The following is a 121896-nucleotide window of genomic DNA, read 5'->3' on the forward strand; positions in this document are numbered from 1 at the left end:
ACTGGATGTACACTAGCCTAGCACGCTTAAAACGCTGTCAACCGTACACCAGTGCCCGGTATTTCATTGGCGCCTGACTCATGCTTGAAAAAATTTATCTTCGAAAAATTTGAGCATTATTTTTTCTAAAAAATTGTTCAAAAAATAAACCATCGAATCCAGTATTAAAATAAAAAATAAATGCGACTCGTCAGCCGCTACTACGAATCAAAATAAAATAAAAATAAAATCCACGAACTCTCAGTTGTATTTTTTTAAAAAATAAAATTACAAAAAATCTTCAAAATACCTAAAACAACAGTAAAATCTTCATCACCAGCGCGAGTATTTCCTCAGGGTATTAAACTTCGTAATCGAATTGCTCCACCACCAATTCCAAAAGTAACCAAACCTAGAAAAAGAAAGATCAAAATGATTACTCAAGAAAATCTCAACGAATTAGAAAATAAATTACAAAATGACTTAGGTCTCGCAAAATCCGAATTAAAAAACGATATAAAATCCGAATTAAAAGAAGAATTAAAAAATCTGGTAAAAGAAGAACTTAAAGAAGCGCTAAAAGAAGAAATAAAAACCGAAATAGTTGCCCTTCTGAATGCAGACGTGAAAAAAGATATTAAAATTTATTTCGATCAATTAAAATTGAATATGGAAGATAGCCTGGATAAAATTGAATCAGATGCACACGACAAATTTATGGGCATAGTCGATGCAAACGTTAAAACAATTGTTGAAGGAGCGAAGATGGCTTTAAATAATACGATGAAGAACGTACAAGTGGCTACAGTTCCAGCTAGCGGATCAGATAAAATTTTCATCGATTTATTCTACAAAAATGTGTCTAATTTTGAGCAAAAAAATAGATTTTTCCCACACAAATTTTTGGCTCAATTTACAACACCGGCGGTAACTCAAAATATCGATCCAGATAATCGAAGAATGCTGCTAGCTTCGTGTGTGAAAATCGAATCAACTGCCTGGAACGAAAAAGTCCAAAAAGCCAAGACTTTTGAAGAATTACAAGAATACTTCTTAGATATTTTTTGGGACGATAATGTGAAAAGTGCAGCTGTAGTGGCTTTTGAAAAAGAAATCCCAAGACACATTACAAAAATTATCGATTTCATCGAATACATCTCTAATTGGTACGACACCTTGTTAAAAACCGATACCAGAGAAAAATTGATTATCTCCAAGGTGTATAAAAAATTCCCTAAGTGCATTAAACAGCAAACCAATAGCGAAGGACTGACCAATAAAGACTCAATTATGGCTAAGTTAGAGACTGTCAAAAACATGGACACGGACGACATGACCATAACTTGGGACGAAGAAGAAGACCAGTCAAAAATAAATATTAATTACCGATACCACGATAGGGAGAATTATCGACGAAACAATTACGAAAGAAGAGATTATCGTCGAGAAGAACCGCATAACAGAGACTGTAGATACCAAGACAATAGGGAAGACAGAAGTAAAAATTATGAAGATAGAAGTAAAAACTATGAACAAAAAGAAGATAGGCAGCAGAATCACGAAGAGGAAAGGAACCCAAGATACCAAGGGAGAAACTATGATCCAAATTATCGCTGGAACCGCAACAGATACTACGATCAAAGAAATCATCAAGGAAACCCCCCGCCACCCCGAGATGAAAAGTCAGAGGGGCAGAAAACTGACCCAAAAAATGCCAAGTGACGATGTGTGCAGAAATATCTGCAACGAGGGGGGAAATCCGGACTATCAAAATCGATAAAAAAATTTATGACATATTGGGAGAAGGCCTAGTAAATGGGCGTTTATATAACAATCGATCGATCACCGAACACTACGACCAAATCAAGAAAATACCGGAATTTAGAGAAAATGTAATTTTGTCAATTGGAGAAAATGAGCTCAATGAACGTGACATTGATTTTCACTTTGTTGAGTTTTATCTTCGAAAAACGATTGAATACATAAAAGAAAAAGGAGCAAAACAAATTTGTGTAATTTTCCCGATCCTCCTGCCCTATGTACGAGGTCGAAAAAATGCAAAAAGCCTCCGAAGATATTTAACTTTCATCGAAATTTATAAAAAAATTACAAAAATGACAAATACAAATTTAATCACCCGAATTGCTGATTTATTCATCGACAAAACGAAGTATAGGCAAATTTTAACAGACAGAGGGAACGTTCGAGTCCATTGTGATCGTTTCCAACGATACCACAAGACTAGAAAACCCCCAGTAATCCCTAGTTTCCATAAAACCGCTCTCCGAATGCTTACAAGCGCAGTTCAACGACTAAATTCAGGAGATACCGGCCGTTGGATATTTGAGGAGGTTTATGAATTGAAAAAGTCTGCAAAAAACAACAACAAAAACAGAACATCGAAAAAACAAAACAATTTTTCACCTACTTCTACTCGATACATAGAAAATCGGTTCGACACAAACGATAAGCAAGATCCAAAAACCCTACCTACGACAAATTTAGACACGCATACCAACCCAAAATTGCGCAAAATAAAATGGAAAACTGCCTGGATGGAGAAAAAAAGAGAAGAAATCGCCAGCAATAAATCCAGCTTGGCAAATTCCAAAAATCGAATAAAAAGTAGTATCGACGAAAAAGATAAGCAAATCGCGAGCGATCGAGATACGATAAAAGTGGCGATGCAGATCGATAACAAAGGCTTGAAAAACGATAAAATTAAGTGCATCGATAAAATTGACCCAAAGGCCACTGACTTTTGGTCAAATTGGTACGCGAAATTACGAATATACGAACAACAAGCAAAGCAAAACAGGGATGCAAAAGTACAAGCGAAAAATAATAAAAATAACAACGAAAATTTTTACAAAAATAGTATACCATCCAGCAGTAATGCCTTTGAATCTGCAAAACCAAATTTCTCCTTCGCTGATTGGATGAATTCACTCGATCCGCACCTGAAAAAAGAAGAAAAGCCTATAGCAAAACATCAAGAAATAGGTAGGAACGATAAAATAAATGTCTCACCTCCGGAAATTAAGCAAATCTTCGCCATCGAGTACCCAGCAAAACGTTGGCCAAAAATTGAAGTAAAAAAAGATGTCCATCCAGTAATACCACTGCCGCCACCTGTAAAAGAAAAAAATACATCTTGCATTAATTTCGGGATTGAAAAAGAAGATTACTATGGACTATTGGATAGTGGTGCAGAAATTAATCTAATAAGTGAAAGATTATTGAAAAAAATTGAACGTAGACATAAAAATTCAGTCACCTACGCAACACCAAAAAATAAAATTATCGTTCGAGTCGCCAATGGGATGAGCGAAGGTACCCTCCCATACATTGTAAAAATAAAAATGAAATTTGGAAAAGTAGACATGGAGATTCCATTTTACATTGTTCGAAGATTACCTTGTGGATTTTTGGTAGGAAGAGAAACTATAATGGAGGAGTATATCGATCTGCAGTTCAGAAAACAGCGAGCAAAATGTACAAAAATTCCTGGTCAAAAAGAATATGTGAATTTCCTAAAAGACAACCTCCATTTTATTCACCATGTACGTGTTTGTAAAATTGAAACTGTAATTCAAGAATTAAATGTATTTTATAATAAAACTTTTGAAGATAAATCCATCGATGAAAATTTTTCAATTATTTTAAATAACCTACGAAAAACAAATTTAGAACCAGAGCAACAATGGAAAGTTATCGACGAAATAATTCCATTTAAACATCTTTGGCGAAGTCAAATTGGGCAGTACAATGGCAAACAATACAAATTCGAATTTTCTATCGATCCTGATGCTGAAGAATGGGTAGCTAGGAATTACAAACCTAGTCAACACCAAAAAGAACAACTCGATAAAGAATTTCAAAAATTAATTAAACTTGGACATGTCAGACCATCAGAGTCCAAATATTTGAATAATATGCTGGCCAGAGAAAAATCAGATGGAAGCCTACGTATATGTTTAGACCCCCCACATTTAAATAAAATTTTAATAGACGACCAAGAAGAAGCCTCCACTATGGAACGAATTGTACACGATAATCATGGAGTGCAATGGGTATCTGTTTTTGATTTTGCAGCAGGATACCACCAAATGCTTTTACACCCTGATTTTTGGAAGTATACCGCTTTCAAATATGAAGGACGTGTCTACGAATGGACTGTAATGCCCTTTGGGGTCAAAACAGCAGCAGCCTGCTTCATACGTATGTTAAGGACAGCTATTCAAGATATCTTGGGGCTAGATATATACGTCGACGATGCTAAAATAAAAAGTAAAACCTTCGAAGATCACTTAAAATCAATAGTACAATTTTTGGAACAAATAGACAAAGCAGGATTGACCCTAAATGCAAAGAAAACGAAATTATTTCAAACAAAAATTGACCATTTAGGTCACGTATTAAATAAAAATAAAATTGGAAAACAACAAGATAAATTAAAAAAATTGGAAAAATTCAAAAACAAACACTGGCAGAAGAAGAAAAATGGAGTCGTATTGAAAAATGTTCGACAGGTACAGCAGTTGATAGGGTTGACCATCCTATATTCCAAATTCATCAAAAATTTCCAAACAATTATTCGACCACTTACAAAATTATTGCTCGATGGAGGAAAAAATTTCGAATGGACTCAAGAACACATCGACACATTTAATATTTTATACGAAGAATATTGTAAAGAATTTGAATTGGTGTCTCCAGACCCCAAGAGAGAATTTTTCATCGAAATTACCAGTGACATGGATACTGTAAATGGTGTAATTTATCAACAAGACGACGACAAAAACGACAATGTAATTTTATTTATAAGTGCAACACTTAAAAAACATCAAAAAAATTACACCTACATCGAAAAAAGGGTTTTAGCCCTAGTTACAGTATTGAAAAAAGCCCAAATGTGGTTAATTGGCAAAAAATTAATGGTTCCAGAATCGATAAAAACTCCTATCGCTAAGTTGCGAGATGTAGCTCAAATCCATTTGAAAGCAGCGTATTGGATTACAATTTTAAATTCGTTCAACATTTTTTACGAAATAAAAAAAGATAAAAAGAAATATTTTGAAGCTATGCCCCCCGAAATTAAAATGGATGTAAATTTCATCGAACACAAACAATTTACAAGAAAAGACCCAAGTGAGCAATTGACAAATGCAATTTTAAATATGGAAACGATGCAAGACAAAGATGACCAGCTTAGAAAAATAAAAAGAATGATTGTATATAAAGAAGTCGACGAAAAAACAAAATTAAGAGGACCAAAAGCAATAGAGAAAAAAATGGCAAATTTAAAATCAAGATACATCGTAGAAAATGGAATTTTGTACAGAAAATTAAAAAATTTAAATTTAATTAGGCTTCCTGATGACCTACTCTTCGAAATTACTACTTACCTACACGAATTTTATGGACATCTTGGGGCAAAGAGGCTTGAAACAATATTCAATCGAACATACTATTATCCAAATTCTGCGAAACATATTCAAAATATCACGAATGCCTGTATTTTGTGTAAGCAAAACAAGGTATATGGGTACAAAAAACATCCTACCTATAATAAAATAACTGCGAAGGAAATAGGTCAATTGGTGACCATGGACATTTTTGGGCCCCTGCCTAGTAAAGAAAATGGTCCAAAGTCCATCATCGTTGGAAAAGAAATTTTTTCTCATTACACCTGGTTCCATATAGCCGACGATTCGACGACCCAACGATGTGTAGACCTACTTATGCGTATCAAAGCAGATTTGGAGAAATGGGGACATAAATTGGAGACCATAACAACCGATAATGGGCCCCAATTCGGTTCGGACGAATGGAAAACTGCCTGTAAAAAATATGGAGTTCGAGCAACTCATATTGCACCATATAATGCTCCTGCAAATTCGTGTGAAAGGACAATGAGAGAGCTAGGTACCCTGCTACGCCTAGCATTAAACCATCCAGAAAAAGAAGGTACCTACACCCATGAAGGTTGGCACCAATACGTGGCTGATGCCGAACGAGCAATGAATAATCGACCAACAGAGTTCAAATTCTCACCGAACGAAATTATGGGCCTCAAAAACGATGAGCCTCCATCAGCTCTCTTTCCTATAAACGAAATAAATATCGACGAAGAATTAATAAAAATAAAAAACAAATTAATTAAAGACAAAGATTACATCACTTTGGAAGAGGCCCAGAAGTCAGAAATAAACCATAAAGATCTATTGCTCGATAAGGAGTTGGTAACCGTGTATGTGGATGGGGCATGCACCAGAAATGGTGAAGATGATGCTGTAGCAGGAATTGGAATAATTCTACGACCTTATGGAAAAAAGAATATTAGTCAAAAATTAAAAAATATGCCTAAATATACGAACAATATTGCTGAGTTGGTGGCAATTCAAGAAACAATGAGATTAATTTTGGAAAAAACAAAATATCGTCGACTCGAAATATACACAGACTCTAAATACGCCATCGAAACGATAAGTAGGGTCCAAAAGTACAAAGAAAAGAACTGGAAAGTGGCTGGAAAAGAAATAGCCAACAGAGACCTACTTGAAATGATATACCTACTTAAAAAAGAATTCGAAGAAATTGAAATCAAATACGTCGAGGGGCATGGCTATGATTATGCAAATTTCCTAGCAGACAGATTAGCCAAGGCGGCTGTGTACGACGATGAATTGGTCGATATATTAGTTGAAGAGCCTGAGGAAAAAATGGAAAAAATTAACAAATTTATTCGATTAAAAAATTTTGAAAAAATTGTTCACGACGAAAAAGAATTTAATAAAAATGATGATCCAGAAAAAAGAGTCCAAATCGGGGACCTAGTCATGCTGCAAAATCACAATCAATCATCTGGACCAAAATATTTAAATAAAAAACTATTTCCAAAAAGAAAAGGTCCCTATATAATAACGAAGCAAATTGAGACCAACTGCTACCGACTAGCAGACTACAAGAATTTGAACTCGGATGATAAGCCTATATCAAACATTAGGCAAATGACACCCTACCTATCTAAAGAACAGCTAAGAATTTTGCAAGACGAAGCTAGGTACAAATCCCCATGGGACGATCGACCATTCCACGAACGTATCACAGCCCAAAAGGCAATTTTAGACGAGAAAAAAAGAAAAGGCGACGAAGAGGCAGTATACAAAATGCTAGAAAATGAAGAAAGAAGATTAAAAGAGATAAGCGAAAGATATAGCGAATTGGAAAATCAAGAAATAAAACAGAGACAAGAATTTTTAAAAACTGGCAAATTTACAAAAAAATTACCTACGAAACAGGGCGATGAATGGCTCCAAGACCAACTAAATAGGTTAAGGGAGTCAAGAAAATTAGTCAGAAAGCAGAGACAGCAAGAAAAAGCCAAAATTTTGCAAGAAAATAAAAAGAAAAAAATTTCCAAACAAGTTCAAATGGTATGCATTGCCCTACACATAAAATCTATCGATAAAATGCACCAATTCCAACTCGTAGCAGACAAAATAGGCGAAGAAAAATTATCTGACATTGCCTTCGGGGTAATAGCATCGTCGGAAAAACCAACCAGCGACTTGCTACGTAAAATCGAAGAGCAAGAGCTCACCAGCGAAGATTACCATAAAATATTCCTTTCAATTGCCTAAAAATATCGTTGAAATAATTGATAGCGAAGGTAGAAATAAATTAGACAAAAGAAAAACGCTACAGAAATGAACCAGATAGGTACCTAGCTATCGAAACTTTCCCCCATCAACGACCTACTCGAACAATAACCGAGCAAACGAACGAGGCACGTCTGATATCGAGATGCGGCAACGCATCATTTGTTTAACGTTTCTCGGTTGTGTACGGTCGTACTACCTCCTAGCGTGCATAGCATCGTGTAGCAGAGTGCTTCAGTTTTGGAAATTTTTTTTTGTTTTTTTTGTAAGAAAATATATCTCCGAATTAATTTCGACATCGCCGTATAAATTTCTTGTTCGAAATAAACTGCTGTTTTGTGTTACCTGCTTCGAAATAAACCGTCGAATCTTCGAAATATCATACCTATCTTCGAAATATTCGTGAAAGCATGGCTGAGGAACTCGAAGCCTTTATGAGGGCTGAAAGTAACGAACCATTTTTCGAACCTACCGAAGAACAAGAAGAAATGTTATTACTCGCTGAACGTGGCGAATCGATGGATTTTCCAGACAGTCCAGACGAGCTCGACTATGAACCGATGTCATCGCCGAAGCCAAAATCTCCTCGAAAGAATTCGCCGAAACCAAAATCTCCTCGTACTCCACCGCCAAAGTCTCCGGCCAAATCGCCAAGCAAATCCCCAAACTCGACAAAGAAACGCATCGATAAAGCAGTAGGCGAAATCGCCAAAGCGGTGTTATCTCCATCACGAAACATAGAGCCAACTCCATCTGGCTCGGGTTATGTATTTCCCGAACAAGGTCGCAAACCAACGCGACCCGCTAAAGTTACCATCGACCGTACTAGAGCTCGAAAGTCATCGCCGAAAAAGAAGGTGAGTTCGACAATTCAACCCGTCGACAATATCGAAGTGAAAGGCTGCAATAAAAAGCCCCTAAAACCAGCAATAAAATCACCATCGAAGTCGCCAAAATATAAATCGACAACGTACAAGCCACAATCTCCAAAAAAGGCAGTCTCGTTCAAAAGTTCATCGTCATCGTTGTCGTCGTCGGCGTCGTCGTTTTCGTCGTCATCAGTATCGACGTCATCGTCGTCGTATTCGTCATCATCGGCGTCGGTGAGCAGTGTCCCTAAGAGAAGAAGCAGATCCCCAAATCGTTCGCCGAGAAAATCTAAATCTCCGTCTCCTCGCCGATCGGTCTTCGAACGCCTATCGACCAACGAAGAAAATCTAAAGAAGGAGATAAGAGGGAACAAGATCACGATTACCGATCTACGATCTCAATTGAAATCGAGGAAAAATGAGATTCGCAATTTCGAGGAGGCGATTCTGGATGAGAAAAGGCGAAGGGAAGAAGACAGGCGACAAATTCAGAATTTAAATAGAAGAATCACCGAAAAAAACCGGACGATCGACGAAAACCTAATCCAAATTCAACGCCTCAGCGAACAGGTGAACGAACAGACAACGACGATAAACAATCAAGTGGTGACAATATCGAATTTAGAGGCACAGCTATTGAGAGCGCCTCAACAGGATTCCGGACGGGTATTTCTAGTCGCTTCAGATCCGGCCGAATATCAGTACGTGTACTATAAAACCACTACGTTGATGGGCACTGGCCTTTTTGGGGCTATCAATCGGCGTCTTGTAAAAAATCTAGCGTCAGTAGCAGCGCCGAAAACGTATTTAGACAAATATCGCGGGAAATTAATTCATCCCCAGGACGAGTACCTGTACATCGAAATCTGCATGGAGGACGTCCAATGCTTAGCAATACCCGTATTCAAGATTAAGAAAGAAGTCGACAAACTCGTTACATTTTTGATGGAAAATGAAAGGACCACGATTATTTTTTCGTACCTGGCCGACACGAAGAAGCCAGCGGTTGATGGGCGAATTTCGGAAATCAATCATTACTTTAAACGATTATCGGAGCGCGACCAGACAAAAAGAATTCGTGTTTCGAATCAAATCAGAAGACTCACAGAAATGTATGGACCTCGAAGACCATACTTCGTACAAACCGATGGGAAATTAGTACCCGAGTTTGAATATATCTCCTATATCGTCCAGAACCTCGAAGCCGACAAAAACTGGTCACCGGATAGTCCAAACTAAAGGTAAGAGGACAATTTTAGAATTTCTTCGAATTAAAACACCGAAAAGAACGCGAAACTAATAATAAATTTTAAACCATCGAATAAAGTAAAAAACAAACAAAAAATTCGGATTCGTCGCGAAAAATTAGTCCAGAAAATATTTTTCAAAAATTGTTATCGTCAAAAATCGATTTTTAAAAAATAAAACGTCGTTGTTGAATTGGTGTATACCACTATTTAGTTTACTGAAATTTTGAAAAATTTATCACCCCTCCAGCCTATTAAAATGTAATCTCGAAAAAATCAATTCATCGAACAAGAAAAAATTTCTCAAAATACGTAAAAATCATCGAAATAGAAAAATCACGCGAAATCACGAAAGTACCTCCGAAAGTTAGGGACAACGATTATCGATTATCGATTATCGACTCGATAGTCGATAAAATTATCGACCACGATACGACGAAAAAATGGATGTTATCGACTGGATAAATTGTCGACTCGATAAATTTGTCGAGGATAAGCCCTACGAAAAATCAACAGCCATACATAGTCGTCGAAATAAAACTGGCAAATTCCAGCAGCCAGAGCACATTCAGCAAATTCGTAGTGGTAGAGGCAATGAATGCCAGTGGTGTCGCCAAAACAAATTCAAAATTCCAAATTGCGCATTCCAAAATTAATAACACCATCACAGTAAGTGCGAGTAAATTCAAGGGGCAAAAAATCCAAATCCATTATCCGTCAACGTGTATGTCCATCCTTAGTCTAAACCGTCACCAAAGTAGTCAAGGAAAAGTCATTCTTACCTACGATAACAAAACATCGAATTTTTTTTTAATCAAATAAAAATACAGAATTGAAATTAAAAATTTAAAACACACTTCGGAAAAATAGCATACCTGTTCAGCAAACGCAGGAAGTAAGAAACGAACAAATCGACGAACAAAAATCTATCCAATTTTGAAAAATTCACCGAACACTTGAGACCGAAAGTACCTGTGAAAACAGAAAAATTAAATTACAAATCAAAATTAAAATCAAAAATTTAGTGGATTGAAAATAACGTCACATTTTCAAAATAAGTCAGCAGTATCCATTAAGAAATATGGGGCAAGTGTTCGAAAAAGAGAAATTTTATGTGCAAAAATCCAAATTCAAAATTGATACGACGAAATAGGGAAAATAAAATGAAATATAAAAAATACGACGAAAAGTAATCCGAATTTAAAATTTCACAGATACGTACCACCGAAGATCATCGAAGATACCGAACAGCAAAGCCGAAGAAACCGTTTCCAAAAACACCAACGACAAAGAATAACAATCAACACCGGTCAACGAACGAGCAATTCCATGCGATAAAACACCTACGTAGAACGACAGATTGAAAAAGAACGCAACAAAGATGGAAGAAATGAAAAGATAATTACCTGTCATCGAAGTATCCAGCTTCCAACATACTAGCTCGGTAAATCAAAATAAAATTATCGTGTAAAGTCGTATTTCATCTGTTCGGATAGTTTTTCCAAAAGCGCCTTCAGCGCAAAAAGTTCTCGTACTACGAAAAATCCAAAATTAAACTCGTCGAATAAAATCAAAATTATAGGAAAACAAATTACCTATTTCGTATTGATGAATCCAAGTAGTAAAAGCATCGAACGATTACGCTGGCAACATGGCCACTCTTTTTCTATCATCCAAATTTGGCGAACGTTTTAAACAAATCATCTCGAACCGAACGGTATCATCGTGGAAATTTATCGAAACAGCCTACGAAGGGCAGAAAAAAATTAATAATTCGAAGACAAATCAGTTTTCAAAAACGGAACTCACCTGTCATGGGTAATTCGCTATCACTGAATAAATACAAAATGCCTCGGGGCAAACTAAACGATATTCTAGTCACAAATTTGAATCTTCATATCTACGAACAGAATTATAAAATAAAAGTAACAACGAAATTTCTTCGAAATTTAATTTATTCATACGCTCATCAAAAATACTTACATCGAAATAAAATCCAAATTTGGAAATGGTGTTGAAATGAAGTACCGGTGAATCACCGAGCAAAAACATGGCGGCCGGTTGTTGTATTCTTCGTTCGATCTTCGAAATCTGAAATGTAAATAGAAAAGAAAAATTATTAGTATCTACGAAATAAAATAAAAAGCGTTCAAGCAGTCGAAGCAGTTGTTCGACATTAGTATTTATTAGAAATAAACTAGTAATTATATTGCTCTTACCTTATATTGTTGTTCTTTTTCCTTTGAAATGTAAATGAAGATCGGTGATCGATCATAAAGTAACGGGCTTCTCCCGATAAAAGTATATAAAAACACTACGGTGTTGTTTTAACCGTTTGAAAGTTTTAAACTATTTATATTGTTACGTTTTAATCACGTTTTTAAATTAGTTTTAAGGTTTTAATTAGTTCGTTTTAAACCATTTTTTAATGTAAAGAGAAGTCGAAACACAGAAACAAGCCATTTTGTCAAAAGTAAATATTTTGATCAGCGACAGTGCAGCCAGTCGAACGAAGCCGAAAAAAGCCAGCGTGCTGGAATTTCTTGGGCTTCGTCCGAGGGGCACCGGGCTACCACGAAGTTGTGCTTGTCGATTCGCAGTGTTGCCACACTGTGTTTCGACGGGGCAATGAAGTGGTAACGCCCGGTGCTCCGACTCGATCGGCTAAACTACGTTATTTCTGCTACTCGCAGATTAGCTGTGTCGCCGAGTGTTTATATACTCGGTGGCACAGCATCCAAAGCAGCTATCTACCTACAGCTTCAGTTGTATGATTTGTATGTCTTCGACTTCTCTTAAAATTCATCGAATAAAAAATAAAAATAAATCTTTCTCATCGAAATGTTACCTATTTCTATAGGCTAAAATATTATATGTAAAATACCTGCGAATTAAATTAATGATTAAAATTCCATCGAAGATAAATTGTATATATAATTTTCACGTGTGATATTATATGTATATTATATTTCATCTCCCACGCAAACCCTGAGTTTTATTTGAGTCTCAAAGGTAAAATGAATAAAATCTGTAGCTCTCTGAGTGCAGTACTGGTGTTTTAAACTACTCTCCGACTGAGCTAATACTGGATGTACACTAGCCTAGCACGCTTAAAACGCTGTCAACCGTACACCAGTGCCCGGTATTTCAGATTGAAAATTGAAATTTTGAAAATATTTACTTGTGGTGCATGGTATTGTTCGTGAGTACGCGGTTGAGAAAACAAAAGCGTCGAGAGAACTTCGACGATAACAAATTTCAGATTTTGATTTTTGAAGCTGTAAAGTTCGTGGAAACGAAACTGGAAAGTTTCCTGTTTCCTCCAAAGTTGCGACAAAGTTTGCTCTCAAATGCATAATGCAATAATCAACTGCTGATCAATAGAGATTCATTGTTTTTTGCATTGAACGTGATTTGTGTTTCTGTTCCCAAAGGTAAGTGTTTTCTTCTTTTCAGTCATTTTAATTATAGGTAGATATCTGCAGTATTCTTTGATTTTTGTCTCATTTTAATTCGTTCTAAGTTTCGCGATAGATACAAGTTTGCGAATGTGTGGTACTGTCGCATTCACCGACACAATTTCATGTTACTTGGCCTAATACTTAATTTCTTTGTAATTAATGCTCTGATCTTTCAACCAGTTGTGTCAGTTGCTCCTTCTCCAGTGAAATCAAGTTCTCTAAATTGGTTAGATCGAAATGGCTCATTACAAAGGAGCAGCGAGTGAGGCTGGCCGTGCCATGCATTTAATTAAGAAACGAGAAAAAGCTCAGATGGAAATTGAAATTCGAAAGAAGAAAATCGAAGAAGAATTAAAACTATCCAACATTGAAACTAAGTTTGCTGCTCATTACGATGCTGTGGAGCAACAAATCAAAGTAAGCTTTACTATTTCAAGCACTACAGACCTATTCCTTTCTCCCATGTAACTTTGCTATAATGTACTATTCACTTATTAGGATACCACAATCGGATTGGTAACCTTAGATGAAATGAAAGCCAAGCAAGAGAATATTATGAAAGAACGAGAGAAAAAATTAGCTCAGAAACAATTAGAAAAGGAGAAAGAAAAACTTAGACAACTGGAAGCCAAGCAGGCCGAAAAGAATAAGCAAAAGCAACAGGTATTTTTGATTTTTCAATTTGTTTTTTATTTATTGTAATCTTGTTCGTTGTTAGTGGACAATTATATTGAAACACTAAATTAATTAAAGTTTCGATTCGAGCTTTATTTCAGATTCAAGCATTATCGTTTTCTTTGGATGGAGATGATGAGGAAAATGAAGAAGATACATTTCAATCGATAAAAACTGAGATAAAACCGAAGGAAGAAGATGAATTTCTCGTGCCTAAAAAGAAAATAAAAAAGAATCCCGATGTCGATACTAGTTTCTTGCCAGACCGTGAACGTGAAGAAGAGGAAACTAAACTACGAGAAGAATTACGACAGGTTGGAAAATTCAACTTGAGATGTTACGTTCGTCATGCATATTTATTTCTGTCACCTAAACCTAATGCTTGGTTATATGTATGTGTGTTGTAGGAATGGGCTGCCAAACAATCAACATTGAAAGAAGAAGAAATTGATATAACCTTCAGTTACTGGGACGGATCAGGTCATCGAAAAACTGTTAAAATGAAGAAGGGTGAGTGTAAAAGAAGATCTGGACAGCGTCAACGTTCGTTTCATGGTATCGGTAGTTTAATTAAAACAGTTTTTTCATTTCAGGAAACACGATCTATCAATTTTTACAAAAAAGCTTGGAAATGCTTCGTAAAGAGTTCAGTGAGTTGAAAGCCGTAACTGCAGATCAATTAATGTATGTTAAAGAAGATCTTATTTTGCCACATCATTATTCTTTCTACGATTTCATTGTCACGAAGGTAAGTAAACCGATTAGAGTACGTATGGTAGATTTGGTTCTCTATGAACTCACATACCTCTTCGTTGCTGTATTTTTGTCTGAAAAAGAAGTTGTCAAACAATGAATTTATTAAGCACGAATTTGCGCCGAAACAAATAACGTATCGGTGTAATCTACTTCTAACTTGAAGTTACGTATAAACTGACAAATTTTGTATTCAAATGGTTGGAAAGCTGAAATTGTCTTTTATTTGATGTTTTACATTTTTGATAAGCTACTGTAAAATGTTTTACCATTGGTCGAATATGCATGATAAATTTTAAACTAGTATGTAGTTTGATTTATATGAACAAAAAAGTAAAGTGGTAGGTTCTTTTTGGAAATAATTTCGTAATAGGTTTTTCAGTCCTTCTGTTGACATGTTTTCGAATGCCTTCTGCAGGAAATTGCTGAGCGTCGTAACAGGTATTATTTTTGTTTTCCTTTGGATACATATGATAGGTGTTCGTGGTAATTATGATGATTCTTGGTTTCTGACTGATAATTCATTATTTATGTCGGAGTAGGATACCTTTACGTAGTTACCTACTATGTATGTACGTATGTAGTTTCAATTCCCAACTTTAATATTTCATCGTTTTTAGAACACGTGTCGATTAAATTACAAAACAATATGTTAACATTGAAATTACTGCGATTGATGACACCTATCGCTGAAATAAAATACTTGATTGAATTCTAAAAATTCACTTACAGCCTTGGGTACCTCAGCCTACTCGAATAACGTTACTAGGTTGCTTTGCTGGCCTTGGTAGTGTATAAAGATATAAAAAGTGGTTTTATTCATTAAAATCTGTCGACATAGTTACTCGCAAGATGCGCGTTTTCTCTTCCTGATAAAGAATTGAATCTTATCAAAAACTAGTTTCGTGAATTTTACGTATGACCCCTGTAATTTTGTTATCTGTGCTGATTTTTCGTGCTCGACGGTTCTTTTATGCACTCTTTGTTTACCTATAGTGTATTGGTATTGTCTTCTAGTTTAAATTACATTGTCAAAGTTCAAATTTATTCAAATTCTATTCAATGTTGACTTGAAATTCACTTGTTTAAATCTACAATGAGAAAAGCCGGTTTACATGAAAGTGTTACGGATACTACGTATTTCGATTAATAAATAACCTAACGTGAATATTTCATAAAGCTCACATGAGTCAAATAATTTCATATATTTCAGGTAATTACACATTATCGTAAACTCTCACCAATACACTCGAAATTAATTTAGAATGCTGTTTTCTGAATGTCCGTGATTATGACCTAGTGATTTATTTCAGTTTGGTTTATTTCTGCCGTGTATGGTTTGGAATCGGGATGGAGTGGACCAGCGTTAAAATTTCTCTCATCATCAAAATCTCCATTTTTAATCACGCCAATCGATATTACTTGGTTATCGATAACGACAACCGCGGGAAATATCATATCGATCATTGTTTGCACAATCGCTGCGGAATTTTGTGGCAGGAAACCTTTGTTTTTCACCTGTTGCGTCATATTATCCGCCGGATGGATGTTGAACTGTTTCGCCGACACGTTTTTTATACTTCTAATAAGTAAATTTTTGATAAACGTAGGCCTAGGAATATTCGACGTTTTGAATTGTATTTATATGAGCGAAGTAAGTTCTTCAGAAAGTAGAGGCGTCGTTGTATCCATATCGATGGTATTCTATACCGTCGGAACCGAATTCGAGTATATCGTTGGACTGTTCCAGAATTATACGTTGCTATCCGTAGTGCCTTTAGTTGTTTCAATATTAGCGACGATTTGTTCGTATTTTGTCGTAGAGTCACCCTATTTTTTAATCATGAATGGGAAAAGTGAGGAAGCTTATAAAAATCTATGCTTACTCGAAGGTACCGTCAATAGAGAAAAGATTACTCGTGGTCAGTGTTGCCAATTTAGCGGTTTTCAAGCTATTCCTAGCGATTTTGAACATAGAAAACCGCCAAAAAATGTCAATCTAGCGGCTAGCGGGAAGTCTAGCGTTTTTGACTTCATGGCCACTTTTACCATTTTAACTCACAAATTCAGCATTTCAGCTAAAAAATATAGAATTTTTGAAAAAAAAATCAATGAAATTGAACTTTTGTAAAACCCATCCACTCAATTTCATCAATTCTTTGATAATTTTTGAATGATTTCACTGTTTTTTAGTTTTTAGTTATTTTTGTACAGTTTTAAAATTTTAACAAATTGAATCTTCATCAGTTTTGTATTTTTTACATGACTTGAGGTTTTAAAAAAATGATGAAAATCTAGCGGGAAGTCTAGCGATTTTGCTATATGGAATTTAGCGGTTTTTAGCGGTTTTTTAGGATCAATCTGGCGGGATTTTTCAATATGGCATTGGCAACGCTGCTCGTGGTTACGAAGAACTTGTTCAATACGCAGAACAAGAAAAGTCTTGCGATTTGAATCTTCTCAATTATTTATTATTGCCTCAAAATTATCGTATGTTTTTATCTTTATTGATTGTGAATTCCCTTGTATACCTTAATGGGTTTTCGGTGTACACAGGTTATGAACCTATTATCATGAGTTCTTACAATATAAATCACGATTTGGTCTTGAATATTTTAGGGATTAGTAGCCTAATCGCCATTTTTTGCAGCCCTTTTATAATTAAATCATTCGGTCGAAAATCTTTAATGTGGAGTGGATTTTTCTGCATTGGTATCGTGCAGATTTTCATGGCTGTGGGTTTTTTCATCGAAGACGTCAATAAAAATGATGTACAATATGTGCCGCAAACGTTAGTCATTTTCGCCACCATTGGAACGATGATCTATGAAATAACTGTGTATCCGGTGACCCATGTGTTGAGAGCGGAAATGTTACCTCATAGATTGAAAGAAAAAGGCACAAGTGTGATAGTTATTTTCAAAGCTATTATCAACGGTATTGTCAGCGCGTCATTTTTCCCAATAGCTTTGCAATTTGGATATGGCTCCAATTTTATTGTCTACTCAATCGCAGCATTCATTGGTGTTGGCTATGTAGGTCTTTTTTTGGTGGAAACTAAAGATAAATCATTGGCAGAAATAAGGAAATGCTACGTATAACGTTGGTGTTGCTTAGCTTGAGTTCGCAAATTTATAAGACGTATGATTTTTAAAACGTTGGCATGGCAGAGAACAGGAAAATTTCATTCCTAAGTTGTGTAAAATTTATATCCCAAATTGAGGCCAAATGATAACGTAGTACTTCGGTACTGTACGTATGTAATACTTTTCTATGGTTGTTGTCTTATGTTTCGAACCACTAGTTGCGGTTTTTTCTGTATATGGATAGTGAATAGAGACAGAGACTGAAAATATTCCATTTAATCGTTTCGAAAAAGAACATTTCATTTAGAAAGTTAGGTACCTATGTAATTAACTAAGCCAACTCACTGTCTGTGAACGCATGTTCATAAAACTTTTTAGTTCGTAATAAATTTTATCACTTAAAAAAAAATGTTCTTTGTATTTTGAAAATGCAATAAAATTCTGTTTATTGATAAACGCTTGTATGTTTCTTTTTTTTTAACAAAACAAAAAAAAAATATTAGAAAACAGACAATTTCAATTATTTTACCGTTCAAAATAGAGTTGAATTATCACCTGTACGAAATCATATTGAATTTTAAATTTATAATTCCTCGTGTTACAGGCTAGAGGAAAAAGTGGCCCTTTGTTCACTTTCGATGTTCACGATGACATCAGATTAATAAGCGACGCTGGAGTAGAAAAAGAAGACTCGCATGCTGGAAAAGTGCTCTTACGAAATTGGTACGAAAGAAATAAACACATTTTCCCTGCCAGCAGATGGGAACCTTTCGATCCTACGAAAACTTATGATAAATATACGATTAAAGATAAAGTAAATAAAAAGTAAATTTTGCGTTCATGTGTTTTTAAACGATTATTTTGTTGATTGAGAGACAACCTATATTCAATGTATGTATGTAATTGCCAAGATAACATTTAGAAGAGGTATCTGCATGTAATTTCAAGTACAGTACCTATTTTTTGTTTGAGGTCATTTTTGAGCTTAGGATTTCGAACGTTCTCATTGTGAATGTACATGGTTCTTTTTCATAGATTTTATTTATTGTTGGGTACATGTACATGTATTAAAAATAAATATTTTCAACTACCTACTAAGTTAAGTATAGGTCTAAAGAAATGTCATTTTTATTTTGTATGAACTGTAAAAATAACTATAGCTTTACGTACTTGCATTATTGTAAAATGTCCGATGACTCAAATTTTCCAAGTGGATTAATCAAATGTATGTACCTACTATGTATACCCTACCCTGATGGTACTCATGATTACTTTCAATGAAAAATAAATTGATTGAATTCTGTGTTATTTTTGCTATGAATGCTTTTTTGATTATGTAATCATTCATTTGATTTTTGATAAAAATTACTTCTTTATGCTTTAAAATGAAATCTCAAATTATTTTTTACTTGTAGTTGTCTGACTTGATCTCAGAAAAACGTCCAATTTCAATAGAATTTTCTGTGGGTATTCTAGGTACTCCCAAGATTTTACTGTTAAATTAAAATTTCAATTTGCTACTACCACATATATATTTTTCGTTTCGCACCGGAACTCTGGAATACTCTCACAAAACCAATTTGTGGTTCAAAAGCTACCTATTTAAAATCACATGCAATCAATACCTAATTTTCATGATTTTTCTAATCGGGTAGGTCTCATTCTTTAAGAATAGTCACGTTCGGGGGTCGATCTATCGTTGCCACATGTTGTTAATATGATTATAGCTGATTGATAATTAAGAAAAAAATTTAATCAATTCCTTAAATGTTCAAGCCTTTATCATGCTTAATAAGTGACTAGTGCAGTTTCCACCGGCGACCAGTATCGTATCACTGATATCATATCCCAGTGGGAAAAATACAGGAAATGGGAAAAGCAACGTGGGAAATAAATTGGAAAATATCGCCAGACTTCGATAAGATTGGAATTTCCTTTCTCTCTGCTTCCCTACAGCCTACAGTCCACTTACGTCGAATTCTGACTCAAATTCATTGAAAGAAGTACGGTGAATAGAGGGGGGATGATGACGGAATGACTAATAATACGTAGTAGAAGAGAGGAAAGACGTCGTCGTCGTTTGACGATCGACTTCGACGTGATAAGCTCGCGTAGTTATTTGAAAGTGCGTTGCATTCGTGTTTTTGTGGTTTCAGTCTCTTTTGTGTATGAGTTTTTGAAGTTCTTGTGTGTTTAAAGTTCATTATTTCATACTCATTATTCAATATCCGCATATTAAATTAAAAAATGAATAAAACTGATAGTAATTTCTTACAATCGAAAAAGAATTTGAAATGGTTTGAATCGCGAATCGAAAATTTTAACAAAGCTGTGCCTCTTCAAATCAAACTGTTGGCGACACACAAAAATGATATCCTCAACGTAAGTCTCTAGCACACATTAACGTTAATTTCATTATTGAACTAACAATCAGTGACGAAGACTTATCTGTTTTTTTAGCAATACAGATTAGGAAACTATGTAGCAATGAAACAGGAAAGAAGTTCAGCTGAACGAACTATACGTCACTTGAAACAATTACTCGTCGACACTGATCAGTTACGAGAACAAGTTAAAGATTCAGACCTCAACAGATTTGATAAACTCATTTTCCATTCTCGAGAAACGATCAATAAAGCCTTAAAAGATTTCAATGGTAGGTCTAGGTGGAATCTTTTTTTGCGTTTATGATAAGAATCGTCAAGTTTTACTGTTTCTCATTTTTAAGGTCATTATTGATTCAGGTTTAAAATGTTAAATCATGTTATGATATACGTTTACGTATCCTAGGATAGCTAGGCTAAAATCAGTTTGAAATTTCTAACCAAATAAGAATGATTTGTGTATCATATACGTATTACATTTTTTTCTTTCTTTGTAAAGATTTATATAGAAGTCTGGAGGTCCCGAACGATCAACCTGAAAAACGCCGTTTTCCAAACTATTTCGAGGAAGATGATGCTCAAGATCAAGTTCAAAAGCAAATAATACTTCATGAGAACGAAGATGTTTGGAATTTGAGACAACAAAGAGAGATTGCTGATAATATGGAAACAATTCAGAAAGATGTTCACACCGTAAATCAAATATTTCGCGATCTAGCCGTATTAGTCAACGTGAGTTTAGTTTACTCTTGAATACAGTCGGGAAACATTCGACCTTGATTAAATTTTCGAATCTCTCGGTTTTTTACAGGATCAAAAACCACAGGTGGAGGCGCTAGAAGAAAACATTGCCAGCACTCATGAATCCGTCGTTGCAGCTGAAAGAGAAATAGCTCAGGCAGCTAACAAAGTACATAACGCAGCTTATCCTTTGGTTGGAGCAATATTAGGCTCTTGTGTAGGAGGACCTGTTGGATTAGTTGCTGGATTGAAAATCGGTACAGCTGTAGCTTTGACATGTAGTGTGATAGGTGAGTGTGTTATAGAAATTTTTCATGATATGAAATTAATTCATATGTATATGAGATTATAATTTCATATTTGGATGATAGGATTTTCCGGTGGTAAAGTTCTGAATGTGAAACAAAGAAGAACGCAAAAGCAGATTATGGAGAGTGTTGAAAAACAGAAAGCTATCAAGTCATAATGAAACAGTGTTTCGTTGGTTGGGCACAGAACTGGAGTTCTTTAAAAGTCTTCACTCGAGGAGATTCGTGGTACCAATTTGTTTACTTGAAGATGTAAAAGTACGCATGTTTTATGAACGTGATATACTCAAGTTATAAATTCTCATACTAAAATCAACGTAAAAAATTTTCTTGAAAGTGTTTGTGTACGTCTACTTATGTTTCTACTTTTTATTTGATAATTGAAAACGTGATTACGAGTTATATTTTCAGTTATTATTTCTATGTAGATATTGTATTACAAATCAAGTTTCTACCTTCTCATTACCAGTGTAGTTTGTTATTTTTCTATATAATTACACAATTTTCAATAATCAGTGCGTTATTTCTTCAATAGAATGAATTCCAATTCATGATTGAACCATGCTCACTAATTAACTCTGTAACTCTACAGGAAAGACCAACAACAAATGAAAACAATTTTACTGAATCACAAATTTTATTGAATAATCGTTTTTGAGCGCATCGGTGCTCTAATTTCTTTCGGCATTACAAATATACTACTTAAAAACGTATTGATTTTTCTTTCATCATTTATTCCCAATGTTTGTGTTAAAAATTCTTCCAAAACTTCGGGGTGTTTACAATGATTCAATAAAATTATTAAAGAAGTGCGAATTATGTACATCAGAGATCTTCTGTTTATAAGTCTACTTTGAATGAGATTTCGAAGCAAGAGTGAAGAAAGATTCCAATCATGACTCAGAAGTGATTTACGTAATTGAGGAAGCAACGTAGAAGGTGAGTGTAATATTATTGATGAAGGATTGAAATTAAGTAACTCTACAGAAGGAAGTACACAAGAAGCTAAAGCTGATTCTACGCTGGTACCATACTGCGATATCAATTCATGATTTGGTTTTGGATCTTCTTTGCCAATCTCATCAATAATTCGTTTCAAATCAGCTTTGTTGATACTTATTGGAGTAGTTTGCTTAATTCGCCATCGCCTTACATTTCGGTCGTTTTTCTTTGTATATGGCTTGATCAACGGAAGTCCGTGGTTCCTGGTCCTTGTTTTTGGCGTTTTTGACATTTTAGAAAGCTGAAAGCGTTTACTTATGCTCAGTTTACTGCATATCTCTAGAACAAAAGAAAGTCATTTCAGAACTGATGAATTGATGATTTAATGAGGAAAATTAATACTGAAGGTATGAAGTACTTACTTTTACTCTCAATACACGTAAGATTTTCCGTTTTCGACGTTTTCGTTGAAAAATGAAAATTGAAGAGCGCAGTGATAAGAGGTTTGTTGCATTTGTTTTGTTTTGTTATAGTTTTGTTTTAGTTTTGTTTTTTTTGACTGTGAGATTTGTTGATAACACAAAAATCCATATTTTTTTGGTAATTTTTCTTACGTTTTGCGTTGTAATTATTTTTGAAATGCTTTGCAGTTTGCTTGTTAAATAATTCTGGAGACTTGAGGAAAAGTATTTAGTAGGTATTTTGCTTTTCATCGAGTGAAGTTGCTGTTCATCTCCTGGTTTAACTCGTGGTCGCGGTGTACGTCATTCAAATTTTAAAACCTCGTTCGTCGTGTTTCATCGTATCCTCAACTGCATCAAAATGGAATCCGAACAAATGGAAGTTGACGATACTTCGTCCAAGAAGTACATTGCTCAAGGTGGTGTGCCAAGTGTCACAGTCTCGCTCCATCCACTAGTGATAATGAACATTTCTGAACACTGGACTCGGGTAAGAGCTCAAGAAGGTGAAGCTAAACAAGTGGTTGGTGCTCTGATAGGAAAACAGAAAGGAAGAAAACTCGAGATTATGAACTCGTTCGAACTCTTATTGAGCAAAGTAGACAATGATATGATAATAGATAAAGCGTATTACACTACTAAAGAAGAACAATTCAAGCAAGTGTTCTGCGATATGGATTTTCTTGGATGGTACACCAGTGGTAACGATTTACCCGATGAATCTGATGTTAAGAATCATAAGCAAGCATGCACGATTAACGAAAGCCCTATGTTGTTGAAACTTAATCCTTACGCCGGTCATACAGATTTACCTATCACATTGTATGAGTCTGTAATCGATCTCGTTAACGGGGAAGCTACAATGTTATTTGTTGAAGTTCCATATACATTGGCTACAGAAGAAGCAGAGCGTATCGGTGTTGATCATGTTGCTCGAATGGCAAGCAGTGATACCGGTGAAAATTCTTTGGTCGCAGAACATCTATCAGCTCAATATAACGCTATTAAAATGTTACACACCAGAGTGAAAATGATCCTAGAATACGTCAAAGCTGTGCAAAACAAGGAATTACCTAATAATCACGAAATTCTTAGGGAATTATCTTCGTTAACTCATCGATTACCCGTGATGCAATCTCCCAAGTTTAATGCAGAATTTTATAATCAGTGTAACGATGTGGCACTTATTACGTATTTGGGATCTATTACTAAAAGTTGTAATAATATGAATCAGTTTGTGAATAAATTTAATATATTGCACGATCGACAAGGCTTGGGAAGAAAAGCTCGCGGGTTGTTCTTCTAATAAAATATCGTTTTGGTTCTATCCAAGTCGTTTTCCTCAGTTCCTTAGAATGTCGATTACACAACGTGTTTCTAAATATTTAAGATGGTTTCAAAAATGAAAATGAATATCAACGTACCTACCACTCCTCCAGACCACTTCAGTCAGCTACTAGTTTGTCGTCAACGAAATCAAGTCGATACATTTGAAATATTCTTAAATTTAAAAAAATGAATAGGAAGATGTAAGATTGATGTAAATTTTTTATTGTAATGAATACATTTTTGTAGAACGTTCGTAATAAATTTTTCTATAAAGTAATGTGGTATTTTCTTTATTCTTTCTTTTCTGCGGTTTTTGGACATCCAATCAAATTTGTATAGTAACCATTGAAGTTTTGCCTGCGAGAATGCATCGAAATCAATTATGAAATCACATAATACATGGATATTATTTATACGTTCCGGTTCCCACCTGTTCAGGAAGTACAATAATTGATTACTACATTCTTCAATGCCGCACAGAGGAATCAATTTAAGTAAGATTCCTAGATTATTGTTGAATTCAAATTCAAAAATTTTAATCCTTTCTTCGAATGAACTAACGCTTTTCTTAAGGGATCCGGCCTTTTCATTATTCTAAAAATGAAAAAATTCAGATTAATTGAATTGATTGATTGTATGTAGGTACTCGCTGTTCGCTTGAAAGTAAGCCCAAAAACTCTTTTCTGTGAGTATAAAATCATTAAAGGATAAAACATGAAACTATTCTCAAAGGGAAAAATTCAAATCAAGATTATCTCTCGTGGAACAAAGCTGCGCATGCAAAACAATAACTCAATAAATTACCTGAATGAAATTACAAAAATCAACGCAATTTTTTAGTAGCCACATTAAAGGTTTGACAAGTTTTGAAGATGTTAACATACAATCGTTCATGCAATTATTCAAATACACCCAATGATGATTCATGAAATCATCTATATTCTGACACTGAAAAGAGAAAAATGTTAGCATAATTTCATGAAATAATTCATTGAATACCTATTTAATACTAACTTTCTTGATGGTGTCCAAAAATGCAAACCAATGTTGTTCAATCACTTCGTTGGTCATATAGTAACTTAAATTTTGTACAAACAGTACCATTTTACGCCGAAGTGCGAAGGCTCTCAGATGATAATTTCTACTGTCTTTCTCCAGTGTTTTGAATTGCTGGTCACAAATCCATACTCTGGAAAATTGTCGATTTTAATTAAGGTACGATATCAATAAAAAAAATGATGATGAAAAAAATACCCACTTGCACAGCAATCTTTCTACATATTTGCAATAAAGCAGAAATCGAAACAGAATTTGATAACATCCAATAACTTTCTCGTTGAAAATTAAAGAAACAGGCCATGTAGTGTTCAGACGCAAAGCTATTACATCTATACCGGTAAGATCTTTTTCTGCAGTCTTCCTCATTAATTCTAAAAGCAGTAAAGTACGCATATTTATTTTGTCAACAACCAGAAAGAATTTGAAAAGTGTTTGCTAAATACCTTTTTCTTTTTTGGTATTAATAGCGTTTATTCTGAAGACTTGAAGAACAAAATCTTCAGCTACGGTTTCAATGGAGATATCGTTTTTATAAGGATCAACCTTCCCACTGGAACAAGTTCGAATAGCTAATTCCATCAAAGAAGTTATTCTTGTAGACATTATTTCTTTCGCCGGTTTCGATAATTCTTCTTCACACAAATCCATTGTGATACTGATGAAGTCGCCTTGTTCAATTAAAAAGAAACGTTTCACTGATCTGAAAGAAAATCCACATTGGATTAAAAATAAACACTTTATGCGACATAAACAACAAATAATTTTGTAAAATGATCCAATTACTTCAGTCTATTTAAAATATCGTATTCGTTAATCAATAAATTTAACAAAGTATCGCTGGCAAAAGTATAAGCATCTTCGATGCTTTGAACGAATTCATAACTATCGAGACTAGTATAACACATTTTATCACACGTAGGTTTTCTTTCCAAAATGGAATTCATTTCTTTTGAAGAAATATTTTCTGAAAATAGCACATAAATTACCACACAAAAGAAATTATCATCAAAACTACTTTCGGTTCAAATGATTACGGAATTAATTATGCAGGAAGAATTACATGCCACATTCGCAAAGAAAAATTTGCTTTAGTGGCTCATTTTTCATTGGACTTGGACTCGATTAGAATCACATCTGAAGAATCATCTGTACTGATACATACACACATGAAATTAATTGAAATTAGGGAGAAACGTACTGCACTGTTTAACGGTATTCAAATATTTTCCGGTTCTCAAAATTTTTTGTTGATATTGAGACAAAAAAGTAGGCACATGATCTTTCTTAATTCTATATCGCTTCTTCCAGTACTCATTGGTGAATTCTCCTTTGGCCAGAATATTTTGTTTTTCTGCTTCAACATTATCTTCAATCATGAACTAAAATCGAATAAGTAAGTTATTAAATGAATATAAATTAAATAGTTCCTCCAAAAAAATAAAAATAAAATAGTCACTTCGTCGCAAGGATCGTTAATATATCCAGTATAAATCCATTCTTCTAAAGCTTCGAAGTAAGGTACAGATGCATTTCTAATTAAAATCACTAAAATGTCTGCAGCTTTATGTTCGATGGCATTATGTTTCCCAGCATCATGCAATAAACTCAGAGTACGACCGCCTCGAGCTTCAGCCTGTACCAATTAATGATCAGAATTATTTATCTTTTAGTTATAAAATACGCTTTGGCTAACTTTTTGACCAAATACGAACCTTATTAATGGTATGAACAATACGAGCTAGGCAACTCATGGTTTCCAGAAATGGTTGAATACAGAACAGAAGAGACTGCAAAGTCATTGACTGTAGTCTATGTTTAGTCTCCATTTGAATAATGAATACCTAACAATAATATTAGAAATTGGGGCATTATAATTTGAAGGAAAAAAAAACTCGACACTAAATTTTAATCATACCCTGTAGTCTTGTAATATATTTTCTAAAATTTCACATAAGGCCTGATTCACTCTACCGCTAGAAAACTGATGACGTTCTTCTATAAAACGTACGATAGTTGAATAGTACTCGGACAAAACTAAAATTTCTGATGCAATACTTTTGAAGGGAGAATCTGAGAATTGAAAGAATTAGAAACAATTTCAAAACGCGAAGTTCATAATTCAATAAAGTTCTTACAAATGGATTGCTCTAAAACAAACTTTCTGAGAGCTTCCTTCTCCTCATCTCTTGTTCCATACATGTACTTGCCATGAAACCCTAACAAACATTGAAGAATATCTCGTATCAAATATTTTTCTTGTGAGGAACGAGGAATTGCTCCTGTAAACATAAAATTTCGAAAAAAAAAGTTCAACAAATTTGTTTAGCAATCAATTTACTCATTGCTTATGCTTACCAATGGGTAAAAGATTGCAGATAATGGCGTTGTTTGAGAAATCAGCGGATATAAAAGGACGAATTCGTTTCCAAATTGTGTAATCAACATCAAGTTTTTCAATCCTATCTTTTTTCTCAATGATGAACGAAGACTTGCTCTTCTTTTCTTCGACTTCTGCAGCAGCAGTAGTTAGCTCTTTTAAAATCTATTTAAAAAACCAACTGTGTAATTAACGTACAAAAATGTGTAATTTAGTAATCCAATAAGTAATCACCTTTTCGACATCTTCGTGTGATTCAAACGTTTTGAAATTTGTTGACAGATTAGCATTTTTCGGTTTATTATTAGTTTCAGCCGCAATTTTTTCCAGATCTTCATTTAATCCTTTATTTGCTTGTAAAAGGGATAAAAGAGTCAGGTATTTTGGCAGCAGATCTGTACTGAAAGTGAAATACGAACAAAATTATTCAACAAATTACTGAAAATGATGGAAACTGAACAAAACTAACCTCCCAGAATCCAACTGTGCAAATTTTTGTAAAAACTGTTCAGAATTGGGGGATCGACTAGCAATTGTATGACAGTGCTCTGGAATAGCGACAGTAGTATTCCGATTTACATGTCTGTCTTGATAACGTAAAAGTTTTTGAAGGTATTCTTCTGATGACGCATTGCAACTGAAACAAGTGTTTCAAGTTAGTCTGAGGTTTGATAATTTCATAAGATCATTGATTATTCAAAAAATCGTCAAAGTGATGTTTCTACAAGCGAGTCTTCTACTCACCTCCAGCGGTTCAGAAAATCCTTCACAGCACTGTAAAGAAAATACTCGCTCATGCTCACCGTGATGGCACTGAAAAAGCGAACAGCTAAATTAAATATGCATGTACTTCTCGTTTATACATACTTACGAAAATTAACAAAAGCCATAAAGAACATCGTAAATCGTGAAAGTTTTGATACAAAGTGAAAACTCAAAAACTGTGAAAAGATTTTTGCTTTATCAATTTTCTGAAATTGTTTTTTGAAAATTTTGGTTTTTCCGCCTTACTGCAGAGATGTAAAGTTATGAATGTTAATTTTCCTGGTGTAACGGTACGCGTACGCACAGATCTCGAGGTTTTGATGCATGCAAATGATGATTTTTTTACTTTCTATTGCTTCTTATTTTAAACGATTTTTTGAAAATTCAGAAAAATTTACGAATTTTACAATTTTTTATACAAAAAATGAAAATCTAATAAGTTTCAACTTTTTTGGCGGAGAATCTTGGAAAAATTTTTTTTGCTGCAACTGTTTGTTCAGATCCAAATGTGTCAAAAGTTCAAAACGACGTTTCATTTTATTTATAATAAAATAAATTATAAATCGAATTTTTTGTAAAATATTTCGAATTTTTTGGAAGTTGATTTCATAAAATTCAACATTACTAATTATTTTGACAGTATTTCATAAAGTTTTCCATCAAAATTTGAACAAAAACGAAAAAAATAAACAATCATAGAAAACTTTTGACACTACAATGTTCATCCTTCATCGCGACCTTGAAAATTTTGACATTATTCGATTTTTCGATCGATTTTGCTACCGCAAGCGGCATGCCCTCCATGTTATCAATGCGCATGTGAAAAATGCTACAAAAAATATCAACATTAGTTTGATGGCGGTTTATGCAGGAGTCCATCTTGACCGGAATCGGAGCACATTATTGATGACGTCATAGCTCAACTTCTCGATGTTTATTTTCATGTTTTCATTAAAAGTTTTCATTTATTTATGTGGAAAAGGTCTCTTTTTCTACTTTTTTAGTATAAATAACGAAATACCGAATTATATAAATTTTGATGAGGACTTTTCTGAAGTAAAATTGAATTTCTCATCGAATGGTGTGAACAATTTTTGTTTTCGTGTAGAAATAAAAGACTTTATGAAGGTATTTTCATTCACGGATTATGAGCACATGAGTGTTTCAAAATGTTCAGAATTTTATTCTGTTCGAAATGTTTTTTTTTTTACCCAAAGGCTCACTCAGCGTTTATTGTTCAAAATTCATTAAAGCTCCAAGTTGTGAAAACCAGAGATGCGGAGTAAAAATCGAACGTTGAGCTTTAATGAATTCATTGAATTCTGAAAGATAAACACTAAACAGTAGCAGCTTTGGATAAAAAACTATTTTGAACTGGATAAAAATAAAATTCTGAACATTTTTGATTTTGGTATTTTAAAACACTAGTGTTTTCATTGAAAATTTCGAGAAATTTCAATTCAATATATCTACTTACATAATAATTTATCCATGAATGAAAATACTATATTATAATATAAAGTCGTTGTTTCTGTAATTCTGCTGGAAAGCAAACCATTCGACGAAAAATGTCATTTTAATCGTCGACCCGACGATTTTAATTAAGAAAAGTCATCATCGAAATTTACGCAAATTCACTTTATTCCTACCAATAATGATTAATAAAGTCGAAAAACTGAATTTCTCCCATACAATTACCTGTGAAAACTCGGAAAATGATAAATAAACATCGAGAAGTTGAGCTATGACGTCATCAATAAGGTGCTCCGATTCCGGTCAGGATGGACTCCTGTTTATGCCGTGTTATAAATTAGTTTAGCTTTAATTTAAATTTAAGAAATATTATTTTAATAACTTATATTTTTATTAATTAATTGTAATTATGAGTCCGTGCGTTGTTCGAATTCACAAGGAAATATATTCTCTTCTTCGACATCCTCCCAAGGATTTCATTTGCCGGCCGAAATTTGATGATTTTTCCCTTGAAATAAGTAAGTGATGATTTTTTCATATATATCATTGAATTTTGTGTCCTTTCGTATCTATGTTTCTGATTCATCTCAATCAATTATGTTACTATCAATGTTATTTCAAAAGACAAAATTATGCTTCGTTTTAATCACTCCAAATAGACAATATTGAGTGAGCGAGTCAAATACTTGATAAAGTCGCCTCTACTGTTTGGTTCGCCATTCTGAGAGAAGATATTTGGTCAATTGTTACTGTATCAATAACGATTCAATTCATTTTCTAGCATCCATCGAGAAATATTTTGTTTTTCGTTTGTTTTCTTTAGAGATGTGACTTTTCCCGCCATTTACGCGAAGTTGACGAATGCGCTAATTGACGAAAGTTGTTTGATATGCCCTTATCTTTTATTTGTTGAATCATGGACAGATTATTCTGTTTGCGACTCACGAACCGTCAACTTATTTCCTGTTGAAACTTTTTTCGTTCAAATTTTCTGTTTGCACTTTGGTGTTCATCGACTAATGTAATGTGTTTGAATTTCAGTTTTAAATGGCGCTCCGGGGACATGTTACGAAAACGGAACGTTTGTTCTTGAACTTGTTGTACCAAAACAGTAAGTTGATTGCATAACGAGAAGATTCCTAACCGAAAACTCTTCTTATCATCTCGTTCAATTTTTAGGTATCCGTTCGAAAGTCCAAAATTGCAGTTTATGACTTCGATTTATCACCCGAATGTCGATATTTCCGGAAGAATTTGTCTTGATTTGTTAGGTGGTGGTTGGTGTCCTTCAAATACCTTGCATCACTTACTGGAAGCGGTAAAGTGTTTGATGTACCACCCTAATATTGAGGATCCTCTTATTCCAGAACGGGTAGGCCTATTGAATTTCTGAATTAATATGTCTGTAATTAATGTATGTACAATACTGTTTGCTGTACGTGTTAATTTGGTGTTCCTATACAGGCTTTTCAGTATAAATACGACTATGATGAATTTCAACGCAAAGCCAAAGAATGGACGCGAATTTTCGCTCCAAAACTTGATATGAATGTATTGAAACCGGTAAGTAAATGATATGATCAGCGATTTTACAGTTATTTTAACTCGTCGGTCTGCTATAAATTTGTTTTGAATGTTTTGTATTCTAGCCGATGGATTACAATCGTAAACGCCAATTCGAACAAGAAGAAGTGACGTACGGAAGTCGTAAACGATATTTTTAATTTAATGCAACTTTTTATAGTTTTGTACCGGTGATGCGTGTCTGAGATGATCTGCATTTTTGATAACATTTTGTACATTCAATGTAATTTTTGTTCGTGTTTTGTATTTTCTATTGTTAGTATTTTTTGTTGCCGTTCTTATAATGTTTCATGTAAAAATAATGGTCACTATGAGTTATTTGTAAGAAATAGTTTGAATTTTCGATCTTTATTACGAATTCTTTTCTTTTTAGAACCTATTTAATAATCTTTTTCACATATTATACGAATTAATTGAACATTCGGGTATATATGTCAAGAAGCTTTTACTTAGAAAAATTGAATTCTTGTATTGAAAATTTTGATGCTGTGATTAGGTTTTAATTTTTGAAATTGGTAGGAATAGCGCCACTTTATTAGTTCTTTATTATATAATGCAACTTGATATTATTTCAAGTATGTATCCCAATCATTACTTTTTCTCTTTTGTGTTTGAGCCGTCATGAACATACAAAGAGATGCTTAATTCTTTTTCTAGCTGAAAAAAAATTATATTAGCATAAAAGATCTATCATTATTTCTTTTCTCATAATCATTATGCATTGACCTCTTGGTCCAAGTTTTCATCTACCTCTTTAACTTGGTGTTTTGAATGACTTTCATCCATTTACCTCAACTAATGGTTTAAAATGTTGATCAAAGAAATGTTTCGATGTTCAAGATAGTTTCTTATCAAAATAAAAAATTGTTGATCACATGAAAGCACCGCAATGTATGTGCGACTATAACTTAACATCGTTTTTTGAAATGACTTCACATATTCTTAAGTACATATTTCATAGTGGGTCAGCCACTTCACTTTTTGTTTTGTTTTTTTTTATTCATGTATTGATGTATTTTTATCATAGGGTGATGTCCAAAAAATTTTCAGTATTATTCACAATTAAATTAATTACTTTGTTACCGAGCATTATCAACTGTTTTACTCGAATTTGAAATGTTCTTTTTTTGAAATACATTTTCTGTATCATGTTTCTCATTGAAATGGGTGTAAAATTTTTTGACAGATCATTGAAATATGTAATTGATGAAGCGCATTAGTTCACTATTGGAATGTTTCGTATGTAGGCATTTGAACAGACGTGTCCTAAAGTTTTAAATATGAGCACAACATTATTCAGAACTCTCCATATAACTATTTTTCCGAACCTTGAATGCCACTTACAAGTGGAAAATCATTACCTTAATAACATCAACGTCAACAAACCATTTAATTGGAATGGATCGAATATAAAACAGTACATTTCAACAATATAATAAAAAGAGCGATAGAAATTACACCTTGGTGATTATTTCAATGATATTTTGAAAAGTTTTTGCAGATTGTGAATCAGGAAATTCAGCTGAAATACTCCGTATTGAATTGGTTCTATTTCCTAGTCTTAAATCGATAGGTATTCTTCCCAAAAACGGAACAGATACAAATTCTGCGAAAAGTTTTCCGCCTTCACTTGAGAATATGTTTGTACATTCCTGAATAACATCAATGAAAATACTGTTACATCAAAACATTGTCATTTAATAATAATCATAAACTAAACCCATCAAGATCTTACTTACATGACAATTATTGCACACGTAACCGCTCATGTTTTCAATAATTCCTATCACAGGTATGCCAGTTTTTTTACATAATGTATATTCTTTTCGGACATCTTCAATCGCCACCTCCTGAGGAGTAGTCACCAATATGGCTCCATCACAATTCAGTTCTCTATAAAACAGCAAACGATTGAAATATGGAAGATAATCTTCAGTAAATCGATTAAATGTACATCGTTATTACCTCATCTTTTCGATAACTGTAATATGTTCATCTGATGTTCCCGGAGGAGTATCAATGATTAAATAATCCAAATTCTGCCAATTTACGTCGGTGAGAAATTGGTTGATTGTTGCTGTAATGAAATTTTTTTTAGCATTACATAATTTTGTACTTTCATATAGCATTCAAAAACATTCGGTTTTTATTTCAAATTCAAGATGTTTTAGTTAGGTACCAGTTTTCTTTGGTCCTCTCCATGCAACACTATCGTTTCTGCTTTTTAATAAAAATCCAATAGACATGACAGCCAGGTTTTGATCTTGATCGGTATACACAGGTATCCATCCCTCAGAACTTTGATGAATATCTTTATCTTCCAAATTCAATAGATGAGGTATTGAAGGTCCGCATAAGTCAATATCTAATAAACCGACCTTTTCAAGAAAACAATATAATTATTAGAATTACTGTATGGAATAAAAGTACAAAATTCCAACATCACACAGCTTCATTTACCTTGAATCCTTTTTCTTTCAATGAAAGTGATAACTGTACACTTACGGTTGATTTTCCGACACCTCCTTTACCAGAAAGTATCAGAATGATGTGCTTAACGTCTTTAATTGTCATTATAAAAGAGAAAACTCAAATCAAATCAAGTTAATATTCTCTTTTCAAAAAATACAAAATGCATGAAAAACTTCAAAGTTTCGTGTTTTTGTTTTTTTTTTACTGCATCATCTTATCAATTTTTCGTTATCAACTTTGTCAATCCATTGGTGCTCAAAATTTTTCATAACACTGATCCGATTTATTTGTCCTTTGCGTCGACCACGACCGCATCTTTTAATATATCAATTAATCATTAATATTTAATATTTCCAATGTTCGATCATTTATTAGCTTGAGCGTAGCTGTCAGTATTCTTTTTATGTTGCTAATTGCCTCTGACTCAGCAATTCTTCATAAGATGAGATATTTTCGTACAAAAAACCGCTTCAACTTTATATTTTCAGATCGATAAAAATACTCGTAAAAGCAAATGAAAATATTCGTAAAACATTTCAAACATTTATTTTTAAAAACAGTTCATTGTAAACCTAAGTAACAGCATTAACAGCTAATTAGTTCCTATTTGTTGAACAACATCTCCACTATCAATACCTTCAATAGGGTTAGAATTTCCCAAAGGAGAGGACATTTTAAATACAATCGGTATTTTCCCTAAAGTAGGATTACCGTGTTTTTCTAACAAGCGTAACCAAGATAATAAAGAATTTTTACTAGAAGTACCAGTTGCTGCGATTGCATAAATAATTCCATCATTCTGTTCGTGAACGGAAATTTTTGGGATTATGTCGTCTTTATCCGGATGATCGAAAAATGGTATTCTCAAATTTTTCACCACTGCGAAAGCAAAAATGATATTGTGAAACAATAAAGATTTAAAAAATACACTTGTTCCATAAGCAAATTGCCTTACCATCGGTATCTCTCTTAGTTTTCTTTCTTCTGTTGGGTGGGACGTCGGCTCTCAATACAAAATAAGTTATCGCAGATTTTCTCAAATAAATTTTAAAACCACCTTCCAAGTAAATAGGTTGATTTTGAGGATGATTCAACAGCAACGTTCTTTGAGTAGGACTTTGTCCATTGACAATCCAAGTGTCTTCAGTGTCGTCTTCTAGTTCACTAGTCTGAGACATGAAAATTGAATTGAAAATAAATTGCAGCTGCGTAATGACAGTGATCACTGATCAATCCTCATATATAGTGCACTCGTTTAATTATTTTACCTTAAATACTTCAACTTCACTTTCTAGATCTATGGAACACATTCTCGACATCGCAAGTTTGGATAATTGAAGAGGATCTTTCGGTACTGGTCTGGGTAAAAGCCATGGTGAGGCATTTTTGAATTTAGGCATCCAATACATCATTCTCCAATATTTTTTAATGGGCTGAGAACGACGACCGAATATACTCAAAATTAAATCTTGCATATCTCTATCGGGCATAACCTCTATGAAAAAAAAACACCAATATTCGATTTTAGGTCCATATTCAAATATATACTAAAGTCTACTACATATATTTTAAATTTAAAACTACAAAAAGTGGGTTTACCATTTTCTTCCATTTGGACCATTAAATCAACTATGGCCATCTGATGTTTAGGATAAAACATTGTGTCTGCTTGAAAGAGATTTTCGGCTACCATTTTTTCCTTTGGCATTACATCAATAATTTTCTTATAACTTTCGAGATCAGTATTTACTCCAAACTCGTACATTTTTTTCATCGCACAATACACGAATTCTACATGCCCCGTTCGAAAATTTTTGTCTTTGTAAAATTCCACCAGCTGGCCAAAAGTTTGCTTATTTTTTTGTTTCTCTCGGTTGAAATAGATTTCCATTGAGGTAAGCTGCTGTTTGCGGTCTTCAACATACTTATTATGGTGAAAACAGTTTGAAACGGAAAAGCAACGGAAGTTTTCTACATTGATATTATTTCGGATAGTTGACTTCAATGAAATTCTGATCAATTGTCTGAACACTGTGGAAACCATTTTGTACGAATTTTCTCTGACGGAATACCTCGGGAATTCTGGAACACGCAAGTTTCAAATTAATTACGAACGTAAATAGTAATGTTAACTTCAGGTTGATAATCCAAACTCAATGAGCAGCAAAAACATCGAAATTATTTACCTATTTATAATATCTATTACCATTTGTCATTCACAGCAGGTTGCCTCCAAAAAATGAAAATACCAATTAATTAAAATACATTACATTATTCCGTCAGCGTAGAAAAGTTGTCAGGATTCATTATTTATAGGATTTTCAAAACCACTTGGGTTGAACTTCATAACCTATCATAACTTGGGAGAAAAAAGTAAAACTCAGAACCAAAATTTTGCTCCGGCAGTGATTAGATAAAATAAAACAGAGCTCCAAGCTCCAAGAAAAATTCACTCAAGCCTTGATCTTTACGCATGGGTATTTTTTGTTCATAGTAGGCTTCGACACTACTAGATGCCGCCTCTCACTGAAAAATAAAACTGAAAAAGATTTCATTCAGGTTTCCATTTTTACCTGGTTTCATTGTTTTCAGATGTCAGGTGTCTCAACAGGTTTCATTAGTGGGTGGTGAGGTGAGGTAAAGGATGATGCATCGCGCACACAATCACATTTCAACGTTCGTCTACACGCCTTTTTACACACACACACATATACTTATTATTCATCCGCATGCCGTGATGCCGATTACGATTAGCGAATAGCGGAAAGCTTTCGGCGCGATTCATTGGTGTTTTGTTTGGGTGTTTGGTATTCGTATTGGTGTTGTTATGTTCGCTAGATTATTTCGGTCGTTACGTGTTAAGAGTTTTTAAAAATTTAAATTAAATGTTTCCACTCAATTTTTTACCTGTTTTAATATATAATTTGTCTTTATAAAGCTATGCCATACGTCCAACCGCTTAGTATTTCATCAAGTTGATCTTTTTTGGTGGTTTTAATGTTCTTGAGTGATGTGACTGTGATGTTCCTGATCCTGAATTCTTCGTGTGTGGAGTACGTTTTCAGTGTGTTTATTAGCTAAATAATAGCTGAAGAATGTCTCATTCAAGGCAAAACTAGAGAAGTACTTCCAATTGTCAACGTCCACCTAAAATCATTAGTAAGTTATACAGAATACATCTATTTGCATGGACATGGTTTACATTCATCGATGTCGAGTGACTGCATAGGTAAATGGTGCGAAGGTGCCAACTTATGCACGAGGTATGGCTGGAGGTTGGATGAGTTTGGAATTGCATGTTGGCACGGTATGAATCGGATTTACTCGTATATTATCACTATAACATTTATTATAATTCACGTCGAAAATTAGAAATAATATTAAACTTTCATTTATAAAGAGAACATCGTATTGAAAGCGAGTTGCATTTGTGTTGAGAGTTGAATTAATTTTCATACTGATAGTATAACGATAAAATGAGAGTCTGTAAGCAGATTGGTGTGATTTATGGAGACTTATGATTTTCTGTAATACTTCTTTATATTTTAATAATGCAAACTGTACAAAAGTTTGTTTGAGCTAAGGTTCTTTCGCTGATATTGAGATACATATTTGTACGCTCCGGCTTCGCGCTGCGTCCAAATCAAAACTGAGATTCAGATCAACCTGTTGCGTTGATATTGAACAATCACCATCATTTTATCTCGAAAGAACATTGTCGTTCTACTCCGATTAGATAACGAATTTATTCGTTATTGAACTCAAATATGAGATGAGATTATTAACCCAAATTATTTTGTCTTTTACGATATATTTACGTGAGCCTTCTGCGGATGTTATGATTCGTACCCTGAGATGAGACAGATTTATTGCATATTTCATTTTACTGAATAGTTGGTCAACTGCTCTGCTTGACTCGTGTTGCTCTCCTGCGCGTACCGTACGTTGGTAGGTATTTTATTTTTTGGAGAAATGGTTGCTATTTAGGTGTAATAACGGTCAAGAATTCTGATGCCATGTGTCCACGTATATTTTTACGTAGCTTCGTTATTTTTGCTGTCCCAATTTGTGAAAGTTGTGCGACTATGCTCTTGCTTTTGAACAAACATATCAGGAAAGAAAAACACTGTCATGTATTTTTGAAGTGGGTAGATAATTTGAAGAAGTCTCTTATTTCGAAAAGTGAAGATTAATTTGCGAAAAATATCGGATGTCAATTTTCTAAAATAAGTCAATCGTCGATATTTTTGGGAACATAGCAGTGGGTAAATACTTAGATCAAAGTCAATATCGATGGTGAAGTATTGAAAGTTTTAAATTATTGTCGTGTAGACACATAACGGCTGATTCGAGGCGAGCTGTAATTAACAATTGCATAATTATGCCAAAATGTCAACAAAAAAATTGTAAAAATAGTTTTAGGAGAGAGAGGTTTTCTATGTCATCGATGAAGATCGATGAATTATTATTTTGCTTATTAGTTCATGGCAACGTAGAACGTACCTATACGTATTTAAATGTATGCGACGATATATGTCGTGGTTTAGGAAGCCTTTAAACAATCGTTTGCATGACAACAGTGTATGTTAATCTCATAAACAATCGAAGTTATTACCTACAAAATGAATAGAGTACGTACATCTCACTACAAGGACGAAATAAAAATCAATTCGCTTTTTTTTGGAATTATATTTCCATCAATATTCACAGTCATACAATTTCATTTTCTTGGCTACCTTTTAAGCCTTTGACGTTTGAGGGTGATTCGAAGCATGAACTTGAGAAAATCTCATAAAAAATATTAAAGTCCTAATTGCATTTTTTTAATGAAAAATTGAGTTTTTTAGAGGTATGAAGGACTGAAGGTATGGTCACTTAGGATTGGAAATATTATTCGAAAAAAGCGGAAAATAGTTTTCTAATTTCCCTAGAAATTGCACATATACAATATATACCTAGTATCCATAGTTACAGGGTGGCTCATGAATTCAAATCGAACTTTCTAACTTCAGCTCGACCACATTACCTTTTATAGGGTACAAAGCCTCCCGGAAGAAAATAAATCACATGGTTTACTGTGATGAAACGGTTGAAATGTTTACTAATTGTCCTATATCATAAACCCATTTTTTGCCCAGAAAGACACAACGGAGGGCCATATGAAAAAAATCGAAAATTGTATCATTTTCGAATTGGAGGCTGGAAGATTACAAAAGTGCTATGAAATGAATGACACAATACTGATTTGAAATTTAGAAAAATTGAAGTAGAATCTCCAAAAGTGAAGGTTCAGCTTCAGAGTGTCTACAGTCCGAAAAAGGTACGAAATCGGAAAATGACCCAAAAAAGTATGAAAAAACGTACGAAATTTTGAAAGGATTTAAATGTTAATTTGCCGACAAAATTACCATAATGTATCCTCAAAATTTTTATTTTTTTCGAAAGCTTTTGCCCTCGCTTCGCTCGGGCTAAATTATTGTTTTCTATAGTTTCTCAAATTATTCATTGTGTTTGGAAAGTAGTTAGTTAGTTTTAAATAAATTTTTTATAATGTCATTGGTGGAAAAACTGGATTTTTCACATTAAAATAATGTTTCGCTTCTTGAAACTACAAAATAAATGTAGAAAAGCTTTGGCGTGCTTTTTTCTCGCTTACAATTTCAAAAACCCATTGATAAAATTGAAAAAAATTGAGATAAGAAAAAAAAATTCTTACATTTAAAATTGATATCGTTCTGATTTTCGAACTACAATTTTCTAAAGCGTTTGCCCTCGCTTAGCTTGGGATTGTTTTCTTCTCTTTTTCAAAATTGAAATTCTTTTAAAAAAATCGTCAACAGAGTAGGTACCAGGTAGGTATTTAATTTTTAAAGTTTCAAAGTAAAAAAGGAAATTCTCGCTTACCTACTTCCCGAAATACAATTTTTCAATAGTTTTCGCTTTCACTTTGACCTGTTCTCTGACTTTTTTCTTATCAAAATTAACATCCTAAAAACATCTTTCCAATTCTAAAATTTTATAAACCAAAAAACGAACTCCTTGTCTCTAAAAAACATTGTTTTTTTGTAGTTCGTTCGAAATACGAATTTTCCAAAGTTTTTGCCCTCGCCCCGCTCGGGCCTTTCCTCTTTTTTTTTCAAAGTCTCGTTTTCAAGTCTTTTGAAATCAAATTTTCAAAAACTTTCACCCTTGCTTTGCTCAGGCCAATTTTTTTCTTCTTTTAAAATTGAAGAAAAATCCCTTTTGGGCCACCAAAAATTCAAAACAGAAAATGAACATTTTTGTAAGTTTTATTAAATATGATATCAATCAGCAAAATGGGCAGTTTTTCCCTACTTCTGTTGACAAATTTTCAGTCAAAACCCCTCCCCCTCTCAAAAAACTTCTATAGGCCAAATTATATGTATTCGTTATGGGCTCGCATCGGCTCTCGACGACCCAGACCACACTGCTCAGAACGTTAAAAATTTGATTTTTGTAGCCGAAATGACATGATACACCCCTTCCCTCCAATGAGCCTACAAAGTATATCTAACTATTAAAAATATAGTGTATGAAAAAAATACGATAAAAGTACGAAAAAGGTACGAAATTTTGTTTTTTGGATTTAGTAGACACCCTGAGCTTGAATGTTCAATGAAAACCAATTCCAAGTGTTTCCTAAATTTATTTTTGGAATCTGATTTTTAGAATTTATCTTCTTTTTCAACATACTCTACACTTTTGCTTGCTGTGATATACAAATTTCATCCATATTGAAAAATATTTTTTTTTAATAATGAACGATTTGTAAAAATTGCAGTTTTCAACTAAATTTCGTATCTTAAAATTCAAAAAGGGTGTATTTTTATTTATTTTTTTCATCGGCAAAACCCATACAAGGTTTGTTTTCGTGCAAACATCATTTTCGAGAGTACAAGTAATTTTCAGAAAACCCCATTCAAAATGAAGCTCATTTTTTTAAAAATTGAGGTTTTAATTTTCAAAATATTTTTATTATGAATTTATAATATGGGTGATGTGAACCTGAGCATAACTCATACTTTTTTCACCACTCAGAATTACTAATACGTTGTTATCGATTTTAGACATTGAGTGTAATGCTTACCTACTCACACACATTAGAAAATCATCATCTTTTTCATCTCCATTTTGTGTGTGTTTTTTCTCATACCTTCAACTTATTTGAAAAAACATCACAACGAGGGATTTTTTGCTCCAATGTGCACAAATCAGTTGGAGTCCTTTAGAATAGAAACTGATCAGGTAAAAGTCTATTATTTAAAAAAGATACTTGAAAAAATAACATCCGGAGTAGGTATACAAGAACTTGTCCGTGGTCTGTAGTCTGTAGTCTGTCTGTAATCTGTATACTTATTTTTCATTGTTGTATATTCGTAGTATACCTATTACCTAGGCTTCCCTTTCCTTCGGAGAATTCAATTTACGAGTAGTTTTGTTTCATAGCCACATTCCACTGCCATTACGTTTGTACTTCTCACTGATGATTAATGCACCGTATATAGCTAAAAAATAGTGCCAAAATTTCCCATATCTTTCAAATACATACTATATGTACTTACGCGTCCTTCGAATGCAAACTGGATGAAATTATTGGTGAGAAATACGCCTCGATAGTTCGAAAGATTTTTTTTTATCTGTTGAGAAAAAAGAGGACAGATTTAACAGGACCACGCGACGTTTAGGTACATTTAATTAGTAAGTTTTTTATTTTATTTATCAACCGAACCTGTTGCTTATCACTGAAGGCTGTAAAATGTACCCGTACGTGAATGTTCCAATTAAATGTTTCGGGGAGTACAATGAAATTTGAAATGCGATAATGCTTTATGGAAAGTTCAACGATAATATTTTCATTAGTGTTGATCGCATGCTCATCATCTGCACTCTGCAGCGTAATGTTCACGGTATTCGCTGTTTTAATATAGGATTAATTATTGGAAAAACAACGGATTGGAAATGCTCAGTTTTATGGTTTTTAATTACGTTTAAACGCTTCACCGAATGGTTTAATTCAGTTGCCAAGTGTACCCGAGTATCATCGCGATTATAATGAACTGTAATTTCGATACAGTTCAACGTTTGTGCTGTTAACGGAGAAATATAAATTCGATTTGCTAATAGTATTCTAGATTTATTGGTAAACATTGGTACCCGAGTGCAAATTGTTCAGAGACGAGTAACGAGAGTGAGAAATTACGTAAGAATTTTCATTTTTTTTCTTCGAATAAAATTGAGTAGAAAGCGAATGTGTCATGTATCACCATATACCTACCATATAATAATGGCCAATTAGTAAGCACGTTCGACGTTCGTGTGATCGGTTTGGCAATATTGTTGAACGAGATGATCAATCATTCAAACAAGATCATGATTCTGTTCGTAACCACGTGTGAAATGAGGAATTGTAACGTCGAACGTGAATTTTACCAGAATGTCAGGAGATCAGTGATGATTTGCTTTGGGCGAGGAAGGAAAAGGGACGCATGCTGTAGCAGTGAAATATGTATATTTGTACCAAAATTCGTAACGTGATTGATTTTCGTTTGAAATTTCTACATATCATCTATTTGAGAAAAATTTGAGCCACTCTCCTCCCTATCAACCGTTTGAAAAAATTACATCTCCCCTTAGGACACTTTCCTTCACCTCAGATTTAAACTGTGCATAAAAAATGACTTGAAGGGGAGAAAACCGCTTCGTCTGGCGGAGAATCGTATAGTCTGCTCAATAGATCAGTTGGAATAATGGAAAATTGAATCAAGTTGCGAACATTTGGTCATATTTAACCAGGGTTTTTGCCGGTTTACCACTGATGAGGTTGTAACGGAATTCGTCGATGATACTGAATGCATGAAGCGATGATTCAGGTGGAACGTATATGACCAGTTTGTTGCGATTTTTGTGAACCATGATTTAATGATTCGCGTTTAAAAAATTGAGCGGTATTTCAAATACATATACGTAAACGTATTTTATAGCGTTGAATTATAACCTACATCTTGTAGTAATAGGTAAAGTATTTTTCGTCGAATAAGTTACGCGAACGACATCGACATGGGCAGTTTCGCTCAGTAAGCTGTTTGCAGAATTTAACCAGCAGTAGATTTTCTTATTCTTTTCAGCGGATGTTGTACGTAAAGCGAAGACTGTTACTTATTGTGTACTGTGTAGGTAATACTATGCAGTTGCATGGAACAAAATTAAATATAAAATTACTCGTACCTACGTTCATTAAATTCAATGTCAAGCTTATGCTCGTATTTTGCAATATTTGCGATTTATCTAATTTGCGTGGCTGGTTGGCTGGGACATTATCGATAGCATATAGCGTTGTGTTATATGCTGATGTATGGAGAGTTGTTATTTTCAATGATATTTCAATTTGAAATTATTGATGCCAGACTTGAAGTCAGTTGAGAGGCGTGTCACACCACAGCCAAACGCGATTTTTCAAAAATTCAAGCAAAGTGAACCCCAGGTAATGATCGAAAAATTAGTAGGGATATATGAGTGTAATGTTTTTAAAAACATGTGGTCGAAATAAGAATGTTTGAAAACACGAGTATAGGTGTAGGTCTGTAGGTAGGTAAATTGAACGTTTCCTTTTTCATTGTATATCACGTTCGTGTAATTTTCCACCTGCTATAAAAAGATTTCCTTTGTTCAATAATACGACCAAAAGGCTAAAAAGTAACATCTGGTGGAGTATCTGTGGATAATTTCGGTTCATTATAAACTGTCAATCGTGTTACCTACTCATTTTCGAAGCGTAACAATATCGACTTCGAGAGTTTTTCAGGACTATACTTACTATTTAAAGACTTGAATAATGTGTGAAAATTTAATGAAAATTGTGTGAAAATGGTATTTTTTTCATTTTCAAGTTTTTACAGATTTGGTTCCTTTTATTATTATTATTTTTGCCGAAAAATCGATTTTGAAAAAAAAAAGTAACAGAGAAAGCATTTCAACCAAGACAAAAATATTTGAACCGGACGAAGGAGAATTGAAAGAGGACACCAAAATAGACTACCAACGAAGATTTTAGATGCAGAAAATTCAATTTTTCAGTTTTCGACGAATTTCTGAAAATTTTTTGGCTCATTTTTCATGACAATAACTAATCAAAATTTGATCCAATTGATGTAAAAGGCTAAAATTTGGTTTATATCATATTTTTCATCTCCCTAGTCGGTTGGTGATGGTTTGGTTTCTCCTGTAGTTTTAAAAAAATGTTCTTAAAAAATTTAATTTAGCACCTACTCGTATATGAACGTGGATTTAGTAGTACCATGTTTGTGATTATTTCGATCGATTTATAGGAACATATTTTCGAAATAATTTTGTCGCGAACGCGTAGACGAAAAAAATCTGAAATTCGATTTTTATTTTAATTCTGACCTCCCAAGTAGATTACTGATGGTTTCGAACCGTTCTGAAGCCTTCAGCGGATTTTCGGATTCTCCATTTTTCGAAAAAAAATGCTGTAAATAGGGCTCGGATTTGATATACAGAGTGGCGCATAAGTCAGTATTCCGAAGTTTTTCGTAAATAAATCAAAAACTAAGCATCCTAGAAAAAAACTAATGACATTACGTATTACGTCGATTGGAAATTTAATTCTCTACAATTTTCCTCGACTTCATTTTTCCGTATAGTGCTTTTTTCCGCCTCCAGACTGATTTTTCAAAAGTATTTCAAAAATTCACAAACTGTTTCATAAAAATCGGTCTGGAGGCGGAAAAAAGCACTCTACGGAAAAATGAAGTCGAGGAAAATTGTAGAGAATTAAATTTCCAATCGACATAATGTCATTAGTTTTTTTCTAGGATGCTTAGTTTTTGATTTATTTACGAAAAACTAAACGTGAAAATCGGAATACTGACTTATGCGCAACTCTGTATTGTGTCCCTTTCGGTCTAGTTTGGTCAATTTTTTCAAAATCATTTTTATGTCGGTCCAGATTTAAAATTTAACCTGCGATTAGGTGCCTACTTTGAAAAAACTGAAAAATGCATTGTATATGAATTTGAACTGGTACCAAAATATTTTGAAAATACTCGTATACGTATTCCTAAATCATCGAAATAGTCACAAATAGAGTCAATCCGAGTTCATAGGTGCTGGATTTCAAGGCGAATACGAAAATCCGCTGGAGGCCTCAGAACTGCTCAAAACCATCACCAATCGATTCGTGGGGGGGGGGGGTGAAAACAAAGTGAACACAAAATTTTAGTCTTTAAAATGTTAGTTTGATCGAATTTTGATTTTTCTTAATAAATGACAAACGGGCCAAATTTGGGCCGGTTCCCGTTTGCGAACCATGAATAGGAGAATTGACAGCCGAAAAGCAACCCGTTTGCGAACCACAATAGGATAGAGATGGCGAAGAAAAAGAATCATTATGCTCATGCATTCTAATTCAAAATGTATCCATTTGCGAACCAAACCCCAGAAGTAGGACTTTTGCGAACCACTCTGTTGTCCTTTTGCGTAAATATGATAAGAGAAGTAGAATACCTAAGTATCATATTTCAATTTCGCTCCATTTGAAGAGTAAAAAGGGTAAGATGGCGATCCAAAAATTTCATCTGAAAAGCACCCAAATCTTGGCTCTACAAATGCTCCGAAGGAATTTTTCATGCAAATTTTCAGGTCTAAGAATGCCTCTGCGAGACTTTCATTCCTGGCCCGAATTTCGAGTTCCATTACACGCTATAGGATTCAAATTCCTAATTTTCATTTCCCTCACCACTGTGATTTTTATTGTCAATAGCATCTGTAAAGTGACCTAACTGCAAAATTTGATTTTTGAGATACCTACAAGCAGTTCAAAGTGTCTACAATTTTTATTTTATTTTTTCAAACTTCATTTTCTCCAAGTAGATACCTATTTGTGCATGGTGATTTACCCATTCCACTCCTCAAGATAGCTTCAAATATCATATTTTCCTTCCACATGACAGGGTCGTCTCATTTTTGAGGGGAAAAAATTTGCACTTTTAGGTCACTCTGCAATTACTATCTTCGTTTTAAAATGGCCCTTTAAACATTCGTATAAGTTACGCAAAGCTTTGAAAAACCATTCAGAGATATTGAATTTTAGCTATTGGGGGAGGGGGTGTTTCCTGGACCACTGAGCAAAGTGAGTTATTAGGTGATGTTTTATTTTTAAGCCAAAAAGGTGTTGACATGTTCACACCTAACTGGTTGATAAGCATTGGTTCGCAAATATCTTACAATTGGCTTCAATATGAATCATTCGTTCGCTCGGAGATCATTTTTAATTTGAATCTCGTTGGTTCGCAAATGTCTCACTTTTAGATCATTAATCAATGCAACAAAAGACCAATAATAACAATAGGGTGGTTCGCAAACGTCTTACGCCCCCAAATTTGAAATTATGAAAATTCTCCAAAAATCTAAAAATGAATTTCAGCACCTGAGGGTTTTTGCTGGTGGTGTATTTTGGTTTGGGGTCCCCTTTTAATTTCCTTTTTATTGGGTTCTAAAATTTATGTCAACTGAGACGATTGTCTTGTTAGGATGCGAATAAAAAAGTGCTGACGAGAAATAAAATTGTGCGACCGACCTTTGATAACACAATCTGTGAAAAGTTGAACAGTAGAACTAAAATAATGTTAGATGTCAAAATAATAGGGGTGAACGAACTCATGCAAAATCGATGCCTATTGCTGTTCATTTGTCTATTATTAAAATGATATATTACTGCAATTTTTCATCGATTCGTACGTATTATTTGTATTGCGAATACGTACTACTCAATAATACATATATATCAATAAATAAGTATCTACTTTTTCGTGCCAAAAAAACACTCACGTACACAGTCGGCAAGATGCATTATTTTATTCGCCGATGATTGTCGAAATGACTGCCATTTAAGAATTGCATGTTTGTATTTGGTTAACGAACTCGCGAAAGCGTGGGTCTGTGTGTGAATAAACGTCTTTGAATTTGATTTAAATTGAACAGAAATATCTTTTATTTACTTCCTGTCGTACGGTAACTAAATCTGGTCTTTTAAAGGTAATTTGCATTAATTACACGAGGCTGTTACCATCGTGTTTGAGTTGCTCGTGTAATTACGATACCTGCAGTGATACCAAAAATGAGTGGGAAATGTTCACCTTGCGATGTATTGCTGACTGTACGTTACGTAGTTTTGACTTCCCAATACACATGTGTAGGTACCTACATTTACCGTATCCTACACGATTAACAATAACTAGGTAGTAGGTACGATGCCTTTGACTCAGAGTTGAAGATACATATAAGTATCTTGGGCGTTTTGATATAATTTCCTTGGTATCCGGTGATGAAGTAAAATCAAAGTTGAAGGTTGATGATTTCCGTAGAATGAAAAAGACTTACCTACCTGTCACGATTGCGAAAGAATGTTTTTTTTTTATCTAAGTATAAGTGATGTCTGTTCTGTGGTAATTCCTCTGGTGCGAGGGGGATATTTTTTCAGTTCATCAAGAATGAATTTGTTGGTGGCCCAAGATCCGAAACACGCGTTTGACTTAACACGCAAATCGCTAAAAAAAAAAAAAAAAAAGGCCGATGAATGTGAAACTTGACCGAAAGCGAAAATTATCTCATTTTCGCCAAAGGGTATCTCGCATACTTTGTTATTTCTAGATTTCCACACAAATTCGGTACAATTTTAACAATGAAGTTCGATGATAATTTTGCATTAGAATTGAAATGGAGGCGGATAGCATGGATTCATAATTTTCATCTCAACTTAGATGATATACGAATGAGAAAAGTTTCACTAGAAATTCTTTGAATTTTTTCCAAGTATAATTTAGTTGGTTCGATCGAAGCTTTCATTAGACTGCATAGAGACGACATTGAAAATAACAACTGCTGTGTAGTGATTACTGATTGCTGATGTAAAACTGCTGTAGGCATTTAACGCGGCTGCTTCTCCAAGTCTCTCAGTTCTCATCCAAGTATTTCGAACGCATTACGCAATCCTATCAGGGTATGCTCGCACTTGATGGGTTGGTGGCCAGTGTAAGTAAAGGTGGTTTGTAGTACGGAATGGATATTACTCAGCTGTTGTATCTCGATCTCAATCACCCAGATTTTACGTTTTGTTTTACGAATGTGCCTATTTTACATTCATTCCATTTGTACTTAGAATTAAAAGAACGTAACAATACAGTACACAGCAGCTATGTACTTTGTACAAATTAATCGTGTAACTGTTGAATCGCTAATAAATCTGTCGTAATCGTCGGCATGAGAGCGTAATTATTTTTACGTTCACGAATATTATTCGTAATCATTGTTGACCGTACCGGGTATTTTAATCTTTATTTGCCGATCATTGTAGGATATTATAATATATTTCAAATAACTCGTATATATCTGTTGTGTATACATTGTTCGTGATTATAATAAATTCGTCGTATTTTAAATGGCTCAGAATTCGTGTTAGATTCATGAGATTTTTCCGTTCTAAGATGGTTGTCTCGTGGGCCTGGATCATGGTGTTGATATACCTAGACCTAAGTACCTACTTTTATTACTTTAATAGTTCAACGCCAACTTTATCCGATAATTTTTCGTCGTGGTTTTTTTTTTAATAATTCGTGTTCCTAAATTTTAAAAATACGTAGATTGTGAAAATAATGTCCGTGACATCATTAATCAGCTCCTCAGATTTATTGTGTTCGTTCTCAGGGATGTTGGGCGTCAGGATTCTTTTTCCTTTTTATACCGAAGTGAACATTTTAAATCTACGCATAAAATCACATGATGAGGCGAAATACGTAAATTTTGGCATCAAAAATTGTACAAATTGGTTTTGATTTTACGAAATTGCAAAGCCAAGAGGAAAAAAGACTCTTTGATTTTTTGGGTAAATGCACTCGTCATAGCTTTAAAAAAATCGAAGATTCCGAATTTCTTTGAACTTGCGATAAATATTAGTCCAGGCATGGATTTTGGCTGTGTGAATCACTCAGAGGGGTTCAGGCGTTCTCAAAATGGGGCGATTCAATTTTTTAAATAAAAAGTATAAAATGTACATAGAAAAAATTGACGAATTTCATCCGAACTAGAATTGATGATATTGTATGGTAGTGGGTCGTATTTTAAGAGAAAAATTTTTCCACTTGAATTGACCAATGATTTTTTTGGATTTTCGAAGACCTGTCGCCTGTAAGAGAACCTTGTCATCTCGTCACCTTTGATTTGGCTGAAATTGAGCTCACTGAAAGTTCATATTATCCACGATATCTCATTAACCAAATTTTCAGCCGCCGAAGTTGTTTGCAGCAATTTCTGGAGCGATTCCAGTTTGCTAGAGAAAAACTAACTTCTGCTGGAGACTTCAGATCGTCTCGAAAATGGTTGCAATTACGTACTCAATTCGAGAGGTCGACTTTAATATTCAAATCAAATTTAAGATTTTCATTTCCTGGTTTACCATTTTTATGAAAACTTTCTCAGTTGATAGGCTATTGCAGCCATTTTTAGGCAGCTAAAAATTTGGTTCTGAGGTGTGGTGTGGTATGGGTAACATGAACTTTCAGTGAGCCAAATTTCAGTTAAATCGGAGGCGACGAGTTGACAAGGTTCCCTTATTGTTAGGTAAGATACATAATATACATCCTATTTTTTTTTTTTCATAATTGCACCTCTGAAAGAACTTACCAAAAATATGGTTAAAAAGGTATAAAAACGCGTTTTGCTTAGAAGATACGTTTGAAAAAATTGTGTTGGAGACTGACACAAAATAGAAATTTCAAACTTAAATTGCAATTTCAGCCTGTTTTAGGGGTTGGAGGTGACGGTGAACTGACGCTAGCGATTTGAAGATTGTATCAGTGGTGTTTTATACCGTAAGGAACAGCTTCCTATAATTAGTTTCAAAATCTGAGGACAAGGTTCTGAATACAAAACCATTGCTTTAATGAGTCATGCACTCAAACTGCTGCCATCCGTCATTAATGCCAAAGACACAATAGATGTGTTTTTTTAACATGGATTTTGGTAGATTTTCGAGAATCAACATTTTGGACTTTTTTTAAAAATCTCTTTTTTAAACATTTTTTAGATTACATTCATCAACTTTCAAAACCTTAAACGTCTTCACTCTTCGACTACATACGTATCTCAGCAGATTTTTGTGAATTTTAAATCTGCCAAAATCCGTGTAAAATATGTACATGTCTATTAAAAAAGCAAAAGAATGATAAAGAAGTCGTAAAGTGTTTGAAAAATGTCTTTCCTAAAGTCCTGCTTTTTTCATGGAAATGTTGTTAGACACCTTGAAATTATGTAGAACATAAGCAAAAAATAGTCTGGAAATGAATTGCTTGATAATGAATATGTAAACGTTGTGAATCACTTTCGAGGGAAAGGAGGTGTGTGTTTCAGTCAGTTATGAATTTTAATGTACATATTTTCACTCAGATTTTTCAAATTTTATTAGATTCCTAGCAAAATAAATTTTGATTAAAACCTGTTATTTCAAGAAGGAATACCTATCTAGAGTTTCCTTATTGCGGAAAAAATTCACGAATTGTAATTTTGAAATTTTCACAATATTGCACGATCTAAAATGTTCAGATTAACTCGTAATCGATATTCTATCATACCTAGTTACTTTTTGAGAATACATTTCGGTTACTGTAACGTTTGCTAAAAACGTGATGAAGAAAATGCAGAGCAGGAATGAAGACGAATTGAAATAAACATTAGGAAAGAGCCACCTAATTATATAATTTGGCGAAGTCTCTTCCTCGCACCTTGATGATTTTGACATAGTATATTCTTTTATTCGTCGTTATTGGTAACTATGCTATTGTTTTTAACCGGTTCTTTTCGATATCGTTGACCTCGTTGAGCGCTTTATCATTGGTTTGAAAAACGTGCGTTATTTTCCGGTCGCCGCGCCATTTGTATACTCAAGTCATCAAGGTGTAGTAGTCCGAGTGATTAGGATAAAATATTTTAACTCATTTCGATTGTGCAAAACTCAAACCTCGTTAAAAATATTTTTACGAATGAGAGAAGATGAGTAATGTGATGTGATACGTCTGGCTGTGTGACTGACTGGTGAGAATATCTCGAAATGTGTAAATTTGTGTAATTTTTACATTCATCCGAATGTACGTCTGGTGATGTTATGAACAATGTGTGGGGATATTAATTGAGGAAGTACGTTTAATATGCTTAAACGGAATGAGACAAAACCAAATAATTATCGAGTGAGTTGTTAAATACATACAAAATGCACTTCTCTTCTTGACGCGGAATATAACGTTACGCGTATAAGTTCAAATAACTCGAGTATCATCGTGCGAATTCATTCATTAATATTGATTCCTGGAGAATGCGGTTTTTGTTTTTAATGATATGATCTTTTTCACTCTTGATACTTTAAACGAAAATATTTAGCCATAATGGATTTTTATTATATGCACCTTGTATGTTTTGTTCTAAACGCTTGATAATAATCGACCATTAAGTAATTATTCGATGACTTTACGAAATATGTAATATTAATACGAATTCCTTTTTTTTTTCTGTTGCAGACATGTCATACTTAACGGTGGCATTGTTGTTGTTTTGCTTGATCAAACTGCTGGATGGCGTACCTCAGGCACAATTTACCAAAGACCGGGAAGCGTTTTTCAATAAAACTTCCTATCTGCGATTAAATCCTATAAGTTTAAGCAATAATCAAATAGGATTCAATTTCCGATCGTGTTATGGTGGTCCGCTATTCGTTCAAAGTTCCTCATCATTCATCAAGAATAAGATCTCATTAGAAGTGACGCCAGAATCTCTATTGCTCTCTGTTCAATACTCAAGTAGATCTTACGAATCAAAAATTACTGGAAAATTTTTAGATAATAAGTGGCATTCGTTCAATTTGTCCCTGAAATCCAACGAAATTATTTTATCAACGAATGAAGAACAACAAGTTAGTATCTAAAAAAATTTATATATATTTGCTTAATTTTACTTGTTTAAAATAAGTAGAAATAGAAAACGTACTTTTTTAAGATGGAAAGGAGAAGGTGGCGAAGGTGACACTATTCATTCAATATGATGAGATTTTAATTGAGGAGTGGTAGAGTCTCCATGCTAGATTCCCACGGTGACCTTTTAGCTGATAAGAGCTGAAGAATGAATGATGCTAAAAGATTAGTGATACCCTCCTTTTTTTTTCAAAGTCGAGAATAGGATTAGAATTTTCATGAAAATTTATTTTTTGTGGTATGGTCAGAACTCAAATTACGTTTCCATCATCAAAAAATAAACTAATTTACTAAGTATATAAAACCCAAAATAGAAAAGCAAATTTCCACTTTTTTTTTGAAAATGACCTTACTTTAAAAACTCGAAGCTCTGCTCTCCCTGAAACGGATAGTTTAAATTTTTTACATATTAAACACCAGGTAGGTTGCTAACCGCTTTTAATTTTTTTTTTTTTTTTTTTTGGTAATTTATTCAAACGTCCGTAAATATCTATACCCACTTAGAATGAGCCATAAAACAAATTTTGAATAAATATTGAAAATGACAAAACTAGAATCTGATTACATTGATTATTGAGAAAAATTACAAAAATATTTGATCGATACCCAAACATCATTCATGGGTAGTTTTAGTTGATCATGTTACTGAATTTTTTAGGTCTGGGGTCTGGTTACTTCGTAGAAATCTAGAAAGAATTACTCGCGGATAGGTGTTTTATTTTTCGTGTTGGAAAAATTATCACGAATTTGATGAATATTTGCGATATCGATAACCCGCATCTACTACCAAATTCACGTCCGTAAATTGAAGGTTTTTGTTAAATAATATTGTTGATAACTTCCTTATTGTTCGTATCGTGTAACCTAACCTAACCATCTGAATAGCCTTTTTTCAACAATACTTTTTATTAATGGTTAATTATGCAAATCTCGCGTTAAAATAGCAACGGTTTATTTCTAATTGTTTATTTTAGACCGATATATATACTCGTAAATTTATATTACGCTGCTGATAATTCTGCTATATAGAAAAAAAAAATGGTGGAAATAGTACATATTTGCCGTTAAGTATACGTGAAAGTTGGCTTAATGCTTAGGTATGAAAAGGCTTTGTTTCGTGTTGAGTAATTTGCAGATAAATGTGAGAAATTTTATACATAGGAACTACTAATGCTGATTTGAAAATTTTAATTAATTTCGGAAATATGAACATAGATGAGGTAATAGCCTATACACACCTAGAGGTACATGCAATCGAGCTGCAGATATATATTCTCCAAGGTATATTATTTTTTAAAAATTCTGCGATTGTAAGATTCTTATACACTATGGCGAATAACTGTTTGAAAAATCCGACCAATGTGGCGAAAGTTTTCCGTTATTTTACTCATCTGGCGGTCGTCTAACGTAATAAATTTTTAGCGAAAAGTTTTCTTTAATTAAAACAACATGGATTTAAACTGGACACAGGTGATACGTAGTACATTTTTTTAGTTAAATATATAGTAGTAGAAAGTATTACAACGTGTTGAACGCAGAAAATATTGTGTATTGTATAGTGTTACGACTTGTGTCGACGAAGTAGAGAAAAAACGACGTTAATTTTAAATGTAGAACGAGCGTTATTTTATGCCAAACTAACGCAAGAATGACAATTCAGTATTTTGCGAGAATTTTCCGAACGAGTTAATAATCATAATGACATTTGCGTAGCTTGACGGATAAAGTATAATAATGCAATAAGATAGGTAGCTATAAGTGTAAAATAAAGGAAAACACTGAGATAATGTAGGAAATGCACCCGTGGCGATAATGCCCGATTTTTTATAAGACACCATAGTATCAAGATCCTTGCAGAAATTTTGTAAAAAATTATGATCGAATAAATTTTTTTTCATGGTTTGTTTCGAGTAGGATTGTTTGAAAACATTATTTCAGTATCACAATAGAACAGATATTTACAAATTTTTTCGAAAATGAAATTTTGAATCAGTATGCAAAAAAAAAATGTAGGAAAAATGTGTATAAACTCAGCAAAGTTGTTACGATTTTATCGAAAATCCACTCTCTCCCCTTCCCCTCCAAAAATAAAAATTTATTAATGTGTAAGTGTGAGATTGTCTCTGTGTTTGATCTGAGAAAATTCGATTTGATGTAGGGTACATATCTGAAAAAGTTGTAATTTGAGAAAACTTAGTTGCTCCTTGCACCCCTAGAACAGTCCTTGTTTCGTCAACCCTTTCAACACATTTCATTGAACAGGAATGATTTTTGTGAAACGATGATAGATTTTATCATTTCTCCATCGCCTCAACGGATTTTTTTCTTCTACTTCTACACCCCAAAAGCCCAGATCTCTCAGTACAGCTCCGAAACATATCCTCGTTAAAGATGTTCGGAGGCAATATTATAAAACTAACAATAAGTATGAGAAGATGAGATAGGTAGGTAATGTTAAAATGTGACCTTCACAAGTCAATTGATAGATAATTACCTATCTACTTAGGTATGTTTCCGAGAACTGAAGAAAATATGAGGCAAAGTCATGAATTTTACCAATTTACTTCAGTATTAAAAACTTCAATGAGAGTCTGAGAGACAATCATATAGTATAATAGGGAAAAATCGTCTGTACTATGTTAAAAAATTAGCATAATTAATTTCTCAAAAGTGAAGGGAAATTATCAACGAGTTTCTCGATAACTACCTACATTTATAATGAATATGAAAAATTTTGTTTGTTTTCAAACATTCATTGATTTATTGGTTCTTGTTTCAGATATTGGCTAATTATACTTATAACGCGGAGTTACTTACCCATGATACAAACATTTTTGACAGAAGTTCTAAATTGACAGTTGGAGAAGGTTTTTTGGGATGTATACAAGAGACACCTGGTGTACCGTTGAATTTAACGTCAAACGATGCGTATAACGTGATAGAGGGTTGTCCACTTCCTTCAGGTTCTTGTAAGTATATCGCGTGTATTTAATCGGTTATTTGATTAATTAGAAGAAAAAAAGAAACGAGCATGTTGTAGAATTATATGTAGCTAGTAGGTGCATAAATTCTAGTAGAATTCTTCTGGATAATTTTTTTTTGTGTGTTTATAATGAAGAACTATTCTAGCTCATATCATGCATGAATTACGTTATATGTTGAGGCTGGTTCGAGATCGATCTCGTAGAATTATCTGAAATGCATGATTTGTAATTGCCTATATACGCATGCTGGTAGAACCCGAAGTTTCCTATGTGGATGTCGTTTGTTTCTCTACTATTTTCGTGATATATTTCAAGTGGGCACCGGCCGACCCGGCTCACGCTTTAACAAGTGATGAATTTTGATGGATAGTTTTTCATGAGTTGACCCTTGCATGGTAAATGTGAAGTAAAGTCAGCTCATAAAACTGGACAAAATTTCATTCTAAATGAGACAATACGAAAAATTTTAGATCAATGCTATCAATGTGCGGAAATTTCGACGATAGGGTTGAATTTTTTAGAAGTCATGTCAATCGAATACGTATGTAAAATATGTATGTATTATAAATGTACGTACTTTTAGGGCACGTATTAGGGCAATTGCCTTTATTACTCATGCCTCTAATCGAACTCGTTTCGAACTCATCGATAGGTAATCATAGTAAAATGTTGCCTTCTAGTTCATAATCACACAATATACAAACGAGTATGAGTGAAATTGGTTGGCCGGAGAGGGCGGGGGATGCCATGGAAACGGCCGAAGTTCCAATAAAATGATTATAAAAAAGTACGAGTGAAATGAATTATTGAATAATGTACTCCATTTACAATAGTGGCTTGTTTATTGGTGAATGGATCATTGTCTCTTATGATGGCCTTTTTTAGTAGAATTTGTCATGTCATGAAATAAGGACAGCACAATTATCTTATTTTACAAGCCTGCTTGTTTTCTTGGGAACTTCAGTATTAAAATACATGTGATGTTCAAATTCTGCCTATCTTAATTTTTGCAGAGGCTCTATACGTATAATTTGCAATTCTTGTAACCCTCGCTACGAGTGAAAACAAACAAAACCCCTAATTACAAAAATCATTTTTTCATCGTTTTATTTGAATTTTAAAATACGATTGTCCAGCATGAATGAATTTGTGAGTGATGGTGGGGGGAGGGCGAGGGCGACTCAAATTGTATATTAGCCTTATGTCGTATGTTAAAATGTCATGTCGAGTTTGTCATCTTGAAAACGTATTGCATGATACGGTTATGTTACAGGCCCAGATTATTGTGCCGATCAATCGTGTTCTGAAAATGAAATATGCATTTCGCATGCGGATGGTCATGAATGCGTTTGTAATGATCAAATTCCCGGAAATGATTGCGATGTAGAAAGTGGTATGTGGACTGCATTTACCTACATAATATGTTTTGTGTTTAAATGCTGAGTAATCACTTGAATATATAGAATTGGCATTTGTATCTTTGTGTATGTATGTATGTATGTATGTGTGTGTTTTGGTGTTGGCAGTTTCATGCTGGAACGTTATTTATTTGTAAATTACTCTTTTTTTCGCAAGTTCTGAAAAATTAACTATGGTTTTATTGTAGGTACTGGATGTTTGTGCTCTGATGATGTCGGAAGATGTGAAGAAGATAAAATAGGAAAAGGTCGCTGCGTATGCAAGCCAGGATTTGTAGGTTTGTATCATCTTATGATTATCAACATCATCAGTGCAACTTCGTCTCTGTGATTATTCAAGTGTACAAATTTTAATTGAAATCGTCGTTTGTTAATTCACGAAGGATATGAATAAATTAAATTTTTGAATCCGTCATAGAGAAGTCGAAAGGCCATTCGAGAATACAGCACTAGGAATCATTTCAAATACTGAATTTTTTTTTCGATTTTCAACGAATTTTTGAGAATTCAACGGTTTATTTTTGGTGGAAAAAAATTTGTTTGATCAAACTACCCTTATTTATTTTAAATTTTGATTTTATTTTAAAAAATCAAAAAATGAAAATCCACAACTGAAATTTCAGGTACGATGGAGTATTTTTGAATGCTGTTTCGATTTTGATATGGTTATGCAGTGACGCTGCCTGAATATGAATTTAATAATTTTCATGAACAGCACTTTCCCAAATTCACTGTCAAAGATGAATTTATACATGTAGATCAGTCGAGCGTGAATGTGAAAATTTATTTGACACTCGAGTATTCTGTGACACTAAAAACAATTTTTCAGAAAAAATCCAACTGCTCTGCAAAACATTAGATAAAAATGCACATACATCGGAGCAATGCTTTCTTAATTATGAATTTCTCATTACGAATGTTTTCTAATTACCTACTTCTTTGAATTTGTAAATTTAATATGAAATTTTATTTTTTCACTTTTTCAACATCGTTCGATTTATCAACATTTTTTTCGCGGGAGAATACGATAGTTACATATTTCATTGATGGATAGATTTTCTCAATTTGAATAACAAAAAAAATCCCATTAAAAATGGATCTTTAGAACGATCGAATGCGTCCGTTAGAATCTTATTGTTGTTATTATCGCAAGGTACATCACTCACCTTGATGGTTTAACGAATAAAGACACCAAAACGATCTTGAGATGCAGCAAGTGAACAAATAGATGATAAAGTGGGTAAATGGTTTTAAAAAAATGATGTGATCATTTACATCGAAGACTTTATCATAATTTAAATCCATTCCGTTTGGTGAGGAGGGGTGAGGAAGGAGACTTGTGGATATTTAAAAAAAATATTTTGGTGGTTTCGTTCAACGCATCTATTTATTTTTTTGTATTTCCACCTCTAGATTTGCATAATGATCAACGTGTTTTTTTTACTCTTTGAAAATCTGAGTTAAATGTTACAAAATTTAAAATTTTATTGGATTTTGCAGGTTCATATCCAAATTGTACTGAAGTACCAATTTGCGCAAGTTCTCCATGTAAGAATGGTGGCATCTGTAATCCTTCGAGTTCTGCGGCTGATTCATATTTCAACTGCACATGTCCACCAGGTTTTACAGGTAAACAGAAATTTACAATTTTTATCGCATATTTGTTTAATTACAGGTTTACAATTCGATAAGAATGTAATGAAAATGAAAAGTCAGCTTATTACGCCATTTTTCATGATTTATTTTTTTCAACTGATAAATCGCATTATAGCCTATTTTTATCGAGTTATGCTATTAATAATGAAACATTCTCAGACTGTTTTCTTACCTATTATTTTTAACGTAATAGCTTTCATTTTTCACGATTCGTAAAAACATAACTATCTTCATCATCGCTCGTATTTATGTTGTAAATTTAATTTTTGTCGCTTTCAATTTTTTTTTTTTCGCTAACACAACGAACTAATTATGTTTGCATGCTGCATATTTTCAAATGGATTGCCTATAAAGAAATTTTGATTTCTAAAAACGCGAAATTTTGCTTCTGCTTGTCATTTCACAAAGGCGTTGCTCATTATTCGTACGGCAATTCTGTGATATCTTGCATGTATAATGCTTGCTGTCGCAATATCGAGCTTCAAAAATTATTTCAAAGCGTCACCACCGAATTCGATGGCGTAAGTTTGTGTACTTATAATTGTTTTGTCCGCCTAATTCACGAGGTACCTACTTTCTTTCTAATGTATCTGTATGATTTTTTTTATTATTATTAATCACTAACACTGTGTATTTAAACTTTTAATTTATGGAGCTTTTTTAGGTATTGAGATTTTTTGCACTTGATGTATGTACTATGTTTATATTGGTGTTGGTGCAGTTTATGGTGTCGGTGTTGTCGAGCGTTTTTCGTGAATGCCAAGCCAAACACAAGCACGTTAATGATAACGATAATAGGGTACAGAATCGTATCTCTTCGCATCTTTGCGTTAATAAAGACGCTTGTTTTTTGAGTCTGTCTTCATTTTTATCGAGCTGCTCGTACGATGGAAGCGGTAAGAACGTTTTCGTTGGATAGAGTGTGCATTTTTTGTTGTTTTTTTTTTTATGAATGAGATTTATTCATTTGTACGATTAGATGAAAAACTACTTTATGTTTGATTTTATTCAGGAAAATTATGCCAAAATCCGATCAGCGAGTGTCAGCCGCCTTGCCAGCATAATGGAACTTGCATCAGTACCCCTGAGGGTTATAAGTGTAACTGTCCCCCGGAATATACAGGTGAATTGAATTATTTGGACGTACATTTGCTTTTTACTTTAGTCTTGTTTGTGAAATTTGAAGAAATCGCGACTATTCAAAAATTATCATTTTAAATATTTTTTTTAAATTTCGTGATGAAAAATTTATGTGGACTAAAATCTTCTATTTTTTATTGTTTTATTTGAAATAGTTTTACGTTTTCGGTTTAAACTTTTTCTCCATTGTTGGAGATTTCAGGTTGACTGAAAATAGTGAAATTTGGTTTTTGATGAATCGATGTTAAATAAGTAACGAATTTGTTCAGTTTTGAATAGGTACTTCAATTGAAGAATATCAATTTTGAAAAAAAAACAAAAAAAACATTTTGAATAAAAAATTACAAATTGAGTATCTGAAATTTTCAAAAATTTATAAAAAATCAGAAAACGAAGCTAAAGTTTTGTTTTCCAAGTTTTGTAACCCCTCAAAAATCCATTAAAAAAATCCGTTATAGAATCTTTCCTACTGAAGTAATGGTCATCTCGTAAAATAATGTTCTGAACCAGTTTTCCATTTCATCCAGATCTCTTCATTGAACTCATCGTCCTGCATGCCTGCTACACTAAAAAAAGAGCGGGGATTTCAAAATTCAAAATGAAAGCAGTTTTTGGAAACGCTGAGTACATTTCCATGACTTTCGGATGTTTAACCGAGTCTGTAATCGTTGAGTTCGTTACTTGGGGCTGGGATGATTAACCATTCTGGTGTGAAAAAAATAATTATAAGGAGAGAAGGTGTCGCTTTCGAAAATTTATTTTACCTACTTCATTTTGGACATTCTCTATTCTATGTCTGCATCGAGTGTTTCCTGTGCTGACAGTACTTACCCAAGTAATAACTCAATAAAAAAATTTGCTCCAATGTCACAAGATTAAATTTTTGACTTTTGCAAAAGTTGAATTTTTTCAAAATTTCTTAACAAATTGGAAAGCAAGATATTTGGGTAAATTTGTGATTTTTCTACACTACCACAGATCCATGTGATATTGAAAATCCTCTGGAACATTTTAGAAAGTTGATTGGATATTCAAAAATTGAAAATAAAATATGTTGAAAGTTATATGGGCTGATGAGTAACTTGAAAAAAATTAAACATTCGATTCTAGTGACGCATAGATATTTAAATTTATTTACAATGCAACAGAATTAAATTCCGATCATACCCGCCGTGAATATTATTTCCATGCTTATCGCTCGAATAAGATCACGATTATTTTCCCTCTCTCTATCATTTTTTTTTTTACCTGAGTTCGCGTAAATCAAGTCAGAAGTCATCGCATGGACGTGTATTTCGAATCGTTTAATCTGTGTACTGAGCTAGTGCATAAAACATTGTACTTCGGTACCTTCGTTCCGAATATAATACTCATTTAAAGCACATTCGCCTGTCCGTTAATTACCTATGTGATTCTCGTTTCTCTCTCGTCTCAATTTTTTTTTTTTTTCTAAATTCAAATTTGTGTTATACGTCGCGTGTATAAAGTATATGTTTCGATATAGTTGTTATTAAAAAATGTAAATGTCATGGTGTTACGTGGTTGTGTTGCAATAACTAACTTATTATTATGTGTTTTGCACGTGATTTTTTGTAAAAGTGTAATTTTAATGCTTCTTGTGATTTTAATATCAGGTGGATTTTGTGAAGAAGATGTTGACGAATGCAAACGCAAACCAAGCGCTTGTGTACATGGACATTGTTTGAATTCCGATGGTAAGTTTTTATTGGCTAATTCTCGAATGTCACGTTTTTTACTTTTTAGGAAACATTACTGCAATAATATATTTTCGGCTCGATTGATTGGATATTTATAGAAATTGAAAGATGAAATATTTCGAAATCAAGGGAAAGATTTGATTTTTCACCTAGAACTGAATTGAGTTGCGTGCTCAATTAGATATTGGTTCCAATTTAATCGAACTATTTGAAATATCAAAAATACTTTTTTGTAGCAATGAAATTTACTGATTTTTATTAATAGGTACATGGTATAATACTGTACATAAATGATACTGCTTGCACATTGAAAATGAAATTCATTTATTCCCTAATCGTTAAGACCCCGGTAACAATTTAAAATGTTATTTTCATTTATGTGAGAATTTTTTAATCAAAATTTGGTACTTACATAAATTACAAAACTTATCAACAATTTTATATTTATGGTGCGTACAGCTAAAGAAAAGTCATTAGCTATCCCCCCCCCCCCCTTCAAATTGTTTCCTAAACACGCAAACGATTGTTCATTTGAGATAAAATGCAATGACATCGCTTCATTTTCTCATTTACTTATTTATAAAGGATGCGGTGTAATGGCGAAAATAATCTAAAAAAGATTACCTGCCTAGTTTTTATGATGTGCCAAAAAGACATTTTTTTCTAAAGCGTGTAACTTGCATGCTCAGTTGCTCACCCGTCCGTGAATTTTTCATGGATGTGATTACAATAAGAATGCTTATTTCCTTGGGAAATTGCTTTTTTTGTGGAATATTGCACCGTATCGTGTTTTTTTTTCATCGTTAGAGTAGAATACATGTGATTTCTTTGCATTAATGTTCAACTAGGAAATTATTTTGGCAAAGTGGCGCGAAATCAAATTTTATTCGATATTTTTTGTAATAGGTATTACGTAATTGATAACTTTCAATTTTTAAAAAAATTTTTAAAAGTGATAAATTTGTTGATTTAAAGATTAACTAAGGTTTCTGCCTTATACGAGTATGCATATGATTGTACGATATGTGGTGTATACTTGAAACGAATTCTGAATTATAATTAGTAATCTTCGAATACATACAATAAGGTTAACCGGATAAATTACGTGATTACTAAATGTATGTGGCTTTTATTTGCAAAAAAAAAAAAAAATAACAATGTTCTTTGAAGGATTTAGGAATAGTACCTATTATTGAAAGTTTGCATCAAATTCTTTGTCATACATGAGATGATATCCTTCTGGTACATTTAAATACGGTTGACACGTTCTAGATAGGAAGTGAACGTTGAAGTGCTTTCGTTAGGTTGAGGAACAAATTGGTTTTAATAACGGTGAACATTTTGACCTGTGATAAAAACTTTTCACCATTTGAGCACGTTCTATGCATTTTTGTTTACTAAATGGTTGGTATTATCATCATGGATCTTATTCCGGATGTGTTGGAGTTCATCACTCTTTGGAGGTTTTGAATTTATGGTGTACCTACTAAATCGATAGATGAGAAAGGAATCATATTTGAATCGTTGATTTCAGAATTACCTATTGAATGATTTAGCATATCTGTATCTTGAAAAAAGAGAGAATTTTCAAATTACTAATAAAATGGCCAGATTTTTAGTTTTTTTTTCAAGTATTTAAAAAGCAGAAAAAGCTGTTGAAATTGTTCATTTTTTTTTCATTTTAAATTTTTGTTTCGAAATTTTGAATTGATGCTTTTTTCATGATCATACGAGTGGAAAATTTAAAATATGTTATGCATGCCCAGCATAATAGTTTCAATAGAGCGTTTATCGGAATTTTTATTTGAAACACTTTACAGAAATTGACGAAAGTTTCGTATTATTCTGTTGCAGACCCCTAATACAATGAATAAAATATCATTGTAAGCATCTAATTCCCCTTTCCTCTTCTCAAAAAGCCGAGGGCCGCTCTTTATTTTTAAATTGCACAAATTTTTTGTCCTTGGTGTCTTTACGACCTCGTCGAGGACAATAGAAAATCGATTCATGATCCGAGGTCAAAATATATCCCAAGTCTGAAATATTACAGAGTGGGTGATTTTTTTGTCTCAAATTTGCAGTACACCTTTTTCAATCTATAAAACTTCGAATTCATTTACGTTTTGATGAACTCAACTTATATGACATGGATTTTTCAGTTCAAATACCCTACCTACCGTATCTATTTGAAATATGGTAGATTTTAGACTTACATATGTAATTCAACTTTGTAGTATTAAAATGATTACGTTTTGCTGAGGCGTTGAATTTTCCTAAAATTGAAATCAACTTAAACTGATGTGTTGTATTTTGCAGGTTCATATCAGTGTTTTTGTACGCCAGGATATACCGGTGACCATTGCGAATTAGATATCGACGAGTGTTTATCGCATCCTTGCTTCAATGGCGCTACGTGCATCAATGCTGTGAATCGATTTAATTGTATTTGTACACCAGGATATACAGGTAATGGATTATAACCGGTTTTAATCGATATTACGGGTACGATTTTTACTTTGATCTTGAATTGCTAAAGGTAACATTGACCATTGAATTAGCTTTTTAAATCGTCAACCAAAAATAGACCTAACCAGTGATTGTGACGTTTTTATTATTACCTCAAATGGTTTTTTAGTGTGCGTAACACACTATTTTTTTTTTACCGTACATACAAACACCTCATTACTCGTATTTTGAACTTATAAATGCGAACACGTAGCCTATTGTATGTGTTAACTTACCGATGATGTTTTTATTTTTTCGCCATAGGAAGAGAATGTAGAATTAATATCAACGAATGTGATCCAAATCCATGTTTATCGGGTGGTACTTGCATCGATGGTAACAATTCATTCACCTGTGAGTGTCCCATTGGATTAACTGGATCACGATGTGAAATCAACATAAATGATTGCGAGGTGAATTATTCTCAAAATTTATTTATCATCCTAATTAATGATTGAGATATATCAAAACCTAACTATTGTTTTTCTATTTCAGTCATCACCTTGTCAAAATGGGGGAAATTGTACCGACGGCATCAACAGTTACTCGTGCAATTGCACAAATACTGGATTTGTTGGTTAGTAAAGAAATCATTTTCCAGACATTTTGTCGAAAATATTTTGAAATCTTGACGTAAGTAACGAAAATGTAATTTTTTAGGAGAGCATTGCGAAATTAACATCAACGATTGTGCTGAAGATCCATGCAAGAATAATGCCACTTGTAAAGATCTAATCAACGATTATCTTTGTGAATGTTACCCCGGATATGGCGGTGAGTTTTTTCAATTACGAATTTCGGGCTTACGAGCGTTTTTCCGGATTCATTATTAACTTAGTCGTAATAATGATATCGAAAAAAATCATAACTCATGTTCAATTTAATTTCCGTTTTAGGTAAAAATTGCGAAGACGATATCAACGAGTGTGAAAGTCTACCTTGCCAGCATGGTGGAACTTGTCTTGAAAAATCCAATCAGACGTTGTATAATAAACTAGAAACCCAATTCCCGTTACCATCCGTATTCACTCATCCGTTTAATTACGCTAACGCCAATGGGTAATTTTAATTACTACGATATTATGTGGATTATACTTAATACTTGAGCACAGAAATTCCGCTAGTTCAAAAATTGCATCATTCAGATTAGAAGCTTGTACTGAATTTATTTTATTTATGTATTTTAAAAATATGGCGAACGATGAATTTTGAAAAAGGTACCTAAAGGAAACAAACTACGATTTTTTGAATTTTTGCATTTTTCGTTGATATTTTAATGCAGTCTGAAGACAAACCGGTTAGAAGTATCTCCTTCCATTCAGAATGAAACTAGGTACTTGAATAGTGTACTCGCAGAAATAATCGACTCCTAAAACTCAATTTTTTGAAACTTGCCAAAACTTGAAATTGAATGGTTCATTTTTGAACCGACTAATTTTGAAAGTACGTGGAGTCTCGACAAGTCTGGACAACCAGTCCTCAATTTTGATCACAACTTGAGCAAAAATTTGTAATAGTAAAGAAACAAATCGATTGGTATTGATTCAGTGATATTGATCGTGAGTTCTAATATTGACTTTTATGTTTTCTATCCGGCATTTTTGACTCTCTTCCATCTTCCCGGTGCCCTTAAAAATCATTCAAATATGAAAAAAATGAAAGTGGTGTATGGCAACAACGTCACGTGTCGTTTTATGGGTCTTCGATGGTGCTGAATTCGAATGAAAACTTTTTTTCAATACGACCCCACAGTGCCCCTCCATATTTTGAAAACAAGTTCTAAAAAATTTAAAATGTTTTGAAGTTTCGCTTTTTCGTGCCCCCTATTATCTAAAATTGTCGGATTTGATGACAAAAGAATTCTTATTTTTTGATTTTAAGTGCTAAAAAAGCGGTACCGGGAGCCTTGAAAATGTGAAAAAAATCATCCAAAAATGTAATGAGTACATGAAATTTTATTTTAAAAATTTAATTTCCGATGCGAACTCTTCTAAATAACATTCTTTTCAAGACTAAACCGTCTCCGGTCTTCCAGGCATTGTTACCCCCCTCCCCTCCCTTGTACTGTGCCTCTCCGACCAATCAAAATTGTATCCAGCATAGTCATTATTATTTCGATGATTCGATCGTACCTCGATATTCGTACTGAAAATTAAAAATATTTTTGAATGATGTAGGGTACGTTTAATCGACCGTTTAGGCCTTTCTTTCTCTTCTATTTTGGTCTGGAGTACAAGCTGTTTCGCCATCGCTCATCAATTCATCATCCTAAATTTTATGATTTATCTGGAGACTATAAAATACTTACACGACTTTATGATCATTTCAGTTACGAATGCGTTTGTATGCCTGGTGCAATGGGCGTTAATTGCGAAATAAATATCAACGAATGTGACAGCAATCCTTGTAAAAATGGTAAATGTAACGATCTTCTGGGATCTTTCACCTGCGAATGTGATGATGGATTCGAAGGTATACATTGCGAAAATGATATCGACGAATGCGAACGATACAAGTAAGAAGATACTATTTTCCTTGTTGAGATGTATTAAATTCATGCTGCTTCTTGATACATCATTTTAATAATTTTTTACTTTGCAATTTGTAGACCATGCGTTCATGGCACCTGTATGGACCGAAAAGCAGGATGGTTTTGCGATTGCTCCCAAACGCAAAAATTCGGTGGCAAAAATTGTTCGGTTGAATTGATTGGTTGTAATCATACACAAACATGCTCGAATAATGGAACCTGTAAACCATATCTTGTCGGAGAAACTCAACATAAATTCAATTGTACTTGCCCTAGTGGTTTTCATGGACCTATTTGCGAAAAGGTAATTTTTTACTAAGCTCGAAACGAATTTTACCGTTATCAGTAGACTAATGATGATTTTAAAAACTCATCACTTTATTTTCCTGCATTCTAATTTTTGGCGACTTTTGAATTTTTTTCAGATAACGACCATGTCACTAAACGGAGAATCTCATATTGTTGTAAACACGACCAGAGACGAAGGATACGATATCTCGTTTCGGTTTAAAACTACTCTTCCTAGTGGTTTGCTAGCATTAGGCAAAGGACACACGTTCTACATATTAGAATTAGTTAACGGACGACTGAATTTACATTCTAGTTTATTAAATAAGTGGGAAGGTGTTTTCATCGGATCTGAACTAAACAATAGTAATTGGCAAAAAGTACGAGAAAAAATCCTAAGTACATATTCCGAACCATAAAGAAGTGCGATTGTTATGAATTTAAATTTTTCAGGTATTCGTTGCTATAAACTCTTCGCACGTGGTACTTGCTGCGAACGAAGAACAAACCATATACCCGATCAATTTTAACGAAGCCGGAACCGCCAACCAAACTAGTTTTCCTACTACTTACGTCGGTGGTACGGTGTTTTCTTTGAGACATTTGACGCATGGACCTTCCGTATTCATCGGATGCACAGAGAACATCGTAATTAATGGACAATGGGTAAATTTTATTGGTCTACGTTTCTTCCTAAAGGAATGGCAACTTTGTTTAATACTTTTTCATCGTTTTTATAGGTAATTCCCGAAGAAATAGGCAGCGCGCCGATCGAAATGCAAGGCGTTGAAGTCGGTTGTCAGAGAAGAGACCAGTGCCATCCTAATCCTTGCCATAGTGGCGGTATGTGTACCGATTTGTGGAAAAATTTCAGCTGTTCTTGCCCCAGGCCATATTTAGGAGAAACCTGCCAATACAGTGAGTGGTTTTCGAAAAATATTTTATTCGATAAAACGAACCGAATTTAACTTAGTTGTTTTTTTCAAACTTCCTTTTAGATTTAACCGCCGCCACTTTCGGCCATGAAAATATCACCAATAGCTTGGTCACCGTTAATGTGTATAATCAAGCGAAAAAAACCGTCCGGAATATCGTCGATATATCGATGTTTATCAGAACGAGACAATCCAAAGGAGCTATATTTTACCTTGGGTCTTTGCCCGGTTCGGTGGTGTTCCCCGAAGAAACGTTCATTTCTGCCGAACTCGACGCCGGTGAATTATTGGTCAGAATTCAATTCAACGGAACTCCCGAAGCGTATACTGTGGGTGGAGTGAAACTTAATGACGGACGCGATCATTTAATTCAGGTTGGAAAATTTCACGGTCTTTGTCGTGGCGTGACCAGAATTTTTTTAATGGCGAGGCAAAACAAAATTATCGAAAATATTTGGTAGAAAATCAAAATTTGGCATACATAATTTTCTAAAAATCCTTCATATTATGCAGTTATTATGAAAACGATGATAAAATCCAAAAATTTGTTTAAAATGTAAAACAAATATTAATTTTTTCAAGTTTTTAATCAAATTTTCCCCTGCTATTAGGAAACGATAACCCCATTGACCTCTTTTGGTTACGCCACTGGGTCTTAAAAAGAATATGTAACCGAAAATAATATGCATTGATCTAACGTCGAATTATCTCTTTAGGTTATTCGTAACTATACCTTGGTTCAAGTGAAAATTAACGGTACTGAATATTTCCGCAAAACTATCAGCGCTAGCGGACCATTAGACGCTCCTGTACTCTATTTAGGAGGATTCCCAGTTCAATCGAATGAAAATGAAACTCTGAATGTTGATACGTCTACTATAGATTTCCATAGAGCAGGAAGAGACGCGCTTGTAACGAAACCCGATACTGTACCGAATGATCCGCATATATCCAGGCATATTAGGCAAACGATCGATAAATTCGAAAGTATACCTAATTTCAAAGGTGTTATTCAAGATGTACAGGTATGTAGTAATTTTTCACCTGAAAAGTGCGTTTTGTTGACGAGAATGATGGATGAATTGATTTTTATTTTTCATTTTGTCAGATAAATAACGGTTCATTGAAAATGATAGTGGAATTCTTCCCTCTGAAAATCAAAGATTTGCAAAGTTCGAAATATTTCGGTGTATCGTTCGATCCTACTACAGTTTTAGAAGGAGTACTATCTGATGACACGTGCCGATCTAATCCTTGTCTTAATCAAGCCGCTTGTGTAGTTACCTGGAATGATTATACGTGAGTGCCACTTTTATATTTTTTGAAAATGCAGGTGGGTTTATTTTTTTCTTTCGAGAGTTGAACGAAATTCTCCGTTCATTTTTTCCAGGATCTTTAGTTTCTGCCTAATTTTTTTTTGATAATAAAAAAAATTGTAAAAGAAATGAAAATTTTTCAAATAATTGAGTCACGTTAAACTTTCTGAATTTTGCTCTAAATATTTTTTACAACAGCAAAAAAAAAATAATTTGAAGGAAATTTTTTTTGACAATTTCGTTTTGCTTCATTTTTTTTGTACAACCCTCGATTGGTTCTAAAAATCAAATATTTGTTGTAAAAAATGTCGACCATTTTAGGATTTTAGTTTTTCATTCTGAGGAAAAATGATTTTTGGAAAAATATTAGGATTCTTCAAAAGAAAAAAATTGGAAGAAACAAAATAAAGGATGAAGTTGATCACCACGTTTCATATTTATTTTTGTTGAAAAATGAAATAAATTTTTGCAGCTGTACTTGTCCACATGGCTACAAAGGTAAACAATGCCAAGAAATGGAATTCTGTCAAGTCAAAGATTGTCCCACCGGAAGCGAATGTCGTAATTTAGATCACGGATACGAATGCGTCTCTAATATCACTATGAATGGCGTAGTCAGTAATACATCGCTGCAATATGCATTTATTCATAATACGGACGTGGCAGTCGCTTTGAATTCGATCGAAATAATGTATCGAAGTAAAACCGGCGGAACTTTATTGTATCTGTGTAACAACGAAGAAACCGTTTCTCAAAAACACTTTTATTTTTCCATTTTCGTGCATAATGACGTGGTATGTGAATAGTAAAAATTGAACGAGTCGTATTGTATTCGATGAATTATGTTAATTGGTTTATTTTCATTCTAGGTCACTGTTACTTGGAAATTAGACGCAAATTCAGTGGAACAGTTTCAAAGAATCAAAAAGGAACATCCGGACGGTGAATGGACTAATATTGTGATCAAAATAACCGATAATAAAATTCACGGCAGCTTTTCAGGCGTTGTCGATGAACCTGGACAGTACTTTTCGTCTTCTAATTTCTCGTCCGTTGCGTGGAATAATTTGATTACCACTGGAACGATATTTATAGGCGAGTATAGTTTGCAAATTACGATGAATTTTGCCCCGAATATTTTTTATTTTAAATTTAATTTTTAGGTGGTGGCGATAGTTTCCTCCAAGAAACGTTACTGTCGCCGAAACACAGTTATATTTTCGAAGGTGAATCTGGTAACGCTGTTGATTTACCGATTTCTGAAATCATTCCTACTGCTGGAGAAACATCGGTGCTGCAGTCGTTGAGTTCTCATACCCCTAGTGGTATATTTTATCGGGTAAATAATTATTATATCCTGCGTACACGTTTGAATTGTTACTTGCGAGGGTAGCTTACGATTGTTTTTTCGTAGGGTTGTATCGGAGAAGTTCGTATTGGAGGATTATTGTTACCATATTTCACTTCGAAACAATTGAAAGTACAAAATGATACGACTTTATATAAACGAGATTATTTCGAATTGAATGACGCTTTTTCGAGGAATAACGTCGCCTTGAACTGTTCGTTGTGTTTCCCTGCTGATTGCCAGAATGGCGGAAAGTACGATTCATCTTTTACGTCCATTGTACCAATTTAATTCCGGCTTATTAATGATGGAAAAATTTTTTCAGATGTTCGAACGCAGCGGAAAGTTACAGTTGTCAATGTAGCCCCGGATTCGATGGCGAAGATTGCTCCCACGATGTGGACGAATGTTTGGGAAATAGATGTCTACACGGTGCCACGTGTATCGATGGTACTGCCAACTATACTTGTCAATGTACCACAGGCTGGAGTGGATGGCTGTAAGTTGACGTAATTTTGCTCGTGCTTCAAAAACAATAACCATATTGTGAATGGTCGATTTTCATTTTGTATTTACGTACTTTCTTTGTTACTAGATGCGATTACGATATAGACGAATGTATGTCACAACCCTGCCAGAATAATGGTACCTGTCTTGACCTTCTTGGTCATTTTAAATGCAATTGTACTGAAGACTTTGTTGGCAAACAATGCGAGCAAATAAAACAAGTAACTTGCGAAAACCAACCTTGTAAAAATGACGCTCGATGTTCCGATACACCGAGTAAGTTGCTGCATTTTATTCCATTCTTAGAGTTAACTGATTCAAGTGCAAATGTGGAGGTTTAACAATGTATTATGCGTTACAGATCGCGTTACCGGAGATAATTTCACGTGTAGTTGTTTAGACGGGTTCATTGGGACGCACTGCGATGAGACATTCTGCTCGGTTACGCCTTGTAGGAATAAAGGACTGTGTATTATTAAAAATAAGGTAAGTTGAATACAATGTATTCGATGCTCACGAAATAACGTCATCTAAAAATAAATTCACTCACGCGGTATGAACTTATGTAAATATTTTTCTGAATAGGCTCCAATGTGCGAATGTACTAAAGGATTTACTGGTAAATATTGCGAAGAAAATATTGACGATTGCCGAATTCCACCGAATGGTAAACCACCTTGTTTACACGGTGGACGTTGTATCGACCGGATAGATAGTTACGATTGTAACTGTACCGGAACAGGTGAAATATTAGTTTACTTTTTTTTAAATATTTTTTCTCGAAAGAATTTCAATTCATTAACTTTTAAACCTCGATGTTTCGCGAATACAGGTTATAAAGGTAGAACATGTGAAATTGATATCAACGAATGTGAAGAAGCAACTTACCCCATTTGTGGAGATAAAGGTATTTGCAGAAATGAAGAAGGTACTTACAAATGCGATTGCCAGGAAAGTGTCTGTGGATATCATTGCGATTTGTATGATCCCTGTTTGGTGAGTTACTTCTTGAAAGCTTCAAAAAAATTATCGTTATACTTATACATATTAAATTATCAATATTTTACTTGCTACGTCAATTGCTCCATATTTTTTGGAATTGGAAATGTTGAAAAGTTGGAGGTGGAATCTGGGGTTTGAAAAGAAGGTTTAGCATAACGTCATCAAAACTTAAAAATTTCAGCCCTCTGATTGGAGCCTCTACTTTTTTAATGCAAATTTCGTCGTCATCGTATCCTTGCCAACGCGACGTTAGACTGGTTGGCCTGACTCCTATGGTATGGAATTAACTGTGGAGTAGCGTAATGTCAGAAGTGTCGATGTGTTCTTCCTGGACTTTCCATCATTTTTTTGAAAATTGAAAAAAAAAAATTATTCCGTTTTTCCATTTTTTTTTGGAATGCCTAATTTGATGCTCATTTTCCATCCTTTGAATAAAATTCCAAGTTTTGGGACCGTGGTCATTTTTTGGAAGAACCACTCAATTCTTTCAATAATTGCTGATGATATTCTGAAAAAATAAATAAATAAATAAAATAGGTAAATGAAAAATTGAAACACTGACAAAGCTAGAAAATTTTATTTGATGGTCCAGATCGCCTGTTTGAAAATAAAGCCCCAGAGAGAGCATTTTTCAAAAAAAAAAAATCATACAATTTCCTATTTTTTTTCTCCGTATATATTGTATAGCCCCTCGTGACCCGTTCATAATAAAATTTAATCCGTGTAAATTCTATCTATGTCTTTCCATTTACCCTTCTAATCGTTTCCCTCTACACTTCTCTCATATGATTAAAAAATTTTCGATAAATGCAACGATTTATTCCAATCTGGGGTGTTCCTCGGAGTTTTCATTTTCTTAGATGAAATTTATGTGTGTGTGTGTTTTTTCATCGTTCAAGTGGGTCATTTTTAAAAGAAAACGGTTCATGTTCCATTTACGTTTTCAACGTAAACATTAAGCTTTCGTTTCGTTTCGCAATTCATTAATCATACTTCGGCATTACGTTTAGTTCCAAGATTTAGTAATATGTATTTTATCAGGTAGATAAGAATACCTACTCAAGATAATGTAAAAGTAAAAATTTAGTTGAAGAGTTGCGTACGGTTAAAGTAATGTTAGTCATTGATGGTGGATTTAAAATATAAAATTTGTTTTTAATTCAAAGGAAATGCCGTGTCAAAATGGAGGAACGTGTCACGAAGAGTGTACCGAGGAGCCTGACTACAAATGCATTTGCCCTCCTGATTTTGTGGGAAAAAATTGCACCGAAGTGAGTATTTTTTTATGATTTTTATTCAATTGTATGTTTATTAATAAAATACGTAGACAAAATACCTACAAGATGCGCAGAAATATCGAGTAAAAATTTTCTGTCAAATATTTCGGTTGGTCACTGTGAATGATAATAATGATAGCACATGATTGGTTATTGGACTGAGATGATAAAATTTCACCAATCGTATGCATCTATGTATTTCACATTACCAACCTGTGTTTTTAATAAAAAAAACTTTCTTTGGAGTAGGTACCCGATATTTTTGCGCACCCTATACCAGTGTACTACCTATACTGAATCGTACAATTTTCACATTTTGAAAAATTCGGACAATATTTCATCGTTGCTAAACGTTATGTACGATGAATTCCAGGTACCGCTATATTCTCCAGCCAGATTTTCCGATATCGCCCTGATCGGTGGATCCATTGTTCTATTAGTAATAATAGCTCTAGTAGGTAGCCTAGTGATGTTCTTCATGATGGCACGAAGCAAAAGAGCTACTCGTGGTACCTATAGTCCTAGTTCTCAAGAATACAGTAATCCACGTGTAGAATTGGATAACGTAATGAAACCCCCACCAGAGGAAAGGCTCATTTAGAATTAACTTATACTTTTTTACGGATCATTCCGTCCAGTGTAATGTAAAGTACTCGAAATTCGAAGCGAATTCTCATCGTATTGGTATTGGTGTATTTTCCGTCCAAACGAGTTTTCTAATATTGACTGCTGTGATCCAGTGATTTTAATATTTTGCTCATTATATCGAAATTGTGTGTAACATTCGGGGTAATGTTGTGTAGTAATTTTTTTTTAAGCTAAGGTTAAACCAAAGTGTTCTCAGATTGTAATTCGCTTCATTTTGAGTTCATTTTTTTACCAGTTTTACTTACATTTTACTTGTGAAGAATTTTACTCTTTATTTGACCGTTAAGCGAGTAGATCTGTATTTATCTTTCTTTTTTTCATCCTTGTTTCTGTTTTTTTTCTCTTTCTCAATTATTACGTACTTATTTAATCCACGTAGACTGGATACGTAATATTTTGTCTATTAATTGAACTGTTTTAAATTTTTTTCTTTTCTTTTGCGTTTATTAGTATTATTGATACATATTATGGTAATAATATCATCGTTATATTTTAATCAATTTTTAATTATTTCAATTTCAATTTTCGTTGATTTTAGTGCCTTTTTAAATGTGATATTTTTGTATTATTGAGTTATTCTTTCAATTTGTAGTATTTTAATTGACTTAATTTTTGTTATTTTTGTTGTATCTATACAATGTCTTAATGATAATCATGATATAGTTTTTTTTCTTCTCGTGTGCACGTATGTTGCATGTTTTTTCATGTTTCACTCAGTGAAATTATTTACATTCTAATCAATATTCCTTGTTTATTTTTAACTTTGTTAAAAATTTACCGATCAAATTATTTGAATTTAACATTTGATCGCTGCCAATTGAACAATTTATTTAAGATTCTGCGAATGTAATCAAAATTTTACTAAATTTTGTCGATATTTGTTGTCACTGCGTGTACTTAAATGTATTTATTTTATTTTATTTTATCGTTTCAATTATTTTTATTTCGATATCGAAATCAGCGGATAAAATAGTCCATTTATAAATATCCGCAAGCGATTTCGATGTGTTACTACTCTATTTGTGTAATTTCTCGTATGTATTTTGTTTCTCTATTTAAAAAATCATCATTGCCGAGTATAACAGGGTATAATGCTCATAAGCATTGCATTTATTATTTATACTTGCAATTTTATTGTGTCTAGTTTGTAATCGAAATATTAAAAATATCTTTTTTCTACATTTTATTTTCATTTTGTAAGTAGGCAAGTACGCGTATTACGCTGACGATTATTTCGTCATATTAATGGAATTTTCTTATTGTATAGAACTGGTTTTCTGTGCGAAAATTAGCTTAATGACCTTAGAGGATCCAACTACTTGGTCTATATACTTATTTTTTTTACCCTAGGTACTTTCGGTGTGTAGGTTCAATGCATATTCATTAAGCTTACCTTTGTCGAACGGTTTCTTACTTGAATATGAAATTAATCCGAACTATCAGTAGGTGCTAATAATTGTACTATGTGAGTCGATAAATGCCGTAGAAATGACGAATTTCGCTGTGAAAGAAGTGTCGAATCATAATTCACGTGAATCCTTATGGCTCATCATACACGGATCGGTGTACGATGTTACTAAATTTCTACACGAGGTAAAATTTATTCATTTGAAAAATAAAAACGGAACATAACAAAAATTAAATTTATATGCTTTGGCATTTTGGGAGTGGATTTTTAGGCACGAGCCAAAATTTTTTAATTTTGTGATAATGTTGCAATTTTGGCCAATTTTCCCAGCATCCAGGTGGTGAAGAAGTATTTTTAGATGCCGCTGGTAACGATGCCACCGAATGTTTCGACGCTATAGGCCACACCACCGAAGCGAAATCTTTGATGAAGAAATTCAAAATTGGCGAAATTTCCAAAGTATGTACCAATTCTTAACGCAATTGTAGTTTCTTGATGCGGTATTATTTCAACGAGGATGTGTTTTCTTTCTTGTTCAAAGCGTATACGAATTTTATAGGTACGAGTAGGTATGCCTGTGACTAATTATTTTGCTGGAAATAGCTCCATAACTTCCATAAGAGTAATAATTCGTAATTAGTAACAGAGAGTCACGGTTGACAATTGTAGGTATCTCTCTTACTTGCTCTATAATTTAGGAAACAATACTAAACACGAGTGATTTCTTCAAAAAGAAAATACTTACAAAGATTTACTCAACTTGGATTCATGTCATCAGTGACCTGTACAAAAACGAAACCGGTTTTTAATGCTCCATATTAGAAGAGAAAAATAAAATGGAAAAATATGGCCTAAAATGCACCGAGCTGCGTATTTGTATAATTATATTATATTTGAGGGTTTGAAGAAATTATCGAATGGATGACTAATGTCATTTGTAAGGGCATTTAGGAGCGAAAAATAATTTTGATTTCGTGTAGCAAATTTCATGAGCGCCTGGTATCGTCATTTTTGGTACAGATTTTTATATTTTTTGAGAATAATTATCAAATGAATATTTTAAGGCAGCAACACAGAGTTTTATTCTTTATCTTAACGAGAAGAATAATATCTGATGAAACTTTATTATGATAGGTATTCAATTTTTGAGTGATTGAAAAAATTATTAGAAAAATGACAGATATTGAATGTCTGATTAATTTTGGAAAATGACTTTTGGTTAATCTGGTTATTTGAACATAAGACCTTTGATTATTGACTACCTACCTCACTTTTTCAACAGTTCAGATTTATGGTATAACTTGTGGGGGTGGGGGGGCAAATGAGACATTCTTTGCTGTGTAATCCTGCAACAAGTAGGTATATACTTGCTTATATCAAAACATTTTGAACTTTTCAAACTTGAAAGTTGAAAGACATAAATAAAAGGGAAAAAGTACGTGATTTATCCAACTAAAAAAAAAAAAGCAGAAACAAAGTCGTGAATTTTTCAGTTTCTGATTTCTATTGAAAAATACTTAAAAATTGATTTGATTAAAAACCAGTTTCAACAGTAATGTCAGTAATCACATATTCACCGATTTTCATTTTTGAATATTTGATCGTGTTCAAAAATTACAGTATGTATTAACAAATCATCAAATTGAATTTTTCAAAAAAATAAATATAAGTACTTAATTAAGCCTTACTAAGTAACTACTGGTCTTCTATGAAAAAAATTAATTTTTATAAATATGAAATCATTGAAATCCTGTTTGTTCATAAAGGGATTATTTTTAATTTTAAGAGTGAGTAGGTAAGATTTTGCTGTGTCAGCTTGATGTTCTGTGGTTTCTACTGACCGATTTTAAAATCTACAGAACTATACCTATTCGTTTTGTTTTTGAGTTTGAGATGTTGTTTGTTCTTCAACACAACACCTTAACTTAGTTCGTGTAAAATGATCATCGTTATAAGAACGACAAAAACTATTACATTAGAAAGAATGTTTTTGCTATTACGAGTAAATTGAACCTTCTGTAAATATTAAAATAGGTTGTGTATATTATGATTTCTCCTCCCATGTTTTGTCTTAAGTATTCGATGATATCGTGAAAAATACAGTACCTAATTACCTATTCCTGAATGTTAAAAATATCAGAGTAATAAACAACTTTACTACTCGCATGTATTCTAAAATGCCCAATTTTTCCCAAATATTTTCTGAACCCGAAATTTTATAATTTGATTGATAAAAATTCGAGTATGAGGAACTTCATATTATGTACCTAGGTAAGTATAAAATAAAATATTAATAATGATTGATAAGCACAATAATTCGCCACTTCCCTTCTTACGTCATAAAATAGGTACCCATAATATTCCTATTCAAAATGTTTGTTATTTCATTTCAGCCAAACGTTTCAAATTAACATTGATGATACCAAATTATTACGTTAGAATTCAAGGCCGATTTCAAGCTAACGTTAGTACGTAATAACTTGCAGGTTTTTTTTAGAAGAACGAAAATAATAAAATTCCAAGTCTCGAAGATGAATATGATTTGGGATAATAGGTAGAGAAAAAGTAATGATTCGTTACAAATTTTTCGTTCTTGAATTTTTGAAATGAAAAAAAGATTTTGTCGCTATAATGAGTAAGTTGGATGCATTTTGTTGGAATCCATATAAGTATTTTGTTTTTTGGTCATCTTGAAAATTGTTCAAAAATGTTGGCAGATCGTGTAGATGTTGAGCAGAATGGGCCCTTCATGTTTAGGCATTGTATTTTTTTGAACTCTAGATAGGTATAGGTAGTTACGTATTCATCAAATGAATTTCAACAGAGACGAGATGAAAATTTTTAAAAAACCTACAGTGAATCAAAATCAAACAATCAAACTGAATTTTTCATTTCAATGTTGTTTGATGATGTCACAAATTTTTGTTTTTTTGTTTGAAGCTTTCAAGTTTAAAAACTAAAAAGTGCTATCAAAAAGTTTGATTTCAATAATGAGATCTTTGCATTATTACAGTTCAGTGCACTGTTCACTTGTTCAGAACTTACTTTTACCTCAACGAGGAATAAAGAAGCTCAAAATTGAAAATTAGCTTCATTCCTATTCTCATCTCGCGTCACTGACCTGTATTTATATGTAGCCTATAATTATTTTCATTTCGCATTTCTTGGTTGATGAAATTTATCTCATGAAATTTTCATGCGCATGTTGATCTGCGTATTACTAACGCAGGCACAGGATGCTCAAATTTCAGTCAGTTGTCTGTATATAGTACTCGTATACTCAGTCAATACCTATATCTATTAAAGCCAGATGCGGATTTTTTTGAAAATACATTTCAAGTTGGAGATAAAAAGATGCCTCGTGACATAATTATTTTCAACTGGACAATTCACTTTGAACCTAAAGATCAAAGTGATATAGACCAGTACAAGTGTCTCCACTCCCATAAGCCGCTGCTTCCGTAGATGGCCGTCGATTTGATGTAACGCAAAACTCTACCCCTAGGTGGCGCTGCATGTAGGGTGGATAAACAATTTCCTGAACTTCGTATTCAAATTACGCAATAATACGTGAAGAATGATGGAAAATGAAATCTTGATTAATTTTTTTTTTTTAAATATGCATAATAATTAAAATGGAAATGAAAAAAATTATTAATAAGCTACAGAACACAGTAACAGAAGTCATGGCTGAAAAAAAAATATCTAGAAATCCAATATGTTTTCAGTTTTCTTTTCTTTTTCATTGCAAGCGGTGACATAGCTAGGATTTTTACTGAGGGCAGAACAAAAATGAAGTTGGGTAAGCAATTTAAAATTTAAATTTGAAAACTGAAAAAAATGCAGTTCTTATTTTCGTTTCAAAATTCAAATTTTCACCGACAATGGGGTCAATTTTTTAGAAATAAGTGAATGAAAATGAAAATCGTAGCTCAACAAAGTAATACATCACGGAAATGAGAATTTTAATAGCGATTAATTTCTGCAAAATAAAGATGAAATTGTTCAAAAAATGAAGAAAAATTTCAAAAATTTGTAATTGATATAAAATTTATTGATTGTAGTTGATACGTGACATTTTTTTCAAAATTTGATATGAGATACAATTACAAAAATTAAAATTCATGTTCAAAAAAGTGAAGGTTGTAAAATAATATGAAATTCATTAGTTGCAGTTGATACAAGACATTTATTCAAAATAAAATACAAGATACAAATAAATTTAAAATTCATTTAGTAAGCCTGGACATTTTTCTCAAATTTTTACTTTTAACTCCAAATTTCCGTTCTCGGTTAACAAAGGAACATAAAAAGAATAACCTAACAGTTATATAATATTGAACTATTTTGGCTGTAAGTTCTGCCTGATGCTGTTCGCAGCCAACTAAAATAATTTTTCTATCGCCTTCTTGAATACAATAAGCAATATTGAAGAACATATCACAATTCATACCGCCTTCATCTCTTTCTTCAGCTACGTAATTTTCCAAAATCTGAAATTTGAAACAGTATAGTGAGTGTACATGCACATCACCTCAGCTGATCATTGAAAGTAGATATAATATGTACTTACTTGTAACAATGCCCAAAGTTGGTTACTGGGAGTGTGGAGAACGCCATACTTATCTCTGATTTTAAAATAAATGCCTCTATCACTTTTTTCACCCAATACAGTAGTTAAACAAGAAGAACATTGGACGAATTTTTTAATTTTCTTGAAAACATAGCCAGCAAACAGTTGCATGGCGTCATTCGTGGCCAACGGCTCAAAAATTACATCTTCCAAGGAATCTGCAATTAAGAGAAAGCATTACACAAAAATATAGCAATTTTATAACAGTAATAATCACTTTAATGACTAAGTATACCTCCATTATCAATAATGCGATCTAATGTAAATTTCCAGTGATCTAATTTCTCTTTGTCATCCTTGCTTTGAACATCTGAAGATTTTAGGAAGTTTTCGACCATATAATTATTTTCAACATTACTCCCTTTAGGAGGCTGTACAAGAGAATAAACACATAATAATCTGAAGATGTAAATAAACATCACAGCATCTGGATGATCGTTGTTACCACCACCAGCACGAACCAAACCAAAGAAATGCTGTTAAAATAAGACCACACCTGCTTTTTTTCACGTTGCTTTTTGTTTTTGATATTACGGAGATTGACCTTTTTTTTGGCGATTTTCTTTTCATGGTGCATTTTTTTGTAAGGTATTTCGGACAGTTTGGGAAGATACTGGGAACTGCTCCTTCCTTCAAATAAGCTTTATCCCGCTCCAATTTAAAGGTTTCATTATCTCCATTTTTATCTACTAAAACTTGAAATTGTTTCACCACTTCATCATCCCGGAAGTGTAGTTCGCATATCCGGTCCCCTGGCTTCACACCTTCGCGAGGAATACTTCTCTGCCATTGTTTCAAAAAATCTGGTGGACCCTGAAATTATAGAACATCAAGTTTTCAAACCAATGGACTTGGTCATGTCGTAACTCAAATTTTGGCTACTTACTTTGGGCACTGAAAATGTTCGCCGTTTAGGTTCGCCCGGATAACCACTTCGGCAATTGGGTACGCAGCAACAAGGCATAACTATTGATTAAATTAATTAAAACCATACATCATGTTGTCAAAATTTTCTAAATTTACTAAAATTATGGTGAAAAATCAGAAAAAATGCATTGCTTGTTATGGTTGTATTGATAAGGATAATATCCACAACGCTGCCAGCGCACCCTATTGGAGAAGTTTTGCGTGAACTCAGTTTCTGACTGCCATTTATGTTGGGAGTGGAGACACTTGTACTGGTCTATATCACTTTGCTAAAGATATTCTGAAGTGACTTTACTTTACGTCACGATAAGTGTAGGTATCTTGGCTTTTTCGTGCGTGTGCGTCGTTCGACGATTGAATGCTCAACAACTGTTTCGTCTGTACAAACTTTAGTACCCACTGGTAGGTGTGAGTTCAAAGTTGCCGTGTTCGTTTTCGTTTTAATAAATTGCTACGGTGGAAAGAAGTTGTGTTGTGTGTGTGTGCGAACTGCGATTTACGTATACGTTGAATAGATAGATATTCGAAAAGTGTCCGCTTGTTAACCATAATTCGTGATTAATTGTTATATTTCTTTATTAAACTATACCCAAAATGACCACCGAAGTTCAACAATTTACTTTCGAAGAAGTAAAACAAAAAAGTAGCAGTAGTAAACCTCTATTAGTGATCAATAATGCCGTATACGACGTTACATCATTTTTAAACGAGGTAAAAATGTAATAATTATCAAAGATATAGATCTCTTCTATCATAATCGTATTCTATATTTAGTATCGGTTTGTATTACATATTCGTAATATGGCACAAGTAAATGGCATTACATTTCTTAACAGTTACAGCAGTGACATTAATACACCGCACCGCAGTCTCGCTGAATTTCATTATCTTATGTAGAACGATATCTGTGTGATAATTTTCACGTTGGTTTCACTTTTGTCGTACTATAGTATTCCATTTCTTGAGAAAATCGTTAATTACTTATTACGAGTCGGTTAATGTTTTCACATGAAATACCATGGAATATGGATATTGTGGATTGTTTTACATATCACTGCATACTGCATCGTGTTCTGTACATACTTACGTTCCATTTGTGATAATGTGCTTCGACATCGAAACTATCGAAACTACTCTCAACTTCGCAATTTATCGGGTTGACAATATAACATGAAATAGAACAAAGCTATGCTCGAGCTTTAGACATTATTGAATTACCCAATTTGCCTACATTATGTTTCTTAGCTCGTCGTCGACTCGTCGTGTACGTTTGTACATGTGGATCCGGTCACAAAATTGATAAGATATCAAACTTCAAACCTTAAACTTGTAAATTTCTACTTTGATGAAAAATCGTGCAAGTTTAGCGAAGGTTTAGTCTATAAAAAATATGTTACTTGAACACTTTCAGCTGTGTTGAACGTCAACACCTGCTACAGGGATAGGCCGATCAGAATCACAAGACCACGTTTACAAGAAATTATACGGTCACTCGGTTAATTGTCTTTGTCTTCCACATGATTAACCTTCGAATACACCTCCGATGATATCGGAAATATGATTTTCAATGGAAATTATCTCATTCGTTTGATAAAATAAAAATGAAACCAAACGATTCAACGTATCGAACACCAAAAATGACCTATGTGGCCGATTCCAACCTTATTATTGCTTTCGAAATAATGAAAAATGATAATCCGGTTTGATTATTGTTGCATTTTGTTGCCCGAATAACTAAAAAATAATAATTGCGGAGTTTTTAAAAATGAGCATATTTGTATAATTTAAAAGAAATGCTTCAAATTACTCGATAGTTCTACTTAGAATTTGATGAGTAAACATGGAAATTTTAATGGAGATATCAATTTGTATGGATCATCAAAATTCTAAATTGGAGAAACTGGGTGAATTTTTCTTCTGAATAATTCATTTTGAGTGTTTCTTTTCTTCTGTATTGAAATTTAACAATTTTTCTTAATACGTATTACCTTCTAGTACCTTACCTGTGCAGCGTTTTCAAATTGGTTGTCGTGATAATTCAAATAGATTACGAATTATTGTTACATGTTGTGTAATTATTAAAGTACGTAGGGATCTATTTATTTGTTGCAAAATTAAAGTGGAATAATGATACCTACCGTAGAAGATAAGTGTCTTGATGTGACTAGATTTGAACTGTTCAGAAGTCATCGACGTAATTGCATCATATTACCATAATCCTAATCGTGTCTTTTGGAGTATTTTTTATCAAATTCTGCTACTGCTAGTGAATTTTATGAAGAAAAGCTCTACAACGTCTCTATACCGTCTTGTATAATTCCAGAAGTCTTATAATTCTGAATCTCACAAGGGTTAAAATTAAAATTTTAAGAAATTTTAGAACTGCGAATATCAGATATTTTCTTAATTCGTGACCGAATGTGACTTAATTCGAGTCTCTGGCCAATTTTTGTAGTGTAAAACCAAAAATTGAATCGAGACATTCATATGATGACGTATTTGTTTCACTTTCTCCAAAACCCTCTGTTCAATGTAGTACTAAAGAAAATAAAAGGCACGAGAAGATCATGTTTTTTAGAACAAGACTTTCTTCAGTTGACTGATGACTTCTTTTTATTTTTGTTCTGTGTTTTATGGCTATTTAACCTGATGGAAAGTGGTGAATAAATAATTGAGGACACTTGGCGTTAAAACACTGAACATCTAGTTTCCATTTTTTTTTTGATTGATTTGGAAACCGAAAATTTCGAATTCAAACCGTCTTCTTGAAGCAATACACCAAATGTCCCAAATTTAAAAGAAAAAAATCAAAAAAAGCGATTATGGGTGTTCTAAAATTCAGGCCCTCTAGTATGTCTCTTCGTGTTGATCACAGTCGTTGATTCCGGTCCTTTCATCACTCGTATAATGAATTTCTGCTGCACAGGTGTTTGAATTTTTCAAAATAGGTAAAAAATTACCATGAATATATGAAAAAAAAACAAGTAGCGAGTTGCTACTCAGGGTAAAGTCGTTTTGGATCGAATTAACACTTCAATTACTTTTTTAGGTCCAGTTTTGATTTAAGTGTGAAGAATGCTACTTTTTGTCATTCAAGTTGAAGTGAAAGTACCCCTCAAAGCAAGATTGTTGGTATAGTTGAAATACGATGACCAAAATGGAAACTTCCTAAATCACAGCAACCCACTCGAACTTTTCAAGATTTTAGGGAATTTTTTTGAAAAATGTGCCTCCAAAATACACAATTTTCTCTTTGATGTCTACAGAAGGTCTCAATAAAATGCGTTAGTTCGAGTAGTTGAAATATGTACCTACGAAAGCAAAAAGTTCCTGGAGTTACACCTATCTACTGTATTCGCACTTTTGAGATCATATGACATTTTTTTTTTTTTTTTTTTGAAACATCGGGTCTTGGGGAATACATTTTTCTCACTTATGTTGAAAATATGTGATCTAATATTTTGGAAGTCCCCTCTTGAATAATTTTCAACACTAAGTAGGTATCTGGAGATTTTTTCAAAATGAGAATCGTGATATTTGGGAGAAGCTTTCAACTGAAACCTCAGCATTGACAAAAGTTACTGAGGATGGTTCACTCAAGTAGCCATCGAATAGAGTTATTAGGATTTCATTTAATATAATATCTATTTTCCCTTCATATTATCTCCGTGACGACAAATGTAATATAAAATGGATGTAAAATTTGATTCAAAATTTTACATTAGTCTACCTACTTATTCACAATGAAGTTTTTACATTCGAGTTGGCGAGAAAAAGAAAAGTAGTAGAATACAATTTAATCGTCACGTTCGCAAGTGCTATGAATTTGAATTGCCATTTTCATTCGACTTAATGGAAACATCACGTTTTTCATTTTCAGCATCCTGGAGGCGAAGAAGTACTTTTAGAACAAGCTGGAAAAGACGCAACCGAACAATTCGAAGATGTAGGCCATTCCAGTGATGCCCGTGAAATGATGACAAAATACAAAATTGGCGAATTAGCCGAGGTATGGTTTCGTTCGAGTGTTTATATTAATAATTCGAAACGTTTGCTACCGTTATTGCTTTTTGTTTATTTTACCAAACGTGAAGCAGTGTTCGAAAGCTGTAGGTACAATTATTATTCGACGATGGATGAATTTACGTTTACCCATCTGATTGAATAAAGTTGTCGAAAAATCGTATTATTACTCGCTGCAGAAATAGAATAAATACAAATTGGTTGGTAATTTTAACGTTGATGAAAAAAAATATGTATTTTGAAAATTAAATTGTTATGTATCCCTGTATATCGACGATATTCGAAAAAAAATCGTATAATTGCTGCTTACTTTCGTCAGCTGCAACAATTCTCACGTATTTAAATCGGTCATTCAATCAAAGCAAAATTTACTTTCAATCGATGTAAATTTACCTATTATCACGTTACACGTTGTATTGTTTACATACTTTATAAATAATTAATGTAAATGTGTTTTCAATTTTACAGTCCGATAGAAAAAAAGAAGCTCCGAAAGAAAAACCGAAATGGGAAGTTACCGATAACGATACGTCAAGGTAAATAGTCGAATTAATCCAATCGAATTTCGTACATGATATTCAACCTTGCCCATTCAAGTTGATGTCTTTATGAACTCGGTCAATGTTTTGAAAAATTATCTTTATTAATCAGCTCAGAATGTATGGATTAGAGAATGCTTGTATGTACAAAATGGAATGGCTGGAAATTTATTTTTCCATTATGTTTAGTTAAAATATGGTGCAATTTATTAAAGACCGTGTACGAGGATAGGACGTTGACCCTTATGGTTCGTTTCATTGTATCGAAGGTATTCGATAAATTGTTGTAATTTGTGATCAGATTACTTTAGCGAGATTTAACGAAAGCACCCAGTAAGATTTTCTATTTCCTATTTATGATTCTTCAATCCACGTACTAAGCCCCTTTGGAAATTTTTTTTTCTAATTCGTTGCGAAGGAATTGTTCGATTTCGATCAGTTTTCAATGATAAGCTTACCCGGTATTCTATTTTAATTGAAAATCCGCTTGCAAAATTCGATACCGAGAGAAATACATGTACATGCTGTAGATTTATTTTGAACCTACGCTCCGCTAAGCTTTTCGGATAAATTTTTCGTTCAACTGTCATATAACTGATGACTTTTTTTCTCTTTCGAACTGCTTGTTGTATGAATTTTATAATATTATGCTGTGATAGGTATGCGTATTAAGCATACGTCATGAAAAGAAATACAGGCTGCCTTTTTTTTCTCTTACTATGTTGATTGGAGGGGGGAAGATTAATATCCATTTTGATATTTTTGTAGTTGGCGCTGCTGTTGTATTTTGTAGCACCTCGAAGATAATAAATTTTCCACCCGGGTATGTTTAAACGTGTTTCATTTTACCGGCGCAATTCAATACTATAGAGAAAAAATATATATTTTCCTTTCGCTTGACGACCTTTTTTAATGCATGCGGTTCGGTTTCTTCACTTGGCAGTGTTCTTAGCATGTGAAAAATTGACGGAAAAAATTCCAAGGTGTTTTCTTTTTCTCTTTTTTCAAATTTCCTGTCTGTGTGCTGGAATACATAGTGAAACGTTGTATAATATTTTGATCGTGTGACGTGATTATCAGTTGAACGCTGTATATTTATCGACGCCTTCGAAGTAATTTCGTTAAAAAATTCATCGTCTTTTTCGTTAAAAGTTGACATTAACGTATTTGACAATTTGATGCTTTCGAAGTGGACGAGGTCGAGCTTTTTTTTCGAGTGAATTTTTTTTTCTTTCGTGGTAATTTCACGATCACGGCGTAACGCTTTTTTTTCTGCACTAACAGTATTATTATTATTAGATCGAATCTAGAATTTGTTTGATTTGGTTGGTTGGTTGTATGTACCTATAGTCCTATAGTTGTCTGGTTGTTCGATATATTATTTTTTCATTTTCCAAGTGAAATGTGAGCACGTAGGTGATACATATCAGACTATATTTAGATGTAGTATTTTGAATGGTTCGTGTGTAACTGTGTATGATACGAGTACGTTGGATGACTGGTTTTAATTCTTATTCTTATATTATTGTCGCACTGTCTTTATAATACTCTTTCGCATGTAAATGATAGTGTTCGTTGTTCAAGGTTGGGTCGTTTACGTGGTGTGTTGGATGTAATATAATGTATATTTTTATTTTTAATTCGATAAAAATTATTTATTACGTTGATCTTTACATCATTAAAGTCCATTGTTCCTGCTAGGAAACTTCTTATCCTGTCACGAATAGTTCGAAATGAAATAAAAATATGTACAATGCAACATCGAGTCAAAAGATTCCATTACCTCTTATCTCGACTTTTGAATGCTGGATAGGAAAGTTTTTATTTGTCGTAGAATTTGTATTTGGAAAATTATTGTTCGATTTTGACCGCAGAACCCCTCCCCCTCCCTCTTGAAAATTATGTTCACAAAAGTTAAGCCAGAAAAAAAACTGAAATTCGTTCGTTATGTGGTTCAACATGAGAAATCGGTAAAAAAAAAAGAAAAACTCGACACGTATGAAAAATTTTTGGTCTCGGAGGGATCCATAGGCGAAACAAGAGTTGCCACATTTATATATCAATAGGTACAAAATCCTGAAACAATTTGGAAATTGATTAAGTAAGAAAATCTCGATGAAAATTTACCATTTTAAACAACATAGCTGGATGGGGCTTTCAAATTCAGAGAAACATCAATTAGCTGCTTTTGAGTTTTTCGAAAATTTATTTTCATGATAAAAATTAAAACAATTTGGAAAATGAAAATTTTTGCAATTTTTTGTTTTTTTTTTTGTTTTGTTTTATTCTTGTACTTTTATGGATTGATACTGAGGAAGCAGGGATATAGTCATCGATAACCTCAGGAGTACGACATCGTCCATTTGGCCAGAGAACTCAGTTTGTCTGAGTATTTTCAACATTTTGCTCACGCATGAATGAATTTTCTTCAGGTTTGAAAAAATAATTTATGGAAATGGTCTTCCAAAAATTGGCAACACTCTATTTAATGAAATTCATTTTTTGAAAAAATTGAATTACTTTAAAACAGAGGTACACATTTGACAATCTCATCTATTGAAATTCTTGATATTTCGAAGTTTTGCCATCTTTTTTCTCGCACCAAAAGATCATAATGTCAGAATCACCATTTATTTTCATTTCGATCGATTTATGTCAAGTAAAAGTTTCCTTCGTAAGTTATACATGTTACATATGTATATAATATACATATTTTTTTATTTTTCATTCGAACGAATCAATCGATTCATAATTAATAAAGAATAAATTAAATTTTGTTACAGCTCATGGACGGCCTGGGTCATTCCAGCCGCATTGGCGATCGCTGCCACCGTTATATATAGATTCTTCTTTGCCAAGTGATGACTTCTAGAGGAGAATTTTTCGATATTCCACATTTGTTTTAATTACAGCTATATTTTATGATTTTTTTTTCTTTTCCCGACGTATTCTTTCATTTTTTAAGAAATTTTATTTGAATTTTAATTTTCGTATGTTTATTTTCTTTTATTTATTTCATTCAATAATATATTATTCGAAACAGCGAAAAAAAAGAAAAAAAATAGAAATTGGGAATAGGCATATTAAAATGATATAAGCATGGGTTGTTGTATTAAGTTTTTATGTTAATATTTTTTTACAATTGTTGAAAAGAAACTGATTTTTTTTTTGTATGAAATTTAAACCAATGGTTGGTATTTTCGCGCGCAAAATTACCTTACCAATTTTTTTATTTTATATTTTTGTTTTTCTTACGTTAAATTAAAACATGTAATATGAAATATCCATTTCAAGGGAACAAATGTATACATAATGTGTTAAATATTCAAAGAGAAAAAAAAGTTGCATTTTATTATGTGATACTAATTACCTATACAGACTTAGTATTAGCATATCGTTCATCTTTATTACCATGGAATTGGTCGTGATAGATGTTACGAAATAGGGTAGTTAATAGAGTTATACGTAGTATACTGTATTTGATTCGAGCAGATTTTTTTACAAAGCAATATCATATTTCATAACTGCCATACCGCCATTTTAAAATGATGTAGCCGTGTTATTTCTTCCTAAATTCTATTCAATTTTAATTTGTCATCATCTGAAATTTGATTAGACGACTTCTTGATTTTGAAGCACATCTAATGGTAGGTGATTACCGCAGTTTTTTTCTTTCTACTTTAGTTGATATTTGTAATATTAGAACTGAGTGGAATTCTAGACGTGTGTTCGATTTGATACAAATCGATAGATTTTTGTTTAAGAAATGCGTTATAAAAACATTTTATTATATTTATTCCAATGAATGGTATGTATATTGAAATTAAATTTTAGGAGGTAATAAATACAATTCTACGTACAATCATTGAATCGTTATTTTTGGTATCCAGTTATGTGAGAAATTGTTGCGTTGAGTGATACAATTTACGTTTTTTGATTATCATGTAATATGTAGCTAAGTATGGTACCTACGTAGTTATGTTGAAAGTTATTTGATGGAAAATTCATTTCAAAAATGTTCTTCATGTTGCACAGTAGGCTCGATCAATTCAGTGGACTTCTGATTCCATTTTTTCCCCTCACAAGTTCCGAATTTATTGGACATGATTTTTTTGTACGATGTGAAATATTTGAATTGGAATGGGCTGAGTGAAAATGGACATCACCTTATTACGTTCGGAATTCGGATTATTTGGAATTATCCTGAAAAAAATTTAAGAGTAAAGTTCAGCCTAATTGGACACCTTGTGTACCAGTCGTGTTGAAGTGGCGTTGAGCACTTCATGGTTATAATAATAATTCTTCAAATAGTCTGTGTTGAGTATATTTTGTTGTTGGATCGTGAAAATTGTCATGTCGTTGTCGTATAATTTTATGGCTTGCTCCAGCGGTGACTACATAGTAGGTACTAACTCCTGCGAAATTATGAAAAAAATCTTTACGCAGGATTAATGCAATTTTAACTTTTCATTATTATCTTTTAAAATTGAAAAATCATAAACCTATTATAAGGTGCTCAGTTCTATTGTTTCAGTATAGGGTCGACTAGATACCTTGATTTTAACTGACCGTGAGAAATCTGAAAAGAGTTTTAGTGAATACTATTCAGCAGAAAACCACAAACATGAAAATATCGAAAAGTGAAATTAGTGAACAACTCAAGTTCTATGATTGAAAGTTCCAGCAAGATCAAGATACTTATCAGACAATCCACTCAATGCATTATTTTTTGCTAAATTGAAAGAAAGATGGATGAAAAAATGGGGGGAAAATTAAATTTAAATCGAACAATTTTTTATGATAGAAGCCTCAACTTTTACTTGTGGTCAAAGGATAGAAGAAAAATCAAAAAAGTACTCTCTTCAGTCCTCCTTTTCTAACTATTTGGAGCCGAACTGCCGAAGTCGTCTAATCTGGCAACATAGTAGAATCCAGTATTCAGATCTCTTATAGGTAGATCAAATGAAGCTGTAGAAAGAGAGAGAAAAAAATATGAATGAAACTCCGAATTCCCAATTGCCATTGGCATTTGAGTGACGAAGACAACAACCTGTAGCGAACAACAATATGTTGATTCACTTGTTCACGTGTGTTGTGAGTCTGCAGGTCGCTTCCCCTGCAACATAGCAAGTGATTCACTGATTCAGTCGATTGCGAATGTGTGACGTGTGGTAGTCGTTGTTGATTAAGGTGTGGGCAACAGTGTACAGTGTGTAAAACTGTGGACGTTAGTCGTCAGTACATTGTTTGAACCGTCGGTTGGTGGAAGGTTGATTATCGAATTTTATACCTTTAATTGTAAATTAATCCGTACATTTTTAAATTTAATTATTCGTTCAAGTGTTTTTCGTTTTATTCGGCATTTTAAAATGATATAATCTTTTTTGTTAGCTATTATTTGATATAGTTACGCGCTTTCATCAATATCAATAATATGAAACTGGAAAATAAAAACGTTGAAAACGAGCCGGTTTCTTATCACGATTTGTTAAGGGAGAGCATCAAAACGGGAGATGTTAAAGCACTGACAGAATTACTCCAAAATGATGAAGCAGATATTGATATCGATCAATTGGATTGGAATGGATCCGGAAATGCCCCCATACTGGATGCTGCTATCGAAGGCCAAGTGAAGATAGTGAGGTAAATAGAAGGATAATGAATAATTATTATCTTGATCATGACATGACTGTCGTCTCTCCAGTTAACCAATTCTATTAACATACAGTGTGTAAGCAACAGAAAGCACCCTATTATGATTTGATTGCAGAAATTACATATACTCGGTGGTAGGTCTAGGTACCTAGCTCTACGTCCATTAGAATCCTCAATAATTATATAGGTTTCATTATTACCTGCCATGTGTTTATAAATACGAGGTGATGTTTCTGTGGAACGAATTCAATGACTTTGAAGCACTCGTGTAATATTGTTGTTTGAAATTTCACGTAAATTAAGTTTTGAAAACATTAGACGCTTTGTGACGAGCTTCATTTGCTTTATACAGTCATACAATGTTCGTGATTCACGTTGAAAATATGTTGTTAACGTATTTAACTATGGAAATATATCGTATTCATCTTCTATCTCAGCATCAACAGCTGTGGATGTACAGGGTGGCCAGAAATATCGGGTACCCCTAAAAAAGTTTTCTAACTAAATACTTCGGTTGGTCACAGTGAATGATAATAATGATAACACATGATTGGTTGTTGGACTGGAGAGATAACATTCCACCAGGGATGTCTAGCCAATGGGATTGGCTAAAGCTAACGGCTAAAGCTAGAAAAATTTACAGCTTTGGCTAAGCTAACGGCTATTGGCTAATGTCTCTTCATTGGCTGGCTATTGGCTGGCTATTAGCTGGCTAATTTTTCAAAAATCGAGTGACCCATCTAAATACTCCTCTAAATGAGCACATTTCCATTATAGATAGAATTTCTAGTTTTAGGAAATAATTATTATTTCACAAATGTGAATCACAATTATTTGCATTCAGGCATTATTTGATTATATTCATAAACTGATTTCTCATTTATTTTCTAGAAATTAGAAAAACAACGATCGTTGAAAAAAATTAAGAAAAAGAACCCCAGATACGCCAATGTCAAACTACTTTTTTGGTCTTTTATTTTTGATTTTTTTATTACGAATTTTAAAATTTTTATTTTTATTTCTTTTACCCACAGGAAACCCATTTACTCACCTATTTATTTTCAATTTTAGCCAATCATTTTTAGCCACAATCAATTGGCTAAAGCTGGCTAATGGCTAAATTTTTTGTTGATTGGCTGGCTAATGGCTAATGGCTAAACGTCAAAAATTCAATAAGCTAACGGCTAATGGCTAATGGCTATTGGCTAGCTAGACATCCCTGCATTCCACCAATCATATGCATCTATTTCACGTTGCCAACCTATATTTTTAATGAAAAACTTTCTTAGGGGTACCCGATATTTCTGGCCACCCTGTATGTACCTAGTACCTACTACCTAGGCTACCTACCTATGTAAAATGTAACTATACCGCCAATCAACAGCCAGAGCTGACAAAAACAAATGTGAGCCCCGGTACCATGAAGAGTATAACGAGCCTCTAGTAAATTTTTACCCCTCTCTTTCATTTTCAAATCAGTACAAAAGCACAAATGGAAGAGATTTTTCAAGAAATGATACCTATACTTAAACTTGTATTCCACTTCACTAGAAAAATCTGAATAGGTAGGCAAATAGGTACAGGGTGCGCAGAAATTTCGAGTACCCCAAGTACCCCCAAAAAAATTTCTATCTACTGTTTCGGTTGGTCACACTGATTTCCGCGGATTCAAAAAACAAAAAATTGTTCGAGTAGGTGTAGCATTTCAAATTTCTCTCTTGAATGAAAGAGAAACAAAGTGGGAGCGATGAGCTATTGCCATGTATTAGCACCCAGCATTTGCTTATAATTCAACTTCCTCGTTTGAATTAAATTGTTGATAATTGTCATCTCATAGCCCAAGCCCATGCATTGTTGTTTGTACATAATTATTTAATTAAGTTCGGGTAGGTCAGTTATGTACCGTCATGTCGACTACAACACGTTTCCTTATGATTATCAGCTATACAATGTATTGACCTGTCCAGCATTCGTGCATTTATAAAACATGATTTTGATACGAAAAAAATGTTAATTTACGAAAATGTAAATTCTATCAACTTTACTTTCTTTGAGAAAGTACATTTACTTGAGATAATATCCAAGTAAGTATGTTACTCATGAGCAGAGATAGGGCGATTCAGAATCGAGAGAATCAAAAGAACGCGATTCTGAAGCGTATTTCACTAAATTGTCATAAGAGCGACTCTCGATTTTTTTTTAATTTTCTAGCCTAAATTTTATTTCTTTTGTAAAAGATTTGTTACGTCGTTAAAAATTTTGAGTGGTTAAGTTTGCTTTTTTCCAAGACCTTTGTAGTTTACCCAATTTAAACTTTCAAATTTCATTTTTGGATGCAGGGTGTCAAATAGATAAGCCCCTAAAATGCAAAAATCTACTAATCCAAAGGAGCGGATTAATTGATTGTTATGTGCTTTACTTTTTGCGCTTAGAATTTTATTGGTCACTCCGGTCACTCGTGAAAAGAATCATAGAATCCCAAAAAGAATGTCGGGTTTTTGCTTGAAAATCAGTTTTTTTATGAAGAATTGCCCCATCTTTGCTTTTGAGATATATTGTCAAGCTTTATGGAGGAAGTACGTCTATATGAAAAATTCTGAATTGTGTTTTTAAAATACTGCCAAGTTGATACCTAATCAAAATCTTTGTCACAATAGAGAAATGGCGAAATAACGGCCAACGGGCAAAGCATTCTCAATTCTCATCCACTCGAATGAGTATGGGTTCGCATTTAGGGTCGAATTGTAAAAAAAAGAAGCAATTGTGCTCACCTGTTTTCAGTTATACCATTCCATTTGCCTGTTGAAATGTTGTTTTGAAAACAAGTGTATTGAGTGTAGATTTCTTTGTTCTCCTTTTGTCAACCGATTTTGTGTAACTGTTTATCTGCATTTGTTTGTAAAGATGCATCTAAAAATACGAAAATCTTTCGTAATGTTCTCCATCTGTATCAACGTATCGCTATTTTAATCCTATGGCTGGCGTAAAAAAGTGTGATTGGTGTAATCACACGAAGGAGTAATTTTTTTGCAATTGATCATCGATGAGTATGACGGTTTTCTCACTGCATTGTTAATTCATTTTTTCTAATCGGAAAAATTATCTTGTTGACGCACTGTCAAAGATAAAGTACCTAGACCTACCTAACATAATTATTTACATATATTACCTATTACCCATACCTTTCACCTTCATGATAGGTGTCTCATCGATTCCGATTTCGATAGGAAAGTAGATACCTACAGTACCTGTTTGAAATATCGAAACCTTCAAAAGAACCCAATGTGAAAAAACATTCCGAAAATACTTGCCAAATTTCAGCCTTCCAGGATATTCCGGGCACCACTGACGTAAAGTTACAAAATTCAAACCTCCTAAGTCATATTTGGAGAGATGGGGCGCAGAAAAAACTCCAAGGTCACATGAGGAAACCCTAGGTTTCTTTCTTCCTAATTGACTTCAAACGATGATTCGGAAATATTCCTAAAATAATATAACTTGAGAATTTTTTCTATCGATTCCCATTTTGAATTATCTAACTACTTTAACTCCTCTGTATTCTCTCTTTGAAATTTTGACTCTGAGTGGATTTTGAGCCATGATCATTTCCTCACCAGCTCCTTCAATTTAACTCTAAATAAATACTAACTTTAAACTCATTTCATTGATATGCCTCTGTCCAAGAAGTGAGATGTTCTCGAGGTTCAGTTTAGAAAATAAATAAATAAACAACCTTTCAAGTTCAAAATTAAGTATATCTAGTAGGTATTGTTTAAAGAGATTTGATACCTTTACGTATTGAATACCTACAATTTTAATTATGTATTATGCATTTTTCGGATTAATCAATGGTATGTATATTGTATAGGTAGGTATACTTTTTTTGTCGAAACGGAATTGTTTTAGTTTTTAAACAATGTTACACGGAAAAAACGACGCCTTGGATCAAATTACACATTAAGGTGCGATACATTTTCTCAGAATTATTTTACCAGCCGTTATTGTTGCATTGCGGTGAAACTTCAAGCGACCAGAAAAAAATAAGCTACTTATTGCATATTGTGATTATTCTCGTAAAACAAAATAGTTCGCTATTTTATAAATCATTAAGCAGTTTATTCAACCGCGTAGTAGTAAGAGATTACCTATTCGATTAAACTTTTTCATGAAGCTTAATACAATGCGAATACTTGGCCTTGGATTGGTTTTTGAAGTTCGTTTCATTCATCTATTCATAGGCTAACTACATCTTTTTCTATGAGCTAAAATTTGTTTTCTTAGTACTGTGCAAAATGCTCCCAGTCAACTGATCAAACATACCTATTCGATCATTTGATTTTGTGTGGGTATTTGTTAACTATACTCTCAGCTCCAGAGATAAAGTTATATCTACATCGCAGTTCTCGGAAATAATATGTTGCGATAAAAAACATGAAATATATACGAGTATTATTCGAATTTCATCGCAATTATTTGTAAATTATTAAATATTTGATTCTGTACAATGAAATGGGTTTTCACTCAAAAGCGACGCGAACTCATTCAGATGCTAATGATTAAGTATAAAAAAAAAATCAACGTTGATTAATCATTAAAAACTTGCAGGTGTAGTTTCAAATATTTATCGAGAAATATATCGCAGAAAATAACCCGATTAGCGCAGTGGCAATTATTTTTGTCATTTTTACTGCCACGTTGGCATTTTCGAGTATAAAATTGGCACTTACGAAATAGAAAATGAAGGTAAGAGAAAATTGCCACCAAAATGTCAAAACGTTGCCACGTATTTTATTTGCGCATGTGCATCTTGCTGTGGTTGGAAATAAATTGTCAAAAAGTTGGCAATAATTTCCTTAGAAGAATATTGCCAACATTTTGACAATTTTTTGCCAACATCAGCACTATGCGCTTGCGCGGCAAGACATTACAGATGCTAAATTTTTTTACAATTCAGTTGAAGCGCTACAAAATTTAAGTATGTTTCAGTGCTCAAAATTTTGAGGTTTTCATTGAAATAATTAGCATACGAGTATTTTGGTGGTTAAGTTTAAAATTAAACTAGAATCATTAGTACTAGTTTGATTTTTTTTTTTAAATCCAATTAAAAATGAGAAATTTTCAACATTTTTAAATTGATTTTTTTGGTTTTTACTATAGTTTCTCTTTCAAAGTTTGTACCTATTTCATATTTTCCAATTTCAAAAAAAAAATCACTACACTCAGTCAAATTTTGTAAAAAAAAAGGGGGAAAAAAAGAACAAATGCGAAATAATTTACGAGGTAGGTACCTACCTACTCGTATTTTAAAACATTTCTAAATTCACAGCAATCACTCAAGTTAGAAAAAAAAACGAAAAAGAAAGGTTATAGGAACGATTTTAAATATTTTTAACCAACCCCCCCCCCCAAGGTGGGGTTTTTCAAACTTTCTAAAAAGAAATTCTCCACAGAGTCATCGCCAATTTCAAAAAGGAAACAATTTAATGCAAAATAATATTTTGAACCAAATTATCAGAAAAATTTAAGCAGAATAATTTAAGAACAAAAATTTTGAAATAATTACTGCAAGCAGCCACTTAAATTTTGAACCCCCCCCCCCCTTCCATCAAACAAATTATAATTTCAATAGGTACCTAATACTTAATTTTAATTAAACATGTATTTTAAAAATATTTTTTAATTCAGGCACGTTAATGGAAAAAAGTAAGTAAATTTTCAAAAAAATCAATACAAAATAATTGTAAAAATTCTGAATGGGTATAATGGATCGAAAAGAATTCCAGTAAAACCAAAAATTGTAAAGCTAAATCCAGAAATTTTTTAAATTTCATTTTACAAAATAATTTTTTCCAAATCAATGAAAATAAAAACATCAATTCACAAAATTCAACAAATTTAAAAAAATAATTTCAGTTCAATTGATATAATTATTAATTTTTAAAATTGATTTTATTATTTTTATTTCATTTCTGAAGTAGAATTTAAAAAATTTCTGAATTTAGCTTTAAAATTTTTGGTATTACTAAAATTAAAAAAAATCTAGGTACCTCAAGAAATTTTTACAACCAAAAACATTCGTTAATTTTTTTGACATAGCCTACCTAAATCAAAGCAATTAGCAACACGAGCCTGCAAGCAAATTATAAGAATTCATTTTATGTCCATTACAACCTGTAGTACTGGTAGCTGATGGGTTAAGTGTAGGGTTTTAGATGCAGGAGAACACAGGTTCAAACCCCCCTTAGGTCAGGAAATTTTAGTAATAAATTATAGGCAGGAAAAATGCAACACTATGGAAAGATACCATTTCTGAAGTCAAAAAGCAAAAACATGCAACCCTTCCCCTCAATTTTGATTTTTGAAATTTAAAATTCAAAAATATAACCGTTATTTTGAAAATGTGAGTACATAGTTGATAAAAACATTGCCTTGTTGGTAATTAGTTGGCAAAATGAAATGTATACGTAATTGACAAAAATATGCCTCTGTTGGCAATTAGTTGGCAAAAATTTTGCCAACAAATTGTCAAGTTGGCTATTAAATAAAGCGTTTTCATTGGTGGAGATTTTGCCAACTTTTACCCGAATTTTTACCAAAAGTTCACAATTGGCAGTTGGCAATTTTATTGCCACCGAGCGCTAATCGGGAAGGTGGTAAGGTAAATGTGTCATTTTATTCTTTTTTTTTTTTTTTTTTTTTTCATTTTACATATAGTCATTTTGACTGTTCTCTACAAATGACACGTAAGAAGCGAATTTATCGAAACAATAATCGCTACGTGATACAATGTTGATTGTTTATGTCAACTTTGAACTATGCAAGCTAATTAAATTTCCTTAAAACTGTAAAAAGTACTTGTATATGTGTTAAAAATGGAGCGAAAATAATAAGAATAAGAACCTGTAATAGGATTTTGTTTGTTTATACAGAGGAGGTTCGTTTTAGGTTGATAGTTTCTCATTTTCATTTTTACCATCTCTCATCTTAATGAGAAAAGTGAGTAATGGGTTGAGTATGGATCCTCAATTCATATATTGAGGCCTCAACCTATAGGTATGATTTTGGAAATTTTATGTTACGTTTTATGGCTAAAAGGCTTTTAAATGCTCATCTTTGGGAGGAGTCAGGGAGTCAGGGTGAGCTTCGTAGTTTTCAAGCATTCGCAATTTCTTAAAAATCTGATAAACTTGGAAGGCTCATATTTGGTACCTAATTCAAAAAAATACTTGAGCGGAAAATCGATTCAACCTCACATTTCACTTACGAGATTTTTGAATTTTAACCAGAAATTAGCCAGGTACTTTCTTACCCTATACCTTTTTGCGCCTTCTAATAGGAAAGTTAAGATCCAATTTTGAAAAATTAGCTTGTTTTTTCGAAAAGAAAGTCACAATTTATGATGATTCGAATTTCCAAAGTACCAACTCTTGCTTTGCGGGAAAAAAATATTTATTGGTAGGTACCTACCTATCTAATAATGAGCAGATGCAGATGAATAACTGATAAATTATAAGTAGCTACCAATAAACAAATAAATATCTAATAGGTACCATTATAATACGTAAAATTAAATCTCGAAAATGAACCCATTGCAATCAATACCTATAACTTCCACGTATAACATATTCTCGGCAATTATTGTGTAATTTCCTTCGAATGTGTTGTTGAAAATGCAAAAAAGAAAAAAAGATTAAACGCTAGCAATTAGAAGTACTCGAGAATAATTAAATTAAAAGAAACCCCTTTAACGAATAGCGTTTGTCATTAGACGTAATAAAAATTAATTGGATGTTTTTGTTGTTTGTTATAGAGTGCTATGTGAGAACGGATGCAACGTAAATGCGAGAACATCGAGAGGAGAAACTGCCTTACATATGGCAGTCTCATGTCGACAATTCAATGCCGAAATGATCAACCTATTGCTAACCAATGGCTGTAATCCAGATATACAACACAATCTTGGAAGACAAACAGCTTTACATATGTTCATAAAAAAACACGTCGTCTCTACCGAATTAAATAGCGAGATTTTAAATGTATTCGAATCTTTGGTTAAAGCTAGCGACGTTAATAAAGGCGACGATAGGTCGAGAACACCTTTACATTATATCGCCTCTAGCGGAAAAGCTAATCTCAAATTGTTGCAGGTGAGTTGAGAATTTCGTTATGTGTGATAAGTATACCGGTGAATATGATTTTTTGATGTTGGTTTATCTTTTTGTAAATAGATTTTACTGGATCACGGAGCTAATCCAAATTTACAAAACGATCGCAAAGAATCTGCTCTCCACGAAGCTTTACAAAACAATAGCGAATCTGTAGCGGATATTTTAATCACTCGTCATACGAATCTTTACCTAGAAACTATTTATAAAGAAACTCCGCTACATATCGCAGCTCGAAAAAATATGATTCCGATTGTGAAGTTGCTATTGGAACACGATGTTCCAATTAACGCTCAAGATTTAAAGGGTAATACCGCATTGCATCTGGCTGCTAGTAAAGGCTACAATGATGTCGTACAGTTATTAGTCGAAAAAGAACAAATTCAACTGAATATCTCCAATAACGAAGGCTTCACTCCTTTACACTTAGCTGTCGATAGTGGTTTCATTTTTACCGTTGAAGTAGGTACCTATTTTACATTCGGATTGAGAAAAAAATCCTTTCGCTAATAGGTTACTTATTTATCGTCATTTTTTTTTTACAGATATTATTAAAAGCCGATTCATGTGATTTAACTGCACGTACAAAACGAAGCGAAACTGCTCTAGACTTGGCTCAGCACGATTATAGACGTAGATCTCAACCAGAGATGATTGAAGTACTGTCTCGTGAAATACAACGTAGAAGTTGTGGAAAATCTATGTAATTCAAAATCTTAAGCTTTCTTGCCTTGCCTATAAATTAATTTGTTTCTTTTTTTATTTACTTTTTTGTAAGCGACGTTTTTTTTTTTAATTACACCATGTTACATCGTATCAAACTCATGTACCTACCTACCTACCTATTTATGCGATCTAAGATTCAGAAGTGGTTTTCTTTTTTTACATGATCTTTATTACCTATTTCAATCAAGAGTATCTCATGAACTCTCGAGCTTTGAATTAACGACTGCAAACTTGAAGGTACAAACAGTGAAATAGTAGATTACATGTAAATGAAATGAGCTCATTATTCAGATTACGAGGACGAAGAAATCGTTCATTAATAGTAAAATGAAACGCTGAAACAATAACGTATAAAATTTAATACTAAAAAAATTTAATAAAAATCAATTTTACGATTTAATGATCACAGTGATGGTGCAGAAGTAAATACGTTATTTACAATGCAGGTACAAATAAAACTAGAAATTAAATGAATGAAAAAATTACACGTTGAACTTGACATGATAAAAATGAATAATACAACATGCAAACCTAATTACCAATATACAGCAAGCGAGTTAGCCATAAAAATCAGTACGTATTTCAAGACTAGAACTCCATTCGGTAATAAAACAATATATGTATCAAGTAATTTTTTGAAAAATTGAAAAGAATATCTACACAAATCGTGGGAGTAATTCCAATCGTGCAGATAATTAAATATAAAGGAAATCACATTATGCCCAATAAGAGAATCTTCTCCGATGGCTTTTTTGTTCTCTCATAGCCAAATACTCCTTACGACGAATACTACAACGTAAATCTAATATGTGGTTGACTTTTTGTACAATTTCTTCGGCTACAGGCTGCTCTGATTCAAAATCGTGATGTTTGAAATCATTCCAAGATAATAATTCCGAATAGAGGGAACTCGAAGTGGCATCTTGCACAGTAGAACCATCATACACAAGACTAAACAAATAATTCAATTATATCAATAAACTACCAACATTAAGAAAAATTGCAGCGAATTTGAATCTTTTCGTACACACCGAAATACTGCCTTATTGTGGGATTTAGTTTCAGTCAAATCGCAAGCTACGACGTGGTCAAAATCGTACGAAATTGGTTTTCGTTTTGCAAGAAATTTGGTGCTGGTATGTTGTTTTACAACTGGATCGATGTCAATTTTTTCACCGGAAATACCTTTAAAAATGATGAAGTTAAGTTATCAACAAATTCCACAGCATTTGTAATGCTAAATGAATACAGAATATACTAACCTAAATTGACTTCCACTTTCGTTCTAACTTTACTCAACAAGAACACTTTGTAAGATTTATATAAGAGCGCATCGATTCCAGACATTTGTTCCATATCGTACTGTTTATCATCTGTTCCGTCAACGGTATCTTTAAACAAATGAATTTTTATTGAAATGTGGGCGCATACAAAATAAATTGCAATATAAGTTTAAATTGAAGAAAATAACACTCATACCGTATGAACCGTCGCTTTTGTTGTTTTGATAAGGAAAATCTTTCTCGAACGGAACTAGTTGACGCCTGAAAATTCGACGCAGAAATTTTATAAACAACCTTCTTTTTTCAAATTGTGTAACAAAAAATGCAAAAGTACCGTTCAGAAAACTTTTCCTCTAAATCAATTTCATCAGAAGAACGTTCAATTAAAGCTAACATTCTAAATTCGAATTTAGACACGGTTTCTTTTGGATCTAAACAAGGAAACACTCTGTCCACTTCGCCATCATCTTCAGCAATATATAACGCATAAAAATCCACTGTATCCCTACAAAATAAACCATTGCGTATTACGAAAAGTTTGTGTCGGTAGTTTTTTCTTTTTGGAGAATCAGACGAACTTACTTGAACGAATAATCGGAATATTGAAGCGTACATTTCCATAGAATAAATCCTATTAAATCGCTTACTTTTGCACAAGAAACGACAGAAACGAACATAGGAAAATTACTGTGTTCTGGTTTCAGCATAGTTAGAAAAATTCCATATTTTCGAATAGGTATGCCTACTTGCGCCTGCAAACAAGTTTTATAATAAAATTGAAATGAGTTTTTGACAACCAACTGATTCATCGCTGTGAAAAAGAAAAATCTTACAGTTCCATCGAATTTAGCGTATTGTTGGAACGGATTTTTCTGAAGACAGTTGGATTTTTTAAGCTGCTGGGTCAATACGGAAGTTTTTCGAGTACGATTTTCAACCATACCAGGAAGTATTTTTTCAGTAAACATGTCATTCTTATCTTCCTCTGAAAAATATCAAAAGAAAATGTTAAAATTGTGTTTCGATGTTGCATTTGTACGCAGAATTTGATAAATTATTTCTCACCCGATATCAACGCGAACGGTCTAGGTTTTTCCCATTTTATATGGGTTATATTCGCAGCTTCTTTTCGTTCCCGGTCCATTTTCTCTAATCTAATAGCTGTATTTGATCGTTGTCTTCGAAGACCAAATTCTAAATCTGTGATTATTACGTAATGGATTGATTAATACAAAATTAGTCATGTTTGTTTTTAAGAATTTGAAATATGTACCTGAATAGTTGTCAAGAGATTGGGGTAAATCGTCATCTTCGTCGTTTTCCTCTATACCAGGATACTTATACGAGTCCGGGAAGTTCTTACAGAGATTTTCACTGGCCATGACTACTTCACACATACCTATTGCGTACATGAACAATCTCAGATCAGAAGTACTTTAGCATTAAAACTAAGTTTTGAATTCAAAAATAATTTACCTGTATCGTCCGATGATATAAATGAATTTCGTATGTGAGATAGTAACCAATGCCGGTTATCGTAAAGAGCCATAGTAAAAGCTGAAGGTAATTTCGACAGATGGGGAAACGTTTTGCTTAATCCGACATTTCTATAAAACTAGCTACTGAGAAACAATGTATGCATATTATATCATCTGTTTAAAGCAACGACCAGAAGCTTAAATACTCGATTATCCTTCATACTTACTTTCTTTCTGATAAGAAGTTCTCAAAAAAAAAAAGCAAAACCGCCGGAAAAAAACAAAAGATGTATCTACAAATCATGTTACATTTGACAGACTTTCGTGAACTGAAATTTCAAACTTCTCACAAAATCAGACCACTCATTCTCTTCCAGGCGGGGAGAAGTATGGTGGGAGTGAAATCTTTATCTCTTTCGCTAAATGAATGATAAAATTGGAATTTACTTTCATATTCATTCATCTGGTTTGGCAGTTTGGCGAATGAAACGAATACGAATAAAGAAATGATGACAAATCGAGGAAAATTCTATAGAAAAAAGTGAAATTCAAGATTTCATCCGTTCATCGACTACTACCATAGCCATTATCCATATTTAAAATGAATTCCGATGTTCAACTTGCTATTGATAAATGCATCCTTTGGTCAGATCTTCCAATTAATATTAAACAAGTAAGTTTTAAATGTGAATATATTTTTCGAATCATAGTCCATCCTGAAATAAACACCGATTGAAACTTGAGTAATATTTTATCCCATGTGATGTATTTTTCGATTGTCCTTATTTTTCAGAGTTTGGGGAATTCTCAAAAAGAATACGAAAAATGTATAATTTCCTACAGTATCAATAATCAACTGCGTTATCGTGAAAACTTGAGTACGTATCAGTCCCAATTTGCTTGGAATCTGTATAATCCTGATTTATCAATGTTTTGAATGATCAATGTAATATTGACAGTTAATCACTTTCGATTACTCCTCGTATAGATTCAGATCGTCGTATTGTATTGATATACTTTTGAGAATAATGAAAAATGTGTTTCTGTATATTGCTAGTAATGAATTCTATCCTCTTCAGTTGCATCTTCTTTGCTGTATGAATTTGATAGTGAACGTAAGTCATGCAGTGATGAGAAGTGTGTTGTGATTTTGCTTGACTGATCATTCGTTTGAAATTCTCTCTACGTGGTCACATTTGATCGAAAATTATTACGTTTTTTCGTTTTCACGTTTGATAAAATTAACCTAACATCATTTTAATTTTCTTTCATTAATTTATAGTATTTATTATTTCAGTCCGGTCCGTGTACAAAGATGAGAAAAAATATTACGAAGAATTGCTCACTTACAGCCAAGATAACTTGATGCTGTATCCGTACCATTTAGCTGATGTTATAGTCAAAGGCTTGAGAGTCACACCATTCCAATATTACATATCCATTATCGAATCTATGATAGATCACGATAAAAGTTACGATTCCATACCAAATTTCACAGCTATTGATTGTAAGTTGTTTTATGCAATAAAACCGATTCTACAAAGAGTAGGTGTATTAGCAACGCATTATTAATTGTTACAGGCTTAAGACTGTTGGGTATTGGACGCAATGAGTACATAGAACTAATGAATCAATGTAGATCAGGAAAAAAACTTTTTAGAAGGAAAAGCATATGTAAAAATTTACTTCCTGTGAAGCCCGTCGATATTCACATAGAACCGTGGTGGTTAGCTGAAACTGGTTTTATAACTGACGAAGATGTTAAAGTGAGGAAACATCACATAATGTATCGTATTTCATTTTCGATCACGTGTCTGAACTGTTGTAATGGAAAATTATGTCCATTTTAGATGGTATCTGAGGCAGAAAAAGCTCTTATCGACTCCATTATCGATCATGGCAAACAAAAAGCTGGTCAATTAGACTACAATTTAGTTTGTTCGTTGTATAAGTAAGTATGTGATGTGCTACGTAGTAATACGAGTATCGCTCATTTTTCTGTGCGATTTTATTAAATTGTTTTTTTTTAAAAAATAATTTCATAGGAAAGGTTTGTTATACTTGGAAGTACCTATAGAAGACGACGATCATATCATTGTTTTAACGTTGGAAGGCTTTGTGATGAATCGTGTGCTTGGAGATTATTTAGAAAAGTTGTTGTACAAAATATTAGTTTCAATCGATGAAAGAACATCGGTTGCTGAAGTATGTATTTTTATAATATGTGGATTGGGGAGAAATCATTGCCTCGAGTTTGAATATTTACATGACAATTTTATCGAATTCGTAACAGTTGGCGACCCTACTACAAAGGGATATTAAAGCTGTGAAAGATGCTATATCCTTGTTTTGTCGTCTCAATCTTGCCAAGAAAAAAGGTGTAAATCAAAGTGTGCATTACACTTGGAATGAAGTTACCAGTTCTCCTATTGCTGATTCGAAGTGAGTATGAATTTGCTTGTGTATAGCTCTAGATTGCCCAGTCTTTATTTACATAATTAAAACTAAACTTGCTGATAATTTTTTTTTTTTGAAATCAAAAAAACCTTGATAATTTTCTTCGGCGGATATATATTAATTTACAATTTATTTAATTCAACAGGTTGAAAAATCATATCATAACTGACGATCCGTTGTTGAAAGAACTAAATGATGCCTTAGCCGAAACTAGTTCTTTGTTTAAAGATGAAGATGAAAATACTAGTAACGTAAATAATTATCAAATAATGGATAGTCCTCCATCGTCACAAAAACGTATAGCTTTTTTCTTCGATTCAACATTAACAGCATTTTTGATGATGGGTAATCTATCTCCTGTAAGTGAAATATTCAATTTTATATTTGAGTTGACAAAGTTATCGGTGTCATGTTCATCATTATTTATTTTGTTCATAAACAGGACCTGAAAAAACATGCTGTGAAAATGTTTGAAGCTGGAAAGCTAACCAATGAAGATTTAGACGAATTCTTAAATGAATTGAAAAATGTTAGCTCAGTTCGCGATGAAAGCGAAGGCGAGGCTAAACGATATTTTGATCACGCTTTGATATTGAGAGAGACAGTTCTGGCATTAAGAAGTAATTCTACCAAACTGATTGATCTAATAAGATGCGAAAGTTTACAATCATTGGATCAAGAAATTGATAGATTTTTAGAAAAAAATTATTTGTGAGTTTTTTTCCTAATTTTCAATCGATCTTTGTTTGAATTTGTTTTTGAATTGACTATTTTTTTTTTCAGTTTATTGGTGTCCATGGCTCCTTTGAGCAAGGAAGTCAAACCTATAACATGTTCCACATTACCCCATCTAGGACCACCGGATTTGGCCGTGAATTCGATCTGGTTTAAATTATTTTTATATAAAACCGTTGGATGTGGACCACCGTCTGTATTGTTTCCTCGTGGTATGATAATTGCATTGAAAATTATTTTTGTTTGGTTTTCGATCCTGTACATTCATATTGTTGAAATTTTTTAGGTACAAGAGTGAAAAAAATACCAAAAATATTTCGAAATAACTGTGATAAAGTATTGATTACTTCTTGGGGTCATGAACCGGCTAGTCTACCACTTTCAAACATGCTATATGCATTGAACGATGCGTTACTATATACACCAGTATTGGTGCAAGTGAGCAATTTTTACTTTATAAAATCCTCCTGGAAATGTGTTCTCGATATATAATTCATAAATTATTATTTGAATTTCAGAGTCATGGAAAAGATGAACAAATGTTTAGTAATACTTGTGTCCTTTCGTTTCCTTTTAAAGATGACGTCGTGTCGGAATTTGGTGAGTTAACGGTTTGTTAAAAACAATGGTTGTTCTAGGAAACTAATAATTTGTCTATATACAGAGGTGATAAAATAAAATGTTGACCAATGAATTTGATATTTTAAATAGGTATTAAGTGGTCGATGCATAAAGGTATGAGAACACTGAATGATGCTTTCAATCTGAACAATACGTGTGGATATATTACCATGTTACGTACTGACAATCATTCAGTCTGTAAACATAGTTCTTCCGATATGAATACAGGTAATTCATAATTGCTAATACATAATGTATGTACTTATGCGTCAACATTTGTATCTGATATCAATAAGGAATAATGACTGATTAATTGTTTGTTTCTATAGAAAATACGTCAAAATCAACTTGCGAACATTCCACAGATTTGCCATCAAATGGAATCACCAGCGAAGAAAATAAAGTCTTGCTCCAGCAAGAAGTAGATGACAGCAGAAATTTTGTAAAAAGTTCAGAGTCTCCGTTGCCTGATACTTCAGCAAATTCTAATGATCCGATCGTTACGAAAGCAGAAACTTTCACTCGCAGAGTAAAATTGCCTATTCCATCAGCATCTATGCCTACAATAGACGACTGGTGTATATTGGATTGCGTGTTTGGAGTTCCTTTATTTGATAATAAATTAAATAACTCTATATGCAATGCAATAGTCAACGAAGGACTGTGGCACGAAGACAGGTATTACTTTTGAGTTTTGATATCTCCCACCAAACTGTCAGCTTATTCATCTTCTAATGGAATTTATTTTTAGTTTGGGGAAATTGATTCAAGTTAACAAGACACTGGCTTATAATTTAACCGAATTCATTCGTAAGGAACAGGTAAAAATAATGAATTTATTTTTAAAATTGAAGATGATAAAGCCTACACGTTTCATTTTCCTCAGCAGGGTTTCGTCAGATATGATGATGAATTACTTCTAAAGGATAACGAAGCACCTTGGCCGGGCTCTAGTCTCATGTTTTACGAAGGAAAATTATCATCGTGGGATCAAGAATGAACACTAGTCATCGCATATTTTTACGTTTCGTATTTTCTATTATGTTACCTTGTGTTTTCAATGTTATATTTGTACATTCCTCTCAGGATATTGAAATTTTTTTCTATTCATCATTACTTCATTGTGCACACGTAACGATTAATTTTTAAATATGACTTCGAGTATCATTCCATATTTTTACTTATTTTATTCCAATTTTCAAACATTTCAGGGCTGATTTGCGTTAGGTATATTTTTATTTTAATGTTCTCGCAACGTTTTGCCGGAACAGTCGCATTTAACAAATTTATAATAATTTTTTTACATATTCGTAATCCATTTTTTGAAGTTCGTTTTAATTATTTTTTACCTGTCGTATAATATTGATCGTTAGTATTTTTTTTTATTCCAAAGTGGGGATCACTTTATTATACGCAATTACTGAAATTTTTCCTTAGTTCCGTCCCGTTATAGTGTGAGTACGAGCTTGTTTATTGTAAATATTTATATAAAATTATCCTGACTGTATATTGTGTATAATGTATTTCGTTTATTACGGTTTCATTAGCTCGCAATAAAAATGCTAATGAAGTAAGTATACCGTTTGCAAAATACACACTCGCTCAGTAAAGTAATGGGCGGTTTTATGGACGTACGTATGTATAATGATATTGTATTTTAAAACATTTTTACATTATGGAAAATACGACAAAAATCGTATAAAAAAATCAGTACCGATTTGTTGAAGATTGTAATCAATTTTTTGCGCCGTTTTTCACAGTTCTAGTTTTACCTTATTCAGTGGGGTTTCACGTATTGTTTACCTACCTATTTATACAGCTGTATTTTCGATTTTACGAAATACACCGTATGCATTTATAAGATGAGATGATTTTATTTTATTCGATTTTTGATGCATTAATTTTCATTTCGTTCGAAGAAATGAAAATTTTATTCGTAACGGTGGCGGAGTTCACTATGCTTGGTTGTTATTTTATATCCAGTTTTATTGCGATATGTTTTTTGATTTATGAATTTGAAACATACTTCTTATTACGTAGATCAATGTTATTTCAATTGTAAAAGACACGTAACCCATCATGCGTTGAATTCAGTTCGAAAATTTCTTAGTCTACGTTCATTTTTTTCAGCTGCATGTCACACATTTTCTAAAATATGAATCTAAATTGTATGCCGTTTTTGTTCCACATAGTTTTCACATTCCATGGTATGTTTCCAGGTGAAAAATTGTCTCTAGTTTCGTTTTATTACGATGTTTTGGGTGAATTTGTAATTATCTGCGTAATTTCTATTATACGTACACAGGTGTTTTTGCCTTCGTGAATAATTCTCCAGCAGGTAAGACGTATTTACTTGCGATTTATTCTATAAAGATAAAGAGCATTCTTCAATATTTATCATAAATCAATTACAGAGGTCAACCGTAGAGTTGAAGAAGAATATCGGTATAGGAGATGCAGTATGTATTTTTGTATCTATCTGAAAGTAGGAACCGAGTACATTTCGTTCACCAAACACCCTAAAAATTGTTCGGATACCTACTCGTATTCGTATAATATTTTAGGCACACAATTTCAAAATTTGATCCGTTTAAAAATAAGTTAATCTTACATTGAATTGCAGGTAATCGAGAATTATTGTTCAATAATTTCGATTATTTTTACAATTTGAGAACCAAGAAAACAGATGACATTAATCGATATCAACCATTACTTTTCGGTAAATAATTCTTCATAATATATATACATAACATTCATAACAAGTAATTATGGTTCGAGGAAAGTTGGAGAATGGAAGTAATGTATTCTGCATTTTATTGATTGTACGTTTATCCGAGTAATAGACATGCATCTTTTTATTTAGATAACGTTCTGTTTCAAAACTTGTACTCGGCTGAATCCCATCCAAGCTTCAATCCAGTACATTTTTTTGAGCTACAAAATGCTGAATTCTACTTTGAATCGTCAGGTAGGTTCCACACATTGATGTAATATCAAGACGAAGTACCTAGCTACAACAATAAATCGGTTTCATGAGTTCATATATCCTCTTACAAAAATATTCTAGGATCAGCTCCGAAAACTCGTGAACAAATATTTACAGATTTTTTTATCAAGTATCATGCGGCATTTGCCTTTTTGCATTTTTGGGTCACCCGTTTTGTTATTCAGCATAGTAAGCGAAGATTATAAACAATAGTTTGTAAACATAAAGAGACGTTATTGTTCTCGTTAAAATTGGTATTACCTAATTAAAACTATTTTTTTGACAGCAATTCCGATAATTCCTGAAGCCTCAAAACATACTGCTCCGGGCTCATTTTTGAAGAAATGCGATGAAATGTTGTTTTATGCTTATTGGATGGTTAATCTTGGAATTGATAGGCATTTAGACGGTACCTACCTACCTATATTGAAAGCATTATTTTTTTATTGTTAGACTTCGACATATAAAATAATTTATAATCAATTTTAGTAGGTATACTTACGCTTATAGACAGTCTATACTTACGCTTCATACAAGTAGTACTTTTCACTATTAGAGCAGAAAAGGTGAAAAAAAAACCACATTTATTTAAATACATGCATATGTAGGTATCTACCTATTAGGTAAATGTACATAATCATAAAAGATGAATTACGAACTCAGGTAAGTTCTAAGAAGAATACCTACATGAAATATAGCAATGAAATAATAATCAATATTGTTTAAAAAAAATATTAGAAATACCTAAGCTCATAATTGAAATTATCTCTTTTCACTGAAATGAACACGGTATTATGAAATTAAATTAGTATATGTACTTAGGGGATACCGGATGGATTTAATATTGATTTAGGTAATTCTTATCTTCACATCAGTCGAATAATTTTGTTTTTTGCAACAGCGTTTTATTAAAATACGTGATGTTGGTCTATACCTAAATTTTTCAATTTTTCGTTAAAAACATAGATTACATACATAAGCGTGGAAATTAGATGAATAGGTCTCAATACCCACATACCGATTTCGTATTCTACGTAGAGCTTTTTAACCGTTCATTTTTCAATTAGATAAATTATAAATTTGGTCAGGCAAATGTGTTTTACGAATTTTTGTCATGCGATTATAATGTTATCCTGCTTTTTTACACTTTCATTGATTTTATACGTGATGAGAAAAATGTCCCGTACAAACTTCATTTTTTCCAAAAATTTCAGGGTAAACATTACGATTTTATTGCATGAAAATGCACGATTATTTATGTTATTTATTCAGTTTCAAGAAAATTTGCAATTCAAAGTAAAACTGTATGCATAGGAATTAACCCATATTCTTGTTGTTTAATAATTAACCTAGCTATCGAGTTTTAGATTTGTATTTTAAATATCAAGGGTTGAATAATAATTTTTTTTTGCAAGTCGAGATTTATGTAGCCTCCTTTTTTTTTTTTTTTTTCTTTCTTTATTTACAGAACTAGATTCCAAATTGCTCGTGGTTTCGAAAAGTGAGTCTCTATACAGGCCAGCATTTTTTTTTATTTGCGAAAAAATTTAAATCACACGTTTGCATTTTTTATATACCTACTCGTATTTTTTCTAGATCGATCTTTTCATAAAGTTATTCCAGCGTTTGAAAATATTGTGAAAACATTAAGAGCCATGATTGAAGTAGAACCATTATCATCGTCTTTTAGACAAGAGATCTTCGAATTGACTCAAAAATCGAATCCATTCAATTTGAGACTAAAACGAGTAGAAGTCGGCAAGCAAAATTGGATGAGAATAATCCATCACGTTGAAAACAATTTAAAAGAAAATGCATTCGCTTTGCCAGAAATTTTCTTCAAGGACGTATATGAGGATTTTCCTAAGACAATCAGCACACATCATCTGAAAGATCCAACGAAATACATGAAATGTAAAAAGAAGTTTAATTTGATGATCTAATTCAATTATTTTCATAGTTATTCACGACTAGCTAAGCTTACTATTCAACCTCATGTTGGTACATACAAAAATAATGTTCAACTTGAACTTTTTTTTTTCAATTTTTTTCTGACAGATCTTCATTATTATTCATGGTCTGCTATTAAAGTAGTCTTAGGCCGAGAATTGCACATCATGGAATCGTTTTTCTATTCTACTCTCACAGGTACCTTACCTACATATTACAATATATACCTACGCGTATGTACCATAGACCATAATTTTAGAAAGATTTACCTCAATTTCCATTCTGAACAGTATTATTAATTAGGTACTTACCTACTCTTACTCGACGAATGCCTATCTTGAATTTGAATTTACCTATTTTACAGGAGTACCGTATCCTTTGGGAGATTTTTTCATTAAACCGGACTTTTCATTTACAAAAAAATTATGGAGAAGATTGGAATGTTATTACTCTTTCTGGAATCCCTTTTCTATGATAAAGCCTAACGAGCTTGATGACGATCACTCTTGCGAAGATTTTGATAAAGATTATTATTTAAAAAATGCCGAGAGAAGTAATCGAATTTATCTAATTAAAATTTTACGCGAAATAGACAATTTGCGATTTAACTTGTCATCGAAACATCATTTCACGGCCGTGGATGCAAAGTTCACGTTGAAAACTTGCATGGAATGTTTTTTCCGATGTTGGTGTTATGGTGGTTTTCGAATGGTTGATGGTAAAAAAATGAAATCCAACGTAAATGAATGATTTCGGAAGAAAATTATAAATTTTGTGTAGCATTTGCTCGATTCAGACTTTTATTTATTTTTTATTATACCTACGTATACCTAGTTACCTACCTAAGAAATTTATCTTCTAATTTATATTGTTCACACGTGTACTTTTATACATGTTTTCAAAAAAATTGATAAATCCGTAAATCATTAGCTGTATTTTTAATGCTGTCTGAACCGAATACCGATGTACATATTACCCATTTAGCACTTGAAATGAATATCGAAACACAGAATAGGTAGGTACTTTGCACATTGCATAAGCGTGTGTATACCATGTAGCTTGTGTACTCGTACCTTAACCTATTTTATTCAGGTAAACTAGGAATATTTGGTTCGAATTTATGGCGTTACCGGAGCTTTGATTCAATATACGTATCACGTAGCGTAACCTTTGTTTGGTCTGTTTCACAAATTCCGTTATCTACACTGGTATTTATATTATAAAATGGCATTCTCACATGAGCAAATCAAAATAATGTCACTAAAACTATACATATGTATCTACATACTTATGTCTCCAGAAATCATGTTGTCTTATCATCAGTACTGTTTGTCGTTCGTATACCTACGTGTATTATATTACACATGTCCTTATCAGAATTTAACAAATATATTAATGCAAGTGTACAGTTGGTAGGTCTAGGTACTAGGTATTTATCTACATACGTAAATCCATTCACTATGACTACTAACGTAAGTTTGCTAGCTTAAAGAAAAGGCTAAACGTTTTTTTTTCAATTTGAATTTTTGAAACATGGAATTAACTTTTCCTGGAAAAATATTTTGAAAAAAGTTTTGGAAAAAATGAAGGAAAAGTACAGTTAAACGCTCAATATTCTAGTAACTTTTGGTGAAAAAATCATCCTGATTAAGTGATTTTTGTGTTTTTTACAGCTATTTTTTAATAGAAAAGTCATGGTTATATCTACGCTTCTCTTCTCTTTCAATTTTGAAGATACGTACCGAAAATAGATTACTTACTTATCTATTTCATCTTTACATGTATTTTTAAGATGTTAAGATAGGCAACTCTAATCTATAATTTTCTCCCTTTATTTTTTTTTATTCCAACAGTTTCAGAGGTCAGATAAATTGAATACGTCGCTATACAAGTTATACATAAGTAATGTACCTAGGTATGTAGATATGTAGATGTAATAGGTTTCTTTCGTACAAAATGTTATGAAGTATTGCGTCTTTTCTTCAAAAGTATAAGAAATCACGAACGGACATAATACATATTACCTACTACCTACCTACCTACATACATACACTAACTACATACTATTTTACGATCTAATTTAACCTTAAAGTTTCATATTTTCATTTTATCTGCTGAAAAATAAATTACAGAATAAAGAGTAAGTAAATGAGCTTAAGCTGGATATAATAATATGTTGGTTTATTTTTTGTGTGTTTGTAAGAACTATAGGAAGGTAGAGGAAAGCACATGTTATGAATAACTGTTTTACTTATTCGTTGTAAAATGTTCCGAATTTGTTTCAATTTATGACGTAGGTACAAAGGTCATCTACGAACACTAATAATGAAATATGTAGGTAGGTATACAATTTACAAAAAATAGTAAAGCATTCATTTTTCATTCTATTTAGAATCCAAGCGCGTGAAATTTTTCTTAATTATAGCGCTGCAGGGGCTGATTAAATTTCATTAGGTACCGTAATTTTTACCGATTTGCAAAATGTTTTTCTAGTTTATTAAAAATAAACTTTAAACGATGTTTATTCTGGAACAGTTCTAGTATTTCTTGAGGTGCGATAGGTTTCAAGAGAATCGCACTTTATAGATAATTGTCATATGCGTGGTAAATATAGACACCTATACTGCGTACTATGCTTTTCCATTTGTCAAACGTTCTATCGAAACGAAATGAAAATTTAATGTAGGTATATATTCACCTCCCTATACCAACCTTATATTATGTACACCTACCAAAAGTAAATTATGCAGTGCTTACTGTAACTGTCAATTTATCAAAATTATGGTGCAAAAACAACTCGGAAAGATATTTTATATAAGCCTTTCCATTTTATACTGTCTTAAATCTTGTATGAAATATTTTTTGGCACGAAGTAAAGGTATACAGGGAATTTTGTGAATATGGTAGGTAGTTCCTTCAATTCAATAAATAAGTATGTACCTATAAGACAAAGAACATAAGAGTTGTAGATAACGAACCTACACCTCATAACTTCAACAAACATTTTGATGGGATATTTAAGAATAGAAGGTGAGTCAAATCAAACGTTCAATTTTCATTTCAGGTTCAATCAGATTTCAGAATCTGAATCAGAGCATTCAAAACTCAATATTTCGATAGGAACCCGATACCCAACTACCCATATTGCAATTTTTGATATTCTGCCTATTTCAAAAATATGTACCTACAACATTTCGGACCGTATAGTAAGTTGATAATTCTAGATCAAAATTGTATTAGGTCAATATACCTAACAGATGGGATGTTGTTTCATCTTCAGATCTATTACGTCATGCTAATTGTGATTTTTTAAAAAGATGTTAATAAAATTGCATAACCAGTTTGCCGTAAATAGGTATAAGTATCTACTAACTGAGTTTTTCATTTATTTTCATTCTCCACCGTTTATTTTTTTCAACCTGCACCCACCAAAAATGAAATCTGGTATTCTGATTTCACTCATTTTTAAGATTAACTATCGTTATTTCCGCTCTAATTTTCGAAGGGATGAGAGGGGCGCGGCGTCGGTAAATTTCATGCATGAACTCCGAAGGCTCATATCTATGAGAAGCCAGTCGATTTTTAATCACTGCTTAAAATGTTAAAACTTTGACATCATTCATGATGAATGCGAAGGGTGAAAGGCATTATCATTTTTGATGAATTGAAAAAATGACAGTACCTATACCTGGGTAGGTAATAACATGGTTTACACTCTTTTCTACAAGTTTATTTTCAAAGGTCTTAACATCTCTTAAGGGCTCAAGGACTCTCAATTATTATTCAAAATTGACTGTTTTTGGCGATTTATGCTTTCTTTTTAAAAGTACGTACTTGATCAATAAAAATGGTCAAAATAAGTCCAAAAACTAATATTAATTACCCAAATCCAAATTTCACCATTTCCAGCCATTCTGGAGCCTCCAGCATGACTGGAAATTGTGAAATTTGGATTTGGGGGGTTAGTTTTGGACAAAATACAGCGATTCGCGAGAATTTCAAAAATGTCCGCACAAACGGGAAACTTTTGACTTTTTGGATTTTTTAATTTTGAAAAAAGCTGGTCAAAAAACCACTCTTGAGATGTCACTCTCAAAATCGACTCAAATGTGGATAAACTCGTTAAACAGGTCGAGTGTAATATACAACTCGATTTTTAGCTGCCTAACTTCATATTCACACCTTCTGGAGCAAATTCAAAATTCTGGAGAAATTGAAAAATCGCGCTGGAGGCTCCAGAATGGCTGGAAATGGTGAAATTTGGATTTGGGTAATTAATATTAGTTTTGGGACTTAATTTGACCATTTTTATTGATCAAGTACGTACTTTTAAAAAGAAAGCATAAATCGCCAAAAACAGTCAATTTTGAATTTTCAAAAACTCGCCAAAAATCGAAAAATGAACTTGGGCAGCTGAAAATTTGGTTTTGGGGGTTTTAGACTATGCTGTTTCCAAAAATCATCGTCCCGTTCAAATCGGAGTGTGACACTTCAAGAGATTCCTTGTTAACATTAAATGTCGAACAGACTCGAATTAAATGAAGCTCTCAGCAAAGATTCTTATTGATGAGTTTAAAATTGGCCTATTCAGTATTTACCCATATTTTTGCCATATAATGCTTCTATTTGACTATATACTGAGGCCGATAGACAATTATTGAAGTCAATTCAAGCTCATTTTTTAGGTTAAAATACTAATAAATTTTTTCTGCAGCTTTTCTTCTGACTGTATTTCTTAATATGATAAATCTTGGCATAAATTGTATAATTTACACGAATTTTAGCGATATACATATACCTACTCATAACTTTTAGTTTGAGTAAATAAGTATCTACTTACGTAATCGGGAGCTGTTTTTTTGCCCCATGCGTGTATAGAATATCTGCAGCGTTGGTTCTACTTCTACATGTGGCTAAACTTCAATTTAAATATATAAATTACGCATCTAGTTGTTAATTTTTAAGGTAAACACAATACCATGCCCTTTTTTTTTCACCGTCAGTCACATCATGTCGTGCTACTCGTACTCCGTTTATAAAACAAAAACTAGTAACTACCTACCTACCTAAGTACCTATAGCTTCAGATGTAATTTTCAGACGCTCGATTTTAAATGACTTTCAGACTGAAAAGCGTAAATTTTTAGTTAGCCTAATGCACTTCCATTAACAATATAAAAGGTTGCTGAAGTAGAAAATGACGGGGAAAAAATTCAACGTAAATATTCCACCCAATAGGCAGGTATGCATGCAATTTCATCGCTAGCATAAAAAAGTCGTTTTAGTCTTTCTAATGAAGGTGAAAATTGCACGATAACGTTTCGACGAATCGATCAAAGGAATAAAAAAAATCAACTTTCATTGCCTAAAACTTTATGTTGGAGAACTTTCAGCATGCATCTGACTGGAAAAATGCTCGAGTTGAACTTATCGGATGATACGATGACGTCAACGTAGGTACTACTCGTACACCTTTTCAATAGCTTCATATTGTGAAATAGCGTAAAATTTGAATTAAGTTCGATTTTCTGCAGATTACATCTACGTAAGTACTCTCTACGTGGATGTACCTTCGCTTCGGCTTACCTTTATTACGTAACTTCAATTCATTTTTTACTCGACGTAGTGTTTACGTACGTTTTATATAAAAATGTTAAGCTGTTGTACCTACATCTGCAATAGAATACCTATCATCCTTTTTTCCGTGGCGATTGAATTTTTGATGTTTAAACATTTTTAATAAATAAGTTATACGATTCATTGATGAACATGATTGTATATTTTTTCAATTTAACTAAGTATGAATCACGTTGATTGATACTACTTTTAGGATGGGAATACGAGTACTGAGTACCTATATACTACTACGTTATAGATGTAAGTATGTGTTGAACATTATTGCAAACAGATAGTATTTTTTTCTAATTTGTTGATAACATTAGGTTTAATGTCATGAAAACCTGCGATTCATCCTTTCCACGAATTGAACTCTTTTATCTGATTATAGCGTTACGAAGTTTCAAAATAAGTTTTAAAAGCTTCAACATTTAAAAGATTCGAGTGAAAAAATCATCAAGTAGGTATAGAATATAGGCAATAGACATAAGGGAGAAAGGTACGAGTATTACGTACACAAACTGATTTTGATGACTGCGTATTAGTTTTTTCCGGGTATAAAGTAATAGTATATTACGTGACAGGAGCGGAAAGTATGCGATTAACGAGTGCGAAGTTTAAGGAGTGAGGCGAAGCCGAGCGACTTAAATCGCACAAGTTAATCGCGTTACTGTCCAATCCTGTCGCGTATACTATTTTAATTTCATATGAGAGGAAAATAAATGCTAAAATTTTAAAAAATTGTTAATTTTGAATTTGTAAACATATGCGGAAAACAGTTACTTTCCGCACTTGTTTTGATAGCTGCGTTAAAGACGTATTTTCCAACCACAAAACTGTGTAGGAAACTACTCATTTTCCGATCATATGAAATTAAAAGTATTTACCAATTTTATGGAGACTAAATTCGTCCAAAAGCGAGACTATATTCGTATGTAGGTAGTAGGTACCTACCTTCTATCTACACTTTGGAGTGAAAAGGCTGCACATGGTTTTGTATCTATTTATGTTCATTGATGTACGTAATTCTGAAACGTTGAATTGAGAGTCTATTGAGACAGCGATATCATTTCTCAATTATACTCGTCATAAATGAAAAACAGAATAAGCAATCATTCCATTCGATAAAAAAGACATCGAAAATAATTGAAAATGAATTTTAAAAAAATTGAAATAAACGAATATTGTTGAATGAAAGTGAAACTTATGAAAGTGTTAGGTATTATGAACACTCTCTTGTATAGTTGAAAATAGGTACCTATTCACTTGAATGAGGATTCGAGAATTCTGTGAGTGCTTCAAATTTGACTTAGCATTATTTATTCCAAATTCAAAGTTTTAGCGACAAAAAGTACCTACCAGCCACCCATGCATTGGTGCTGAAGCTGGGAATAAGATTACAATTCTGCAGGAATTATTTGCGTTTGAATATACTTTACCTAACAACAGATCGACCTACCTATTATATCTATCATCAATTCTGATGAATATTTCAAAATTTTCGATTTTCTTTAAAGTCAAATTCGAGTCCGGAACTTTTCACAATTTCCTTTCTGCATCATTTTACATTAGGCCACCTATATTTCTTCAAAATTTTCTTCTTAATTGAAAAAAAAATATAGCTCATATTTATAACATGTAGGTAGGTATAAGTAAGTATTTAAGAAACTAAAGGGAATGTAACTCATAAAAAATGTACATTGATACGATGACTTTTCAAAGTTCATTATTTTTTAAACGTATTAAAAAGTAAAAGTCATTTTAAATTCTTTATCCCAACATTTCAAAAATTAACCGCGATCATATTAAAAGATTCACTAACCGTGCTTAAAGCGTTTACAAATAAAAAGAAAAAACGAAATGAAAGGCGGAGGAAAAATTATAGTAGCAATAAATATCTTAAGAACCTACTTAAAAGTTGAAGTGGCTACTAAATATTAAATGAAAGAATATTCATTTAAAAATCTCTCATTATATCAGGATAGGAATAAATTTACTTGAAATTACTTAGTAGACTGTCGAGTGTGTAAAATATTTTTGAATATTAAGTATACGCTTATACTTATGTACTTATGTTGAAAAATTACATTACAACTTTTGTCTTAAACAGCAATCACCAATGTTTTTCTCGTAATACTTTACCCAAATCATAAATAGGATAATTACCCCGAAGAGGGGAAGACGGTAGAAAAAATTTATATATTTTGTGAGGACGTTTCTTTATACGCTTAGCGTTCCAACTTCATTTGAAAAAATTCTATGGAAATTGCAGGTTTCAAAAGTCTGTTGAGTTCAACACTGTCCAAAACCCTAATCAATTGATTTGAAGACGTGAAAATAGCGTAAGGTATATCCTGAATTTCAGCTTACTCAGTCAATTTGGTAAAATTTTGACTTTATTCCTAAATTTGATTTTCAAAAACTCGTCAAAAATGGTAATGTAGGTATTTTTGTATACTTTTCTGATCTATCTTTATTTGCTTCAAAAAATTTCGTTTGAATTGGGACACCTCCCTAGTAAGAATTCCGGCATTTTGTCTCTCTCCTCCCCCCCTCCTCTCTTTCCCTGAACCCTTGAGTAAACAATCACTGTTTTTTTCAGATCTTTTTTCAAGAGATTTTTTAATGTTGGGCATTCAAGCTCAAATATGATTATAATTAATGGTTGTGTGTGTTAGGTCACCTTTTTTGAAGGTGTATACTAATGGGAAACCAGCATAGGTAGATGTCCATCTGTTTACGAATAGTAAAAAGATATTTATGGCTATTGAGCAGTATGTTTGGCTTAATTTATGAATACTTTATTCGCGCATTCACGTATCAATTTATACCTACACATAATATCAATACACCTGATCCTCCAATGGAAAACAGACACAAGCTAATATTATTTCAGGCGGAAAAACAACATGTTAAAATATTTTCATACAGTGAAAAAGGAAAGATAGATCTGTCACGGAGAATTTGAGACTGCAAAAAAATATTCTAAACAGAATTTTGAAGAGAAAATATTTTTTAGTCATTAATTAATGATTCAATACCATGGCAACAAACTATGCGTTCAACGTGTATGTTTTACCAACAATGACGTCACCGCTTGTTGATGCTAATAATTCATCTATCGCGCGCAAGAGGGGTGAGATTATTATTTAATTATGCAGGAAATGTATTCGTCAGGGTGCGTTTTCTCTGATATAATTAAGTTTTAACGTAAAGTATGATTTCACTAATATTTTATGACGTCATGCAATCTGTTAATGTTTACTTTAATAATGTACGTGTCGAATACTTTAAGACAAATTTTCACCACTTTAGTTATGTTGTGGCCTTTGGCTTGTACTCCATATTTTATGAGAGAGATAAACATTATATGCCAGTGTAGATATTTATCAAGTTTCAAGTTCTTATACAAACATGAGAGTAAAAAGTATCTCATAACACTTAAATACTCGTAATATAATTAAACTACCGATAACTAAGTACCTACATATATGGTAAAGATACTTCATGAATCATGATCATTATGTACATATATTTTATTCATTCTATATTTTTTTCTTTGTGTGATTTATTCATACTTACATTTGTACCTACTTAAGTATAAATTGGAGAGTTGAACAGCTACCTGTAGCATGAATATAATTCACGTGTGAAAGACAAGTTAGTACCTACCTATAGAATATACAAATGACATTCTATACAAAAGATGCACATAACTGTTCAGTTTGAACTGTTTGAAGGCAATTTCATAATCATAATGTATATGTAGTAGATGTACCTTGCTTAGTTTCTTCAATCATAGGGATTCCTCTCCTAAAGCACCAACTAGAAATCTGTGACATTTTAAAAATGTGAAAAAATATTAAAGTACCTAGTTACTTACCTAATGTAAGTATAACTAAGGTACCAGCAAGTACACTGGCTGTCCCACCAAAATTAACTAGACCCTTACTTTGCGAAAGTCTAGGGGAATAGCTTCGGCCACCCCCCCCCCCAGGCTCATAAATCCTCACCTTCAAAATTCTTAACCTAAGATGGGTTTGGAGTCTTGGCTATAGGTGCCGTCTGGTGCCAAGGAAGAGTGCAGTGCTACACCCTGGGCTAGTACCAACCAGGACTCAGCAGAACCAGTAGCTGGAACTTTTGGCAAACACCTAGGGGGTTAGGGTTAGACAGGCAACCTGTCTTGCTCTCTTTCCTCCCTTCCCCTGTACATTTAGGGTTATGGTTATAGGATCAATTGTAGGTACTTACCTGTAGAATATCAAGAGTTGAGATTGTAAATTAATTTTAGTGCTTCTGCTTCTACAACTGACACTAATAAGGTCACTAAAAACTTGAGCAAGTTTTTGAGCCGCTTGAGTTGATGTTAATAAAAATTTCCAAAAACTTATTGGGTTATTCCATGTAAAATCACCAACCTCTTTGCACTTGTGGTCAACCATTTTTTAAAAATATTTCCCGTGTGGGTGGATCTCTTTGAACAAAGACGAATTGCTCAAACCACAGTTCTCGAAGTGCATTTGCTGGAGAGATAATGATGCTCAAAATTATAAGGAAAGAAAGTTCATCTAGTAGAAAAAAGTTTATTGACATTGAGTCCATTTTGCCTTCATATGAGTTTCCTATATGTTAATCTTTATTGCTTAATATGTTCTGTAAAGAAAGATACATAATACATATGTGACCCGCTCTGACAAAATCGACCATTTCGACGAAAAAAAGTGTCCAAAATAATGACGTTTAAAATGAGTTTTATGGGTTGAAAGATCAGATTTTTGAGAAAAAAAGTTTTTTGAAATTTAGTCGAAATGGTCGATTTTGTCAGATCGGTTCACATACATATAATAACTTTCAGATGATTTTTGGTTATATGTCCATTGTTCATGCCCGATAAACACCCCATTTAGAAATTCATTCTTTTTATCTAAGTTGTTTTTCAACATTCAACTTGAAAGACTTGAAGATCTTGGCTAAACCATCAGACAAAGAAATGAATTGAAAATAATTTCAACAGAAAATGGGTTACCTACTTTTTTTAAAAAATTTGTTAGCCATCTTTTTCGTTTCACCAGTAGATACATAGGTATTTTTTGTGTGGTGTTTTCAAAATAAGTAGGTAGGTTATACTTACTTCTTAACGAACGTGAATGTGCAGTCTAAATAGACTTTCTTAACCATACCCTGAATGCTGGTTTTTATACTTCAAATGACCTAGTTAGGTAGATAAATATTTGCAAACAAAATAGTTGTCTGTATAATCTGTATTAAATGTGTTGGCTACTTATCCTAGCATCAGTACCAAAAATTAATTTAATAATCTGTTTTCAAATTACCACCTGAAAACATTAAAGATGCATTTGGTATGTTTTCATTCTCATTTAAGCAGGTAGGTATCTAATTGTTCCAATGTGTAGAAACAGTACCTATTTGCAAATAGATGAAAATATTGAATGGTATTGAACCTTCCTATTCAAATGAATGTACCTCGCAAGATTGGGAAAATTAGGCTACATTACCCACATGTTTACACGCATTCATATTCATGTATTCGTAACTACGAGTATATATGTACAATATAGGTTGCGAAAAAGTCAATAAATTGCTACGTTTTAAGCCACATTTACTCGTAATAAATTGTTTTTGACCTTTGACACAGCCATAGCTTGAACGAAAAATAATCTACTACGAGGAATATAACTAACACAAATCTTCACTTCAGCAAAATGGACTCCATTTAC

The 121896-nt window shown here is 33.0% G+C and overlaps 15 protein-coding genes and 2 long non-coding RNA genes across 28 annotated transcripts; 10 read left to right on the forward strand and 7 right to left on the reverse strand.

The window, feature by feature from the left end:
* Nucleotides 1-7959: 7959 nt before the first annotated feature.
* LOC135838767 (serine/arginine repetitive matrix protein 2-like) lies at nucleotides 7960-11984 on the forward strand. Its single transcript, XM_065354523.1, has 2 exons — nucleotides 7960-9753; nucleotides 10974-11984. The coding sequence occupies exon 1, from the start codon at nucleotides 8054-8056 to the stop codon at nucleotides 9749-9751; it is 1698 nt and encodes a 565-aa protein (XP_065210595.1). The 5' UTR covers nucleotides 7960-8053; the 3' UTR covers nucleotides 9752-9753; nucleotides 10974-11984.
* Nucleotides 10945-12881, reverse strand: LOC135838776 (uncharacterized). Its single transcript, XR_010557476.1, has 3 exons — nucleotides 11979-12881; nucleotides 11166-11850; nucleotides 10945-11102 (listed from the first exon to the last, which is right to left on the reverse strand). It is a non-coding gene; the product is annotated as an uncharacterized LOC135838776 (long non-coding RNA).
* Nucleotides 12881-19042, forward strand: LOC135838770 (protein FAM50 homolog). Of its 2 annotated transcripts, none has more exons than XM_065354526.1 (7): nucleotides 12881-13193; nucleotides 13401-13637; nucleotides 13719-13883; nucleotides 13997-14209; nucleotides 14303-14405; nucleotides 14489-14643; nucleotides 18339-19042. In XM_065354526.1, the coding sequence occupies exons 2-7, from the start codon at nucleotides 13458-13460 to the stop codon at nucleotides 18561-18563; spliced, it is 1041 nt and encodes a 346-aa protein (XP_065210598.1). In that variant the 5' UTR covers nucleotides 12881-13193; nucleotides 13401-13457; the 3' UTR covers nucleotides 18564-19042. The 2 variants fall into 2 exon arrangements, with proteins under 2 accessions (XP_065210598.1, XP_065210599.1); XM_065354527.1 differs by lacking the exon at nucleotides 18339-19042 and adding an exon at nucleotides 15962-18190.
* A 734-nt stretch (nucleotides 19043-19776) lies between these two features.
* Nucleotides 19777-21679, forward strand: Syx17 (syntaxin 17). The gene is made up of 5 exons (XM_065354529.1): nucleotides 19777-20116; nucleotides 20195-20390; nucleotides 20618-20850; nucleotides 20930-21149; nucleotides 21231-21679. The coding sequence occupies exons 1-5, from the start codon at nucleotides 19982-19984 to the stop codon at nucleotides 21323-21325; spliced, it is 879 nt and encodes a 292-aa protein (XP_065210601.1). The 5' UTR covers nucleotides 19777-19981; the 3' UTR covers nucleotides 21326-21679.
* Nucleotides 21680-21785: 106 nt separating this feature from the next.
* Nucleotides 21786-28369, reverse strand: LOC135838766 (gamma-tubulin complex component 2-like). Its single transcript, XM_065354522.1, has 17 exons — nucleotides 28080-28369; nucleotides 27805-27972; nucleotides 27570-27735; nucleotides 27314-27500; nucleotides 27094-27237; nucleotides 26874-27028; nucleotides 26671-26799; nucleotides 26415-26591; nucleotides 26157-26337; nucleotides 25742-25922; nucleotides 25402-25658; nucleotides 25158-25329; nucleotides 24914-25088; nucleotides 24704-24847; nucleotides 24330-24493; nucleotides 22532-24256; nucleotides 21786-22448 (listed from the first exon to the last, which is right to left on the reverse strand). Exons 1-16 carry the CDS (start codon nucleotides 28130-28132, stop codon nucleotides 24190-24192), a joined length of 2520 nt encoding a protein of 839 aa, XP_065210594.1. The 5' UTR covers nucleotides 28133-28369; the 3' UTR covers nucleotides 21786-22448; nucleotides 22532-24189.
* Nucleotides 22932-24176, forward strand: LOC135838772 (COP9 signalosome complex subunit 6-like). The gene has a single exon (XM_065354528.1). It carries the CDS (start codon nucleotides 22932-22934, stop codon nucleotides 23874-23876), a length of 945 nt encoding a protein of 314 aa, XP_065210600.1. The 3' UTR covers nucleotides 23877-24176.
* A 596-nt stretch (nucleotides 28370-28965) lies between the features above and the next one.
* Nucleotides 28966-32321, forward strand: LOC135838775 (ubiquitin-conjugating enzyme E2 D2B-like). The gene is made up of 5 exons (XM_065354532.1): nucleotides 28966-30091; nucleotides 30615-30684; nucleotides 30753-30945; nucleotides 31038-31136; nucleotides 31223-32321. Exons 1-5 carry the CDS (start codon nucleotides 29983-29985, stop codon nucleotides 31295-31297), a joined length of 546 nt encoding a protein of 181 aa, XP_065210604.1. The 5' UTR covers nucleotides 28966-29982; the 3' UTR covers nucleotides 31298-32321.
* Nucleotides 32322-32530: 209 nt separating this feature from the next.
* Nucleotides 32531-33845, reverse strand: Nubp2 (NUBP iron-sulfur cluster assembly factor 2). The gene is made up of 5 exons (XM_065354530.1): nucleotides 33618-33845; nucleotides 33337-33535; nucleotides 33123-33234; nucleotides 32897-33050; nucleotides 32531-32809 (listed from the first exon to the last, which is right to left on the reverse strand). Exons 1-5 carry the CDS (start codon nucleotides 33729-33731, stop codon nucleotides 32612-32614), a joined length of 777 nt encoding a protein of 258 aa, XP_065210602.1. The 5' UTR covers nucleotides 33732-33845; the 3' UTR covers nucleotides 32531-32611.
* Nucleotides 33846-34158: 313 nt separating this feature from the next.
* On the reverse strand, nucleotides 34159-36059 carry ECSIT (evolutionarily conserved signaling intermediate in Toll pathway, mitochondrial). 2 transcript variants are annotated; one of them, XM_065354576.1, is made up of 5 exons: nucleotides 35836-36059; nucleotides 35229-35711; nucleotides 34898-35124; nucleotides 34585-34798; nucleotides 34159-34508 (listed from the first exon to the last, which is right to left on the reverse strand). In XM_065354576.1, exons 1-5 carry the CDS (start codon nucleotides 35843-35845, stop codon nucleotides 34222-34224), a joined length of 1221 nt encoding a protein of 406 aa, XP_065210648.1. In that variant the 5' UTR covers nucleotides 35846-36059; the 3' UTR covers nucleotides 34159-34221. The 2 variants fall into 2 exon arrangements, with proteins under 2 accessions (XP_065210648.1, XP_065210650.1); XM_065354578.1 differs by having other exon boundaries at nucleotides 35816-36058.
* A 303-nt stretch (nucleotides 36060-36362) lies between these two features.
* crb (crumbs) lies at nucleotides 36363-74135 on the forward strand. Of its 5 annotated transcripts, XM_065354571.1 has the most exons (34): nucleotides 36363-36788; nucleotides 51233-51624; nucleotides 54462-54651; nucleotides 55940-56059; nucleotides 56273-56362; nucleotides 57585-57713; nucleotides 58095-58261; nucleotides 58462-58636; nucleotides 58753-58863; nucleotides 60515-60595; nucleotides 62915-63064; nucleotides 63368-63516; nucleotides 63599-63680; nucleotides 63764-63877; nucleotides 64000-64162; nucleotides 65433-65618; nucleotides 65712-65937; nucleotides 66059-66301; nucleotides 66375-66587; nucleotides 66662-66839; nucleotides 66920-67230; nucleotides 67573-67881; nucleotides 67965-68155; nucleotides 68645-68966; nucleotides 69042-69267; nucleotides 69336-69511; nucleotides 69587-69774; nucleotides 69846-70019; nucleotides 70116-70303; nucleotides 70389-70513; nucleotides 70613-70769; nucleotides 70860-71023; nucleotides 72196-72300; nucleotides 72680-74135. In XM_065354571.1, exons 2-34 carry the CDS (start codon nucleotides 51235-51237, stop codon nucleotides 72905-72907), a joined length of 6021 nt encoding a protein of 2006 aa, XP_065210643.1. In that variant the 5' UTR covers nucleotides 36363-36788; nucleotides 51233-51234; the 3' UTR covers nucleotides 72908-74135. The 5 variants fall into 5 exon arrangements, with proteins under 5 accessions (XP_065210643.1, XP_065210644.1, XP_065210645.1 ...); XM_065354572.1 differs by lacking the exon at nucleotides 55940-56059; XM_065354573.1 differs by lacking the exons at nucleotides 58095-58261; nucleotides 58462-58636 and having other exon boundaries at nucleotides 36366-36788.
* A 182-nt stretch (nucleotides 74136-74317) lies between these two features.
* On the forward strand, nucleotides 74318-88349 carry LOC135838823 (cytochrome b5). Of its 3 annotated transcripts, XM_065354599.1 has the most exons (6): nucleotides 74318-74547; nucleotides 74693-74821; nucleotides 83803-83931; nucleotides 84414-84481; nucleotides 85253-85307; nucleotides 87268-88349. In XM_065354599.1, the coding sequence occupies exons 1-5, from the start codon at nucleotides 74443-74445 to the stop codon at nucleotides 85275-85277; spliced, it is 456 nt and encodes a 151-aa protein (XP_065210671.1). In that variant the 5' UTR covers nucleotides 74318-74442; the 3' UTR covers nucleotides 85278-85307; nucleotides 87268-88349. The 3 variants fall into 3 exon arrangements, with proteins under 3 accessions (XP_065210671.1, XP_065210670.1, XP_065210672.1); XM_065354598.1 differs by lacking the exon at nucleotides 85253-85307 and having other exon boundaries at nucleotides 74331-74547; XM_065354600.1 differs by lacking the exons at nucleotides 74318-74547; nucleotides 74693-74821; nucleotides 85253-85307 and adding an exon at nucleotides 80225-80633.
* On the reverse strand, nucleotides 78532-79485 carry LOC135838822 (uncharacterized). The gene is made up of 3 exons (XM_065354597.1): nucleotides 79231-79485; nucleotides 78936-79153; nucleotides 78532-78855 (listed from the first exon to the last, which is right to left on the reverse strand). Exons 1-3 carry the CDS (start codon nucleotides 79412-79414, stop codon nucleotides 78592-78594), a joined length of 666 nt encoding a protein of 221 aa, XP_065210669.1. The 5' UTR covers nucleotides 79415-79485; the 3' UTR covers nucleotides 78532-78591.
* On the reverse strand, nucleotides 87993-90570 carry LOC135838824 (uncharacterized). Its single transcript, XR_010557484.1, has 2 exons — nucleotides 90340-90570; nucleotides 87993-90198 (listed from the first exon to the last, which is right to left on the reverse strand). It is a non-coding gene; the product is annotated as an uncharacterized LOC135838824 (long non-coding RNA).
* LOC135838820 (putative ankyrin repeat protein RF_0381) lies at nucleotides 89459-99125 on the forward strand. Its single transcript, XM_065354596.1, has 4 exons — nucleotides 89459-90127; nucleotides 97950-98286; nucleotides 98368-98766; nucleotides 98850-99125. Exons 1-4 carry the CDS (start codon nucleotides 89919-89921, stop codon nucleotides 99009-99011), a joined length of 1107 nt encoding a protein of 368 aa, XP_065210668.1. The 5' UTR covers nucleotides 89459-89918; the 3' UTR covers nucleotides 99012-99125.
* A 245-nt stretch (nucleotides 99126-99370) lies between these two features.
* Nucleotides 99371-102145, reverse strand: Sin1 (SAPK-interacting protein 1). Of its 2 annotated transcripts, XM_065354594.1 has the most exons (11): nucleotides 102019-102145; nucleotides 101790-101935; nucleotides 101587-101712; nucleotides 101379-101513; nucleotides 101147-101298; nucleotides 100896-101065; nucleotides 100648-100818; nucleotides 100510-100574; nucleotides 100293-100421; nucleotides 100062-100215; nucleotides 99371-99981 (listed from the first exon to the last, which is right to left on the reverse strand). In XM_065354594.1, the coding sequence occupies exons 2-11, from the start codon at nucleotides 101860-101862 to the stop codon at nucleotides 99747-99749; spliced, it is 1410 nt and encodes a 469-aa protein (XP_065210666.1). In that variant the 5' UTR covers nucleotides 101863-101935; nucleotides 102019-102145; the 3' UTR covers nucleotides 99371-99746. The 2 variants fall into 2 exon arrangements, with proteins under 2 accessions (XP_065210666.1, XP_065210665.1); XM_065354593.1 differs by lacking the exon at nucleotides 102019-102145 and having other exon boundaries at nucleotides 101790-102012.
* Nucleotides 102146-102157: 12 nt separating this feature from the next.
* LOC135838817 (protein FAM91A1) lies at nucleotides 102158-107465 on the forward strand. Of its 3 annotated transcripts, none has more exons than XM_065354589.1 (16): nucleotides 102158-102464; nucleotides 102585-102669; nucleotides 103089-103298; nucleotides 103373-103557; nucleotides 103642-103742; nucleotides 103837-103996; nucleotides 104085-104233; nucleotides 104394-104607; nucleotides 104691-104959; nucleotides 105032-105195; nucleotides 105270-105421; nucleotides 105502-105583; nucleotides 105695-105832; nucleotides 105934-106282; nucleotides 106356-106425; nucleotides 106491-107465. In XM_065354589.1, exons 1-16 carry the CDS (start codon nucleotides 102393-102395, stop codon nucleotides 106602-106604), a joined length of 2514 nt encoding a protein of 837 aa, XP_065210661.1. In that variant the 5' UTR covers nucleotides 102158-102392; the 3' UTR covers nucleotides 106605-107465. The 3 variants fall into 3 exon arrangements, with proteins under 3 accessions (XP_065210661.1, XP_065210662.1, XP_065210663.1); XM_065354590.1 differs by having other exon boundaries at nucleotides 106494-107465; XM_065354591.1 differs by lacking the exon at nucleotides 102158-102464 and adding an exon at nucleotides 102780-102906.
* Nucleotides 107466-107593: 128 nt separating this feature from the next.
* Nucleotides 107594-112712, forward strand: LOC135838819 (uncharacterized). Its single transcript, XM_065354595.1, has 11 exons — nucleotides 107594-107811; nucleotides 107910-107942; nucleotides 108019-108063; nucleotides 108228-108323; nucleotides 108468-108572; nucleotides 108672-108779; nucleotides 108877-108999; nucleotides 110059-110091; nucleotides 110187-110504; nucleotides 110649-110738; nucleotides 110905-112712. The coding sequence occupies exons 1-11, from the start codon at nucleotides 107760-107762 to the stop codon at nucleotides 111288-111290; spliced, it is 1389 nt and encodes a 462-aa protein (XP_065210667.1). The 5' UTR covers nucleotides 107594-107759; the 3' UTR covers nucleotides 111291-112712.
* Nucleotides 112713-121896: the final 9184 nt, after the last annotated feature.

The sequence above is a fragment of the Planococcus citri genome, chromosome 3 (genome assembly GCF_950023065.1).
Source record: "Planococcus citri chromosome 3, ihPlaCitr1.1, whole genome shotgun sequence".
Classification (NCBI taxonomy): domain Eukaryota; kingdom Metazoa; phylum Arthropoda; class Insecta; order Hemiptera; family Pseudococcidae; genus Planococcus; species Planococcus citri.

Bases quoted from the DNA above. Each gene is read 5' to 3' on its own strand.
- LOC135838767 (XM_065354523.1), top strand. From the start codon at position 8,054: ATGGCTGAGGAACTCGAAGCCTTTATGAGGGCTGAAAGTAACGAACCA.
- LOC135838770 (XM_065354526.1), top strand. From the start codon at position 13,458: ATGGCTCATTACAAAGGAGCAGCGAGTGAGGCTGGCCGTGCCATGCAT. The intron at 14,210-14,302 runs GTTGGAAAATTC...TGTGTGTTGTAG, and splicing joins TACGAGAAGAATTACGACAG to GAATGGGCTGCCAAACAATC. The intron at 14,406-14,488 runs GTGAGTGTAAAA...TTTTCATTTCAG, and splicing joins AACTGTTAAAATGAAGAAGG to GAAACACGATCTATCAATTT.
- Syx17 (XM_065354529.1), top strand. From the start codon at position 19,982: ATGAATAAAACTGATAGTAATTTCTTACAATCGAAAAAGAATTTGAAA. The intron at 20,391-20,617 runs GTAGGTCTAGGT...TTCTTTGTAAAG, and splicing joins AGCCTTAAAAGATTTCAATG to ATTTATATAGAAGTCTGGAG. The intron at 21,150-21,230 runs GTGAGTGTGTTA...TTTGGATGATAG, and splicing joins TTTGACATGTAGTGTGATAG to GATTTTCCGGTGGTAAAGTT.
- LOC135838772 (XM_065354528.1), top strand. From the start codon at position 22,932: ATGGAATCCGAACAAATGGAAGTTGACGATACTTCGTCCAAGAAGTAC.
- LOC135838766 (XM_065354522.1), bottom strand. From the start codon at position 28,132: ATGAGCGAGTATTTTCTTTACAGTGCTGTGAAGGATTTTCTGAACCGC. The intron at 26,592-26,670 runs GTTCGTATTTGG...TAATTGGTACAG, and splicing joins TTGTTCATACCATTAATAAG to GCTGAAGCTCGAGGCGGTCG. The intron at 26,338-26,414 runs GTGACTATTTTA...ATTCGATTTTAG, and splicing joins TTAACGATCCTTGCGACGAA to TTCATGATTGAAGATAATGT.
- LOC135838775 (XM_065354532.1), top strand. From the start codon at position 29,983: ATGAGTCCGTGCGTTGTTCGAATTCACAAGGAAATATATTCTCTTCTT. The intron at 30,092-30,614 runs GTAAGTGATGAT...TTTGAATTTCAG, and splicing joins TGATTTTTCCCTTGAAATAA to TTTTAAATGGCGCTCCGGGG. The intron at 31,137-31,222 runs GTAAGTAAATGA...TTTGTATTCTAG, and splicing joins ATATGAATGTATTGAAACCG to CCGATGGATTACAATCGTAA.
- Nubp2 (XM_065354530.1), bottom strand. From the start codon at position 33,731: ATGACAATTAAAGACGTTAAGCACATCATTCTGATACTTTCTGGTAAA. The intron at 33,235-33,336 runs GTACCTAACTAA...ATTTCATTACAG, and splicing joins GAGAGGACCAAAGAAAACTG to CAACAATCAACCAATTTCTC. The intron at 33,051-33,122 runs GTAATAACGATG...GCTGTTTTATAG, and splicing joins ACAGTTATCGAAAAGATGAG to AGAACTGAATTGTGATGGAG.
- ECSIT (XM_065354576.1), bottom strand. The intron at 35,125-35,228 runs GTAAACCCACTT...TTTTTTTCATAG, and splicing joins GGTCCAAATGGAAGAAAATG to AGGTTATGCCCGATAGAGAT. The intron at 34,509-34,584 runs GTAAGGCAATTT...TTGCTTTCGCAG, and splicing joins AACTAAGAGAGATACCGATG to TGGTGAAAAATTTGAGAATA.
- crb (XM_065354571.1), top strand. From the start codon at position 51,235: ATGTCATACTTAACGGTGGCATTGTTGTTGTTTTGCTTGATCAAACTG. The intron at 65,938-66,058 runs GTAATTTTTTAC...AATTTTTTTCAG, and splicing joins ATGGACCTATTTGCGAAAAG to ATAACGACCATGTCACTAAA. The intron at 69,512-69,586 runs GTAAATAATTAT...GTTTTTTCGTAG, and splicing joins CTAGTGGTATATTTTATCGG to GGTTGTATCGGAGAAGTTCG.
- LOC135838823 (XM_065354598.1), top strand. From the start codon at position 74,443: ATGACGAATTTCGCTGTGAAAGAAGTGTCGAATCATAATTCACGTGAA. The intron at 83,932-84,413 runs GTATGGTTTCGT...TCAATTTTACAG, and splicing joins AAATTGGCGAATTAGCCGAG to TCCGATAGAAAAAAAGAAGC. The intron at 84,482-87,267 runs GTAAATAGTCGA...ATTTTGTTACAG, and splicing joins ACCGATAACGATACGTCAAG to CTCATGGACGGCCTGGGTCA.
- LOC135838822 (XM_065354597.1), bottom strand. From the start codon at position 79,414: ATGTTTATTTACATCTTCAGATTATTATGTGTTTATTCTCTTGTACAG. The intron at 79,154-79,230 runs GTATACTTAGTC...TCTTAATTGCAG, and splicing joins TCGCATTATTGATAATGGAG to ATTCCTTGGAAGATGTAATT. The intron at 78,856-78,935 runs GTAAGTACATAT...TTCAAATTTCAG, and splicing joins AACTTTGGGCATTGTTACAA to ATTTTGGAAAATTACGTAGC.
- LOC135838820 (XM_065354596.1), top strand. From the start codon at position 89,919: ATGAAACTGGAAAATAAAAACGTTGAAAACGAGCCGGTTTCTTATCAC. The intron at 98,287-98,367 runs GTGAGTTGAGAA...TTTTGTAAATAG, and splicing joins CTAATCTCAAATTGTTGCAG to ATTTTACTGGATCACGGAGC. The intron at 98,767-98,849 runs GTAGGTACCTAT...TTTTTTTTACAG, and splicing joins GTTTCATTTTTACCGTTGAA to ATATTATTAAAAGCCGATTC.
- Sin1 (XM_065354594.1), bottom strand. From the start codon at position 101,862: ATGGCTCTTTACGATAACCGGCATTGGTTACTATCTCACATACGAAAT. The intron at 101,713-101,789 runs GTAAATTATTTT...TGTACGCAATAG, and splicing joins TATATCATCGGACGATACAG to GTATGTGTGAAGTAGTCATG. The intron at 101,514-101,586 runs GTACATATTTCA...TAATAATCACAG, and splicing joins ATCTCTTGACAACTATTCAG to ATTTAGAATTTGGTCTTCGA.
- LOC135838817 (XM_065354589.1), top strand. From the start codon at position 102,393: ATGAATTCCGATGTTCAACTTGCTATTGATAAATGCATCCTTTGGTCA. The intron at 103,997-104,084 runs GTATGTATTTTT...AATTCGTAACAG, and splicing joins AAAGAACATCGGTTGCTGAA to TTGGCGACCCTACTACAAAG. The intron at 104,608-104,690 runs GTAAGTGAAATA...GTTCATAAACAG, and splicing joins TGATGGGTAATCTATCTCCT to GACCTGAAAAAACATGCTGT.
- LOC135838819 (XM_065354595.1), top strand. From the start codon at position 107,760: ATGAATCTAAATTGTATGCCGTTTTTGTTCCACATAGTTTTCACATTC. The intron at 107,812-107,909 runs GTATGTTTCCAG...ATACGTACACAG, and splicing joins CATAGTTTTCACATTCCATG to GTGTTTTTGCCTTCGTGAAT. The intron at 107,943-108,018 runs GTAAGACGTATT...AATCAATTACAG, and splicing joins CGTGAATAATTCTCCAGCAG to AGGTCAACCGTAGAGTTGAA.